General features: G+C 35.1%; 2 protein-coding genes across 4 annotated transcripts; both read left to right on the plus strand.

The window, feature by feature from the left end:
- Nucleotides 1-20,470: 20,470 nt before the first annotated feature.
- glob1 (globin 1) lies at nucleotides 20,471-80,309 on the plus strand. 3 transcript variants are annotated; one of them, XM_069828963.1, is made up of 4 exons: nucleotides 20,471-20,951; nucleotides 72,481-72,658; nucleotides 76,541-76,766; nucleotides 79,779-80,309. In XM_069828963.1, exons 2-4 carry the CDS (start codon nucleotides 72,495-72,497, stop codon nucleotides 79,926-79,928), a joined length of 540 nt encoding a protein of 179 aa, XP_069685064.1. In that variant the 5' UTR covers nucleotides 20,471-20,951; nucleotides 72,481-72,494; the 3' UTR covers nucleotides 79,929-80,309. The 3 variants fall into 3 exon arrangements, with proteins under 3 accessions (XP_069685064.1, XP_069685065.1, XP_069685066.1); XM_069828964.1 differs by lacking the exon at nucleotides 20,471-20,951 and adding an exon at nucleotides 39,485-39,639; XM_069828965.1 differs by lacking the exon at nucleotides 20,471-20,951 and adding an exon at nucleotides 72,061-72,371.
- A 44,061-nt stretch (nucleotides 80,310-124,370) lies between these two features.
- On the plus strand, nucleotides 124,371-140,632 carry LOC138702239 (globin CTT-VI-like). Its single transcript, XM_069829826.1, has 4 exons — nucleotides 124,371-124,507; nucleotides 137,445-137,554; nucleotides 139,587-139,812; nucleotides 140,423-140,632. The coding sequence occupies exons 1-4, from the start codon at nucleotides 124,469-124,471 to the stop codon at nucleotides 140,564-140,566; spliced, it is 519 nt and encodes a 172-aa protein (XP_069685927.1). The 5' UTR covers nucleotides 124,371-124,468; the 3' UTR covers nucleotides 140,567-140,632.
- The last annotated feature ends 3,547 nt before the right edge of the window (nucleotides 140,633-144,179 follow it).

Here is a 144,179-nt window from a genome sequence, read left to right on the forward strand (position 1 = left end):
TATGACGCGAATGAATTCATTTTGGCTTTTGGACATGAATAATTTGAAAGCTGAATATTAAATGATTTCTGAAGAAACTTTTAAACTTTAAGCGGAAGTGTGTCCTTAACATTCTTGTTCATGCGACACGCAATAAGGTATCGATTTCCGTGCAAGGCCCAACTTATCAACTACGAAAAAAAAGCGAGCTGAAAACGGTCTGCAGTAGTTTTACTGCGTAACGTATTATTGTGGAAAGTGTCCCTTCGTTTGTTTAAACTGCTGTAAATATGTCTGAAAAACTGAAATTGAAAAATAACCCAAAAATCCTTACATAAGGAGGCTGAAAGGTGAATGGATGAAGTAAGAGATGAAGAGGGTAATCAAGTAACAGGATAGTCTTTGTTTTATTGTTTTGTATCTTAATGCAGTCCTTTCATAATTATTAATTAATGTGTTTATTATATTTGATTTCTGATTATTGAGGATATGATTAAAGTTATTTTTGTAAATTAATAAAATTCTAAGTGAGGATTTTAAAAATAATGCATAATTGCAATTAAAATTGAATGAGGGGGATTTTTGACACATGGCTCAGACACGACAAACCTTGTATTTAGAAAGAACTATTTTCATGGAAACAAAACATTTTCGTGACTTGTGCCAGGTTTGACGTCATCGAGAATAATTTTAAATGACATCCTACAGTATTTTTAATATCGCCTGAAAGAGCATATTTTTATGTGCATATGAAAGAACTATTGTTACAATTACTATGTTAACAATTTCCGTGAACATTTCAAAATAAATTTAAGTGTAATATTAAACTATCTTTCAATCTCTTATTTATAGGCCTACTCTAACCACGACGTAAATACCAGATCACTTATCTGTGGTACGCTAAGTAGGTCTATACCTCTTCATAGAGCACCTCATCATCTTTTACAGTATCCACCTCGCGACAATGCAATTCCTTGTCACAAAGTATTAGGGGCTGCAAGACAATAAACATTAAAAATAGCTTAAAGGATAACCTTATTAGCAATCCACTCTAAATACTCGTATACTGACTTAAACGGTCACTAACTATATGGTAACTTTGTTCTTTAGACATGCATCCTGATAGCGCTGTATTTTCACAATTGTCTCATAATAATCTCTTCCTATTATCTAACATGTTAACATTCTTTGTATTTTAGTTTAATTTTGCTACACAGTTTGTATTTCATTGTTTAATTAATAGTGCATAGTATATTACTGTTTAATTCATAAGTAACTCTTGTATACACGTAACTTTTATCTACTCGTACATCAAATTGTTCTATTCTTTGTAGTTTGTAAGTTCATACATATGTAGGTATACTTTTTGCTGGTCGAGTGGAAGCGAAGCCTTACGGCCTTAACTCTGGCAGCTAAAATAAATAATAATAATAATAATAATAATAATAATAATAATAATAATAATAATAATAATTATCACTCATGAGGAAAATACGCCAGGAGATAATGAGGTAGGGTGGTCAGCTCCTCCCCCTCCATTACATACATCGCTGACTAGTAACATATTACATTAATGAGACTTCAGATGCATACAAACAATTATTGTTCTTCCCCTGACAAAGTGAGATATTAGAATAGATGTACATACCGGCCATAACCTCTTTAATGCATTTTACTGAAGTCAGTGCTTGACTCTTTGCCCTTTCAAACTTACACAGTCGTGTGATATGTAACGGGATTCCCTTGACGTAGTCAGGAAAACTCTCGAGTTTCAACCCAACACAATACAGAACGCCACAACTGACGCGAATGAAACCACTTCTGCGGCTTCTGCTTGTTCTAGAGTTAACGCTACGAGCATTAATTGTTGTGTATATTGTAGGCGACAACGATTCAACTATTAATAGACGAAAAAAGTTGTGTAACTGAGGTAAGTCGGCCACGTGTACAAGATAGATCATGTGCAGCTTTAAGACCACATTCGTGGGTTTGATTCTCACATAGGGTATTTGATTTAGTAACAGCACTATTTTATTTAATGCCCCGTAAAACTGGAGAGGTTGTTTTCACCATCGAAATTCAACATGGTCGAGAAACGGCCGATGAATTTTTACCTGGAGCCCTCTTAAGCCTGGGTTTTTTCTGAACCGACGCATGCGACGTGTGAGGGACGAGGTCAGCCTCGCACAAATCCGGACTACACTAGAGATAGTGAGTGGTTTCTATAGCTGCGCACCTCGCAACCATAGAAACCACTCACTATCTCTCGTGTAGTCCGGATTTGTGCGAGGCTGGCCCCGCACCCCGCACGTCGCATGCTTCGGTTCAGAAAAACCAAGGCTTAACAAGAACAGGGGTCTTTCACTTGACATCAATCTATGCACGCGATATACAGCTTCACTTTTCCGTCGGAGGAAACCAAGCTGAGATGTAATTAAATGTCATGACACACAGAGAGTTCCAAACAAGACTTAGTGGGTGCTATTCATAGACATTTCGCTAGCCCACGCTACGAGCGTGCTAACTAGCCCCGACTATCGACTGGTTACTTGTACAGGATTCATATCATATCACATCGCTAACACTGGTTTATGAATACGAAAAACGTTAGTTCGCTGATCATTCACCGGAAGCCCGCGCTAAGAATGTCTACTGACGTCATCGTACGTTCCTTATAGAACAGGCCTGCACAAGGTTTGCGCTCTCAGAGCCGGCTCACAGCTCATGAGCGGAATGCAGATATTAGCTGCGCTCTGTGTAAGGGTGGACTGGAAGAAGGGGTGATCTCGTACAAAATATACATAAAAGGAAGTACTATTACGAGTGTTTATGAAATGAATTCCCGATCAGTGTTTGCAAAACTATCTTGGACTATTATAAATTAATAAATATTTATTTTATAGAAATAATAGAAATTCTATAGCTACTTAAATGTACAATATCATTTTGTTATATTTTTATTTATCAGTGCATCAAAACGAGATTTTATGCTGTTGGCAGCTGAAAGGAACAGTAGCCTACTGATCGTAATGAAACATCAGTTACAAATGTTCCTTTATTAAAGTTGATTATAGAAAATAGTTGCTCACAATAATATAAATGTTGAGCCAAACATAGCAATAATTTTCACAGCCAGCCTGTGTACTCGTGGATATTATTGCTAATGTTTAGTCTTGTAAAACTCAACCAGGCTAGTAGTATTATTCAAACGATCTTTAGCTCTTAGGTCACACTGAAGATCAATAAGCTCGAGCTGTAAATCGTTAAATGTTAAATGTTATGCTCAATACTGTACTGTAGCAGTAGGTAAGCATCGTGAAACAATTACTGAGAATAGGCCTACACACTGCACTCCACTAGATAACTGAGTGGTCGTTTCCCTCTCCTCTACTTATAGCAAGTCTATGTCATTCTGACGTATCTTCCTCTCCGTTTCTGCGAGCGGTAAACACGGCTCTCCCGCTCCGAAGGAGCGCGCGCGCTCGTTGAGCGCTGTTTGTGCAGGTGTGTTATAGAAGAATATTTGGATGACAATGCTTATCGGCTACAGAATTCCCCTGAAAAATTGCTCCGGCGCCGGCGTCTTAATGGGAATATCTTAGAAATTAAGCCTTGGTTTTTCTCAACCGATGCATGCGACTTGCGAGGTGCGACTCCCACAAATCCGGACTACACGAGAGATAGTGAGTGGTTTCTATAACTGCGAGATGCGAGGTCTGCGCACTTCGCAGCCATAGAAACCACTCAATATCTGTCATGTAGTCCGGATTTGTGCCAGGCAGGCCTCGCACCTCGGAAGTCGCATGCGTCGGTTCAGAAAAACCAAGGCTTTACTGAAAATAAAACCGCAGAAAATCATAGTTGATGCAATAACTATATTGAACCCTGTGATTTTGTGCATTCAGTTCCATTTATCTCTTAGGGAATTTAATAGGCGAAGAATACAATAAAATCCTCTGAAACAACTTAAAAAACAATATCCATAAATACTTTCTGACATGATTTTGTACTGACATCTTAGAAATTCCTGAAAATAAAACCGCACAAAATCGTCGTTGATGCAATAACTATATTGAACCCTACGATTTTGTGTATTCAGGTCGATTTATCTCTTAGGGAATTTAATAGGCGAAGAATACAAATCAAATCCTCTGAAACAACTTAAAAAACAGTATCCATAGAAACTATGCCTCCATTCCTCGAATGCAACTATAACGATTGTCGAATAATTTGTTAAAAAGCTGTCAAAAATATTTGGAAACGAACACGAACAGTTTCAGCATTTCCTTGGTTTCTTTAAATCTTTAATATTTATTTTTATAAATTAATATGTAACAACTTTGCTACTCGCTTGCATAAGGATACAGTATTGTCCTCATAATCGTCTAGTGAAAGAAAGTTTGCCAAGAAGAACGAAGCCAGCTGACTAAAATCAATGACTCAATTTTATTCAGAGACATCATTTAAGTTTTTGTTTGGAGAAGTGCAAGATCTTTTCGGGAAGTTCTTGTAGGGTGTATTGTGTGCTGTACTCCATTCCTATTTGCTCTGAAATTAACTATTTTCCATATCGTAAACTGGGATAAACTTGACCGCTGGGGTAAACTTGATCATAAAAAAAACATGATATTAGATGTCCTGAATATATTTTTAAAGTTCATTACTTTTTCTACAATTGTTAAGTGTTTTTTTTTTTTTTTCATTTTGTAAGTCTTAAATAGCGCTGATATGTTTTAATTTTGTTGTTTTATGGTCAAGTTTACCCCACTTTACAGTACATTTCCAGTTCCCACAAATAGTCCTAGTTTTAATTTCTTAATAATAAATAATCCGTGGCGCTGCAGCCCGTGAAGGGCCTAGACCGACCAGCCGGCTGCTGGCATCACGCCCACATGCAGAAGCACAGGTGGACGATCATCTATCCAGAACAGAGGTATCGTGTGGTTAGCACTGTGATCCTCCCAACCGTTATAGCTGGTTTCGCAACCGGACTTCGCTACCTATCGTACGTAGCTCCCCGAATGCATCATAATTCTGGGTGGGCACCGGTCCCATACACTGGCCGAAATTTCATGAGAAAATTTCTTCCCCCATGAGGACTCGAACCAGCGCGCATTCCGTAACGCGAGTCCTAGGCAGGATGCCTTAGATCACGACGCCACGGCGCGGGACAGTTTTAATTTCTTATACTATTTATTTCTACTTATACGATACATGCATATGTTGATAATATGACGCAGATGAAGCAAATTAACAGGGACAGTAAGTTATGAAAAAAATATACTCAATTAACAGAAAAAATATACATTCATTTAGAACAGGTAACAAGCAGTAGGCTTACTGTATTATCCGGCAAGGCAAACGTCCGGCTTGGCCTTGTAGGTCAGGACATTGCAATCGACCAGATGCCTGTTTATGTTACCATACAGCGTTGTTAGTGCAATATTTTCCGCTTCGCAAGTTCGCTTTGCCGGGTAGTACAGTCCATTTTATATCATGGAGTGCAGTTCGGTGGCTCCTTTGAACACCCACTTACAGATTTATGACTTCCTGCACAAACGCCTCTGAGCAGTCCATCCTGTCCCCTCGTCCCAACATTGCACAATTTCCACAATCCTGGCGACCCTCGAAATGAGAGGATTCGTGGCCATCATCACCATCTGGACGCCACGTGTTTTGAAGAAGAGAACGTAATATCACGAGCTGACCGCTCAATGAATACTACAGAATACACTCTCAGTGATACTCTCGTGTTAACCGACGGGATTCTTGGAATTCGGAAAAGATGTGACAACTCTGCCTCCACATAGATTTGACGGGAGCCTGTCAATTCTTCTGATCGAGTGTTGTGATTGGTTAGCCTACTAACAGGCGAAGACAAGGTTTTCGTCACAGCAAGGAAGACATTTATTTATGACAACCAATTAGTAGGGGGGAGTAGAAGATCTGTCGGCAAAGTCCTTTCTATGAAACTGCACTCCATGATATGAAATGGACTACGTGACGCCTCAGTTTCATTTGAGCAAAGCCAGTAACTAGCTTGTCTTTTACTTCTTAAAGGTTTATAAAAGTGGAATATTTTTACATTAAGAGTACAGTATCACATTATTTCCTTTACCTACTTACTTACTGGCTTTTAAGGAACCCGGAGGTTCATTGCCGCCCTCACATAAGCCCGCCATTGATCCCTATCATGACCAAGATTAATCCAGTCTTTATCATCATATCCCACCTCCCTCAAATCCATTTTAATATTATCTTCCACCTACGTCCAGGCCTCCCCAAAGGTCTTTTCCCTCCGGTCTCCAAACTAACACTCTATATGCATTTCTGGATTCGCCCATACGTGCTACATGCCCTACCCATCTCAACATCTGGATTCAATGTTCCTAATTATGTCAGGTGAAGAACACAATGCGTGCAGTTCTGTGTTGTGTAACTTTCTCCATTCTCCTGTAACTTCATCCCTCTTAGCAACAAATATTTTCCTAAGCACCTTACTCTCAAACGCCCTTAACCTATGTTCCTGTCTCAAAGTGAGAGTCCAGGTTTCACAACCATAAAGAACAACCGGTAATAGAACAGTTTTATAAATTCCAACTTCCAGATTTTTTATATCCTTTAGTAATATTAATTACTATTTTTTATCTCAAACTCTAGGAGGGCAATTGTCTCCCCTGGTACCCCTAAATGACGCCTTTGGTTCAATTGTAGTTAACATCCTCGCCAATAATTGCAAAAATCTGGAGTAATGAATAAAATTGTTCCTTACAGATGCCTCGATCTCACAAATGAAATTTCTTCGTATTGTCAGTGTAGCAGAGAGAGACCAAGGTCTCAGTAGGTGTTGCACTCAATGAGAGATTAGATTTCCCTGCCAACGCGCGTGATCTTACAGTCCATTCAATGACAAACTGTTGTTTACAACTGCAAAATTCCTGCACAGTCACATAATATGATTCCGGATGCTGTCTACCGTCAGCTGCTGCGATGAAACAGAATTTAAAGTAGTCAGAATATCATTAATGCCGCAAGTCGTATTCCAATCATGTGGCGCTATTGAGAGGCCTGTGGTCATTTGTGCCACACAAGGACTTCTATCATCTCTCGCGACGATTACAAACGATATTCTTATGTTTTAAATATGGCAGGCAACATAGAGTTTCCTTGCTGTCTAAAATGGCGATAGGGTAATCTAAACAAGTCCTCACTGCGCACTTGAAAGAACTTATATCCCTTTAGGAAAATTCCATTCCTTTGGCACGGTTTCTCAACAAATGGGTTGCCACCATTTGTAGCATCGAAGACAATGTGTTGGGGGAGAACAGAAGTTTGACATAAAAGCTCTTTAATCATTAATGGTAAATACAAATTTATCTAAATGGTCTTTGTGTATTTCAAACTCAATCTGTAATACAGATTAGCTTGTAAGAAACACACAAAAAGTGCTTAAAATGGTGAAAAGATATAACACATCTCCCAGATTCATATTATAAGGATAAGTACTACATTATATCAAGGACCGCGAAAAAGAAGTACATTACAAATCTGAAAACCACTGCTCATTAAATGAATGCTATGGTTGCCTTTTAAAAATTTTTTCCATTTATAACTTTCATACTCTTATCAAGGGTGAATGGTTTAACTCCGTAGATGTATAGATGGGTGGGTGAGTGAGTGAGGGGACAGACAGACAGACAGACAGACAGATAGATAGATAGATAGATAGATAGATAGATAGATAGATAGATAGATAGACAGACAGACAGACAGATAGATAGATAGATAGATAGATAGATAGATAGATAGATAGATAGATAGATAGATAGATAGATAGATAAATAGATAGATAGATAGATAGATAGATAGATAGATAGATAGATAGATAGATAGATAGATAGATAGATAGATAGATAGATAGATAGATAGATAGATAGATAGATAGATAGATAGATAGATAGATACAGACAGATAGATAGATAGATAGATAGATAGATACAGACAGACAGACAGACAGACAGACAGACAGACAGACAGACAGACAGACAGACAGACAGACAGACAGACAGACAGACAGACAGACAGACAGACAGACAGGACAGACAGGACAGACAGACAGACAGACAGACAGACAGACAGACAGACAGACAGATAGATAGATAGATAGATAGATAGATAGATAGATAGATAGATAGATAGATAGATACAGACAGACAGACAGATAGATAGATAGATAGATAGATAGATAGATAGATAGACAGACAGGATATATGGATGGATCAATGAATGAATGAATTAGTAAAGAAATGAATGAATGAATAAATAAATAAATAAGTAAATAAATAAATTAATTAATAAATGGGTAAATAAATCAATAAACGAATAACTAAATGAATATAGTAACAAATTGAAATATAATCATCATCAAGAACATCAAAGATTGGAACCATTTAAAAAATGCAGACCTTTTTATCACTGTATTGTCCACAAGAAGTTTTGTGAGTAGGCCTACATGTTCTTAAGCTATGCATCGAATCTTGGAGTAAAAATTTACAATTTCCCCTTAATATAATAAAAAAAATTCACTTACTACTTTCTTACAGTTAAATGAAAGGAATGCACAAGGAAAAAGAAAAAAAGAGAAGAAAAATTTGGGGGCACGGATAAAAAATTTTGTAAAAGAATCATTCTTTCGGCAAGAATTGATCCCTAAGCAGTGAAGAATGTTGTAGTCTAGAATGAACTTAATAGAGTTTCTCACTTATTTTTATGTGATTTTTCCTAACATGTAAAAAAGGTTTTTTTATTATTATTTACATGTAGGGGGGCAATGCTTTTGCTTTTAACTAAATCTGTTGATTTTAGATTCCAACATACTCGTAGCTCTATGTCTAAGCTTGAATTTGATGTTTGAATGAAGTCGATAGCTCAATTCTAAGCGTACTTTTTACTTGCTCGAAAACTGAAAAATGTTGAAAAAACTGAAATAGGGTAAAAATGAAGTTAAACTTTAAGTTCAATAACTTACTTTTGTGCACCTAAAACCTTCCTGAAATATAGGTGACGCTCTCTTCTTGTGTCTTGAGGTAAATTCTCCTTTTTTTCACAACCCTTCGTTACCGTCTTCGCTGCTGTTGCTCAGGAGTGCACTGTAAATTGGCCTTCAGGGTTCGGGTCTCGTCTGCAGCATTCACACTAGCCATTGTCTGTTTTCCTGAGGTGATGCTCATCTTTGGGAATATGTCCAATTTAACTTCGTTGTCACAATTGAAGTGGCAGATGGCATTCAATGACCTCAAGTTTCAGAGTTGTACGACCTACATACTTTCTTTGGGGCAACGTTTCCCAATCAAACCATTGAAAAACTCATTTGCATTCTGAGTCTTATCATACAAACACCTGCTCAACATACTGGGGTCTGTAAGGCTTTCGTAAATAGATTTAACCCACTTCTTGGCGCAAGCAGCTGCGTATGTAGTATAAAAAAAATTAAATTTCGTCCATAAATAGTGAAAAAACCTAAACATGTTATATATGTTTAAAAAGTAGAAGAATCAGACTTTAATACGAGAGTAGTAGTAATCCTGGTCACTCCGCAGGGAAGCATAGGGCTTTGATGAAAGCACGCCATCGTACTCTATTGTTCGCCAACGCTTTAATTTCTTTCCAGCTTTTCCCTGTCTGTTTAATCTCATCTCTCATTGTATTGCTCCATGTTATTTTAGATCTTCCTCTTCGACTGTTCAGTCCTTGGGGGTTCCAATCCAGAGCCATTTTAGTGATGTTATCATTTTATCTCCTTAGTACATGCCCAATCCACTTCCATTTTCTGAATTTGATTTCTTGGCTGAATTCGTGCTGATCTGGTCTTCTCCATAGTTCCTTATTAAACCGTATCCACTCTTAAAATGATCCGCGTCAAAACGAACCCATGTGACTAGCTCGCGTTTAATTGGTTATGACACCGAATCGCAATGTAGAAGCAATAAGTGCGCGTAAAAAGTAGATCCCGTCACTAAATTAAAAATATGTCCCCTGAATATACTTGTTATTCTTCCGCAATTGAAATAATATCCAAAACACAGAAATGATTATAAAATAGACCTAATCACTCTGAGATCAATAATTACAACTTAAAATAGGTTATTGCGTATGTACCCATATGACGCATTTGAGGGCGGCAGGACTTCAGTCGCTTGTGATGCAACAAAATGGCTGAAGGTGCTGGCTGGGTCTTCTGTTGCTGTGTCGCCAAACTGTTGCCGAAACTCGAACCCAATACGGTGATGATCATGAATGATGCTCCTTATCACAGCGTTAAAGCTGATCGGCTGCCAAATAGGTCGTGATTAAAAAATGACATTTCCTCGATTGAAGCAAACAATATTCCGTGTAATAAAAACATGGTAAAAGATTAATAAGTCGAGAGGCAAATGTCGCTCATAGATATGACAAATATATTGTGGATTCTCTTGCGCTACAGGCCAGAGTTGCCAGATAAATGAAACGCAATCGTACCAACTTATGAAAAATGTCGTACTTTATCATAAAACTGTCGTACATTCAGCATTTTACTATTTTATAGATAATGTGCACAAATATATTTCACATATCACCCATAAAAAATAGTTCTTAGGCCTATAAATTTATATTCATTAATTCATTCATTCGTTCGTAGTGTTCTGTCCAAGGGCAGACCTTTCACTGCAAACCCAGCATTCTCCAGTCTTTCCTATTCCAGCATCCATTTCTTCATCCAATCAAGAAATTTAGTAATTATAGTTGATATCCACAATGGCATTTAGCATTCAAATTACCATTTCTTCACCAACACTGTAATTTTCGGTAAAGCATGCATGATGAGATGACGCTTGGTCGGAAACAACATTATTATATTGAAAGCCAGCAGAAACTTTATCTTTGGCCGACGCAACGGCAGATATTTAATATTAACCAGTGCGGCAGCTGATGGTGACATCAAAGTAATCCACCTGCAGTCCACTCACATCCGAAGCGCTAAAATGTCAGCACGTCTAGATTTCTTAATCCTAGAGCGGTACTATTTAATTCATAAAAAATACTTCCATTGCTGTACATACAATGAAGTTAGCAGATCTTTGAACTCTGTTACTTTGATATACATGAAACCTGGAGCTCAAGATGACGAATTTATTATTTGTATGGCAAATGTAGTCACCATACTGATTTCAGAGCATTTTCTTTTATCCCTTTAAAGATATAAAATGTGTGTTCAGGGATATTAGCCAATGACATACTGAATGAAGAACAGTTGTCTAGAAAAGGGGGCAAATTAACTGTTATTTTTGTTTAATTATAGTCCGACATTGTGAGTTCCAAAAAATTTTGTCCCTTCAGTAAGATAGTCGTAAGCGTACGACTATAGTCGTACGTATGGCAACCCTGCTACAGGCTAACATGACAGTGCAGCGATTACCTCCTTATCATTGTTTATTAAATGACTATAGAAATGACATGGAGTCAGGTGAGGGGTTACGTTAGACAGCGCAACACAACGTTCAAGATTAGAGATGTCAATATACTGTATAACTCAGTGATCGCCAAAAGCTGTGTCGCGACACATGCCCCTATCTCCACTCAAGCGTAACCATGGCATCATACCCCCACCCTTTGTTTACAGCCTTCACTTCGATATAGGACATTTATCAGCAGCGGACGTACACATGTAATGTTACAAGTGTGTAGAATAATATTATGTTTCCATGTATTTTCCAAAACAGAAACAGATTATATGTAAAAACTTAATTTTAAGGAGCATGGAGCAAAAGTATTTCTTTTGTGCAGATGGCAAAAATATGAGATACTTAATTTGTTGTAAAATTTTAAATAAAGTATAAAGAACAATGTACGTTGCCATTATTTTTCTTGTTGTGAAAACTACCACGCCCTTACCTGTAACTTGAATATTTCATTAATAAACGAACAATAAAAAGTATCGGGTTCTGTGTCTTAATCGGGGTAAAATACTTCAACTTTTTTTTTCCGACGAATGTAGCGTAGTTTGAATATTTCATTAATAAACACACAATTAAAAATTATCGGCTTCTATATCTTCATCGGGGTAAAATACTTCGACGTTTTCTTCAAGTGTGTAGTGTAATTTACAACTTCGTGACCAGCCTGGTACGTTTTTCTAATTTCAAATATCTGCTGATGTGAAGTGCACGTTATTTTTGTGGTAAATAAGAAAATATATTTTATTTTATTAGTAGTACAAAAATAATGAACAGGAGGATAAAAGATAACATGGAAAAAGTGTGTGTAGTTATTAAGTAGAAGAATATTATATTGCTTTCGTTTTTTGGTCACAGTCCGTTTCTGCACTGTTATTCGCTGCATTATTACCTGAGGAGATACCCACTCCACCCCTCTCCCTGCTACAGTGAAGTGCGGGTTGCATTTCTATTACGTCACAATTTCGTGATGTTTGGCAACCACTGGTATAACTGATGCTTAAACTACTTATTCTGCTAAAATTAAAACTTTTACTACTATTAATAGTAACTAATTATATACAGAGTATGTCACATTGTATTTACTTCGTTTATTACGCTAATACTGCGTGCCGTACTTACATCACATGCCATAATTATGTACTTCACACGTGCTCCCTGTCAATGTAACAGTAATTGCGGCGCGAATGGCGGAAGGATACAATTGGGATTTTTTTATGTTAGGATCACTTTAAGAGTGGATGGGCTTTAGTTATAATGTCTGGCCACCAAATACCCATGATGTTTCTCAAGCAACGATTTATAAAGACTTGCAATTTCTTTCCAATTTGTTTCGTTGCCTTCCAAGTTTCGTACCCGTATAGTAAAATCGACTTTACATTTGAGTTAAATAATCTTAATTTAAGTTTTAAGGCGATTTGCTTCGACCTCCAAATCGATTTCAATTGAATAAAGTCATGTCTTGCTTTCTTTATTCTGGCATTTACATCTTCATCTGAACCACCATTCACTGAAATTATACTTCCCAAACATGTAAATTCATTTGTAGCTTCAATTACTTCTCCTTCTAATATAAGAGCAGAATCTACTCTATTATAAACTCTCACTTCTTTTGTTTTGTGTTTACTTATTTCCAGACCAGCATTAGCTGCCAGCTTATGTAAGTCATGAAGTTTGGCATTTATATCTGAAAATCTGTGGGCATACATCATACATCATCGGCATATTCTAAACTTTCTAGTCTTGCATTTAAACCCCACTGAATGCCACGACGTCTTCTACTACTTAAAACATTCATTATGTCATCCATAACCAGAATAAACAATAGTGGGGACAACAGGCAACCTTGTTTAACTCCTCTTTCCGTAGTAAACGGTGCAGAGAGTTTCCCATTATGTGAGACATAACAAATACTGTTAAATATAACAATGTTTGATAATATTAATGGTTTTAGTATAATATGAGACGAAAAATAAAATGTTCATTTTTTGAAGAAAAAATTGCCATTCTAGGGGTCGATGCATATCTTAAGTTGAACCACGTCATGAAAGTAAGTACGTAGTAACCCGTGTTGACCTCGTAAATTACGTCAGATCATCGTCTACTCATACTCGATTATTCACAAATCTTTCCAATGTATCGGATGCTGAAACAGCATGTAATTCTTTACTCAGCAGTAGTTGGGAGGAAAAACACTGCAAGGATTCCGCAAACGTTTAATGAGACCAGGAAATTTCTTGACTTATTACCGGAGCAATATTACAGAGAACGTGATCAGTAAACACATATCGAGGTTATTAGATTTGCAATAGTGGTAGATTTCGCCTCCAAATTAAACGATCTTAAATCTCGAATTACAAGGGAAAGATCGTGTTATCTCAGGCGTGATAAGAGCTGAAGTGTATGATGCTTTTTGAAAGCAACTATAGCAACAAATTTCACTGTAAACGTAGATTCCATTTCACACTTCGAGAATTTGAAATTTACTATGAGAACTACAGTTTAAGTGGTACCCTAGTGTATGAGTTTTCTCCTTTCCCCCAGCAACTTGAAAACCTTATAAGCAAATTAGCCAGCTTTGAAGTCCTGAGCCAGTGAAAATATTGTGACTTTTAATTCACACAACAATGTTGCTTTTATTCACAAGAATAATGACTTTCTATAACTGAATTTTAAACACTCCCGTCAACAATGGGTATTTCACTCCACACAGCAACACAGTATTCGTTATTGCACTCCACAGACGACAATAACAATGGATTATTAAGAACAATAATGTACTACTAATCTCAATTAATGTTCACAAAGCACTATTTACAAAACAAAACTGTCAGTTCTCAGTTCACAGTTCGTTACCTTAGCTAGTTCTTCTAGCTCATTCACTCAAGTTCACAATATATCGAACCCAAGACTTCCAGAGACAGTCCACGGCACTCGAACTCAAGACTTCCGGATACGACGCACTCGCCTGGTCGCTGTCACAGTTGCGGTCATCCTCAAGTGGAACCCAGATCTCGGAGGCTGGTTTCCTTGACTTCCAGTGCTGCTTCACAAACTGACTCGCTGTTCTAAACTGAACTGGCTTGCTGTACAAACTAAAAACTGGCTGTGTCCTTTCCGTCTTCTATTTATCTCTAAACCATAGTTTCCAGAAAGTACTGTTTCCAGTGTCTTCGGGAATAATCTGTTACTGGAGACGTTTCGAGTTTTTCCACTACCGCCGCAGTCGGCCTCCTTCCCCTCTCGGCATGCAGACGTTCCCCTTACGTCAGTCCCCTCCAGACCCGCGCGGCTGCAGCCTCCTTATCCTTCGCCACACCACCTGTCTTCTCGCGCGCCCTGCCTTCTGTGGGACGCGTGATCGATTCCCGAGGCAGCTGTCACAATATTAATTTATTTATAATCCATTCGTTCCTGTTGATGTTAATGCATTTGGAGACTGAATGTGTGAAATCTTCGTAAAGTATTAGGGCCTATCTTGAAGAGAGACAAATTTTAAATCTTCAAGAAGTCATATCTTTGAAATCTTACGGCACTTCCAGCAATTTCTGGGTTTTGGTGAACAGGCTTACATATCCTACGGTTCGTGTAAGCCGAAGTACATGAATCTATCTCGGTTCTGCCCTAAAAAAGCCAGCCTATAGCTTATAAACAGGCTTCGGTCCTGGGCACAGAAACGCATTAAAGTTCAGAACGCAGGGCGATAGTGTTGTGTTGGTCGAGTGGTATAGGAGATGGAGCGCGCCGTTACTTCGTGTCTCAACATATAAACAGTCTGTCACAGTACGGCACAAAATGTATTTCATCCTGTACAAATGCAGTATATACAGTACATTCCTAGTGTAGGCAATAAATGCCTACCATTAAGGTATTAACGTGAGTTGTAACCTTCAATCAGGTGTCCCTACGCCGAAGCCTGTTACACGTACCGCAGCCAAGCAGCAATACACACAACGGTAATGCAAATTACGGACCCACCTGTGCTGTTGCAGTCGTGTGACTGCACATGGGTCATGACGTCATTTATACTCCGTGTAATCTAAACCTCATACTGGTTACTCTGTGCCCCTAGGCCGAAGCCTGCTTATAAAATAAGCCCTTGCTTTCATTCGACGTAGTATTTATGTGAAGTCGCATTTTCGTCTACGAATGTAATCTATATTGCCCAGGGTACTTAGTGCATTTCGAACTGGAGGATCAAGGTCACATACAAACGTACGAATTACGCACAAGTTATTGAACTGAACTGTGAACTGAAGCACGGTTATTTTTCATTTGAAAAATCTATATTGACGCTTATGGTGGACAAGATCGTAAATGGTTTTTTTCTGGAGGTTCTCCCGTTTTCCCATGTTATACATCAACATACTTCCAATCTCCATTGCGTCATCATTCCATAGCATTCCCCGAACGCTGGTCAAGCACGGAAGGGGCTAGTCCAGGGATGAATGGGATTGCCTGCTCGAAACCTGTATACTCAGCAAATCTTAGTGCATGCATACATACATACATACATACATGCATACATGCATACATGCATACATGCATACATGCATACAGTTAGTGGGGTTTAAAAAGGGTGCGTCAGCTACTATGGCTATTTGCGCCCTTATCTAAAATCCTTCACAACATACATACATACATACATACATACATACATACATACATACATACATACATACATACATACATACAAATTGTGATAATCCATAAGGAATCATGTGTTACACATAGTATAATTAATGCACTTACGTGTATTCGTATTTAAAAATTTGATTGTGTAACATATTGCATTAATATTAAGTTATATTGCTTTGATGAAAGGATACATTTGATAATCCGTAAGGAATAATGTTATAGACGCAGTATAATTAATGCAATCACGTGTATTCGTGTTTAAAAATTTTGATTATGTAACATATTGTATTAATCTTAGCAATATTGATTTGATGAAAGGATACATTTTGATAATCCACAAGGAATAATGTTTTAGACGTAGTATAATTAATGCACTTACGTGTCTTCGTGTGCTACAAATATGATTGTGTAACACATTGAATTAATCTTAAGTAATATTGTTTGATGAAAGTACAAATTTTAGTAATCCATAAGGAATAATGTTTTAGTCTAATTAATGCACTTACGTGCCTTCTTGTTTAAAAATATTGTATTATATAACTCTTTGTATTCATTCTAAATAATATTGTTTTAAGAAAGATTCAAGCATGTAATATTACAACAAATGTAATGGACATGCTGTTAAATAAATGAATTAAAATACAAAATAAATACATACATACATACATACATACATACATACATACATACATACAGTCCACACCTGTGGAGTAACGGTTAGCGCGTCTGGCCGCGAAACCAGGTGGCCCGGGTTCGAATCCCGGTCGGGGCAAGTTACCTGGTTGAGGTTTTTCCGGGGTTTTCCCTCAACCCAATACCAACAAATGCTGGGTAACTTTCGGTGCTGGACCCCGGACTCATTTCACCGGCCGTAAAATAACCCAATAAAATAAAAATACATACATACACACACACACACACACACACACACACACAAAGTAGGCCTTGAATGGAATTGAATTTACGGGAGGGGGCACTATTGCCCATCACTGCGACCTGTTACGGTCTATTGCGCCAACCCTCAAACTAGGCGCATTCCCAAACCCACCCGGCTGACTACACTGAGGTTCGCTGTGTACCCAGGTGTCGAGTAGGCAACCCCCCCCCCCTCGTTCCAAGGCCAGCCCACAGCTGTCATTTAGCTCCAGTAGCACATCCTTTAGTATCATTATCAGAAAATCTTACAAACCTTATTCTTCTTCCTCTTACTATCACTCCTCCCATGTTCTGAAAACAATTCTTTACTAAATTCTCCAAGTAGATGTTGAACAGGTAAGTGATAAAGGGCATCCTTGTCCTAGTCCTCTCCCTATTTCACTACCGTCTGACATTTCTACACACGCACGCACGCACACACACACACCTCAAAAGTCTGCTTCGGATTTTTTTTTCTATATTTTATATTCATGTATGAGGACCTAGCCGTCTTCATTGAGTAATCAATGACTATAAGTAGCCATACATGTAGATATCTATTAGGCCTATTGGAGAAAAATTCGTTCCGGCACCGGGAATTGAACCCAGGACCTCTTAGCTTTGTATGAATACTTATAGACAGTCATTGATTATTCAATGAAGATGGCGAGGTCCCCATATATGAATATAAAATATATGTTAATGTTAACAATGATTCAAAAACTGTTGTCGAAAATGACTATAAAGTCATTTAAAATATGCGATCCTGCATAAATGACTTGCATGTCTAAAATGCCATTGATGGATGATACGAAGGAGGAGAGTTCGGCCGGTACCGTGGACCGGGTCTCGGCATAGCTCAGATGGAAAGAGCGCTCAGCGCGCGAAGCTGAGAGATCCTGAGAGCGATTCCCGGTGCCAGAACTAATTTTTCTCAAATTATAGATATCTGTTCTCTTTCTTTGCGATATTATTTATGAGAGACAGTTGAAAGGACGAGAAAGAAATTAAAGAATTAGAAAAAGTGACACCAGAAGAGAATTACGAAGAAAAATAAAGAAGTATAAGAAAAATATACAGAGAACTATGCAGAGAAGGAACGTAGAAAAATAGAGGCTGATTAGTAGAGAAAGGAAGTTCATGCATTTGCATATTTGTTCTCTATCGTTGTGTGAATATGCTGAAAGAGTATCTACATGAATCACAAATTTCTGAATACAATGATATTACCTTTATTGTGCATAAGAGTGCATATTTTGCCTTTATTTATAAAAGCATCAGGTCTTTCCCTCATTTTTAAAAGTGTGTAACCTCGTAAACACGACTAATTTATGTTTATGAATTTTGAACGTAACGATGACGCCCTCATAGGGAGCCTCTCAAGTTAGCAATTGGTATTCCTTTACTGCAGTCTTTAGCAGATTTCGATAGAACAATATCCAGTTTAACATCAGTTCCAGGAAATGTAGGAGATAAAGTGAACGAGAAAACAGCAAATATTCTTTCCGAAAACCCTGGCTATTATCAACTTAAGGGGACACTCAACTATATTTTGGAACTTTTTTCCTACTTGACCAATCCTTTTCAAATTTGGAGAAAAAGTTTAATATACACATGGAAAGTAACATGCAAAATCTCAGCTCATTAGATCCAATACTTTTCAAAATAAAAAATATTTCAATTTTTAATCAATAATTAATTGAAATATCACTTTTAATTATCATTTTTTATTTTTTGGCTTTGTGCATTTGACTGTGACTTCTCAATAAATAGGGGAAGAATTCTGCATATTGATTTAGTTCTGTCACGTAAATTAGTGTAGAAATTTAATTTTTAATTTCTATGACACTTTTTCTCCAATTTTTAAGTTGAGTGTACCCTTAAAGAAATTCAAGATACTCTCGAAGGAAAAACACCCCAAAAACCAACAAAATGTTATATAGAACAGCTCACAGTTTTTGTGCAAGCCCCTCTTACTTCTTGTGACGCAGATCGAAGTTTTTCACGTTACAAAGCTATGCTGAGAGACAACAGGCGAAGAATGACAACAGAAAACATACGTCACTGCTTAGTTGTGAACTGTAACAGCATAAATGGAGCATTCAGCAATGAGGCAAGCACTTCAAAATCCATAGACTAAACGTAAGTTACCTATACCTTATTATTCTGTTAAAATAATCTGGGACTGATAATGCATATTTTGTAGCATATTTATCTATTTTTACGGCATAAATGCATACATCAGTGATCGCCAAAAGCTGTGTCGCGACACATGCCCCTGTCTCCACTCAAGCGTAACCATGGCATCATATCCCCACCCTCTGTTTACAGCCATCACTTCGATATAAGTAAAGACATTTATCAGCAGCGGACGTACACATGTAATGTTACAAGTGTGTAGGATAATATGTTTCGATGTCTTTTCGAAAACAGAGAGAGTAATAAGTAAAAACTTAATTTTAAGGGAGGAAAAGTATTTATTTTGTGCAGATGGCAAAAATATGAGATAGTTAATGTGTTGTAAAATTTTAAATGAAGTATAAAAGAACAATATATATATTGTCATTAATTTTCTTGTTATGAAGACTACCACGTCCTTACCTGTAACTTGAATAATAAACGAACAATAAAAAGTAACGGCTTCTATGTCTTAATCGGGGTAAAATACTTCGACGTTTTTTTCGACATATGTAGTGTAATTTGTATATTTTCATTAATAAATAAACAATAAACAGTATCGGCTTCTATGTTTTAATCGGTGTAAAATCTTCCACGTTTTTTTCTACGTATGAGTGTAATTTGAATATTTCATTAATAAATAAACAATAAAAAATATCGGCTTCTATGTCTTAATAGGAGTAAAATACTTCAACGTTTTTTTGAAGTATGTAGTGTAATTTACAACCGCGTGACCAGCCTGGTACGTTTTTCTAATTTCAAATTACTGCTGATGTAAAGTACACGCTCTTTCTATGTTAAATAAGAAAATAAATGTACGTTATTTTATTAATAATACAAAAATAATTAATAGGAGGATAAAAAATTAACATGGAAAAAAGTATGTATAGTTTTATATTGCTTTCGTTTTTTGGTCACAGTCAGTCTCTGCACTGTTATTCACTGCATTACCTGACGAGATACCCACTCCATCCCTCTCCCTGCGATAGTGTGCGGGTTGCATTTGTATTACGTCACAACTTCGTGGTGTTTGGCAACCACTGCTGATGAGAAAAGATAGTAGAAAGTTAGAAGTTTATCACAACTAATCTGAAGCGACTGAAGAAATCACGAAAACATTGTCAACTGGGCTTTGATGCTCTGAATACGGAAGCACGAAATGAAGACAGCGATCCGTATATTCTATTCCTGCGTTCATGGTTCGTTAGCGTAACAGTCATAACTCTGTGTAACTTGTCTTCCTTGGACGTGCTAATGGAGATAAGCAAATTACACACTGTAGATGTAGAAACAAAACAGCTGGAGTGCTTACGTAACAATTCTTAAGTCGCGACTATTAACCACAGTTAATATTGATCGAGCTGTACCGCCTTTCTTTTGAAAAATTCAGCACGAGTTTAGGTAGACGACCTTGAAGTGAGTTGTGTGAATTCAGGTGTGGAGGGTTACCATCTCTACCGCAGACACCGGAAACACAAAACAAAGAACAATTGCGTAGCCAGCGGTAGCGTGAGTAAGCTGCGATCCAAGTCGTCAGCCGGAGTTTTTAAGGCGCATGCTGCTCCTCAGCTGTTTAGACTGCCCCAGTCTGACCAAGTGAGAGAGTTTAGTTTCTGCTGATAGCATTGTGAAGAGGAGTCGCGGCGCGCTGACGAATGTAAGGAACGCCGGGAGCGATATCGCAGTATCAAGCACAAGGGATTTGTTCCACGAGACAGTGACAAACTTGTATTCCCTTTCCGGATCAAGGTAAGCTGCAGATTTTCTTCATTCAATCTTCCTTTATCAACTTGTGCTACTTTTATCATCCGTAAATTAATGTACATGTTTTTCTAGAAAAGAAAATAACAGTCGATGTTTTATGTAACTATGATTTCAAGATTTTCAAACACAACACTTACTCTCGAAGAAGTTTTCATTCGATACAACTTCAGTGAACCACGGTAATGTGTACTTAAACCATTTTAACACACGTCGAGGGAGACTACTTTATTTTTATTACTTTGGTACTTAGCCTACATGGTAAATACTACACCCTAATTTTTACTGAATTTGTATTGTATTTTTGGTCCAGATAAAATATTCGTCTCTTACTAAAATACTACCGTGGCCCACTGATGGATAGTGATTATTATTATTATTATTATTATTATTATTATTATTATTATTATTATTATTATTATTATTATTATTATTATCGGCAAAACTGGAAAATATCCAAAGAAAATTTATATCATTACGTTCGTATACATTTCTGCCTAATAACTCCGGGTATAACCAGGACTATTACACTTTTACTACGTCACACTACTTTTCACCAATAAAACGGTACGAAAGGACGTCTTTCAACCAATCATGGCTGCTAATCGCACAATTTTATCGCGTCCCTAACATTTGTTTAATTTTATCGCGTCCCTAGCATTTGTCTATTTTTATCACTACCCTAGCATTTGTTTCTTTGTTTGCTAACATTTCAAACTGCACTGGTCTGGACGTCAAAAAACAAAATTACAAACCACTCCATTCAATGCACAGCACTTTCAAATATGACTCGCATTGGCATTCAAGAACAAGAATTAATAAAGATCACTGGTCATAATATGAAGAGCACCATTCGGAAATCCTGAATAAGTTGAGGGATACACCATGTACATCAACGAGTTCACTTTTTTTTTACGCACACGTCCAATATAACATCAACTGAACCACCAACTACTAGAACATTCAAATTTGAAAACTGTACTTTCAATAACTGTTTCTTTTAAAATTATTCATGTTTATTTTTTATTTCATCATCGTTAATTAAAACGTTTCTTGTTTATTTCATCATCCCTAATTAAAACTTTTCTAACACTGTTTATATTATTCATGTTATGTTTGTTATAGCTTCTGCTATATGATATTATGGATAGCCACATATCAGAGATTGTTTAATACTAAGATTTATTGAAAACCATCTGTCAAGTGACGTTGATTAATGGGATCCGGATGACTGAAGTGGAATGCAAATGTTTTAATAAAAATCAAACTGAATCAACAAAGCTTTCTTGACTAGTCCACAGAGTTCAATGAAGATTCCATAGTTGGCACAATTGATAACAAGAAAACATAATCATAAAACACTATTGTCCTCTAGCGTAATGTTGAGATGGTACAATAATACATTTGAAGACAGTTGTGTTTTCGTAAGCCAATTAATATTTTATTGTATTGGAGTACTTTGTTACTTCTAATCTTTATATACTTTCTTCTAATCGTGTAATAGTCAATTAAATCCCAATCGAGTTTTGATTTTCTGTAGATAAATCAAAACCTCTAGTGAGATTACTGTTGATAAAAAATGCGAGTACTTTAAATGTCGAAGCTTATATGCTAGACGTCATGATCTCAATTACTTATTCTTATATAAGGTCGTTAAAGGTGACATTGTCAATGTTTCTTAAACTGTGTCAGCTTTCGTATTCCTATGAAGGACACGATACATCACAAACATTACAAATTCTAAATCTTTCTCTCCAGTCTCCAGATGTATTAAAATGCTAACTTACATGTAGGCAATTTCGATCCATTCAATGTATACAAGCATTAGAACTTGGCAATGTCATTTGCTTTAATATTATTTGGATAATCTTTATACACAAATTGGTAATACTTTCTGTAAGAATGAACTCCTTTCCATAAAATTTAATAGTATTGATTCTGGTAAATTAATCATTGTAATCTTTGTTCTTTATTTTGTTATTATTGTCTCAATTATTTAGTTAATTTGTGCCATAGTTCTTCATTTTATTGTATTATTGTATCACTATGCTGGAGTTTTATTGGTCAATGGGTGTTGTCCAGCACGTAAATACATTTAAATAATAATAATAATAATAATAATAATAATAATAATAATAATAATAATCATTATTATTAATTATTGGGAAGGAAAAACGAGAAAATATAAAAATTCACTTCAGTTAATTCCTTTTTGGACTCAAAATAAATTCATTTTTAATATCAAAATTAAGATAAGCTACATTACTTTTACTGTTCATGCCCTACAAATTGTAATTGTTCACGTTTGGAAGAAACTGCAAAAGTTAAATATTTATGTATTATCATTGATCAACATACTCGTATAAGGTGGAATAGACATATCTCACTTATGTAATAGGTTCCGTGAAGCTACTTATAAATATTATTAAATTTACCCATTCATATTTTAAGAATAATATATTTAGCAATATTTTAGTCAATACTTGGATATGGTTGTAACTGATTGAGGAAGAAGTGCTAAATCATATCTTATTCTGTGATCGTTGCTTAAAAAAATAATAATTAATATGTGTTTGTCAAAACTTGTTTTTTACTCAACATAGTTGATTTATTTCAGAATGTTGTGTTCTTAATACTGAACAAATCTACAATTTAACTTCTCTGAACTTTTTTCATAAAAATCGTAGCAAGTATAAAGATGGCATAGGAACATTTCATAATACTAGGCGAAATACCACTTTTATTTGAACTAAAATACAATACAAAATCTGTCCAAATTAATTCATTCTTCATTTTATAGACTAAAATTATACAATAAGTTCATTAAAATTTATCCAAAATTAATAATATTTCAATAATAGAACTAAACATTTATATTGTTTTTTAATTGAAACTATTATTTACCGCTTTATGTATAAGATTTTTTTTTTAATTTGTTTAACTAGTGTCTTTTCTTCACTTTCTACTTAAAATTTTAATTAAGAACTTATATCACTTAATTTCTAACATTATATTATGTAAATAGAACTGCCCCTAGCATTAGCATTTGCTTTTTGAGTGCAAACTATATATTTTAAGTATGAATTTGTAATTTTAATGAATTAAGAAAAAATGAATATTTTGACCAATTAACTTCTCAATTTCTTTACTGTGTTAATTTTTAGGAATTATTTGGCTGATTAGTTTCGAAGTGTTATCCCTCATTATCCAAAGCCTAGAACAGAGATGGGCATCGTACCTCACTTGAGAATTTTTGCCTCACTGACCTTCACAGAGCTTATCGCTCTGAGTGACATCTTCACAGTCCCCGTTCCTCCCTCACGTAGTTCCTAGGCGTGGGCAGGTGTTATATCAGTTTCATAAGCAATATCAGTGGTGGTATAATGGCATTATCAAAGCAGTGTGTACGCGTTAGAAAACGATTATTTCATGAAAAATGGAAGAGTTCTTTTGCTGTTTAGAAGGGGAGAACATACGATGTATGTTATACTCGAAAATCCTATTAGGCATTAATACATTTAATATACAACGACATTACTCCTTCTGTCATAAAGAACATGCTGATTTAGAAGGTAAGATAAATTAAATGTTATTTTTTGTACTATTCCGAAGAAAATTTATGATCTTAACATTTGCATAGTGTACTAAATACGACATTATACCTTAAACACTCTGCATTGAAAGGTACAAGGAATTAAATGTGTTTGTACGTATTATTTCCAAAAGAAATTTATAAAAAAAAAAAAAAATCAAATGCGCGTAGAAAACGAAATATGATTTTCTGAAATTATTTTAGGTCGAGACGTGCAAATCTATTAAGTAATCTTGATAAACGCCAGAATATTCAAGAAAATAAACGTAGACAACGTGATAGATTATTATTGGCTAGTTACGTAATTTCTCGCCTGTGATTTAAATCAATTCAGCTACGGAGAAACAGTAAAGAGGTTTATGATTAAAGCTGCCGAATTAATTTGCCAAATTGCATAAAAGTTTTCGAGAGTCTCACGTTAACCAAGCGCTTTCCTAATAATTCGCCACTGACTGCCTTAGCGATTACGATAAGGTGACGCAGGTCACAGCAGTTTATATTTCCCATCCTACTCTGCAGTCTCCTATCCTAGTAAACAAACTATTTCAAATCGAGTGGCCCACGTAACCGAAAATTATGCCCATGTATGCCTAGAACAACACTTCGAAAGTAGTCAACCAGGTAATTTCTAAAAATTAACACGGTAAAGAAGTTGAAAAATTAATCAGTAATATATAAGTGTTAAAAGTGTATAGGCTAGAACAGCAGGGATCGGATTTTTATGACCTAAAAGTAAAAAAATGAGTGTGTATACAGTGTGTTTCATGAGGATTTACCGCCACTTAACGAGCTTATTTCCGAAATCATTCTGAACCAAAAAAAGTCATATAAACATGTGTCCTAATCTCAATATTTTCAGAGTTACGCTAATTTGAAGTTGTTTATATAATACCATTATTCTTTAGTTTTAAGGGTAAAAAAATACTACAAAGAATAAACTATTCAGGAGTATTATTTCTTTAATTAGATATGTATTCTAAAGCTATTACTAATATGTCTTTTATAAAATGGGAAGAAAATATATGCACTGTAGTAGATTTCCTCTATGAACAAACGAACCGAGTTTGGTTGTTGAGTTTTCATTTCAAGGCGGGACCGGCATGGGTTGTCCCTCTCTTGGCAAGGGGACCGATATGGGTTTTGAAACCAGAAAATGGGACCGAGCAAGGATCCAGGCATTTTGTTACCTGCGTGGAGGATACTGTAATCTTCCATCTGTTCACGTTCATTGTCAAAGATAGATTTCGGAGTCAGTGTTCACTAGACCGTAACAAAGTACCCAGTGACAATGAGAATTCTAAGATAGAGAAAATGTTTGCTGAACTTGAACTGAAATACTGTATATTACAATATTGCCTTTTAGCCTATATGTAACATATAGCTCATCCCTATGTTAAAATCGGCAGCACTTTGAACAGAACAACCGCCAGGATCGCCACCCGTCAGCCGTAAATGAACACGATATATATATATATATATATATATATATATATATATATATATATATATATATATATGAGGTAATGAAAATTCGAGTCCTAATTATCATCATACCATTTTCTTATCACTAAAAAACACAATCGCTAATGTGAGAACAACCACATATCTCATTTATCTCATTTTTCTTGTTCTTCCATCTTGTATGTTCCAGCTGTTCAAAATCTTCGACTTAGAACTATTTGTTTTTTTTTTTTCTGAGTTGATTCGCTGAGCTAATTCATGCAACTCTATTCCTCAATATTTCATCATCTTTTGCATTCCATCTTTACTTCGTCACTCTTTTCTCTAATTATGTAATCACGTCAATCTTTTGAATTGACGCTGACGTCCTGTAATGTCCACAAGGAATTATAACACAAAGTTGACTTCCACTAAGATTCCGAGAAGAGTGTTAATTCCCTACAATGGGAGTATAAGGGTACAGTACATCAGTTATTCATAGATTTCAAAAAGGCATATGACTCGGTTAAGAGAAGTTTTATATAATATTCTTTTATTTTATTGGGTTATTTTAAGACGCTGTATCAACATGTAGGTTATTTAGCGTCTGAATGATATGAAGGTGATAATGCCAGTGAAATGAGTCCGGGGTCCAACACCGAAAGTTACCCAGCATTTGCTCGTATTGGGTTGACGGAAAAAACCTCAACCAGATAACTTGCCCCGACCGGGATTCGAACCCGGGCCACCTGGTTCGCGGCCAGACGCGCTGACCGTTACTACACAGGTGTGGACTATAATATTCTTATTGAATTTGGTATTCCCAAGAAACTAGTTCCATTAATTAAAATGTGTCTCAGTGAAACTTACAGCAGAGTCCGTATAGGCCAGTTTCTGTCTGATGTTTTTCCAATTCACTATCATCTTTACTTTTTATCTTTGCTCTAGAATATGCCATTAGGTAAGTTCAGGATAACAGACAGGGTTTGAAATTGAACGGGTTACATCAGCTTCTTGTCTATGCGGATGACATGAATATGTTAGAAGAAAATCCACAAACTATTAGGGAAAAACACGGAAATTTTACTTGAAGCAAGTAAAACGATAGGTTTGGAAGTAAATCCCGAAAAGATAAAGTATATGATTATGTCTCGTGACCAGAATATTGTACGAAATGGAAACATAAAAATTAGAGATTTATCCTTCGAAGAGGTGGAAAAATTCAAATATCTTGGAGCAAGAGTAACAAATATAAGTGACACTCGGGAGGAAATTAAGCGCAGATTAAATATGGGAAATACCTGTAATTATTCGGTTGAGAAGCTTTAGTCATCTAGTCTGCTGTCAAAAAACCTGAAATTTAGAATTTATAAAACAGTTATATTACCGGTTGTGAAACTTGGACTCTCACTTTGAGAGAGGAACAGAGATTAAGGGTGTTTGAGAATAAGGTTCTTAGGAAAATATTTGGGGCTAAGAGGGCTGAAGTTACAGGAGAATGGAGAAAGTTACACAACACAGAACTCCACGCATTGTATTCTTCACCTGACATAATTAGGAACATTAAATCCAGACGTTTGAGATGGGCAGGGCATGTAGCACGTATGGGCGAATCCAGAAATGCACATAGAGTGTTAGTTGGGAGACCGGAGGGAAAAAGACCTTTGGGGAGGCGAAGACGTAGATGGGAGGATAATATTAAAACGGATTTGAAGGAGGTGGGGTATGATGATAGAGACTGGATTAATCTGGCTCAGGATAGGAACCGATGCGGGCGTATGTGAGGGCGGCAATGAACCTGCGCGTTCCTCAAAAGGCATTTGTAAGTAAGTATTATTATCATCTCTTCAAAAATAATATTCACCACGTTTTTATAATTTTTTGAAGACATTATTTCACACTATGACGCAGTGTCGATCTTAGACTTACTGGTATCAAGTGTTTTAAATCAGTAGTAGTGTCGAAATGGTAGAGTTTGGAGTCACGCCAGAGTATAATATTAGGAATATGGGACATGCCATATGCTCTATTGACATTCCGTAACTGTTTGTTTCTTCACCGAGAGGCACGTACTTGCAGATATATTTGCTTTCTTAATCTAGTATCAACTTTAGGTTGCTCTTTGTAACAATGGCGTCCCGTCTTGTGGAATCATCAACAGAAAGGCAAAGACCTCCCCATGAACTCCCTATCCTTTTTGTCTAAGAAAATCAGCGTTCATAGTCCTCACTCTACTATGGCGGTTATTTCGCATTACTTCGATCTTCCGACAACCCCAACACAATTTTCACTCGATTGTGAGTTAGGAGTGAACTACTGAAGCAAGATCGTAAGTTTAGAATGATATAGGAGGAACTTGCTATACTAGACGGCATTTCGGAAGGCGGTTAGCTTCTATATGCGCCGTAGCATTACTAGTATGTGACGTCACAAGCTTGTACAGTAGAACCAATCGGAATCAGTCTATAACAAGCACTTCCCGAGTTCGTTTGTTCATGTGCGAGTATTTCAATACATTGAATAAGTAAAACTAACATTTACTGTGTGCATGTAAGATAAATAAATGGAAGAAGAGACTGTAAAAAGACAAGTATTACACAAGCAGGCGCGGAAAACAGTGTTTAAGGTGTATAATTATTTTAAAAACGTTAACGAGCAGAACGCTGCCGGCCATCTTGATGCTGGCTGCAACGTTGCCAACATGCAAGAAACGACTGCAGAAGGATGTGGTGTGGGATTGAGAACCGTGCAAGGAATATTGCTAGTGAAGGAAACAGGGTTTGTTTGGTGTCATGCTTACAGTAATCAACTGCTAAGGTCATTATTGTCTTTTGATAACTTAAATTCTCTTAAATTATTTGTATTGCACGTGCGCGTGAAGTACGATGTGGCAATGTTGTACGCTGCCTTGCTCTCTCTTATCTGTCTCTCTCGACGCAAACGCTAGCAGACAACCGTCTTCCGAATTGGCGTCGACTCTAGTGTAGTATAAATCAGTGGTGATCAACTCGTGCTCTTTGTGCAAGAGTAGGCTACTCTTGGCTGCACACATGCAGTATGCAAGAGCCGATCGTGTAACTTCTGTTTTGCTCGTAAGTGCACACACTGCTTCGTAAGAGCAGCTGAGTTGATTACCACTGGTACAAACCATTAATATACTTATAACGTTTACTTCACTTCTAAATGCAGATTTTCGTATCTAGAAAAAATAATTTTATATATAATTACAATGTACAGCTATTTATGTAAATCTGTGAAACGACAAGCTTTCATTTCAAATAGTCAGTTCCAACTATCTATTTTAAGTAAATTTGATCTTAAGAAAACACATCGATTTAGATATAAATGGGGAAGTTTAAAACCAACACTGATTACATATTAGATTTCATCTTATCACTTCCAGTCACCCCCACTTTTTAAATTTCAAATTACACCCTATATCTTACGGTGTTTAACTTTAAGGGGTTAGGTACAGCTTACAGCAGTAAAATTTTGGAAATATTCAACATTTTTTTCCTCCATTACTGTATCTTATACAATAATGAAAATTAGTATGTGTAAAACACTGTCCTGCTATATGAATATATATATATATATATATATATATATATATATATATATATATATATACGATTAAAAAAATTATTTACATTTTTTTTTTCAAAATTCAGTTCATTGTGCACTGTGCTTTTACGAAGCGTTTCCCCACATGACTCAAAAACTATCCAACATTTTGTGATGAAATTTTTTGTATGTATTTGTGCATGTCATATCTACAATATGATGCAAGGTCACTTCTCTACCTTTGATAGATTGTCTGATAAAAATAAGTTCATTTTAAAAAATGATCAAATATCAGTATTTTCTTCTAACACAAAATAAAAAAAAAATATTTATTAAGAAATGTAGTTGAAAGAGAATGATGTAAACATAAGTTTCAGGAGTAAAATAAGAGAGAGAGAACATGAAAAGATAACAAGTTTATGAGTTATGAGAGAAACGCTTCATCACTGCACAGTAAACTGCTACCATTCTGAATTTTGAAAAAAAAAAAAAAAAAAAAAAAATCTTAAAAAAAATGTATGTTTCCAAAAATTTTACTGCTGTAAGCTGTACCTAACCTCTTAATTGTGGAATAAGTCCTTATCTGTCAATGCTAGAAAAGGTGGATTCCATCGATCTGTTTACCAGTAAGGTACCTACACAATTCTAAGATGAAGTCACAAATAGTTGTTATAAATGTCACCACTGACTTCGATGCACATGGAAATAATAGGTACGTGTAGCTCTTCTGAGGTCGTTTAGGGGTGTCTTTCAAGAGATCAGCACTATTCGTAATTGGAGGGACCAATTCGTCTCTTGTGTTTGCCTTTTCTTTGTAGGCTTTGCTTTTCATCTATTCCCAGAGACAATAGTCTAAAGGACTAAGGTCTAAGGTCATTGGTGGCCAATCAACGTGATCACTGATCTATCGTTCAGTGAATGTTAGATTTAGATGGCGACGTGATACCTGACGGCTATAACGTGCAGGTGCTCTGTCATGCTGGAAGATTATGCCCATCCTTGTAGCTAAAGAAACCTCCAATATTAGTGGAAGCTCGTTTTTCAGAACGTTGGATGCAAATTATTAATAGAATTTAAATAATTAATAAAAAATCAATAAGTCATTTGTCTCCCATTTATGTTTTTTGCAAGACTTTTTATGCGTAACATTCAAAACAGCTCATAATAGGCTATATTAGTATCCCCTAAAACATTTATAATTTTTCTGAAGCAGCTGTATACTCGTATTGCTTTGTGTACCAGATATACTTTTTCTGTTAAATTTGTATCGCTATTACTGTTGAATCATACCTAAACTTTTCGTATTTCTCGTACTTTAAAAATACCGGTGACAGCTTTATGCCTCTGAACCAAGTCTGATAGCAATGAACAACAAATTTTTACTTTTTATCTTGCTCCGAAATAAAAATAGGTGAATATTACTAATATGTGTGCCCTAAATCTGAATTTAAAATTCAAATTGTCCCATCACGTACCATTTTCCGGGGAAAATGAATTGAATTTTTTATAACAAAACATTTGTTTTTAATTTTTCACTGCGACTGATAAAATTACAACACACTAAGGATTCAAAATTCTTCATAATATTTTATAATGTGTACTGGATACAAAATGATGTGACATAGTTTAAAACACAACAACAATAAAAATATTTCATGCGCATAATGAGAAAAATCTCGGAATTTGAACTTATCATTTAAAAGCATTTTCTGGATAACTTCTGTTCATAGCTAGACCGGGACTGTATTTTACAAGGAATCAAAAGTAGTCTGCAAGCATGCTGGATGACGATTTTCCTTTATATCGCCTTTCCATTTCAGATATTTCTTAATGAAATCTTTCCCCATGCTCGTCGCTTACCGCTCTAAAGTTAGGAGGAAAGAAATCCAAATGAGAATGTAAAAAGTATATTTTGAGAGACATATTACACTCCATTTTGTCATATGCACTTAACATGGTTTCCACAACAAGTTCTATGTATATCTCTACCCTAGAATTTTCAAGGAAATTTAAGGAAACATCTTTGAAAGCGCGCCATGCCATTCTTTCTGTAGCGGAAAGCTTTTTTCTCAAACAAAGGATAAACCATAACTTTGTGAATTTGTGGACCATGAAAATGCCCTCTTTTAATTTGCCTTCACTCAATTTTTCCTTTAAATACTGAAAACCACACCCTTGTTTGTTCATTGGGTAGACCTCACTTTGAACTGTTATGAAATTTACTTAATAGAAGGGACCAATATCTGTTTATTTATTAGAGGTACAAAATAACATGCCAACAACCATAAGAAATCTGAAATAAGTCATAAACTCATAAAACGCATTAGCTTTTGTTTTGGTTTATACCCCCAACCCGGGTCAGATGTTTCCTGGGGGAGCCCTTATCGAAAAGTGAAATCATAGTAGCTTGTATCTTAAAAACCTTACGTGATACAAGAAAAGAGATGCATTTTCGGATTCAGCAGATATCAAGCCATAAGGGACACATTGTTATAAGTCGGAGCAAAATTCTTGTTGCTCAGTGTAATCGGAACCTGGATGACAAGAGACAACACGTCACTTCCGGTTCGTCCGATCAAAGACATTAAACAAGTGCGGGAAAACAGGATGTAAATGACTGATTCAGTGTTGTGTATTTCTTTTGATGTTGTACTAGAGAGTTTGAAGATGATAGTGATGATTTATAGTCTGATTAACGAATTAATTATTCTATTAATCGATAAATTTATATTTTTTTTTTCGAATTGATTCCGCAATTCATGCTTGGGCTAAAACTTCCAACACATGAATTTGTGAAAGAAGTGAATATGCAGAGTTTGAACATTGCGACTGCTTCTAGGGCAGCGGAATCATTGCGACCAGCTGATCGATATCGCGCTGTGCACATCACGTTTGAAAATTTAAACACTTCAGATAGGACAAGGACCAAATCCGCAGTGTGCCACGAGGTCCGACACAGCGACCTTTGATTCTTCGAAATCGAGGGTGAAAGTAAAAATAGTTTTCAATCGGAGACCCAGATTACAGATTGTGATGCTCATACTGCAGTCACGAACAGACAACCATGTTACGTAAGACTTGCTTTTCGCAGCGACTAATGGGTAAATACAAATAACAAACAGAAGATTAACATAAAAGTGGGAAGAAAACTAAAAACAAGGAAGCTCGTAAGTTGGTGTACAAGTAAACATGCCAAAGAAACACCAAGCTCGTGTATAATATATCGTCGTTGTTCCTGCAATAACTCCTAGGTGCAAAATATAAATTTTTTCAGTAGGAAGGAAAAACACATTTGTGCGAGATCGTGCGTATTTGCTTGTTTTCCGCACAGAACCAATACGCGGTAAGTGTGAATTACCACATTCAGTATTCCCAACGTAACACACATAACAATTTCCCTCTTCTTACCGCCTAAGCGCGACATTCATTTTACTGCTTTAGGCTTTTAACATATTATTTTTAGAGACGTTTAACATAGTAATAATTATACATTGGAAACTTACCACTGCAATTTCACCTAAATTGCAATGTTAATTATTGTTTTTAAATATTTGCAAAAATTAAGTAAAGTCTACTACTCCACGAAACTTATTGCATTCCTGATACAAGTAACATTAAGGAAGCCGTGAAAAAATCAACAAGATTCCAGATGCCGATGTTATTACTGAAATATGTTATATAAATAATATTGTTAAAATATTAAAATGAAAAATAAATCATTACATAACCTTACCGTTTGTTTTAAGTTCGCATTTATGGAATGGGGGAAAAAAAGACAGACGTATATCACGGCCTGCTGGAGTATAGTAAACACAGAAAACATTTTATAGCAACAATGTTGAAGAAAGATATTTTGGTTTTCCGAAGTTGCCGTCATTAAACAGAAACCAACATGGAGATTTCATTGCAACTAATTAGAAATTGGTCTTTCAGGTATGTAATAAACGACCTTCGCACAAATTATGTACGATACACGAGCGGTATGTTTGTTTTCATGTTCTCGGAAATTAAAAAAGCTCAACTACGTTTCGCTTTTTCAATCTTTCCCTCGAGCATGAAAACGTCAACATACCTCTCTTGTAACGTATATTACTATTATTCATCCTATGGCGGCCGCACATTGGAGTCTGTGAATTCTTACATTTTCGAAACAAAGAAATATAATTACATATAGGAGATTTTATTATTTGCTGTATCACTATTTAAAAAGGCATATGACTCTGTTAAGAGAGAAGTTTTATATGATATTCTTATTGAATTTGGTATTCCCAAGAAACTAGTTCGATTAATTAAAATGTGTCTCAGTGAAACGTACAGCAGAGACCGTATTGGTCAGTTTCTGTCAGATGCGTCTCCAATTCACTGTGGGCTAAAGCAAGGAGATGTACTATCACCTTTACTTCTTAACTTTGCTCTAGAATATGCCATTAGCAAAGTTCAGGATAACAGAGAGGGTTTGGAATTGAACGGGTTACATCAGCTGCTTGTCTATGTGGATGACGTGAATATGTTAGGAGAAAATCCACAAACGATTAGGGAAAACACGGGAATTTTACTTGAAGCAAGTAAAGAGATAGGTTTGGAAGTAAATCCAGAAAAGATAAAGTATATGATTATATCTCGTGACCAGAATATTGTACGAAATGGAAATATAAAAATTGGAAAATTTATCCCTTGAAGAGGTGGAAAAATTCAAATACCTGGGAGCAACAGTAACAAATATAAATGATACTCGGGAGGAAATTAAACACAGAAAAAAATTCGGTTGAGAAGCTTTTATCATCCAGTCTGCTGTCAAAAAATCTGAAAGTTAGAATTTATAAAACAGTTATATTACCGGCTGTTCTATATGGTTGTGAAACTTGGACTCTCACTTTGAGAGAGGAACATAGGTTAAGGTGTTTGAGAATAAGGTGCTTAGGTAAATATTTGGGGCTAAAAGGGATGAAGTTACAGGAGAATGGAGAAAGTTACATAACGCAGAACTGCACGCATTGTATTCTTCACCTGACGTAATTAGAAACATTAAATCCAGACGTTTGAGATGGGCAGGACATGTAGCACGTATGGGCGAATCCAGAAATGCATATAGAGTGTTAGTTGGGAGGCCGGAGGGAAAAAGACCTTTGGGGAGGCCGAGACGTAGGTGGTAAGATAATATTAAAATGGATTTGAGGGAGGTGGGATATGATGATAGAGACAAGATTGATCTTGCTCAGGATAGGGACCAATGGCGGGCTTATGTGAGGGCGGCACTGAACCTTCGGGTTCCTTAAAAGCCAGTAAGCAAGAAAGTATGTATCTCTATTTAAGTTATTTAATAGAGAAAAAATCTGGAAAGCGATAAAGTGGTAAAAATGCTGATAAAATTCATGTTCTGGGAATAATAAGTTAATTAAGTAGTAAAATATCGCTGCAATCGAAAAGTATTGGGAATAAATTTGAATAAGGAACAAAAAAAAGTTTCCTTCCCAGGTACGATTCGAACCACGAAAGTCTTAGTTACCAGTCTATCGTGCTCGAGAGTGAAGAACAGGGCTCTGAAATCAGCTACAAGAGTCGGTCCGGTTTTTTTGCCACTACTGTACATTAAAATATACAAAGAGCGCTGCAAAGTGGTGACCGTTATTTTTACTGAACTGAATTATAAATTTATTATAACTACAATTATTAGAATCAGGAAACTACAAAAATATATATCCCCCTATGAGCAAACGTTCGTATTCGGGAATTAAAAAGCGCATTGTAGATAAGCAGAAAGAAGACAAAATAAACAATTAACATAAGCAATAAAATAGCACAGATTACAAAAACAAGAGCCTATAATATGATAAAAAGCAATCACAATTGAAAAAAGTTTAAAACCAATATTCACAAATACTATATACGACTCATATTAAGCAATTTTATTATTTATCTAACCCTATGTTAAGTTCCCTTAACAATTTCTTTAATTTTCAGTTTAAATTTAATCATACTTATGTTAGCTAAAACAGAGTACTGAGAAATTAATTTTTTTTGTATAGATTTAAGTCATTGTTGAAGTCATGTTTCATACCAGCAGCCGTTGAACTTTTATGTTCTGTGAAATGAAATAATACTACTCAACATACCAATGAACCAACATGATTACAAAGAACAACTAAACACAATCAAATACAGGGACATCATTTTATTTTTACTTCAATTTTTATTGTACCTGAGGTTTTTAATTTACTTCACTCCCACCCCTTCTACTAATAAAGTTCCAACTGTCCTCTACACACAGATCCAAGACCGCATATAGTAAAGAGCACTGAGTTAGTGAGTATAGTACGTTCCAGAAATATGTTCGCGTTTTCCAGTGACGAAAGAGCTTTCAATATTGAATCATATTTTCGCACAGGTACTGTCCGTGTGCCTACGTCGCATCCCTATTTCCTCCACCTGCTTCTGTTCTTAATACAGTAGGCCTACTGTAATAAAATTAAACAAAAACTTAATGAAAATTATCGAACTCAAAATTGCGATATTTCCTAGTTTACGTAAATGGATGAAGTACTTTTCTTCCCACCTATATCTATTAGAGTGATTTGTTTGTGTTTTACGCCAGTATCATCGAACTACAGCCGTGAAAGGGGGGTAGCAATCTCTGTTTCCGTTTCTCTAAAGGTATAGGCAGGTTAATATTAAAAATGTTAGTGAAAATAAAATGATGTCCCTGTACATATCACAAGAAAACGGATACAACCCCAACATAATAGACAACATAATATGCAAGACAAAACATCACAAAAAAACATAAGAATACAACACAAACACAAGAACACAAAAAGTACATCACACTAACATACGAAAACAAAAACACACACAAGATTGCAACCTCATTCAAGAAATTAAATTACAACATCGCATACAGAACAAATAACACTACAAAAACATCTCAACACACAAACAACACAAATAAACGAATACAAACACACAGGCGAATACAAACTCAAATGTAACACCTGCAACAACTTCTGTATAGGACAGACAGGCAGATCATTTCAAACACGTTACAAAGAACACATCACAGCCATAACAAAATTACAAAACACTTCCACATATTCAGAACACATCACAAATGCTAACCACACCTGCAGAAACATCAACACAGACATGGAAATACTACACATCCAACCAAAAAGCCAGAAACTAAACACACTAGAACAATATGAAATATACAGACACACAAAAACACACCCCAATGAAATTCTCAACACAAAACTCAATTTCAGAACACACACACTCTTTGACTCCACATTACACTACACAAACACACCCCCACAGGAAACAAAACAAGAGACGCCAAGACCAGCAACGACCAGTTCTGAAGAAGACCAATAGGAGGTCGAAACATGCAAATCAGGTACGATAGAATTTAACACAAGAAAGTCATATAATACATATTCCCAAGTGATACAGTGTTGAAAGTTGTGTAATCAAGATGTATAGAAATAAGACGTTTCTTCTATAATTATACTACTGTGTGTTGAAAATGTTCTTGTTTTTATAAAAGAGAGGTAATAATGTATATTTATATATCTTCTCTAATTTGGAAACGTTAAAATCCGATTAAAGAAGTTTAGTCCTGTAATCAACAGACATTTTCAGAAAAATTTGGATTATTCTCTTTTGTAGTAAATCCAGCGGCTTTCTTATGGGTTTAGAATCCTGTCCCAACCAACAGTGCCCTAACGTAATACAGATTGCACCAAGGATAAATCAATTAATCTTAAAATATTAATAGGAAAGTAAGAACTAGGTATTTCCGCATTCTTCCTTTTTCTTGTCTTACTGCTTCTCCATTTCCTTCTTCATTTGTTTCTCAATTTATCCTTTTTTCTTTTCCTTTTCGTTTCCCTCGATTTGTATACACTTATTTTTTCTTTTTCTGTCACCGGCGTAGCTCATACAGTAAGGAGTTGAACTCCGTATTCGAATCTACACTTAACGTGAATTTCAATCCCGTTTGGGCTGGTTAACTCGTTGGGTCTTTTCCGAGATATTCCCAAAGTCTGTGAGGCGAATGCCACATGACTTCATAGCGAATAACTACTGAGACTTAAGGCTGGTTCACAATAAACCGGTAACTGAAACGACAACGAGAACGGAAATATTGTTAAAATAAATGTATTTAAATTTGAGTATTCACAATTAACTGTTGTGAATACTCACATTTAAATATATTTATTTTAACATTATTTCCGTTCTCGTTGTCGTTTTCTTTCCCTGTTTATTGTGAACCAGCCTTTATTTTCCCAAATACTGTTACCTCGCTATTACCAATCTGTTACTTGGTTTGAATCCTACCTTCGTGAACGTCAACAATGTGTCATTGCATGCGATTATTCTTCAAAATGGTGTGTCGTGAAATCTGGAATTCAACAATGATCAGTTCATGATCTATATTAATGACGTGACTAATATGATAAAACACTGCAGGTACCAAATGTATGCTGACGACTTGCAAATTTATTTGCATTTCCACCCTGACGAGACTAGTGACGCAGTAAACAAAATAAACGAAGATTTGAATTCAATTTCACTGTGGGCAGACAAATTTGGATTGAGGTTAAATCCAGAGAAATCGCAAGCAATCGTAATGGGACATAATCGTCTACGAAGCACTCTTGATAGTAGTACTATACCACATATAATATTGAATGGGATTATTGTTAAATACAGTGAAACAGTTAAAAATCTTGGCATTTTTATGGATAGCGATCTAAATTGGAACACTCAAGTAACACACATTTGCAAAAACATATTTTCTCAACTCCACTCCTTGTTCCATATGAAAGAATTTCTACCACTTAGTCTAAAAAAGAATCTTATTCAGACGCTTGTAATGCCCCATTTTGATTATTGCGATTCCCTGCTAAATAATGTAAGTTCACTCTTAGCTGAGACACTACAACGTGTTCATAATGTGTGCATACGATTCATCTGCAATACCCGTAAATTTGACCATATAACTGACCATGAAAGTAACTGGAAAGAGGGTCCCTCCAGTTACTTTCATGGGTGCGTTTGAAGGAACGAAGAACAATACATTCACTGTCTCTTCTTTTTAGAATCATGCATACTTCTCCTCCGAATTATCTGTTATCGCGCTTTCAATTTCTTACAACTTTTCGAAACCGACATCAAGCACTTCTTTCTATCCCTCATCATAGAGAGTCTTTATACTCATCTTCCTATACTGTAGAAATACCTCGTCTCTGGAATTCGTTACCTAATGACGTCAGGGACTGCCGGACTTTATCACAATTCAAAATTAAATTGGAAAATTTTGTCTTAGTTAATGTTTTTAGGTATTGCTAGAAGTATTGATTTGTGTTTTTTTTTCTTTTTCTTTTTTAATCTAGATTAAAATTGCAAGTTTCTTGTTTATGTTAGTTAATTAGTTAGGATACAATTAATTATGATACTTAATCACTCATTTAAAGTTTGTGTGACTGCAACCTGTGTATATTCTTGTGTGGCTTTACTTTGTTTATAGTGTTCTCTCTCTCTCTCTATTTTTTTTGTGTAGCTTTATTTTGTATATAGCGTACCGTATTTTTTCTCCGTTTTTCTATATTATTGTATTTGTATTCCTGGTGTTGTGGAAGAGAAGGCCTGATGGTCTTAACTACACCAGAATAAATAAATAAATAAATCCTACCCACCGACCCTGAATAACCTCGCAGTACATACAGCGTCGTTAAACAACCGATTAAAAAGTCATTAGATCTCTTTTTGTGCAAAGCTAGCAGCCCGTGTAATTCCACAGCCTAAAACATCAGCTCCCTCGGAGGTATCCATTACAATTGAAATTGTAGATGTGTGAGACTCCCGGGCGTCCTTGAGTGGAATAGGCGTTGTCGCTGGACATCCTGAATTGCAGTGACGTCCCTCTCATTCATCGTGTAGCGGTCTACAAGCTAGCCCACGCGCTCGCGTATGTGTGTGTGTGTAGTGCTTAGTGCTTACGTATCGTTATCTCGAGGTGTCCAAACAGTATTTTTTCATAGTCAGTGCTGTGTCAGTGCAAATACACAAACTGCGACTACGGTGAGTACCTGTGTGACAACCATGCCTTTGTGCGCCGCGACCTTGTAGGCGCCAGAAAATCATATTCGTTGCTTGGAGATTTATCACGGACTTTCGTACTTTCTACCGAGAATTTCTATGATAGGCCTATGTGTGTGTGTGTGTGTGTGTGTCTATATATATATATATATATATATATATATATATATATATATATACTGTATAAAAAAATCGTGTTTGCTACAAGTTATAAATTTCAACTGTGTATACTGTACTAGCTAAAACTTGATTCATTTGAAAAAAAAAAAAAACTGGGAAAATTTCAGTGTACGGATTCCTCACTGTCAATTATATCTTAAAATACTAAAAACAGCAGATTTGTCTGCGTTTGTCGAATGCGCGTCATCATGCTTACGAAATAGTAATATGCGTTACAAGAGCGGTATGTTGAAGTTTTCATGTTCGAGGAAAAGTTTGAAAAAGCGAAACGTAGTTGAGCTTTTTTAATTTCCGAGAATTGAAAGAAAACATACCGCTCGTGTATCGTACATTATTTTGTGCGAAGATCGTTTATTACATACCTGAAAGAGGAATTTCTAATTAGCTGCAATGAAATCTCCATCTTGGTTTCTGTTCAATGACGGCAAATTTGCAAAACAAAAATATCTATCTTCAACATTGTTGCTTTAAAATGTTTTCTGTGTTTACTTTATTCCAGCAGGCCGTGATATACGTCTGTCTTTTTTTTCCCCCAGTCTATGATGAGTCTGGAATCTTGTTGATTTTTTCACGGCTTCCTTAATGTTGCTTGCATCACGAATGCAGTAACTTTAGTGGAGTTGTAGAGTTTACTTAATTTTTGCAAATATTTAAAAACAATCATTAATAATGCAATTTAGGTGAAATTGCAGTGGTAAGTTTTCAATTTATAATTATTACTATATTGAACGTCTCTAAAAATAATATGTTAAAAGCCTAAAGCAGTAAAATCCATATGTCACTTAAGCGGTAAGAAGAGGGAAATTGTTATGTGTGTTAGGTTGGAAATACTGAATGTGGAATTTTAGACTTTCCGCAGATTGGTTTTGTGCGGAAACCAAGCAAATACGCACGATCTCGCACAAAGGCACTTTTCAGTGCCAATAATTTATTTTGTGTGCACAAGGTTGGAATTTTGAAGTAACAGGGAAAGGAAAGAATCCGTGTTCTGAAATGTATACAAAAATCTTCCTTCCTCTTTCTTCACAGAAAAAAAAAAGTTCCATGTAAAGTTAACATTTTGTGTTATAATCAGAAGCGGTATTTAAGGAGATTAATTTTATCATTTGTGTTTTTTAATATTGTTGTCGGCGGAGACTATTGAAGATTGATTTGTACTCTTGGCGGAGATCAATGGAAATTTTTGAAAATCGTCGTTGTTCCTGCAATAACTCCTATGTGACATATTTATCGATTTTAAGATTTTTGCTCTATTAAATAACTTAAATAGTGATACAGAAAATAATAAAATCTCCTATATGTAATTATATTTCTTTGTTTCGAAAATGTAAGAATTCACAGTCTCCTATGTACAGCTGCTAAGGAAGAATAAATGTGTTTTTTTCTTTCTACTGAAAAATTTTATATTTTGCACATAGGAGTTATTGCAGGGACAAAGACGATATACAGTTATTTTGGAATTGGAGTGTTAACTCAGTATGATTATTACTTTCCAAATAATTAATATTAAAGTTTCATTGGATCCTGGTAAAGGTGCGGTATGGCCAATAGACAGTTTTTGTTAGATTGAGACTGTATTTAACACACATTAATTAAAAACGAAAAAAAAAAAAAAGACTTGCAGCCCTCAAATTAACACTAAAATTATTAGAGAAATGTTGAATTCTCCGTCTTTTGAGTTCACTAATGTAATCAGAACACCTGGAATACTATGTAATGTAGCCTACTTGAATATATAACAAATTCAAGTGAAAAAAAAAAAATCTGAAAAAAAAATTCAGAATATGAAATTCGCTATAAAACGTCGCAATAGTAATAATTCGCGAATGTGTTCATATTTTGCTATTAGAACTCTATTTCGCGATTTTTCGCAGTTGTTTTATCCTCATATTATTAATCAGAATCACTTAATACGTAAAGATTAGTAACAATCTATTGTATATCTATTATGTCGTGATTTTCGCGATCGTCATAAATTCCCGGTCCTGTATATTATTAGTGTGATATAATTAGTCTTGTCTCAAATAAATTGTGAGCAATCACTGTACAAAATTTGCGGTATCTCTCTCTCCACAAATTCTCAAACCACCCAATTAACTTTGACAAAATTTAGCCAAAATTATCTTTTCAGTTCAAAGGAAAAAAATCGACTTCTTTACCTATACGACATCTTCTTCCGGGTGACAAGTATAGTAATCTGAATCTTAAATGGATTGGATCTAAAAGGGGGTATTTATTCTGTTAGTAGCAAAGTACGAAATTTAGGGCCGATTGTACAAACCATTTAATCTTAAATTAGAGGTTAAATTGATCCTCGTTCTAGCTGAACTTGGAATTTTGTGCTGTATAAAGTCTAATTTGTCTCAAACTAAAGTCAACTTTGACTGAAGAAATTTCTCCATTAAGTTAGATGATCCAAGTTCAGTTATTTCTTTTCTGTTTGAAATATAAGAGTGGCAGATTGTGCAAATAGAATAACCATTATTATTAATATTAATAGATATGGTAGGTACATTTATATATATATATATATATATATATATATATATATATATATATATATATATCTTTTTCAATTCCTTGCCTTAATACACAAACATTCTTATATTTTATAAGGCTCTATCGCGTTCAGCAGTATCAAATAACATAACCTATAATTATATTATGTTTATAACAACCATTAATTATTAATGGATATTTTTTTTACTTGCTTATTTAACGACGCTGTATCAACTACGAGGTTATTTAGCGTCGATGGGATTGATGATTGCGATATGGTATTTGGCGAGATGAGGCCGAGGATTCGCCATAGATTGCCTGACATTTGCCTTACGGTTGGGGAAAACCTCGGAAAAACCCAACCAGGTAATCAGCCCAAGCGGGAATCGAACCCGCGCCCGAACGCAACTCCGGATCGGTAGGCAAGCGCCTTAGCCGACAGAGCTACGCCGGTGGCATTAATGGATATGATAGGTACATTCATAAATGTTCAATTAACTGTATTACTAAACGAAAATTGTCGTTTTATAAAGCTTTATTATGTTTAGCAGTATCAAACACTATAACATGATAACAATTTGGAGAACAGTCAATCTTCTTCTTATTGTCCGTCATTATTTACAAAGCACAAAACAAACCAGTGTCTCCAACAGAGTGTACGGAAAGTCGCCAAAAACTAGTTAGAAAGTAGCTAGATTTCTCATTATTAACAAAGAAAGATTAAATTTTGTCACTATGGGGTGCTAAAAAGGTCGCTAAATACCTATTTAAGCAATATAAATGTTAAAAAAAATTGTCGTTGAAAAAGAGTTAAAGTCGCTAGATTGGCAACACTGAACAAACCTGTAAAACATGGTCCGCGCATAACATACTTCGCCTGTTTATGCGATGTTGCCAAATCCTTTTCACGTGAACTTAGATTGCATTTGAACCAAGGTAATTTGATCGCAGAAAAGTTTTATACAATAGAAGTGTCTGAACTCGGTTCACTTTCCGATCTTCGATCAAAGTTGATCTTTAGTTAGGGAGTTTTATATAATTGGGCCTTAGGGTTTTACATTTAATATACTGTAAATATAAAAATATTTGCGAAAGCTCGAAATTCGGACTTTGGCCTTTATAACACAGTCAAAACTTAACTTTTGTCAGTACAAACTGAAATCATCCGAACTCTGATATTATATTCTCATTAGTGGTGGTGGTGTTTGTAGTAGTATTTATTCCAAATTTATAAACCCTATTTTACTTGAAGTATATTAGGGTTGAAGTTTAAACTAATCATAACAACAAATGTATATTTATAGATTAATCATAACAAATAGACACATATAGGGCGGGAGGAGTACACGTGCAAATATTTTTAGAGATAATAGGGGATAGTATCACAGTCTAGTATATACAGTCACGAAGCTCAATACCTAGTAAATATGCATCCATAGATAGTTGCTCACCACTAGGATCGCTACTATCGCCCCATTACAGACAATGCGAAATAGTACCGGCACAGTCTATTGTTCCTAGCACCCTCAAAACTCAAGCTTCGTGACTGTATATACTAGACTGTGATAGTGTACTGAACAAAATTATGTAACAAATTTCTCATCCTTCGAAGTTATAGTCTACACCTGTGGAGTAACGGTTAGAGCGTCTAGCCGCGAAACCAGGTGGCCCGGGTTCGATTCCCGGTCGGGGCAAGTTACCTGGTTGAGGTTTTTTCTGGGGTTTTCCCTCAACCCAATATGAGTAAATGCTGGGTAACTTTCCGTGTTGGACCCCAGACTCATTTCACCGGCATTATCACCTTCATCTCATTCAGACGCTAAATAACCTGAGATGTTGATAAAGCGTCGTAAAATAACCTATTAAAATAAAAGAAAATCGAAGTTATTTTTTTAGACATTAAAAAAATACCATACTTCCAGACGATTTGTTTTCTTTACGAACGCCTCACTGAGGTCTAAGCTTGTGGGGGTTGTCTACTGTCCAGGCTTACCATGAAGGTTTTTGTGGTGTAACAGATTATCAAATAGTTTATCGCGTATCCAAACACAATCGCCTTGGTGAATCCGGATAAACGAATAATGGTGGGATACTCATATATCGCTCACAGAAAGGCACTGCAAAAAGGAAATAAACTATAATTATGACCGATTCTCCGTTATTTTAAACCTACCAGAAATAAACTACAGCGACAGATAGGTTTGGAAGCAGCATATATGAGCTTTACAAGAACAAATTTTGGAATATCATTAAGAGAAAATCAAGGGTGAAGAAATTAGAACGCAATTGGGAAAGGAAACATGATTCAGGAAATAAAAAAAAAATGTAAAGCAGAATGGAAACCATGGTCATACTCATTAGTAGATTTTCAACAAGCGGAAACAAAACGATCAAAAATGGGATGGACGAACCATTAGCTACAATGTTTAGCATCGAACCGACTTTTGGCCCAACCTTTGGAATGGCAGCAGCAGAAAAAGAAGAAGAAGAAGAAGAAAACAATTCTAGCGTGATCAGGATGAAAGTGAACAAGTTTTGAACTCAAGACTTCTCTATTATCTGTCCGAGGTTTAAATTCTGAGCTACCGGAACTGCTTGCAAAAAATTAGTTGAAAATAATATGTACAGCAGTGGCAAAAAAAAAAAAAACCGGACCGACTCTTGTAACTGATTTCAGAGCCTTGTTCACTCCAGAGCACGATAGACTGGTAACTAAAACTTTCGTGGTTCGAATCCTGCCTGTGAAGGAAACTTTTTTTTTTTTTGTTCCTTATTCATATTTATTCCCAATGCTTTTCGATTGCAGCGATATTTTACTACTTAATTAACTTATTATTTCTAGAACATGAATTTTACCAGCAATCGAAAAGTATTGGGAATAAATTTGAATAAGGAACAAAAAAAGGTTTCCTTCCCAGATAGGAATCGAACCACGAAAGTCTTAGTTACCAGTCTATCGTGCTCTGGAGTGAACAAGGCTCAGAAATCAGCTACATGGGTCGGTCCGTTCTTTTTTTTTTTTTTTTTTTTTTTTTTTTTTTTTTTTTTTTTTTTGCCACTACTGTACATTAACTAAACTGCACAGGCATGCTTTTGCTGTTAATAATTCAACAAACCTTCGAGTTGTGTGATTTGGCTTTGTTATAAATCCTTCTAAATAAGTAACTTTAGTTTGAAACAAAATAATCAAACGTTCTTTTATTGTAAAAATATCGTCTCCTTCTAATTGACAAGTAAGGCTTTACATCGGTGAGGAAATTCTGACAAACGATTCTAAATTCCGTACTACTGTATACCACATTGTAATCGCCACAGCAGCACAGTCCATTAGCAAGAGTAGTTGTCTCGTTCGTGAAGGCTAGCTTGCTTGACATACCCGTATCTGATCCTGCGGTTCATCGTCACTGTCAAGGACTCTCGTTCCTGACCCGTTACAGCGGGGATTATGGCCTACTAGACAGAAATTATCTCTAGTTAGAACTCAGCACCACCAAGCCATGTACAGTCGAACTTAAGTCGAACTTCTGTAACTCGATTTATCGATACCGGTACCTCAAAGTAATAACTTTAATTTCTGGAAGGAATCGTATATAATTTACACGTAATGTTTTTTTTCTATAGCTCGAAGTTCTGTTATTCGATTTTTTCGATATCTCGATAAATATCTCTCTTTCCAGTAGGAAATACAATGACAATGAAAGTTATGTAGTCTACGCATATGTAAGTAAAATTGAACGAGATGAAATACCATGTTTAGCATTGTACATTACTAGTTTCCTTCCTTTGAAAGTTTCTTCTCCAGGAATCAACTCATTAGTACTAATCCTACCCCTGCCAATCATCCGTACCGTAACGGTATAATACAGTATGCGCCGAAACAAACAGTACTGAACATGTTTATTGAACTGAAAATTTATACAATACAGTATATAGTAAACATGAAGAAACAGTTTTACTTTACTTCATTTTATAAATAATGATGTAAAGCTTCTCAAAATGGTTAAGAACGAAGATATTTTTGCAATGAATATATCTTTTTTCATATTTCTCCAAAATAAATTCCATATATTTTAAACTTTTCCTGGTATTGTGTCGGCCTCAAGTTATGAGTTATCAAAAAATACATACATACATACATACATACATACATACATACATACATACATACATACATACAGGTTTGCCCATGGGCAGATCTTTTCACTGCAAACGCAATATTCTCAAATCTTTCCTATTTTCTGTAGGGTTACCATCCGTCCGGCAAAAGGAGGACATGTCTTTTTTAATCATTTTATCCTGTCCGACAGGCATTTTAAAAAAATTTGAAATGTCCGGGATTTCGCATTTCAACTAGAATTAATATTAATATTGAATAATGTGCGATATTATGCATAGATATCTAAACAAATGGTGAAAATCTATGAAAGAATTTAACTGCTTTCAATGGTTGAAGCTGGAGCACATAAGAAAATAACATTAAATATGATGGTCTAAATGAGGGATTGGAAAGCAATGGTGGATCATTAATGTTTAGGTGAGGGGTTTGGACTTTTTCCATTGCTGGTTGTCACAATCAAAAAATTAAGACAACGTTTCGAAGGGTGGTTCTCCCTTCGTCTTCAGATGGAAGGTAGGAGAGAAAGGAAAAAACCTACTGTTGGGATCGTTTTTTTTTTTTTCCTTTTTTACCTTCTTGTATTTTCTATGAGGTATCATAACACTTGTTCACATTTTTTTAGTTCCCCGCCCCCTCCTTTTGTGTGTCTTTCATCAATTTTTTAGCCACTTCACGCCCATCTTTTTTTATTCCGTTTGGTTTAGTGCCAACATACTGCTAATGACTTCGGGTCTTTCTTAATTAGAATCTCCACCGAAGCCAGGAATCAATCGATCAGTCATACAGAATAGCTGTACGTAACGATCCCAACAGTAGGTTTTTTTCCTTTCTCACCTTCCTTCCACCTGAAGACGAAGGGAGAACCACCCTTCGAAACGTTTTGTCTTAATTTTTTGATTGTGACAACCAGCAATGGAAAAAGTCCAAACCCCTCACCTAAACATTAAATATGATGACCTATTGAATGCATTGAATTCTTACATTCTAAAAATCTCACTATTCATGATTGTAAGCTATTTTATCAATTTTGTTCTACAATGTACAAATATATGCCAATCAAGTTAATTTGGACAAAGATTTAAGTTTAGATAAACAATGGTGCAAATTCTTCAATTCCAATAGTTCTGCGAGCACTGAAACTTTCTCAGAACTCTTAAAAATATGTCAATTCTATTTATTTATCCCAAGTCACAATGGAAGTGTTGAGAGAGTATTTCGCCTTATATCGCATGCTAACGGAGATAGTTAGAGGTATCATCATGTTGAAATATAATTTCAAGGACATGTCCTGTGAACAGTTCCATAGTTATTTGTTACAAGATAATATAAGTTTGCCTTTCAGGCTCTTGTGCACAAAGTGATCTCCACCGATAAGTAGGATACAGATGTAATACTGATCCAGCAACTAGTGAGAAAACTAACTAAGGTGAGCCATTGTTTTTATCTTTAATTTTGTTCATACCAATTTTTAAAAAATCCTCCCTTTTTTTCAGAAATGTCCGCTTATTTTAGATTCCATGTCCTCCTATAGAATTTTTCGTCATGTAATCCTAATTTTCTGCCTTTCTCTTAGTCTCTGCATATGATACATATATCTTAATGTGGTTCATCATCTGATATCTTCTTCTTTCCCGAACTCTTCTCCCGTTCACCATTCCTTCCAGTGCATCCTTCAGTAGGCAGTTTCTTTTCAGCCAGTGACCCAACCAATCGTCAAAAAATTGTATACCATTAAAGCGAATAATACAACCATGTGCACATATCTAGGTTACCATCAAACTAAATTACTTTTGGTGTTCTGGGAAATATGGCAAAAAAGCTCACTACGGAGTATAAAATCTTCAACAATTCCTACTGTAACAGAATTAAATGTTTTTGAGGACTGAATCCGAATAGATCTATACTCATTGACCCATTATGCACCATTGTTTACAGTAGGGTATATACGATAAGATAGCAGAAGAAAACAAACATGAAAGATATACAGTATGTTCCTCAAATATCTCCATTGCCGTTGCAAAGCTTCAGAAATTTAGAGATTTCTTTCAAAGTTTGTTTTATTCACTGTTGTTCGATTGGTGCAAATCATTTAAAGATGGGTGCGTCATAGTTTCTAATGTGCAGCATACTGCACTTCCCGAGACTTCTGTCGAAGGACTATACTCAATGCGTTGAAAAAAAACTATTCGAGAAAAATGACGAATAAGTGTATGTGACTGGCCAAGAAAGTACGTAGAACCAAGTAAATTTTTCACAAATATCTGAAGTTTTCAAACATGTAGTCTATACAAAATGGATGTCCAGAAATCTGAAAAATAAACGAAGTAAGACGAGTTGGTTTTTTGATATAACTGTGCTACTGATAACTAATGGAATTTACAGTAGATATACTAATATACTCGTGAAACCAAAATTATTAGCAGGAATGGAAACATTTGTATTCAACATCAGCAAAAATGGTTAAAGTGAAATCATCTGTGAAAAAGGTAAGAAATAACGATTTTTGAAACCTGGAATGAACGATATTAAACACTTTTCTTTTATATAAACAATGAATGCAGCGTACTACCGTAGTCCTTTGAAAATAAAATTGAAACAAGTAAAATCTTAAGCTCGAAAGAAGTGAAAAGTTGTCTACAGGCATCATCCTCCTTCATGACAACGCCCATCACCACTGCGCAAGAATCAAACAAGACACTCTTTGATTTGGAACTTTGCCACATTCTCGATATAGCCTGAATTTATCTCCGTGTAAGCAACTGTCTTGTTTGGATCGCCGAAGGAAAGCTTAGCAGACAAAACGAATGAGAAAGAATTACGGAAATGGCCAACCAAAAAAGTTGTGTCAAGAAACAATACAAAGGTCCCCTGGTGCTTTAAAATAGGGTTACATTTATTTGTGTGTTATGTAACGTTCACAAATAAATGAAGTTCGGTTCAAATTTCGAATCCTTCCTACATGTTTTACATTAAAAAATCGAGCTGGAAGAGGCAAGTGGCTTAAGACCTTAAGTGAAAAAAGAAAAATGATGGTTTATACGAGTGGAAATGGAAGCTATGAAATCAAAGTTATTTCCTAATATAATTTTAACTGGAAATAAATACGGGTGTGTGATAAATTTCCCCTTGATTATGTGTATTGGGGGTTGTACTTATTTACACATTTCCTTAGATAGATTTGTGAACTCACTCACTGATGAAAATTAGCTTTAAGACGTTAAGTAATCGATGGACTTTTTAACGGACTGTTTTAGTAAATCACAGTAGGCCTACTCATAATATTTGCTTATACATTTCTTGGTTAAGTCGACTTGCATTTACATCATGCGTTTTTCCCACGACCTTTGCTCATCGTTATCACATACTTAACGGGCTTGGTTTTCCTTCTAGGTTGTCGCTCTTCCTTGAAATGTATCTTAAGTATTCTAATTGCACTGATGTTACCAAGTATTGTATTACAATGAACATATAATTGAAACATTACTTCCGATTCTTTCTTGGTTCTCTTCTGTGAGACTGCCTGTCTTTATATATTACATTTGAAGGGTTCAGAGCCATAGTGGGCCAAGCGCCATATATTAAAAACGCAGAAAACAAGAATTAAAATTAGGTGATTACTAAAATTTAATGAAACATATACCAAGTAATATAAAGTATGCACATTAAAACTAAATGCTATGTCAGTCTTCATTAAATTATGGTATTTACTTAACTTTAACCCTTGCTTTCTCCGTTTTTAATAATTGGCGCTTGGCCCACTATAGCTCTGAACCCTTCATCTGCTGTATTTTCCTGAACCCTCCACTCCCCAAGATATTTTTTGTGCGCTTGATTACTGACAGAAGAGTACTTTCAAGATAAAAATCACCACCACCACCACCACCACCACCACCACCAATTCCCAACACTCCATCATAATCACTAGGCTCGGATTTTTATGTAATATCAGTGCGAAATATGTGCATAAAATGTAGTAAATATCGAGGAAATATGTAATTAAATATGTAATATTAATAAACTACGTAATTTAAAATCACTATTTATTAATGCATTAAATTCATAAAAATGTCACAATTTAACTGGTCACGGCCTGGAAAGTCGATTTGCCATTTCCACCCCACTGTAAGCTTCCAAGTACAACTTGTCACTGCCACAATGTAAGCTTCTTTTGTGTCTTAAGATTTCCTAGAAAAATATTTTTTGTGTCGCACACATAATGGTATGCGAATCTAGAAATGCATATAGTGTGTTAGTTGAGAGGCCGGAGGGAAAAAGACCTTTGGGGAACCCGAGACGTAGATGGGAATATAATATTAAAATGGATTTGTGGGAGGTGGGATATGATTGTAGAGACTGAATTACTCTTGCTCAGGGTAAGGATCGATGGCGGGCTCATGTGAGGGCGACAATGAACCTCCGAGTTCCCTGAAAGCCTTAAGTACTCACCTGATACCCGACCCAAACCCCTCGCTAGTAGTCTACTTTCAATTTTGTAACAAAGGTTAATGACCGGCACACCTGACCATCCCAGATTCTTAACCAGAACTACTGTTTTTTTACAGACAAAGGTTTGTAATCCCCAGTTATGTTTACTTTTATTTTTAAGGGAACTATTCTCTTAATCCAGCTTTAGAAACTGAAATATTTTCTATAGTTGTGAACAGAACATAGCGACGTCAGTTCTGGGCCCTCCCTCTTTACCAGTATCGTGTAGGCCCTATATAGTGAGAACAAAAGGCGGCTCTCCAGGTGGTGTTATGGGACAGGAACTTAAGATTTATTTCCAAGTATACAATGGAAGGAAATTTAATACTTTACTCTGAATAATAAAACGAATTTAATAAAAAAGTTAAAAACTCAATAATTGCCTGGATATGTACAAAAATGTTACATTGTTTACATAATACGAATATGCAAAATATGATTTTTAAGAATATGTAAAAATATGTAAAATGAAACTCAACTATAACCATATCAGAACCAAAAATCGCCGGCATTTGTAATTTTTAGTAGTCTAATTAAAGGAATGCAATTTGTGATTAATTACATAATAATCTGGGCCCTAATAATCACACCACCATCACCACTATTACATTCATCAATCATAATCATAATCACTGTATCATTACAATCACCATCACCACATTTACCAACAACACGAACATTAGCACGATAATCATAATGATTATTATCACAATGGTCAAATCATCGTCACAATCGCCACATCATCGTCAACCTTCACAATAATCATAACATTCATCTTAATAACCACAGTCACCATTGTCACAAACATCCAATACAATCATCATAACCACCATCATTCCCTCCTCACAATCATCATCATCTTCATCATCATCATCATGAAATCGCAATTGTAATAATCAATCACCAACAGTCACAATTTATTATCATAACCGCCATCATCAGAATCATCACCATAATAATCACAATCACCACTGTCATCATAATCAACCATCATAATCATCATAACTACCATCATAATCATCAGCATCACTTTTTATCATAATCATCACTTTTATCATTATCATAATCATCACTTTTATTATTAACATAATCAACCTTCACAATCATCAGCATCACCATATTTTATCATAATCCTCAGCATCATCACCTTTTATCACAATCATCAGCATCATCACCTTTTATCACAATCATCAGCATCATCACCTTTTATCACAATCATCAGCGTCATCACCTTTTATCACCATCATTATCATAATCATCACTTTATCATCATTATCATAATTAACCATCACAATCATCATAACCATCATCATCATAACCTTTTATCATAATCATCACCTTTTATCATATGTATGTAACAACCATCACAATCATCATAACCATCATCATCATAATCATCACCTTTTATCATCATTGTCAACCACTACAATCATCCTAACCATCATCATAATCATTATCTTTTATCGCAGCCATCATTGTTATAATTATAATAATCAATCATCACAAACATCGTAACCACAATCATCACCGTAATAATTACTACCACCATTTTCATACTCTTCATCAACCATCACAATAATCATAACAACCGTCATCACAGTCATCATAATAATCACAATCATTAGCCATCAATGTTACTCACCATCAAAATCACAACCACAATAATCACAATTATATTATCATCCATCACAATGATCATAACCACCACCACCACAATCATCATCATCATCATCATCATCATCACATAAATTTTTCTGTCTTGTGCAGGTTTTGAACCAGCGCTATCTGTTCGTACTTCGTAGTTATGTTCATTCTGGCGCAGAACAAATACAAGACAATGAGCATATGCTAGACCCTATGAGAGACGGAGAAATCTCCGCTTCTCTGATGGAACTGAACCCGTGTTCATAGAATTCCTAGCTAGAAAAACATGAAATTTGTAACACTACTCCACCTAATTTGCAAGGAAATGATCTGGATTTGAATTCGCAGACTCGTTTTCCGTATTCTCTATTCCTTGAAATTCTTTTAAAGGTTACCGGTCGCGTGGGGAAGACGATGAGATTATGATATTAAAATAGATTTTACGGAAATTGGTTTGCGATGTCTCGAGTTGGTACGAAGCTCCTACCGATAGGGGAGTCGTCAAGGGATTTTCTTATTCGGGGAATATGCGATTGACTAAATTACTATGTTCAGTGACGTTGCTTTGTGTTATAAATTATACAGTGGCTCAGTGCTAACGCTCTAGGGTTATAAGCTAGAAGACAATGGTTCAAATCTCGGTTTATTCACCCTGGATTTGTAATTTTGGTTGAGCAAACCCGTATTCCAGGCAACATAGGGGTTTTCTCCGGATACTCCGGTTACACTATGACATCAAAAAATTCTCCATCGTCACTCATTACAAGTACAGGAGTTAATTAATTAGTTTATTCACTCAGTGTCATTCATCAACCCAATCAATCATTCATTCAGTCAACTTTCCCAACTTCCAGTCAGTCATCAATTCAACCACCCAGTCAATCATTCATTCAACCACACAATCATTCATTCAACCACCCAGTCAATCATTCATTCAACCACCCAGTCAGTCATTCATTCAAGTACCCAGTCAATCATTCATTCAACGACACAGTCAATCATTCATTCAACCACACAGTCAATCATTCATTCAAATACCCAGTCAATCATTCATTCAGCCACACAGTCAATCAGTCATTCAACCACCCAGTCAATCATTCATTCAACCACCCAGTCAATCATTCTTTCAACCACCCAGTCAATCATTCTTTCAACCACCCAGTCAATCATTCTTTCAACCACCCAGTCAGTCATTCATTCAACCACCCAGTCAATCATTCATTCAACCACCCAGTCAGTCATTCATTCAACCACCCAGTCAATCATTCATTCAACCACCCAGTCAATCATTCATTCAACCACACAGTCAATCATTCATTCAACCACACAGTCAATCATTCATTCAAATACCCAGTCAATCATTCATTCAACCACACAGTCATTCATTCAACCACCCAGACAATCATTCATTCAACCACACAGTCAATCATTCATTCAACTACAGTCATTCATTCAACCACACAGTCAATCATTCATTCAACCACACAGTCAATCATTCATTCAACCACCCAGACAATCATTCATTCAACCACACAGTCAATTATTCATTCAACCACCCAGTCAGTCATTCATTCAACCACCCAGTCAGTCATTCATTCAACCACCCAGTCAGTCATTCATTCAACAACCCAATCAGTCATTCATTCAACCACCCAGTCAACCATTCATTCAACCACCCAGTCAATCATTCATTGAAATACCCAGTCAATCATTCATTCAGCCACACAGTCAATCATTCATTCAACCACTTAGTCAATCATTCATTCAACCACACGGTCAATCATTAATTCAACCACACGGTCAATCATTAATTCAACCAAACAATCATTCATTCAACCACTCAGACAATCATTCATTCAACCACACAGTCAATCATTCATTCAACCACACAGTCAGTCATTAATTCAACCACCCAGTCAATCATTCATTCAACCACTCAGTCAATCATTCATTCAACCACCCAGTCAATCATTCATTCAACCACCCAGTCAATCATTCATTCAACCACCCAGTCAATCATTCGTTCAACCACCCAGTCAATCATTCGTTCAACCACCCAGTCAATCATTCGTTCAACCACACAGTCAGTCATTCATTCAACCACCCAGTCAGTCATTCATTCAACCACCCAGACAATCATTCATTCAACCACCCAGTCAATCATTCATTCAACCACACAGTCAATTATTCATTCAAATACCCAGTCAATCATTCATTCAACCACCCAATCATTCATTCAACCACACAGTCAGTCATTCATTCAACCACCCAGTCAGTCATTCATTCAACCACACAGTCAATCATTCATTCAACCATCCAGTCAATCATTCATTCAACCACCCAGTCAATCATTCATTCAACGAGAAAGTCAATCATTCATTCAACCACCCAGACAATCATTCATTCAACTACCCAGTCAATTATTCATTCAAATACCCAGTCAATCATTCATTCAACCACCCAGACAATCATTCATTCAACCACCCAGTTAATTATTCATTCAAATACCCAGTCAACCATTCAGTCAACTAATTAAACAATCGTTCATACAACCACCCAGTCAATCATTCATTCAACCACTTAGACAATCGTTCATTCAACCACCCAGTCAATCATTCATTCAACCACCCAGTCATTCATTCATTCAGCCAGCCATCCAGTAAATCATCGAGACTACGAACCAGACAATCAATAATTCATGCAGTCAGCCACACAGACAATAATTTATTTAGAGAGCTACTCAAGCATTCTGCCAGCAATCCAGTCAATCAAGTATTCATTCAACCAGTTACCGATTAAATAATTCAGCCTGCGAGCCAGCGACCTAATGATTCCTTCTGCCAGTCACCCAATCAATCATACAGCCGGCAATCGAATTCATTATTTATTAAGCCAGTCACCCAGCTAATAATTCAGCCAGCGTCGAAGTCAGTAATTCATGCAGCCAGCCACTATCTTGTTTATATTCATTACTACTCAGCAGTCATCCAGCCAGCGACTCAGTCATTCAATCAGGCACCCATCGATCATTCAGTCAGCGACTTAATTAAATCTGTCAGCCAATCAATCAGTCGTTCAACCAGCGTCCAGGTAAATTTTCACTCTGCCACCTTATACATGTATCATTCAACTAGTGACCAAGTTTATCATTCAGTCTGCCACGCAGTCATTCAGTCTACGATCAGCCACTCAACCAATTAACCAATCAGTCGGCTACTGTATGTATATGTATGTCATCAAAATTATGTACAATTTATATCTCATTCGTTAATGGTGGTCCTGTTACATTTCTGTTTTCCAGGAAACCACTCACTCTTAACTACATTTTACTATTAATAAGTTAATAACTATTACTATATATTCCATACTACGTACAATCATTCTAGTTATTTCTTAACAAAAACTCTATCCCTTTAATTGCTATTTCTTTATACAGACTATATTGTATACAGTATCAGTCTTACTAATAAACCGTGTATAGTTTTTATACGAGACTTATGCAGAGTTGAGACATAAAACGTTACTAATAAACCGTGAATAAGCTATGGACGTATAAACAGGCTGTAACTATACAATGGGAATTGCATTGCAGTAGTTATATACACGAAACCCCTTGTTTAAGCGTTGTATATAGGGAAAAAATGGCCGCCCCTTTAACAGCTGTTCGTATCGACTGTCATTTTATGATGATGTTTACCCTGTAACCACAGAAGAACAAACCTAAGATCATAGAATTATTAGAATAATATTGCTGTAGCTTGTACTCTTTGACCAAAATGTAGTGTGGTAATCGATTAGAGCCAGTTGTACTATCGATATTTAACACGCCACTCTAGAGCGCTCTACCGGATCCAGTAGAGAACCTCAGATATTCTATTACCTTTCGTAACGAAATAATGACGAAACTATGACGTAGCTGTGTAACAGTTATACTGTTATACACGACGTATGTAGTGATTATTAGTAAGGAATTTACACACGACTTATAAACGAGCTACTCATTGTATAAGTATAAGACAGTTAAACGTCTGTATATAGAGCTTTTATTAGTAAGACCGTATATATATATATATATATATATATATATATATATATATATATATATACATACATGTTTATACCTTAGTTTTCCCTTCTCATTTTTTCTATACCATAGGTATATAAACGTTTCCCGTGTTCCCTCAATTTTCTTCCGTTTATAAAGCAGTTATTTTACCCGTTGCTCTTTGTATGGTTGTGAAACTTGGACTCTCAATTTAAGAGAAGAACATAGATTAAGGGTATTTGAGAATAAGGTCCTTAGGAAAATATTTGGAGCTAAGAGGGATGAAGTTACAGGAGAATGGAGAAAGTTACACAACGCAGAACTGCACGCATTGTATTCTTCACCTGACATAAATAGGAACATTAAATCCAGACGTTTGAGATGGGCAGGGTATGTAGCACGTATGGACAAATCCAGAAATGCATATAGAATGTTAGTTGGAAGACCGGAGGGAAAAAGACCTTTGGGGAGGACGAGACGTAGATGGGAGGATAATATTAAAATGGATTTGAGGGAGGTGGGATATATTGATAGAGACAGGATAGGGACCGATGGCGGGCTTATGTGAGGGCGGCAATGAACCTGCGGGTTCCTTAAAAGCCATTTGTAAGTAAGTATGGTTCCTCAAAAATTTTTTTTGTTCTTTCATTTTTTGGGCAAGATAGTAGAACGTGTATCGCAACTTCTTTAGATTACATAAAGGACATGTATATTTTCCTATGACTTCTCTTCTATTTTTTAATCTGAAAATTCTCAATCTCCACCACACCAGTCCCATCCTTTCTTCCTGTTGTTAACTTTTGTATATTCTTCCTGTCTCCATATGACTGTCATTTCTTTGTAATCTGTTAACAGTCAGCTACATTTTTAACATTTTTAATCGTTCAGCCGCCCAGTTACCTACCAATCAATTATGCAGAGTACATAAGTCAGACAGTTTTTTTACATACATAAGCACGCACGCACGCACACAGACATTCTAAGAAATCGATTATGGAATTTAATTTTATGACCCATTGAATATATTACATTCTATCAAGATCGCCACATTTATTCCGTCCTTATCAATGTTACTCATGTTTGCAGAAAAATGGGATGAAATTTGTGAATCTTGTTGTTAAAGGGCTGCGGAGTAGCTTTTCTCCAAGTACGGCGATTTAGTCTTGCAATTCTCATTCTATCATAATTCCATTGAAACTGATTTCAAATAGCTTCTGCAATATAAAGGCGCTGTTAAGCAATGCCTCCATTTGTACGCGATACACTGAGGGAAGGTACAGTCACACAATTCGTGGAAATCTCGAACAATAATCCGAAAGGAAAAAAGATCAGTTCTCCTCATACAGGTGCCTCGCCGGAGGGATTCCCACACCGCGTGAAGCCATATTTCCCAGAATGCTGAGTGAAGTCAAGATCGTAGCGGGCTGGGAGGAAAACCGTTCCGTTCATTATCCTGAACTGGGATCCTGACCGCAAACGTTGTAACGTTGTATGTACGAACTGTATATACGCAACTGAATCTGCCCAGTCATCTTCTTTCACAAATACATTTACTCGCTCTCTAAGTATTTCTTCTGTACTTCTGAGAATAAAAAAAAAATTGTACGTTATTTGTACCTGCTTACCTTATTATTAGGCTTCGTAATTCAGCTACCTATAAGCTGGAATGAAGTTGCTTGATTCGAAGTATATGTGACGTCACAGCGCAGATATAGTTATGTTCGTATACAAAATAGTTCTGCACAATCTGCCTTTCGCTATAACAAGTCAAAGCCGGGATGCAGTCATAGTGAGTAGTCTTATCGATCACTGCTCTTACTAGTCGTATTGTTTTAATAACTACATCTTTGTGGCTGACTGAAGGTTCATTGCAGAGGTAAAATGGCTTAGGTAAGACGCTCACGCGTGTAATATTGCAGGGCATAGTTTAGGATATTTGAACTAATATTTTCACTGTCAATATAGACAACATTACATATAAATTGTGTAAAATAAACGTAAAAGTGACAAAAAACAGTGCACTGAAAGACACTGCGATACCAAAAGGCACAGTGTGTGTGTTGAACGTAATCCAAAAGAACCAGTACCATAAAAATTTGAAAGTTATGAAGATATTAACTCCATGTTTAGCATGGATTTGTATAGCCAACATCTCAATTAATAAATTAAATAATCTACATTTTAGGTAATTTATAGAAACGTAATAGAAAGTTAGTGGGTTTTCAGTGATGAGCTACATGCAGTATTCTAATGAAACACGAAAAAATATCAGATAATAGGAATATCTTGTACTACATCATGCACCAATAAAGTCATGTGTTAATGAAAGAATTTCTTTCAATATAAAATCTTTTCGAGTGGCATTCGTATATGTTCAAGTTAAGTAACTTACGAATGCACGTTATTATCACTGCAAAGATCACGACGAAAATTAATGAACATCACGGCTCAAGCATGTGTTTACTAGTATAACTGCAGAATGTCGGGAGTTGATTGTACTCCCTAAACACGATGCGAAGACCTGTTTGTTTATATCCTTATATGTTGCATCACCTGTGTTCGGCGTACTATATACCCAATGTGTCTTTAACTTCAGTCTTTAGGTAGCTGGAATACGGAGCCTACAAAATGCACACAAAACACAGGCATGCTGAAACAGGCGACTTCGAGATTACCATGGACAGGTTCTCAACATACTGTACTTGCTGATGCTGATAACTAGGACTAAGATTTTGAAATATAGCTGCTTTAGTATTTACATATTTTAAGATAAATGGAGTGTGTTAAGACATTCGTTAGGACATATTTTTTTTCTTAAGAGCATTTTTTTCTATTCGTTAATTTTTGGAGTATTTTCGTTGAATTTTGGTCACAAATCCCCCATTAAGATTTCGCTTTTTTAAAATTGGTTATTTCACGACGCTTTATCAACTGCTAAGGTTATCTAGCATCTGAGTGAGATGAAGATTATAATGCTAGCGAGATGAGGGCCCGGCGCCGAAAGTTACCTAGTATTTCCTCTTAATTGGTTGAGGGAAAATCCCAGACTAAAAAATATCGAACAGGTAACTTGTCCCAACCAGGATATGAACCCGGGTCCTCTAGTTTCACGATCAGACGTGCTAACCGTAAATGCAAAGTGGTGAACCCCTGACTAAAAAATCTCAACTAGGTATAGCTCGCGCAAGAAACTATTACCGAAAAGCAATGGTGGCGTTGCTGTCTGTTTTGACGTGTGTAAGTAGGCACGCCGAGGGGGGAGAGATGCGAGTCGATGGAAGTACTGTCTCTTCCAAGAAGATGAACAAATGAGGACATCGCTGTGAAAATAAAGAACGTAGCAAGAGAAAAATTCGAAGCTAATTAAGTGCGCAACATATGTTTACGAATGAAATAATAATACCGTGCGATACAAGACACGCATTTACATGCAATGGCACAAACTAAAGTAATGTAACTATTACAACGCAAGAATGATTCTATCGATGTCATTTCTCTTCCGACTGTACTCTTGAATATCATTCAAGTTATCTCGTGACCTTTCCTGTCGCCCGCTCTTCCTTATCGCAGTGTTTGATTCGCATTCCTTCCGTCGGTAATCCGTACTTGCGAGACCTATAACTTGTCACAACTAGGATTTTAACCCGGCATAATATCTGGCAGGCGAAGTTGTTTTGAAGTTGGGCGGGGTTAGAACGTTTCAGACTAAGTCAAGCTTGGAATGAGACCTCTGCTGTTAGTTGAATAGCAATTATACTTCTCTCCCCCTCTGCCGGCAATGTTTACTTCCCGTGTCACACATTATAGAACAAAGTATAGGCAGTAATTGAGTCTAGTTCAAACATGGCTTGTCGTAAATATTTGTCTTACTCTAGCGTAAAATATTTCAGTCTCCAATAACATTTCGTACTTATATCTTCGTTTACAGTAATTTGTTTTTCAGTATCGGTAAATAATTCTTTCTTTGTTCTTAACTTCATTAATAATCTAGTCTGTATTAATGAGATACTTTAGTACTTCTAGTGCATTGTAAGTTGTAATCGTAAGTTTAACATTAACTGTAATTTTAATTTCAATTGTATTCATAATTGTAACTTAATCCCCTGATAGAGGAAAAGAAAATGCTTGGTGTCCTTACCTTTACCAGGTTATATAAACAAATACATACTTATTTACTTAGAAATGACTTTTAGAGAACCCGGAGGTTCATTGTTGCCCTCACATAAGCCCTCCATCGGTCTCAATCATGAGCAAAATTAATCCAATCCCTACCATTATATGTATCCCATCTCCCTCAAATCCATTTTAATATTATTCTCCCATTTACGTCTCGACCTCCCCAAAGGTCTTTTTCCTTCAGGTCTCCCAACACACTCTCTAAACGCATTGATGGATTCACCCATACGTGCTACATGCCCTGACCATCTCAAACGTCTGAATTTAATGTTCCTAATTATGTCAGGTGAAGAATACAATGCGTGCAGTTATGCGTTGTGTATATTTCTCCATTCTCCTGTAACTTCATCCCTCTTAGCCCCAAATATTTTCCTAAGCACCCTAAACACCCTTAACCTCTGTTCCTCTCTCAAAGTGAAGAGTCCAAGTTTCACAACCATATAGAACAGCCGGTTATAACCATTTTATAAATTCTAAATTTCAGCTTTTTGAGAGCAGACTGGATGATAAAAGCTTCTCAACCAAATAATAGCAGGCCCTTCCCATATTTATTCTGCGTTTAATTTCCTCCCTGGTGTCATTTTATATTTCTTATGTGTTGCTCCAAGATATTTGAATTTTTCCACCTTTTCAAAGGATAAATTTCCAATGTTTATATTTGCATTTCGTACTATGTCCTGGTCGCGAGACAATGATATACTTTGTCTTTTCGAGATTTACTTTCAAACCTATCTCTTTACTTGCTTCAAATAAAATTCCTATGTTTTTCCTAGTAGTTTGTGAATTTTTTTCTAACATATTCATGCCATCCGTATAAACAAGCAGCTGATGTAACCCATTCAATTCCAAACCCTCTCTGTTATCCTGGACTTCCCTGATGGCATATTTTAGAATTTAAGAGTAAAGTTAAAAAAATAAAAGTGACTGTGCATCTCCTTGCTTTAGCCTGCGGTGAATTGGAAAACCATCAGACAGAAAGTGGCCTATACGGACTCTACTGTACGTTTCACTGAGACATATTTTAATTACTGGAACTGTTTCTTGGAAATACCAAATTCAATAAAAATAATAAACAAATAGACCTACTTAATGCTAAATTATCTTCTAAGTATTTAATTTTGTCTGCAGATTGCGAAAATTGTTCCGTCTTTTGGAATTTTAAATAAATGAATACTTTTTTTTGTTTTTTAATTTTGTTCCCAATAATTGCCCGGATTTCAACCCGCGAACAATGGATCCATTATACGCACTCGCAATGATCACTATGCAACCAAGGATGTCTTCTAATTTCTAAATCTTCTTAATTTCATCGATATCTCTGTTTCATACACATTAGGTCTAAATTCTCAATTGTGCATAAAGCAATGGAAATTTTTAGACGGCTTGCCACAGAGTTATAATAATTCAGTCTCTAGAGACCAAGTGGTAATAACTCAATTTTATGGAGTCATAAATGCGCGCAGATAAAAGACGTCAAACGACGAAGGTCAGAGGAGGTTAACAATAAATAACTTCACGTGACCATGACTCCTCATTAAAGCGTATCAAAGTTCAGTACGAAGTTTGTTTATTCTTTGAACAAATACTGCAATAGAAATCTTCTGTCCTATAAATGCTCTTTAAAATCATGATGCAAAAGGAAGTCTGGCACGCTCATTTAATATTATGTAAGGATGGGAGTGAAAGATGGGTTGGAGTGTTTACTTCTCCTCCTTCAATTTTATACTGACTATTTCGTTTATAAGACGTCGTTCCATTTTCGACCAATGAAGTGTAATGAAATTTTGAATTCCACTCAATTACAGTCAAACATCGCGATAATTTCTGCAGCTAGATTTATCGCTATCAATTTATCGCATGGTCGTTCTTTTATTTATCGGTGTGGCCAACTGTTTTCCCGTAAATCGATTAAGCTTATTAATTAATATAGTTACGCAGTAAAGCCGACGTTCTAAACGGCGCACCATGTAGACACAAAATCTTCATGCATCTTAATTGAACTTACGTTTTAAACTTATGTCAATATTCTTCCCAGATTGCATGCATTCACGCATGGAAAATAGGGATATCTTAAGCGAAGTTTTACCGTTAGATGGCAGAGCGTTCCATGCGGCGCAACATGTTGTAGGGCTACATTATGTCATATGCTATAATTGATTACATTTCCCATTTGTTGGATTCCCGTGCGTGTCAAAATTATATTTACAATTTTTTGTATAACCTAGTATAATTTAATATAATTCAGTATTTTCTTACCCCATAATTTAATTTAATTTACAATAAATAATAGCATAGGCCTAAACCTGTATAATATTGAGCGATTCCCCGAGATGGGTGGGGAAATCTGCAGTATGGAGAATATAGATACGAGTAAATTGAATGTTCATGAACCTAAACGAGAACTTTGAGAACGAGGTGCATGAATAAAAAAAAATAGGAACTATGTCGTAGATGAATATTACCCTCTTTAATCATTGGTATTTAAGTACCGTAGGTACTCTAAAAACAAGATATGCAGCCACCAATGTGTTTTTTTTTATAGGGAAGGGACTATCGAGATTGAATTTCTGGTATTTTTTTCTATGTTGCAGTAAGATGAAGTACAATGTTCGATAGGTTGATGTAATATGATTGCAGTAGTGTCATGATTATTCGTGTATTTTGTAGGTTAAGGACATGCAGTTTTGAATACTATGTAGGATGATTTTGAAAATTTGAAGTTAAAACATGTTTTTAATCATTAGTCTACAGTACATTAAAAACATTATTCACGAAATGGATTTCACTACGGATCGTCCTGGACAATGAACATCTCAGTTTATAGAGAGTTTACTGCAGGCGTGAACTTCGGAGACTCCTACAACTACTGCATATAATCTAAGCTAACGTAGCTCGCTGTCGAGGTTGCATATGTTTTTATTGATTTTTCTTTTCCCTTCTCTAAAATGAAACTGTAGCCAGCAATTCATTACTTGAAATAGTTACTTTCGAGGCGCAATTTAATTAGTCATTTTTTTTTATGATTTAAAGCATATATTCAAAATATTTCGGGACCTGAATGAAGACAAAAAGCTTTCCCTTCGTTTTTACATGTAGGAATATAACAAACATTTGGAATTTTGAGTTGTTTTTAAGAGTGTTTAATATACTAATACACTACGTATATCCTCAATGTTTACATACCGAAAAACAAATGCACACGCAAAGTGCAACCCTCAAAGTACACGTGCGCTATCTGTTGGGCTAGTTCAGGATATCCCTATTGAACTGTGTAATGCAACTTTAGTCCTGTTACAAACTACAGTGAGAATACGTTTGTCGAGCTATGGAAAATGCTTTCCTGTAAGACTGAGTAACGGTCGAAATAAGGCACAGCTGAAATTGGTCTCGCTCCCACAGGTAACTGACCTCATTGTAGCCTATAAAAGATGTTTAATATTGTTTAATATATTTCAGTAAATGTATCTTTATCCAGTGGCGAAGAGTGAGCTAAGTAAGGGAGTACAGCACGATAATTATTTAGTTCTGACAGTCGACGGCGATATGCGCCTGGGTCAGGCGAGTCCATATAGTTACGCCAAGGGGTGTTTGGGTTATTCACTCGCTTGCCTTGGGAGCGATCGGATGTCATGCGTGCGGTAGAGCGATATGTTTCCAGTACAATTAAGCTGTACTGCATTCATTTACCGACCGCTCGCCCTTATCTCTACTCCGGAACTCTCCCCACTTCTCCTATTACTTCCCCTCTATCGCGTCGCTGAGCTGTCAGGACTAAACAAGCGGTCTGTAGACAGATATTTATTATTTCATTTAACCTATTCCAATCATATTATTATGTATGGAATTTTGTCTTCGACGCATACAGATCTGTGTTCAATATTATATTAATGACTGCTGTTAAAACTAGGACATACCCTGTAACAACTTATAACCCTACGTGCACTCGTTTTATTTTTAAATATAGACTAAATAGGCAGCGGGAGAACTGCCAAATAGAATAGAAATCTTCTATATATAATTTGAACTGGTAATGGAAATTACCAGAAAACGGCTGAACGGATTTTAATGAATGACCCCTCATTTTGAAGCTTGGCATCCAAGGATTTTCAGAAAAATAGTAACTTTCGGTGAAACGTTAGTTTTCCTACATAATTTTCGTATTTTCTAAAATCCATCTTTCGTCAGTTTTGAGAACTAATTGCATTTCAGAATAAAATAAAAAAACGCACTACAATAAACAATAGGCTATTACACGAAGGCCATAACCTGCAGGATTGCTGATATATTTAGAGTTCAAATTCAATTGGTTATTAAAAATTTCAAGACTTACTAAAAATAATTTACAGGTCTCATTCTGCGGTGTGTAATTTTCTGAGTACAGCTATGTATTGGATATTAAAATCTACAGAACTTGAGGTGGTTTGACGACATTATTACCATTAGAAATGAAATATTATTATACTATAGTTAATGCCATGATGTTAATATCTATGTAACTACAAAATTTGCGTAAGATAATAATATTGTTATTAAAAATCAAATATTTTTATAGTTATTAATCAAGTAGGGTTGGATCTTTTTCATATACTTAATGGCGGTGTGGTGTAGATACTTATATGCGTCATTCTCTTTAGTATTGGCACGAGAGAGCGCAAAAATTACAGTTCCTAAAGAAAGACGATATTACTGATAAAATAAGAGACCTACAAAATATTTTAGTCTCTCGATCATTTCAGCAAGATCTCTTAGCAGGATAAAATGATTTTACCCTCTACATTTCAAGCTCTACATGCAGCAGCTATACCAAGATGCTATTTCTATTGTTCGAAAGCATAGCAAACCTGTCCTTTTTTTTGTAACTTTAACCTACAATCCACAATGACCTGGAGTAGCTATTGTTTTACTCCCAAATGAAAAACCCACTGATCGTCCTGACATTGTTACTTGCGTTTTCGCGTTGAAGCTGAAAAACTGAAGGTGGATAGGCTCAAGAAAAAGTGTTTGGCAATAAAAAAACCATTCAGAGGGAGTATGTTTCAATATTATGGAAGCAAATGACTTTCAAAATGTCTGGTATTTTTCATTGAAAATAAATCTGAAAAGTTTTTATTTGAACGTCTAATGAACTTAGTTTGCAGCATTTGCTGCACAAGCCACTAGTAGTAATATAATTCACTGTTATGTGGATTGAATAAGAGAAATAAGAAATAAATAGATTTCCTTACAACTCACCTTAAATAATATTCTTGTAAATCAGTTCAATCCGCCTGTTCTCGCGTCTTACACCACATTCGTACTGTACTCCAACCAGGAGAAAGTCTCAGGGGTATGAGACGCAGCGGGGTAATCCTGTGAAAGAATGTTGATGTCATAAGGTCACACACGTGAGTACACGTATCTCCATTGGCAAACTCTCAAAGCACAAACGATAACACTGATACACACATATTTATACAGAGGGTTGCCAGATATCCCGATTTCCATATAAAAATTCCGAGTCCCGCTTCGATTCGAGGCGGGACGCAAAAAGTCCCTCCTTTAGAAAATTAACATCACTTGTATAATTTTATCGTTACCCAGTAACTATTTTCTTCTAGGCCTAAATAATTACATTAAATTTAGATTAATTATCTTAACAATGTAGGTTTGAACATTGAAAAAAAAAAACGAATATTTTGGAAAGTGTAATGTTTTTGAAAGCGAATTCGATAGTAAATATGATATTTCTAAACATTTTAAAAAGAGACGTTCATCAGAAATGCATGGTACAAAAAATGGAAAGAAGGTTGTTGAAAATATAAGTTCAGTGATAAATATGTAGGCTGTATAAACTCTAAAAATGTATACTATTTGTCAAATGATGGGTTTTGAGCACTAATATGCTAAGTCACAAAATAAATATGAATTTAGATATCAAATGTTATGTCACTTTAATGAATTAGACTAGACGGCAGTTCGGAAGGCGGTCGGCTGCTATATGCGCCGTAGCATTTCTGGCATGTGACGTCACATGCTTGTACAGCAGAACTATTCGGAATCAGTCTGTAACAAGTACTTCCCAAGTTCGTTTGAATAAGTAAAACTAACATTTACTGTGTGTGTATAAGATAAATAAATGGAAGAAGAGACTGTAAGAAACAAGTATTGCACAGGCAGGTGCGGAAAATATTGTTTAAGGTGTATAATTATTTTAAAAACGTTGACGAGCACAACGCTGCCGGCCATCTTGATGCTGCTGCAACGTTGCCAACGTGCAAGAAACGACTGCAGAAGCATGTGGTGTGGGATTGAGAACCCTGCAAAGAATATTGTTAGTGAAAGAAACAGGGTTTGTTTGGTGTCATGCTTACAGTAATCAACCGCTAATATCATTATTGTCTTTTGATAATTTAAATTCTCTCCTGCGCTATTTGCATCGCATGTGCCCGTGAAGTACGATGTGGCAATGTTGTACGCTGCCTTACCCTCTATCTGTCTCTCTCGACGCAAACGCTAGCAGACTACCGCCTTCCGAATTGCCATCGACTCTAATAAATATACGAATTTAAATATTTTGTCACATGTGTTACATCTTTTAGAATTTGTGCTTTACAATTAATAATAAACACCTGGTAAAATCTATGAGACAGAATTAAGTTATCAAGACAATAATTTTGCATAACATTATTGTCACAAGCCCTTCAGAAAGACGCCGGAGAAACGTGATGTAAAAGTACAAAATTATATCGATCTGGATGTAAGTTAGATAAACACTGTTTTGTACTTGGAAACCTGTACCTACAATATGTTTTTTATTAAAATTGCAATTTTGAGATTCATATCAGTCATTTCGACTGCATATAGAGGGACAATTTTTATTCCCCTTTTATGAAGAAATGATGTCCCTCCTTGGTATATCTAAAATCTGGCAACCCTGTTTATACTACCCTAGTTACAAAATTAGATCACGGTTAATCTCCTGGTTTTTCAATCCCTCCATCTACAGGAAATAACATATGCAGGAGAGCGCATGTTTTTTAATAGTATATTATGCAACGAGCCTATAATGAAGGTAATTAAGAAGTGAGTATGGATATTTATGAAACGAGCGCAAGCGAGTTTCATAATTTTCATACGAGCTTCTTAATTACCATTATAGGCGAGTTTCATACGACTTTTTATGCTCGACCATATTTCTAACTTGTTAATTTTATTGTATCTGACCTGGAGCAATGTCTCGTATGTTGTGAGATGTGCGCAGACGCGAAAGTATTGATTTTTTCCGAGGAACAGATGTGCACATTGACCTTGCTAGGCCATAAGAACCTACAGAGATAACATTGAAATATAATTAGACATTGAAAAACGAGATGACAAATTGAATTTATTTGAATATTATTTACAATTAACGCTAATTATTATAGTAACAGAACATAACCTTCTGCAACAGTATTGGATTTCCAGCCTTCGTGACTTTTCGCTAATTCTCTTTCGATTGCATATCCGAGAATAATCGATACTTGCGGTTTTATAACGGTAGAAAGCTGACCTGTCATTGGCTGAACAGTTGTAACCTGAGTAGTCATTGGCTGAAATACCTGACCTTTAATGAGTAGGTGTACTTTAATGACATGCATTAAAGGTCTGCTACCAGGTGTATAATTACTACATTTCGGCATGGTCGAGCATAAACTAACATAACAGTAATATTATCTATCTACTTCGCTTCAATAGATGACGCAATAGTAAGCACATTCCTTTCACGGTTAATCTCCTGGTTGCAGAACAGTAACTTTGAAACTCTCGTTTCCGTTATAATACCGTAACTAATATTGACGGGCAAGAAAAGGCATGTACTTGAAAGCTTTGATGGTATCATTTATTTGTTGCAAGTTTGCTATACTTTATATTTGAATATTATTATATCATTATTTTATTTTGGATGTATCTTTGTAATAAAGTAAATTCAAATTAATTACATTAAAAGCATGCCTGAGATAGTAGCCAATAAGAGCACCTTTATTACTGAGATTCAAATACTAGCCAATGAGAGCAAGAAGAAACGCTGGTGTAACTGTCTACTGGGCGGAGAAATCTCGCTAGAGAAAAGTCATAGTTTCATAGCCAGATAGCGTTAGTGTTGCTCTGTCTGAAAGCTTTGAAATTCAAAGGGAAAACAGACAGACCGGTTAGCTTGGTCTACTTTCGACTACTATAGCAAAGTGCTTATAGTCATTGGCGAAAAGAGAACAGTTTCCTTGGGGTGGGGTGGGGGGGACAAAGCAAAACCATAGAATCCCCATGTAACGAGGTTATGGGGGACGTCATTTATCTCATCCCCCCCGTTATAGCTTGACCGTAGTATAGTATATCGGAATATGATTATTTAATAAAGGTATTTTCGAGGGCATATTTCTTACAGTGTTACATCCATATCGCGATGTTTCGGACAGAGTTGTATAAGGCTTGAACTGTAGGTTTGCTACAAATTATAATAGGGCATAACTTAAAACAATCTCCCTCTTTTCTCTCTCGTACAGAAACACATGCATATGTCAATAAAACTACGTAACAGTACTAACAGAAACTTTTGTTTTATATAAAGTTTACATTCCTGAAAATATCACATGAAATGTAAACTCTAATTTCATTATTATATTTAATCTCGTCTTTATGTTTACACATTATACCGGGATCACTTTTCCTTTTTCTGCATTGTTGTGCAGTATATTATTCATATTTCTCCAAGCGGCGGCCTGAACATCTGCAGACTTGTACAGGCTGTTACAAAAGAAACATTACGGTGCTTCCATTCCTCAAGTGAGGTACAGAAATTCTTATAGATTCAGAAATTTAAAATAAATATTGCAGTCCAGGCACATGATCTGAAGACATTAAATTCATCAATTTAAGAACAGAAACTTAATCATAAACAAAAGCAAGAAAGATCTTTTGAATTCAATATTTTCTAACGTTAGAAGAAAAAAAAATCAGACAAGTTTGGGGGGGGGGCAGTCATGTATTTGGGAATAATTAATATTGTAAAGGAATAATACAGGGACATCATTTTATTTTTATTTCAATTTTTATTGTACCCGAGTTTTTTAATGTACTTCACTCCCACCTCCTCTACTAGTAAACTTCCAATCATCCTCCACACAGAACCAAGGCCGCGTATGCAGTCAGAGTGCCTTACGGTGATACTAAACAGTACTGTGTTAGTGAGTATAGTACGTTCCATAAATATATTCGCGTTTTTCAGTGATGCAAGAGTTTTCAATATTGAATCATATTTTCGTACAGGTACTGTCATCCGTTTGCCTACGACTCATCCCGATTTTCCCCACCTACTTCTGCTCGCCTCTCTGTAAAGGGTAATGGCTGGGCTGTCTTAGCTCTTTTCTGAAAACATTAATTTCTGTTAGGAATTGGGCGAATACGTAATATTATACAACTGTTTAAAATTAACTTAAACAAAAGGACCTCCTTCCTTTCTACGACCCTGCGACGTAACTACTTGGATGGAAAGTAGATAGCATATGTAAGTAATTCGTCCACACCTGTGGAGTAACGGTTAGCACGTCTAGCCGCGAAACCAGGTGGCCCGGGTTCGATTCCCGGTCGGGGCAAGTTACCTGGTTGAGGTTTTTTCCGGGGTTTTCCCTCAACCCAATATGAGCAAATGCTAGGTAACTTTCGGTGTTGGACCCCGGACTCATTTCACCGGCATTATCACCTTCATCTCATTCAGAGGCTAAATAACCTAAGATGTTGATAAAGCGTCGTAAAATAACTTACTAAAAAAATGTAAGTAATTTTATCTTTTCGAATCGGGCAGAAGTGAAGATTGAATTTACAGTACGTCAGGTAATCTTTTATAGATTAAGTACAGAATTATTTCTACATGGGTTACTAGTACGAAGGACGGAACTGGTAATTGGAATTAGCTACAATAGTGCGATAACATGCACAAAAGAACTGAAGCCTGTAACTTCATTCTCTAAATTGTACGCTAATGTGCAGTAGATAGTATAATATACACTGCATAATGAATATGTCCGAATGGACAGCTCAGATCATGAGTAAAAACACTCATTGTTAATACTATACTGTATTTTGATTAAACAAAAACCTAATGAAAATGATCAAACTCAAAATCGCGATAATTCCTAGTTTACGTAAGTGGATGAACTACTTTTCTTCCCTCCTATACAAAGTAAAGTGATTTGTTTGTATTTTACGCTAGTATCACCGAACTCCACTCGTAGAAGGGGGTAGCAAAGGTATAGCCAAGTTAATATTAGAAATGTTAGTAAAAATAAAATGATGTCTCTGTACTTGAATTAACTAGAAAATATTTCGTTCACAAAATATTAGGGTACACGCTGTCTAGGCCTACCCTGTTTCCCCTGACGCTTCGCCCGTCTTTAATTTCGAATGGCTTTTCCATTGCATATGTGGGCAAAATGTGATGGCTTCTGAAAATAAGGGACTGGCTCCTGAAAAATTTTTAGTTTTGTCTATCCCTGGTAAACATGATCTTTTATTGCATATCATTATCATTATTATTATTATTATTATTATTATTATTGAATTTCCAAGTTTATAGACCCTATTTTACCCGAAGGTATTTTTATTGCATATAAGTTGCCTTTAAGTAAACACTTTGTTACTGTTATTAAATTCATGTAGTGTTTTGTACATGGGATTATACCTGTTGTTCACCGGCTTATACACGAATAAACAAACGTAAACACAGAGTACTAGAGCGTGCGGGAAGACTGCTGAAAGCGTCGTGAAATGTTGACTCACAACCTGCTGTCCGTGTCCGGACCAAGCGAAGCTAAACGACATTTCGTACAAGTTGAGAGGGGATGCGAAAGCATTTCCTTCCCCTTCTACTTGCCCTGAGTTCGTCATTATAACAGGGCGGTAGCTGTTACCTCTTATACCTGTACCCCCCAAGTTGTACACAACAGAAAATAAAATATTATATAAAGTACATAAGTGAATATAAAATACATTGACACAGATGTTTGACAGTTACATGGACGAGTATATTTTAGTGTCTTTTTACAATATTTTCAACTAATAATTATAGTAAGAAATGTTAGTTTGTATTATAAAGTCGGGGGTGGGGGTATGACACAGTACAATCGATGTACATCTTGACTTGTATTCAAAGTAACCAAACGAAGGACTCTAGTCACAGCTGAAGCAGGGGCCAGATAGGTGGTTTTTAATATTCTGAGGAAGGGCTCTGTAGTGGGACTTCACCGTAACTTTAGGCCTAAGTCTACATGACGGATTCGACATATAAAACCAAATAGCTGTGTCACGGTATTTATATATATAAAAAAAAGCGGAGGTTCGGTTTTCGAAAAAAACATTTTTAATTAAAGGAGTGGTAAGACACAATAAGGCCATTCAAGGCGCTGTGCCAGTCTTCTACAAAAGGAAAAAAATAAACTCCGAGGATCTAAGTCGTTTTATATCTTAAATGCGAAGTAAAAAATTTTAGCAAAAGAAACTGCGAGTTAACTTGTGACTGATTTGCCCTTCTGATACTATAACAGCGAGTTTCTTAAGGTTAGTGTAATTTAACGCTGAATTCTAACTAACTTATTTCTTCAGGTTTGACCAACTACTTGAGATGAAAATAGATTTAAGTACTAATTAAATGTTGCTTTAATTTCAGTATTCACAGCCGCAATGGGAAGCCTGTTGAGTTCTCTAATGGGAGGAGCCTCGAATCCGGCTTTGGACGTTCCTGATCCTGCCACTGGCCTTACACCACGTGAGAAGATGGCCGTAAAGCGCAACTGGGAGCTTGTAAAGGCGGACATTAAACAGAATGGTATCGACCTCCTCGTAATGTAAGTCTACTCAAATTTCATGTAGTGTGTGTAGAAAGTCTGCGTGACGTCCATTTCTCCCAATTTATTGCACGCTCATTTCTCTCAAGTAACTCTAAAATTAATCGCCAATCCTGCTAATCGCTTTCAATAAGATTGAGATTTTTTTTCTTCTGCACTATTTTCTTGCAATCTATAGAAACTGAACCTCTTAGACAAGGCCTGCACAAGGTTTGCGCTCTCCGAGCCGGCTCACAGCTCATGAGCGGAATGCAGATATTAGCTGCGCTCTGTAGAAGGGTGGACTGGAAGAAGGGGTGATCTCGTACAAAATGCACACAAAAGGAACTATTATGAGAGTTTATAAAATGAATTCCCGTTTAGTGTTTGCAAAACTATCTTGGACTATTATTAATTAATAAAGAAATATCTATTGTACAGAAATAATAGAAATTCTATAGCTACTTAAATGTACAATATCATTTTGTTATACTTTTATTTATCAGTACATCAAAACGAGGTTTTATGCTGTTGGCAACTGAAAGGAACAGTAGCCTACTGATCTTAATCAAACTTCAGTTACAGATGTTCGATGTCTGCCTTTATTAAAGTTGATTATAGAAAACAGTTGCTCACAAATATAAATGTTGAGCCAAACATAGCAATAATTTTCACAGCCAGCCTGTGTAGTCGTGGATATTATTGCTAATGTTTAATCTTGTAAAACTCAACCAGGCTAGTAGTATTATTCAAAAGATTATTATTATTTAGTCGGTTATTTTACGACGCTTTATCAACATCTTAGGTTATTTAGCGTCTGAATGAGATGGTGATAATGCCGGTGAAATGAATCCGGGGTCCAACACCGAAAGTTACCTAGCATTCGCTCATATTGGGTTGAGGGAAAACCCCGGAAAAAACCGGGCCACCTGGTTTCGCGACCAGACGCGCTAACCGTTACTCCACAGGTGTGGACTATATATTCAAACGATCTTTAGCCCTTGGGTCACATTGAAGATCAATAAGTTCGAGCTGTAAATCGTTAAATGTTAAATGTTATGTTCCGTCTTTTAGATTCCTCCATACTGTACTGTAGCAATAGGTAAACGCGAAACAGTTACTTGAGAATAGGCCTACACACTGCACTCCACTAGATAACTGAGTGGTCGTTTCCCTCTCCTCTAGTCTGTCATTCTGACGTATCTTCCTCTCCGTTTCGGCGAGCGGTAAGCAAGGCTCTCCCGCTCCGAAGGAGCGCGCGCGCTCGTTGAGCGCTGTTTGTGCAGGTCCATGGATAAATATATAATTTTATCTATGGCAGGTATTTAGACGAGACAGAGATACAATAGCAGTAACTGGTCCCACCAACCCTCTCGAGCGACTTACCAGTTTGGAGCTGGTTTGTAGGCATGTCGCCATACATCATTCAAATACATTTACGTCGAGCGTTTGTTTACCTCGCATGTTAATTTAATTACATTATTTAATAATTATATGCGTTATTAAGAGTACTTTATTATGATCAGTCAGTCTGTGTTATTCTAGTCACAAAATTAACCTAATAAACACCCTTTGATGTTTTGATTTATAGTAAATAAATATATAAAGCAAAACTTCTTGGTATTCATAATAATTTCGCTACGTACCTTAATACTACAACAAGGTAACTGCACTTTAGCTGAAAATGAATTGTCTAAATTTCCAAAATACTTGAGTTAAGCTTTATCATATGGTAGAAGTACAACTATACAGGGTGATTCACGAGGATTTACAGTCACTTAAGGAGCTTATTTTCGAAGACATTCTAAGCAAAAATCTCATAAACATGCGTCCTAATCTCAATATTTTCAGAGTTATACTAATTTGAAGTTCATAGTAAAATACTTTTTTTTATTTTGATTTAATATTACAAAAAAATATTACAAATAGAGCATGAACTATTCAAAAGTGTCATTTCATTAATTGGCTTATTCTGAGGCTAAAAATGTGTTGTTAATTGCTTTGTACAGATTTTGTTTTTCAATTTTTAACTAAAAAAGACATAATTCTTATAAAAAATACTCACTTATCGCAAAAATTGTTACAAATCAATTGTTATTGGACAGACATCTATGGAATCCGTTTCACAATACAATTTGATACAAAACACTTTCATTCAAGGAGAAATACAGATTTATTTACAACTGTAACACAATATCATACATTCTACCCTTAAGTTTCTTAATATAATAATAATAATAATAATAATAATAATAATAATAATAATAATAATAATAATAATTTATTTAACCTGGCAGAGTTAAGGCCGTACGGCCTTCTCTAACACTCAACCAGGAGTAAAGACTGCGTTACAAAAACACTACAAATTTACAAATTACACTACAATTTTACACACAAAACTGAATAAGATAATAATAATAATAATAAAAAATAAACAACAAATAAGAAGAAATCAGACATAATATATAACATACAGAAAGAAAGAAAAAAGCATAATAATATGTGAACAGCAGGTAAAAATAAATGAGGCATACAAAAAAAGACAATTATTCATAATAATAATAATAGTAATAATAGTAATAATAATAATAATAATAATAATAATAATAGTAATAATGATGATGATAATAATAATAATGATAATAATAATACTAATAGTAGTAATAAAATAGTGCAGTACAAAGTATACAGTGAATACAATATTTCTAAGTACACACAATAAGGAAAATTAAGATTATATATAGCTCAACTTATCACATTAGAGATATAACATTATCGGAAAATATGAAAACAAAAATATAAAATAAGTTGAATATCGTTAGAACATAAAAAAAAAGATTGCAGTTATCTGCTAGATTATATAAATATAAGTTTTTGCTAGAAGTAGGTATATTTATTAGGCCTTATGTTTTTGAAAACGTCAATTTTACAATATGCACTCCAAAAACAAGTCTCAAAAGTATCTAAACAGTCAATAATAGATTTTATCATTCTGTTAAATACTTCTAATTTCAAAATAAACATTAAAATTCAGCTTCCTGTAAAATTATGAAATTTGCAGTTATCTAGTTGTAGTATTAAGGTAGAGATTTTAATACAGACCACATTTGCAAAACTCAAGATCCTCTAACAAATGGATTTAGGATAATTTCATCAAAATGTATCCTTTTGATTATTAGAATCAACAATGCAGAAACAATTGAATAATATGACGTTTAGAGCAAAATTTGTTCAGTTGAAGCAAAGAACTAATAAGAGAAAAAAAAATATTGCTCGAGGACAAAGAGAACGCAATGGCAACATAAACAATAGAGTAGATAATAATATATCAGTTTGCTGGGAATCAAATAAGTCTAAATTGAAAAGCAGCACATTTCCAGGCGTTTCGGCCCTTCTATTGTTAAACCTCGCCTCTAGTAATGCTATGCTGCTTCCAATCCAAAAAATTTAACACAGTAGGAGGCGTATGCTTTCGGTCTTCATTCCCTTCAAAATTATCAGTGCTTCTTCAGTGGAACTTTTGTCTAAGGAGTGAGATAAACGGCCAATTATCTATGAGTTCACAATATTTTATCATTAATTCCTTCCCTACAGTATCACAACCATTTTGCAGGGATAAGCATTAGTTTATCTATCCTCTGTCGTCACTATTGATTCCGATTCCGCCTAATTTTTTATAACCAATACCGATATTTATTTCTTTTTATTTGTACCTGACTTTATTGTGTCTACGAATGTACGAATTTTAAAAGGATATTTTGACATGATTTTCTAATGTCAGTTGGAACACAATTCATAATGTAGCAGCAAAGGAAGATCTTAATATATTTTTCAGTTCGCAAATCAATAGCTACGTAGGCTACTGTAGACTATATTGTAATACGATATATCTATATCACGCAGGTTCTTCGAAGCGAATCCAGGTTATCAGAAGTACTTCAGGGGCTTCAGAGATGTCCCACTAAAGGAGCTGCACACCAACCCCAGGTTCCACGCGCACTGTATGAGCGTTATGTACGCTCTGACAAGTGTTGTAGACAACCTGGACGACACAGGGTGCCTTGTGGAGATGCTCACGAAGCTGGGAGAAAACCACCATCGACATGGCATTAGCAGAGAGGAATTTATTGTGAGTAAATATTATCACAATCTTAAATAATTAGTACTCATTGTCCTTTTCGCTCTGAGTTGTGCGAGAAATTTAACTATTCATTTAAAATACATAGATTTAAACTCTTTAAGTTCTATATTCTACCTTAGTATGTCTTGCTGCGAGCACCATTCGTAGCTCTGTAGATATCAAAATACAAGTTAAGATGTACTTCACATATCCTCACAAGAAGAAATCCACGAGTGTGAATGACTATAAAATACAACTATGTATCAAACTGCATCACACATTCATTTTTGGAGTAACACGATCTTACTAATTTGGTTGCTGCAAGCCATATATTTTGCAACAGCCATTTATGTAAAACTTAGTTCGAAAATTAAACGTTTTAAGTAGTCTCTCTAATTATCAAATTAATTTAGGACGTGATTCGCAAATTTGACACGTTTGGAACGATCTTAAGCTTTTAATTCATATTTAAATAGGATTTTTAAGTGAGAGATTGTACCCTTTCTCTAGTTAATCGAAACAGAAGTTTCTTGCAACAGGACAATGCGAGATCCTATACCGCTCGAACAACTATATAAGAAATCCAGGAACTGGGGGAATCGAACTGCTACCACATCCGGCATATAGACCTTGATCCTGAACGTTCACACTATCCCCTGTTTCGATCCATGGCCCATTTCCTGCGTGGAAGGTGTTTCCAAAGCTTGGAAGCCGTTGAAATGGATATCACCAAATTCTTCGCATCAAAAATCAGAAATTTGTACTGTAGCGGGATAACAAACCTCGCTGGAAGATGACTCAAGAATCTAATGGCCTTTACTTTGACGTTGAATACAAAAATCTGATCAATAGTCGTTCTATTACGCCTAAAACCATATTAATGATCCCCAATAATTTCATCTGCATAAGGAGTTAATCTTCTAAAACAATAATGGACAAAATTTTGTAACAGTACATAATACTCTGAAAAATAAAACAAGAAAAGAAACGAGACTTAAATTGTACAATATATATATATATATATATATATATATATATATATATATATATATTGTATGGCTATTTCTACATTACTCTACGGACGCGAATCTTGGGTACCGTACTCCCAAACAAACTGAAAAGCAGAATACAAAGTTTCGTATTGCATTATTTTAGAAGAATAAAAAGTTGTACCAGATAAATATAAGAAATGAGGACATACGCAGAATTAAATATTTTTTCTATAAGTGACAAAATGAGATACCAGAACCATACATTGCAACATATACAAAGAATGGATAAAATGAGAATATCTTAAGTAGCATTCCACTACAAACCACAAGGGAATAGAGACATAGGAAAGCCAAAAAAGAGTTGGAGAGAGCAACTGTGAGACGGAAGAGGCATGAAGTGAAAAAGAAGAAGAAGAAGATATAAACTTGTGTAATTCGCGAAACAGGATAATAAAGTAACTGAACTATTATGGAAACTTGTAATAAGAAAGTATGTGTCATCTTTGTGACGTCATTAGTCTCATTATTCCAGACATGTTTTCCGTATACCTAAGTACAGGGACATCATTTTATGTTTATTAACATTTCTAATATTAACCTGGCTATACCTTTTGGATCAACGATTAAGAACCGGAAACACCGTTTACTACCCCTTCCACGACTGGAGTTCGATGATACTGGCGTAATATACAAAACAATCACTTTACTACATATAGGAGAGAAGAAAAGTAGTTCATCCATTTACGTAAACTAGGAAATATCGCGATTTTGAGTTTGATAATTTTCATTACGTTTTTGTTTAATCAAAATACAGTACAGTATTAACAATGAGTGTTTTTACTCACGAACTGAGCTTTCCATGCGGACGTATTCATTATGCAGTGTATATTATACTGTCTACAGCACATTAGTACAATATAGAGAATGAAAGTTAAATTGAAAAATAATCATAATATGGATATTTAAACACATTTTTGAAAATGGTGGCCGTTCATTTCGATACATGCTTCAGTTCTAATGTGCATATTATGGCACTATAGACTATTGTACGTAATTCCAATTACCAGGTTCGTACTTCGTATCAGTAACTAATGTTGAAATAATTCTGTACCTACTCTATAAAAGAGTACCTTACGTACTGTAAATTCAATCTTCACTTCTGCCCGATCCGAAAAGATAGAATTACTGAGACATGCTATCTACTGTCCGTCCAAGTGATTACGTCGCAGCGTCGTAGAAAGGGAGGAAATCACGTGACAGTTAATTACTTAACGAGGCCCTTTTATTTAAGTTATTTTAAACAGTTGTATAATATTACGTAAACGTCGAATTCCTAACAGAAATTAATCTTTTCTGAAAAGAGCTAAGACAGCCCAACTTTTACAGAGGGGCGTGCAGAAGCAGGTGGGGGGAAATCGGGATGCGACGGTAGGCAAACGGACAGTACCTGTGCGAAAATATGATTCAATATTGAAAGCTTTTTCGTCACTGGAAAACGCGAACATATTTCTGGAACGTACTATACTCACTAACTCGGTGCTCTTTACTATATGCGGCCTTGATTCTGTCTGGAGGAAAGTTGGAACTTCATTAATAGAAGGGGTGGGAGTGAAGTACATTCAAAAACTCGGGTACAATAAAAATTGAAGTAAAAATAAAATGATGTCCCTGTACAAAGAATGGATAAAATGAGAATATCTTAAGTATCATTCCACTACAAACCACAAGGGAATAGAGACGTAGGAAAGCTAAAAAAGAGATGGAGAGAGCAACTGTGAGACGGAAGAGGCGTGAAGTGAAAAAGAAGAAGAAGAAATAAACTTGTGTAATTAGCGAAACAGGATAATGAAGTAACTGAACTATTATGGAAACTTGTAATAAGAAAGTATGTGTCATCTTTGTGACGTCATTAGTCTCATTATTCCTGGCATGTTTTCCGTATACTCAAGTATAAGACAAGTTTTGCATAATTCTAATTTGAAAAGTTTTATTTCTTTGCGAAATTAATTGGATATCGTTTTGTTTACAGAATCTCAAAACAACCGTTCTGAAAGTTCTGAAGAAGAAGCTAGGTTCCAAGTACACAGCCGACGATGAGGCCGCCTGGAATAAGACTCTGGACGTTGCGTACTCCGTCATCTTCAAAGGACTGGACAAGGCCAAAGAAGCCAAATCGTAAATCTTCGCTACTTAAACCCCCCCGAGAATGACGACGGCCATTTTATACTTTTAAACTGGACGATGATACTATGTGATATTTTAATAAGTTCTTATAGTAATATTCCAAAGATTGTAGTCTTTGTTTTAATGACACATGAACACTTACTATATCTTAACAATGTGTCCTAATTGTGAAGGCGCGTTCATTTCAGTGTAATAGACAACTGCTATAATGTTAACAGCTACGAAGGAAATGAAACGCAATCATATTTGAGGGACATTGTTTTGTACTAAACTCAGGAGTCGTGAAGAAGGGACTGTAAATGTTTATAATATAATGATTTATTTCATGAGTACAATGTATTTGTAATAAACACATCTTTGTCGTATTTTATAGGAGCGCTCGTGAGCTTTCATTTCAATAGGGGCAAAACATTTCCTTGTTATCCATGGTGTTAATTTTTAAAGTGATATTCTGTGCTTGAGCCATTGGTGGCTCAGTGGTAATAGTCAAGTCATATGTGTGGTGGACAAAATCAGGGTTCCTGAGGATTTCTCTCGGGGTTCTTCCTGTTTCTCTCCATGATTCCACCATCATTCTTAATTTCAATATAAATTACCACCATTACAATAGCAATAAACCAAAACAGCGACGGCGCGGTGCAGTATTGTAACTGGCGTATAGATGGCATCAGACGCTCGGGTGTGTGAAAGTGATAATTCAGAGATCTTGAGTCTACACGGCTGAACCGACAGATGGCATCACACAGCTGAGTCACGATATTGATGGGGTTATTATAAAGTAACCAACATAGTTAAACTGAATATATATGCTTAAAACTGGCAAAATAATTGAAGAGTCCAATGCAAGAATGATGGTTGTCACTTTCTTGTCGAAAATGAACCAAGACTCATTGCATAGCTTAAGACATATAGAATGTACATAGAGAGTTATATGGCATTAACACTGAGTCATTGTCCGGTAATGATGGGAAAATCAGTTAAGCTTTGAGCGCTAAGCATTTCAAACTTTCAATTGCTTCTCCTGCAAAATGTATTCCAAATGACATCCATCATTCTTGCAGTGGACTCTTCAATTGAGTAACCGATATGAAATAAGCCTTATAAATTGTGTGAAGAACGCGGAAATATGTAGGTCTATTATAGAGGCCATAGTTCACAATAGTGCGCAAAAAAAAAGCTAGCGAAAATAATCTATATTTGATAAGCTATAATCAATTATCGATAAGTTGTAAATGCTACCAGAATAAAGAAATTAAATATAATTTTTACATTTCTGGTATTATATTCTCGATTCAGGAAAAAAAAAAATACAATATGTTGTTGCTACGAAAATCGTCCGTTAATTTAGAGGTTGGCAACATATTTTATATCGATAGTAACATTCATACCATTCGACTAATCTGGGGGGATGGCTTCTGTAATACATCTGTTCCGGATTTAGTCTGTGCACATGGATTGTCTATTTTCCAAATTGCACAGTTGTATTGACTCCACAATTAAGATTGAAGTGGACATAATTTGCCCACAATATTCGAGATAACCATTCCGGTTCAGTTTTCATCTGGAAACACCTAATGAAAAGTTTTGTTTTCATAATCAGCTTACTTCAATTCAAACATCATTTGCAGTTTATAAAGACACATTTTCCAATCAGTGCTGTATGGTACTTGCTTAACGTATTAACACTTCTGACTGATAACGGATTTTGTCTAGCTAGGTTTTGACTTTCATGAAGGATGTCTGCAACCTGAATATAACTAATTATTGTCTTCCCGATTTAATTTTATCATGAACTGATCCAGCTTCTTCACACTTCTTGATAAGAAAGCATGGTACAAGGACTGTCTCTTAGATGCATTTGTATGCGAAGTCGTCTTCATCCGTTAGTGAATTTTCTATAAAATTCACGACAACACTGCACCTAATCAATTCTTGTTTGGAGATTTGAAACAATTTTCTCAAACTTGGAAGATGTGTGTATTAAACCAACTAAATGGTTAAAAGAACTTGTTTATTTTTCAAAGCTTAATTGTTGAATCATATAAATGGAAGGATTTATTTTAATACGAAATAACTAAATCTAGTTTTTTTTACACATTTCATAGCCGTTTAGTTAATTTTGGTTGCGCAATCTGTTTAGAAATTATATTAATTTCAATAATATTTTATTGCCAGAACAAAAATACATAATGATTTTTTATATATATAAGAACTCTCTAACAGCCCCTGCCCAAAAGAGTAAGTTACATATGCGTGCTCAGGGGACATTCCACATAAGTTAATGTTAAGATATTTTATTGAATAACAGAGTAAAAAATAATAAAAGAAAAAGAAGGAAAACACATCACAGTAATTGAACTTTAAATTTCTTCTTTTAACATCAATTTTTAAGTTTTTTTTTTTTTTAAATAAGGAGCATTAGCAAATTGTATGTTTGGAAATTTGTCTCTTATATTATAAAGCCTTGGACGGAAGTTGCTACTGTGATTATATGCCACGTTGTAGTACATTTAGGAACTGTCAAGCATATGTTGTCTGATCTTTTGGTTTTATATTTATGTTAATATAAATTAAAAATGTTTCGGCTTTTATGTACGAAATTCAGTAATACATTACTATAAATTTGATGGAAGTCGAATACTTTAAATTCTGAATACAACAGCTCTGAAGGATAATTAAGAGGTTTATTAAGGCATATTTTTATTACTATTTTCTGTAGCAGAGTTATTGGCATGAGGGAGGTACTATAAGCACTACCCCATCCTATAATGCCATATTGTAATATAGCTTGTACTAATGCGAGATAAATCAGTCGTAAAGTAAACAATGTTAGTTACTTTATAATAACTTTATACTATAAACAAAGCTTCCGTTTGGAACTTAGAAAAATTGTCAGTAAAGAAGTGACGAGGCATGATAAGGCCATTCGAGACTGCAGTGCTAGTCTTTGGGCCCCTCTTCCGTACAAAGGAAAAACAAATTCTGTTCTGGTTATCTGTCCCCCGACATGTAACGAAACCAATACACGCTGAAAACTCGTGAACACAGTATCTTTAAAAAATCTCATACTGCAGAGTCAGGCAGAGAAACAAGAGATTATAAACAGAGGGTTATTGACTCAAGATTTTATATTTTCAAATTGCCATACATGAGATCATCAAATACAGTCTGCCATTTATTTATTTGAAAAGACGTCCTCCAAGAGGTCATCATTCATTCACACACACTATTGCTGTTGTTGAGGACTCCTGGTGACAGCAAACCAAAGTGCATCATAATATCTGGAGTATGCACAGTTCTCCTCATCCTTTTCCTTGGGGACTATTTCCTCGAAGATGGTAACCTAAAATTCAATCATATGAGCTGATAGTGCGGGATCATAGTGCTGTAAATTAAAATAACAAAATTAAATGCTAGCAGCCTCAAAACCGCCCTTCTTGTAAAAACTCTTAATTGCAAAAGCATGTTGTGAACCGCTCCACTTCTCCATAATAACTATATGGGATTGTATTAGCAATGGAATGTACGTTCCTCTGCAGAAACCTTTATAAAAAGTAAAAAAATTGTGACTTACAATATGCCTGCTGGCCCTCCTGCAGACGCCCCTGATCACAATATAATGAAATATGAAAAACCTGAAATCCCAAAAGTGCAAAGGTTTCCTACAGTAGTGCAGGGTGAGCTGAAGGTATACTAAACTTGGGTAGCCAGTCCAAGAGAGCTTGCACTGTACACTTACAATCTAAACACACAAATTATACCAACTAAACAAAAACAAACTTTACAAACTAAACACACAAATTATACGATCACAATAATGTTATGTAAAATAGTGCTCATTTTTAAGCTGATTACCACGAGACAGTACCAAACTGCAGTAAAAGAATAGCGGACTTACGCCATGATATTTTAGTCTAAAAAGGTAAATATATCTGAGTATCAGTGTGTAAGAGATATTTCAGGATTATGACAATATTAATTTAAGCAGAATATGCGTTGTATAATGAAATTCATGTACAAATGATATAATAGTTTGATGTAGCCATGAAAAAATGTAAATAAATTAAAGTAATCTTTTGTACAATATTACCTACACTACAATAGCATTAAGATTTTGCTCCTTATCTATACCCGTTTTTTTTCTAAAATTGAGACATACTAGTGCTGCCATCAGAAGAACAATTGAATATCACATAGCATCGCAGGCCTGTTGCTGTGGTAACAACAGTTGAGCTTCTAAGTGACAGTTCCTATGTGGTAAGTGCTCAATAGCTCTCTTGGCGCCAACAACAACAAAGTTGTGCACACAATGCCAAGTATTAAAACGATAAAAAATAATTCAACAAACAAATTACATTAATTTCACTTTCAAGACTCAACCACATTGAAAATCTTTATAAACAAGAGCCAACTCCTTAAAAATCCAAATATCACAATAACACACAACATAAACGTTTCACGCAATTACAGGGATCCTGTTTCACCTGATCTATGAGATTCGATTTCTGCTTCGGAATCTTCAGTTTTAAAAACATGGAAGTTACGAATTTCTCAATTTATCTGTACGCGTAGTGAAGTTCTTTTACTCAAACTGTACTCTTCAGCTAGAAGTATGGGGCGCAGTCGCAATACTGCCTTATACTGTTATGTTTCTTCCAGTCATAGGCAGAGTTATGGGGGTGAGGCATGGGGAGGCAATGCCCCCCAAACCAGTCAGAACTCTTTTTTTTTTTTTTTACGTTAGAAAATATTGAATTCAACAGATTTTTCTTGCTTTTGTTTATAATTAAGTTTCTGTTCTCAAATTGATGAATTAATGTCTTCAGATCTTGTATCTGGACTATAGCATTATATTATTTTAAATTTCTAAATGTATAAGAATTTCTATACCTCATTTGAGGAATGGAAGCACTGTAATGTTTCTTTTATGACACCTTGTACACATGTGTTAGAAGCCACTTGGGGAAATATGAAGAAAACTGGAAAACGGGATTCTACGGTTTTGCTTTGCCCCCCCCCAAGGAAACTGTTCTCTCGGGAAACTGTAAATTCGTCCGATGGAAATAATTACCTATAATCTGACATGCAGACTCGCCTGCATTCCTATTAAATATTGGTATTATGGGAGTGTAACTCGTCAGCATACCTACTTTAATGTCAGTATCATGGAAATGTAAACTCGTACGAATGCTAAAGAGAACATTTTCCTTTCCATTTTATCCAGGCTTAGGACTGGGAAGGGGCATGGTTAAAATGTTTCTTATGAAGTAGGGGAGTAGTGAGTACAGTGAGACACAAAATATTAAGACATAATATGTATGCAAGTGGTAATTCAAGTAATTATATTTAAAATCAAGTGCAATAGAGATAGACATTAAAACATGGAGTATAATAATACATAAACAAAAATGTTAACAGATAAAGGACATAATATACAATACGTGTTTATCAAAAAAATGCAAATGTCTCGCTGTTCCCATTCAGGAGGGTACAGTGAGACACCACAGTGTCTATTAACGGACATTGAAATGATTTACATTTATTTCAAAAGAAAGGAAAGATTGCTGTCTCTTTATCTTGACATGTTCTGTAGACTTATTTAGAATCATTTTGATGTCTGACTTCGAAACCATTGAAACATCTGGAACATTAGGAAAAGTGAATTTTCCATGACATTTCAAACTTTTACGAAAAAATGAAAAGAATTTTTGGTGACAACAAATCTTATAATTATACGAATTTAATGTAATTCTTTATTATTTTTTTACATTTTTCTTAAATTTTGTGAATAATTTTTTATTTATGAAACCATTAAAACGTTATGTATCCATTATTTTAAGCTACAGTTCCTAAATTGGTTACTAGTATGTTCATTTTTAATGTTAGTTACTGGAAAATGTAATATAATTACAGTTTGTTTTTGTAAATCATTGGTACATGGGAACAGTGGGACATATCAGTGTACCCTTCAGTGGCATGTCTCGCTGCTCCCTTTACGCATAGTTCATTTTAAAATGACGCCATCACTTCAAAATTAAAACAAGAAAGACGAAACTTTGCCAAACATAATCTCAAATACCATAGTATTAGGTAACTAAACATTCATATTTATATCTCATTTGTATATCCAATATAACCTTCATTAATACAAACCAAAATTTTACTTTTAGAGTGAAAATTACGAATTATTTTTTTATCACTCGCCTTTATAACTAGAATCAAATCGAGTATGAAAATACTGTTACTTTACTCATGCAATATACAACTCCACTGTTACCAACATCTCGACATCAAAATTTACCATCTAATAAAAATGTCTCACTGTTCTCCCTGTTCTACTGTACCCACTTCTCCCTTACTTTTAATAAAACATACCATGGACAAACTTATCTTGGATTAAAATGATAAGTAATTTTAATAAAATCTACCATGTATAGGCTTTAGCCTATAATTTTCTATGGCTTTGCATATACGCAGTTGCTTATTCCTGGTAGCTCGTTTAATTATTCTCTGTGTATTTATACTTTGTAGCTTGGTTTATGTTTCTGTCTGAAATTCTTTAAAACGTTAATACAATCGTAAATGTTTGGATGAGCAGTATTAAAATTCTTGTTGAAATTTGCATGAAAGGATTCACATGCGTTAGTTGTGTGGCAAATGCTATTGGAGTTACCCCATATGTAAGGAGGGAATGTAGCATCTTCTGATACGTAATTATCAACCAAATAGAAAATTTTACTAGCCCTTCATCTTCTGGTCGTCTTGATGACAGCTCAATCCCAAAACCTTCGCCCATATCCTCAGGTTACAAATAGACAAGGCCAAAGCAATATTTTAACCATTTCCCTGTATCAGTCTTATTGTTGTATACCACAGCTAATCGAAGATGTTGAATATTTCGCCACCAGGCTTGTGAAATGTGAAATCGACAACCTATGAGTTCGGTATGTGGCCATACGAACTTAATTGCAGAGTGAATTGCTATTTCAAAATCTGCTACAATAGTCTTTAGAGAGAATTTCAATCCTAGTTTATCACACCCAAGTTGGACGATCTGAAAATTCCCTTTGTAAATAGTAGTAGTCTTATCAGATAAGATACAAAACACGAGTGGTACATTGTGTCCATTGAAATGTACATGAATTGTGTATGTGTATGTATTTATTCACACTGCAAATGGGTATATACCCGGTGGCAGTGGTAACTAATTACACTCAATAATGACAATTAATAATAAACACAACTAATAAAAACAATAATTAATAACAATAATAATATAATAATAATAAAATAATAATAATAATAATAATAATAATAATAATAATAATAATAATAATAACAAGGAGCATCCTAAATTAAATGAAGCATGGTCACTTAAAATAACATTTAAAGTAAATCTAATTTGTATCTTAACCCTAAGTTCGAACTAAGACCCACGAGTGAGACAGGTCCATACCTGCACAGGTACTTTTCGGCACTATACTTATTTCGCTGTCAACTCACTCACTGCACTGATTCTACCTGATTTCACTAACACTTCTAAACATTTCACTGTTCAAATACATTGCACAGCCATTTCACTGACACCAACACACTTCACTTACACAATAGACTACACTGACACTACACACTTCACTAACACAACACACTTCCTCACTGATAGAACACTTCAAATAACAAGATATCAATTACGCCCTTTAAGTAGTGTGTATAATATACTACCGTCTATTATTGTAAACAATTGGGTAAAAATTTTGGTACAGTATTTAAATGTTCCCTCTACAAGCCTGTTTCTGAGTGACATAAATACTCGTTCTGAAAACTAATTCATACGTACTCGTACCTAGATGTTAGAAAATTAAATAAGAACTATTCTTTCATTTTCATCTAAATGACTGTAATTTCTGAAATGGCTCCTATGTTGCCAATGTTAATAAATAAACGCTTGGCGGACGAGTTTACATGTTACCAATGTAAAGAAATAAACGCTAGGCGGACGAGTTCGATTAAAATGTCCCACTTTCGAAATGCGATGTGTTTGCCAGTTTCGCACGAATTTACATTTTCCCGTTCTCTTTCCGCCTATGCTTCCAGCCCCTATTTATTTTATTTATATAGGCTAGCAATGATATAAATTACTGGTTTACAGAAGGAAAGATTCAGAGGAACAAGGAAGTGAACAAAAAAGCGAAATAATAATAATAATAATAATAATAATAATAATAATAATAATAATACTGATGATAATGATAATAATAACGATAATAATGATAACAATAACGATAATAATAGTAATAATAACGATAATAATAATAATACTGATGATAATGATAATAATAACGATAATAATGATAACAATAACGATAATAATAGTAATAATAACGATAATAATAATAATAATAATAATAATAATAATAATAATAATAATAATAAAGTAAGAAAAAAGAGTCAAAGGCAGAAGAAAGCAAAAGGCTAATGTACTGAAAAAGACGACGCCAGAGAGGTAAGAAGTGAAAAAGGTAAGTGAAAAAAATATATAATAAAGAAAAAAAATGACTTAGAACGTAAGGAAACTCAAAAAAGAATGAAAAAAATTTTCAATGAAAAGGTTTGCTTCAGAAATATATGGAAAGGCCTTGCAAATTAATGGACAAACTTTGGAAATACACGAGAAGCTCATGAAGTACGTTGACAAACTTAGAAAGTAAGTGGAAAAACGTAGAAAAAAATGGTCAAACTTAGAAAATAAATGGTAAACTTAGAATAAAGTTGGACAATCTTAGAAAATAAATGGAAAACCTCAGCCAATAATTGCGTAAAACGGGCAAACTTTGAAAATAAAATAAATGAGTAGACGTAGAGAAACAAATGGTCAAACTTAGAAAAACAAATCGTCACACTTGGAAAAAAAATTGTCAAACTAAGAAAAAATAAATCGTCTAACTTAGAAAAAGCAAATCGTCAAAGTTAGAAAAAGAAATTGTAAAACTTAAAAAAAAATTGTCAAACTTAGAAAAATAAATCGTAAAATTGAGGAAAACAAATCGTCAAACTTAGAAAAATAATTGATCAAACCCAGAAAATTAATTTGTCAAAATAAGAAAAGAAACTAGTCAAACTCGGAAAAATAACTGGCCAAACTCAGAAAAATAACTGGTCAAACTGAGAAAAATAACTGGCCAAACTCAGAAAAATAACTGACCAAACTTAGAAAAATAACTGGACAAACTCAGAAAAATAACTGGTCAAACTTAGAAAAATATTTGGTCAAACAAAGAATAATAATAACTGGTTAAGCTCATAAAAAATAAATGTTCAAACTCTGAAAAACAAACGGTCAAACATAGAAAAATAAACGGTTAAACTTAGGAAATAAATGGTAGACATAGGAAATAAAAGGGTAGACTTAGAAAGTAAATGGTAGCCTTAGAAAGTAAATGGGTGGACGTAGAAAAATAAATGAGTAGACTTAGCAAAATAAATGGGTCGGCTTGGGAAAATAAATGGGCCGACTTAGGAAAATAAATGGGTCGACTTAGGAAAATAAATGGGTCGACTTAGAAAAATAAATGGATCGACTTAGGAAAATAAATGGGTCGACTTAGAAAAATAAATGGATCGACTTAGGAAAATAAATGGATCGGCTTAGGAAAATAAATGGGTCGGCTTAGAAAAATAAATGGATCGACTTAGGAAAATAAATGGATCGACTTAGGAAAATAAATGGATCGACTTAGGAAAATAAATGGATCGACTTAGGAAAATAAATCGGTCAACTTAGAAAAATAAATGGATCGACTTAGGAAAATAAATGGATCGACTTAGGAAAATAAATGGTTCAACTTAGAAAAATAAATGGATCGACTTAGGGAAATAAATGGATCGACTTAGGAATATAAATGGATCGACTTAGAAAATAAATGGATCGACTTAGGAAAATAAATGGATCGACTTAGGAAAATAAATGGGTCAACTTAGAAAAATAAATGGATCGACTTAGGAAAATAAATGGATCAACTTAGAAAATAAATGGATCGACTTGGAAAAAATAAAGCGGTATACTTAGAAAAATAAATGGGTAATTTCAAGAAACTTAGGAAAATTTCGAAGTAAACAGACATATTTGGGAAGAAAAGTATAGCATTTTGAAATAGACAAAATTTTGAAATAAACAAAGATTGAAAACATTTGGAAAGAGACAAAGTTTGGAGATAGAGAAACAACATAGACCTACAGAAATCAAGAGATAAAATTGAAAATAAACAAAGTTCTGGAAATAAGTAGACAAAGTTTGCGAATAAACAGACAAAAGTCGGAAATAACTAGATAAAGATTGTAAATAAAGAGACAAAGTTTAGAAATAAACAAAATATGGAAATAGGCAAACAAAATTTTCAAGAAGACGGAAACATTTCCGAATAAACAGACAGAATTTCGAAATAGAAAAAATTTGGAAGTGAAGAAAGTTTGAATGCAGCAGAAAAGAAATTTGTAAGTAACCAGCAGACTTCCTACTAAAGATAGGCCTACACACAATTTCAAAATAAGGAGAAACAATCTGGGTAAATTTGTAAATAAACGGACGAATTTGAAGACAAAGAGACAAAGTTAGGAAATTGCTGGTATATCGATTGCAGAACCAGACTGTTCTAAGTCCAACTTTTTGTAAGAAAGAAATCTGTGTTTTATTGTGTTCCAGTTCTTGCCTGCATATATGAATCGAATTGTAAATATTTCTCTCCATAACAAACAAACAAAATTGTGTAAATGAAGTGTGTCGGTGTCAGTGAAGTGGCTGTGCAATGTATTTGAACAGTGAAATGTTTAGAAGTGTTAGTGAAATCAGGTAGAATCAGTGCAGTGAGTGAGTTGACAGCGAAATAAGTGTAGTGCCGAAAGGTAGTTGTGCAGGTATGAACCTGTCACACTCGTGGGTCTTAGTTCGAACTTAGGGTTAAGATGCAAATTAGATTTACTTTAAATGTTATTTTAAGTGACCATGCTTCATTTAATTTAGGATGCCCCTTGTTATTATTTTATTATTATTATTATTATTATTATTATTATTATTATTATTATTATACTTCCACTGACTCGGCTAAGCTTGAGAATATTCAAAGAAAATTTATTTCCCTTTGTTCTTATAGATTTTTACCTAATTCTGATGATTATAAATATGAGATTAACTGAAAATATTTTAATTGCTGTAGTTTATTTGCCAGACGTCAAGACCTTGATTACTTATTTTTTTGTAAATTTCTTAAGGGTGATATTGATTGTGAATCTTTCCTAAGCAATATCAGTCTTCGTATTCCTGCTAAGGGTTTAAGATATCATAAAATGTTTTACAATAGAAATTCTAAATCCCTCTCTCCGGTCTGCAGATGTATAAAATATGCGAATTTGCATGGATCAAGCTTGGATTCATTTAATTCATTTAATGTGTAGTATATATTTTGAAGTTTTATATCAGTTTTCATTTATATCTTTTGTTTAAATATGTATTTTAATATTATTCTCGCTAACTTTTATATCATTTTGTTATTTATTAATTTACTTGATTCCATTCTTTCATTTTCAAATACAATTACTTTTATCTCATTATGCTATGTAGTTTAGTTATCCATTTTATCCCGTCCATTCATTGTCGTTGTATTATAATCTTGTATATCTTTGTAATACTATTTTATATGATTCCATTCTTCATTTATGATTCCATTATTTCATTTGTAATTATCATTTTAATTAATTGCCATTAATTTAATTATTTCTTTGTACTTTTATTGTAAATTATTGCTAATGTTTTTGTTATATTGTTTGTGCTGAACTGTAATTGGCCTCTGGCTGTTGTACAGCACATTAAATATAAGTAAATAAATAAAATAGATAAATAAATAAAATTATTATTATTATTATTATTATTATTATTATTAATTATTGATTTTTATCAGTTGTGTTTATTATTCATTGTCATTATTGAATGTAATTAGTTACCACTGCCACCGGGTATATACCGGTACCCATTTGCAGTGTGAATAAATACATGCATACATGCATGCATACATACATACATACATACATACATACATGCATACATACATAAGGTTGCTATGAAGCTATTCCAAATTGTTTCAAGAAGCTTTGAATGTCAGGAGCTTAAAATAGCCCTCCTGAAAGAAAAAAAAAAAAAAAAAAAAAAAAAGTAAAATGGACTTGGATTAGTCTGGTTCTGAGCCATCGATTTGTTGAAAATAATTATAGGCCTATAATGTAAGGAAATAATGTTAGCAAACTGCAAAACGTAGGAAACAAAACTGATTATCTAAGTCAGACAATACCTACGTAGATAATAAACAAAAGTATAAAATAAAGAAATAAAGGTAAAGAGGAGAAAATGGAAGGAAAGAAAAATGTGGAAAGAGGGAACCGTGCAGAAAATTAATATAAATAACCTTCAGTAGATGAGCACAAGCAATTTAGAGGACTGTTTTGTATGCATGCTTACTGCACGTAACTTGACACCTGCATCAAGAGAACGCCTTGAATCCCAAAAGCAGCAGGCTAACTGACGTGCAATTATTTGTACGGATGTGCTCAGCAAACAATACCTGTGCTTCTCATTTAGAGTTCTTAAGATTCTGTTCCTGTTGGATCAATTGGAATGCAGGTAAGCCTACCAAGCTTCGTTGCTCAATTCAGTGGCACAAAGAAACTCGCGAACCATCTGCTGACCGGCAGAATTATGTCATCACCTACTTCGGGCTTTGGAGCGTTTGGCTCATTCCAATCTCTCTCTCTCTCTCTCTCTCTCTCTCTCTCTGAGAATTATAAACTAATATTACGCACTGATAAGTTGCAGGTACACCTGAGTTTGTAGCAGAATACAGTGTTGCCAGAAAGTTACAATTCACCTTATAATTCTTATAAAATGCTGCCCTGGCCTTATTAGAGAAACTAACAATATTTTAAACTGTTGATTTACAAGAGGAAATACTAATTTTTAGTACAATTTCATTATTTATATGATGACTGTCATGCCTTATAGAGAATTTATGTTATTCAAACAGTAAACATTTAAAAATTAATGAGTAACTGATTGGGACACGATTGTCAACTATTGCTGGATAATGTAGGATGTATTACTCTTGAAATTAGTAGAGATAAAATATTTGTAAAAATTTCTCTTTGTGAATGTCCAAGCAGTTTCTAAGGTTTGAAGTTTAAAAAAAATGGGGAAATTTTATTATTGGTCGGTTCATCTGTAACTGCCGAATGGAGCTGCATTCCTTAGGATAGGGGGGACGGATTGTGCAAATCTCATAGCTATAATTGCCTCCATTTGAAATTAACTTTGATAAGTTTGTATTCCCGCATGTTCATATTTTGTTCTTGCTGGCAAAAACTCTGTATACAGGAGCATTTGTTCTAGGTTTGTCTGCCGGTCTGAAGTTGCGTTCGGGCGCGGGTTCGATCCCCGCTTAGGCTGATTACCTGGTTGGGTTTTTTCCGAGGTTTTCCCCAACCGTAATGTGAATGCAAGGTAATCTATGGCGAATCCTCGGCCTCATCTCGCCAAATATAATCTCGCTATCACCAATCTCATCGACGCTAAATAACCTAGTAGTTGATACAGCGTCGTTAAATAACCAACTAAAATAAAAAAAAATGTTCTAGGTAAATTAGTATCCAGGGTGTTCCATTTATCTTGCTCTTTCACAATAATTTTTTACTTAGGCGCTAAATAAAAAATTGTTTTAAGCAAAAGTTATTTAAGTGCAATGGAGAATTTATACTGTGGGTGTATTTTTCGTGTAACCTTGTTCGTTAAAGAGATAGACTAATGACACTTTTTTTAAATGACACCATGTAGGCTTACATTATATTAAATGTATCGTTTAACCTCTTCAAGGCCTGAAGAGTAGTCTACATTATAACATTTCCGGAAATACTTCGATTCTCTTGCATTGAAACGAGTGAGAAATTATTTATTTTATCGAATTGAGGACTGGACATAAAAAGGCTGCAAGCACCAAAGAGAAAATCTAGAAAATAGGCCCTTCTTATGCAGTTAATAATGTAATATCATACATTTTGCAACCTATGGGAGAAACTAGGCTCTAAATAAAATTACAATGGAATTTATCCTCTTTTCTTACTGGGTTGATGGATTTATTTTTTATTTTATTGGGTTATTTTACGACGCTGTATCAACATCTAGGTTATTTAGCGTCTGAATGATATGAAGGTGATAATGCCGATGAAATGAGTCCGGGGTCCAGCACCGAAAGTTACCCAGCATTTGCTCGTATTGGGTTGAGGGAAAACACCGGAAAAAACCTCAACCAGATAACTTGCCCCGACCAGGATTCGAACCCAGGCCACTTGGTTTCGCAGCCAGACGCGCTGACCGTTACTCCACAGGTGTGGACGGGTTGATGGATATAGACTCTATTTTTTTTTAAATAATAATTTTCAAATATATTGACACTTACAGCTGTTTTATGCAATGGCGACTCGTGATATTTTTTGTATGTAAGATATGAGATTGACGACTGATAACCAAGACAGAAACTAATATTAATAATAATAATGTAATATTAGTAATAATAATGATAATAATAATAATAATAATAATAATAATACTAATAATAATAGAGAATCAAAATCAATACAGTAGGCCTATGTTAGTCTTCGACACACCATTCTGGAACTGGCAATTTATTTGTAGTGAAGTTCGATTCTCCTTCCCTTTTTAGTTGTGAAGATGGCTCCCGAGCCATTGTACTGCCCGATATTTACCGATGCTCCGTCGTACGTTTGCGCAATTAATTTCTTGCTATAGTTAAATTCTTCTAAATGATCAAATACAACTTCAGATATTCTTTCGGCTGTCCTGTCATCTGAAAGTCCTGTTAATTCTTGTGTTTTATTATAGCTTATTTTATTTATTTTTTATGTAATTTTGTTTTTATTCATTTTATTTTTTATATTATTTTAAATTATTTCGTTTATGCTATTCTTTTAAAATGACCAATGAACTGCATTTAAGAGGGCTATAAGGATACTTGAAAATTCTTATTGTAGTCTCTGACAGAGTCTCCGCCACCCAGAAAGAAGGGTCGTTGTATTAGGATACACGGTCATATCCTCAAACACGGTTAAACTCAAGCCATACCCCCCCTCCGCACTCTCCCCTGTCCACTAACTTCACTGTTAAATATACCGTTTCTGTAAGATATTTGGATGGTTCCTCGGAAATTATTTCTGAGCTGTGCAGTGGCAACAACTCACGACAGAAAGTGGAAGCTTAAAGGAAAATAATACATCGGGACGCATTGAAAATCAAAATTTGTAATTAAAATGTTTTCTATTTTCAGAGGCACGAAATTAAATTGTACAGTAGTGGCAAAAAAAAAAAAAAACCGGACCGACCCTTGTAGCTGATTTCAGAGCCTTGCTCAATCCAGAGCACGATAGACTGGTAACTAAGACTTTCGTGGTTCGAATCGTGCCTGGGAAGGAAACTTTTTTTTTCTTCCTTATTCAGATTTATTCCCACTACTTTTCGATTGCGTCCACACCTGTGGAGTAACGGTTAGCGAGTCTGGCCGCGAAACCAGGTGGCCCGGATTCGATTTCCGGTCAGGGCGAGTTACCAGGTTGAGGTTTTTTCCGGGGTTTTCCTTGAACCCAATATGAGCAAATGCTGGGTAACTTTCGGTGCTGGACCCCGGACTCATTTCACCGGCATTATCACCTTCATCTCAGTCTGACGCTAAATAACCTAAGCTGTTGATAAAACATCGTAAAATAACCTACTAAAATAAAAAAAAATCGATTTCAGCGATATTTTACTACTTAATTAATTTATTATTCCCAGAACATGAATTTTACCAGCTATCGAAAAGTATTGGGAATAAATTTGAATAAGGAACAAAAAAAAAAAGTTTCCTTCCCAGGCAGGATTCGAACCACGAAAGTCTTAGTTACCAGTCTATCGTGCTTTGGAGTGAACAAGGCTCTGAAATCAGCTACAAGGGTCGGTCCGGTTTTTTTAACCACTACTGTAGGATCATCCTCATATCCTTCAAGGAGGAATCACCACTGGTTTTATGTCTACTCTTAAATTTGACAAACTTTAATTTTACAATTGCACAAGGAAAAGTGCATATGATGATACTTTATTTCGCAATACCGTAAAAAAAAAGGTATCCCCGTAACTTGCCATGAAGGCACTTGGGAGGCATGGAGGTAGAGCCCCATGCTTTCCATGACCTCGGCACTAGAATGAGGTGGTGTGGTCGGCACCACGCATTTAAATTTTAATGTAGTAGTATAGCATGTTCTTTATGCTTACTACTACTACTACTACTACTACTACTACTACTACTACTACAGTTCCAACGACCTGGGTGCCAAAGCTATTATTTTGAAGTCCAGGTTTTCGAAAGAAAGTGTAAAGTTTATATATTTACAATATTTATCTTACAGACTGCAAAGAAAAACAAATTTGAATTATATGTGCTTCCATGCAAGTAGATCTGAGATTCGCTACAGCAGAACAGCAACCACCAGCAAAAACATTCGATTGCCCTTCGCGTGGCGGATCCGGCCTTGAATATTAAGCAGACATGGGATGTTTGATCTCAGTAATGATTTAAAAACTAGTGCGCTCTCGCGAGCACACGAAGAAACGTTTTATTAAAAGATAATCGTTGGTTTTGTGTTTCACTATATTACCGCTAGAGTGCATGGTAGTCTAGATTACGTTCATTCAGTGTACGGAACACGCACGTTCATTAAGTTGTGAACGATATCATCTCCATACTTTTATCAGTAAAGCTACAAGAAAGTTCTATGAGAAAATTCAGTCATGTGACAACCTTTTTATCTCACCACTAAGAAACTATGATCCTCGGCATTTCATAATACAAGACCCTAAATCCATCATTGTTGAAAGAACGTCCATATGATTCTCTTTCCCTTCACTGTAGCCCAGATCACATATACTGATCTTGCCCCCCTAATAAAAGATGTAGGTCATCCCATATTATTTGCAGATGACACAGGTGTAGTAATTACAGCCAATAACTCCAACACATTCCAATCTTCAACAGAGGAAATTTTCTTCAAAATATGTGACTGGTTCTCAGTCAATAAATTAGTATTACATTGCAACAAAACTAACATAATTCAATTTAAATCCTGTCCAAATTCAACGTCGCAAATTTCTAGCGCAATAATTAATAATAAATCCCTATTAGAAACAACAACAACAACCAAATTTCTTGGCTTAAAAATCGATAATGTGTTAAATTGGAAAAATCATATTAAAGAAATTACCCCCAAACTAAATTCAGCTTGTTTTGCTATTAGATCTATGCAAAAGATAGTAAAAACAATATACTTTGCATACTTCCACTCGGTAATGAGTTTTGGAATAATATTCTGGGGAAATTCCACAGATAGTAACAATATATTTCTATTATAAAAAAGAGTAATTAGAATAATAGTAGGTGCCAAATCTAGGGAATCGTGTAGGGCTATTTTAAAAAAACTACAAATAATGCCCATGGCTTGTCAGTGTATCTTTTCATTAATAATCTTCCTCGTATGCAATCGTGAAAACTTTGTAACTAATTCAACAGTTCATAGCATAAATACACGTAAAAAAAAAATGACTTTCATACTCCATCGGCAAGTCTATCGTGCTATCAAAAAGGAGTGCGTTATATGGCAGTAGACATTTTTAATAGCCTCCCTATCGATATAAAAAATGAAACTCAAAACATAAAATTATTTAAGGCCAAATTAAAAAGTACCTAATTTCTCATGCCTTCTATTCTCTAGGTGAATTCATGACATTCAATAACACTTCATGAAATTGATACTAAAACTTTGTGTTGTGCTGGTAGACTATATTGAAAATCTCGTCTATATATATATTTCATCTAGACTGTGACTATAAATTAAGATTTTATAATAGTATTAAGTGTTTTGACTTGTTCCATATTCTAGCTGTAAGCATGTACGAATACCATGGAATGTTAATAAATACAATACAATACAATACAATACAATACAATACAATACAATACAATACAATACAATACTGTAGATTGCTCGTTCCTATGTTAAAATCGTTTGCACTTTGAAGAGAACAACCACCAGGACCGCCACCCGTCCGCCATAAACGAACACGAGATGGTAGTACAGTCGCTAATGCAATTCAAATTGGAGTTATGACGTGACTCCTTATGTTACAACTAGATGACAGCATAGTAAACCTGACAAAAAGTGTTGTTACCGTCAAAACCTATAACGCTGAGCAATCTGGGTATATATGATCTAGGATTGTAGCCACACTGTCCACTGTCACCGAATGTTTCATTTTTTTTTCATGTAATAATAGAAATTATACCGAAAGTAGCTTGAAATTCAAGCGAATTAAAAGTGATAAATGTTTTTTCCTTTCTCCTGCGTATTTTGAAGGTGCAGCTACGATATCACCTTTTGCCTTGGAACCACGAAACTATTTGAACCTAAATGAAGACAACAAGAACTTTATTTAGTGATACAAGTAAGAGCAATGTCCCTCAACTATCAGTTTGAAATCATGAGCACGAGCATATGCTCATTTCGGGTATCTATTCATATGTATTCATTTCAAATGTAAATTGTAAATAAACTTGAAATTTAAATTTTAAATTTGCAGTAGCGGCCAATCTCAAGGCATTTTCAAGATGAACATTCATTCATTCATTTAGTGTTCTGCCCAAAGGCAGGTCTTTCACTGCAAACCCAGCTTTCTCCAATCTTTCCTATTTTCTGTCTACCTTTTCGTTTCCTCATATGATCCATATATCTTAATGTCGTCTATGATCTGATATCTTCTTCTATCCCGAACTCTTCTCCTGTTCATCATTCCTTCCAGTGCATCCTTTAATAGGCAGTTTCTTCTCAGCCAGTGACCCAACCAATTCCTTTTCCTCTTCTTTATCAGTTTCAGTATCATTCTTTCTTCACCCACTCTTTCCAACATAGCTTCATTTCCCTCTCTCTCTGTCCACTTCACACATTCCATTCTTCTCCATATCCACATTTCAATTGCTTCTATTCGCTTCTCTTCACTTCGTCGTAATGTCCATGTTTCTGCCCCATACAATGTCACATTCCATACAAAACACTTCACTAGTCTCTTCCTTAGTTCTTTTTCCAGGAGTCAGCAGAAAATGCTACTTTTTCTATTTAAAACTTCTTTGTCATTGCTATCCTCCTTTTAACTTCCTGGCAGCAGCTCATGTTACTGTTTATAGTACACCCCAAGTATGTGAAGGTGTCCACTTGCTCTACTGCCTCATTTAGAATTCTCAAGTTTATCTTCTGTATTTTTCTTCCTATGACCATTCTCTTCGTCTTACGTGCATTTATCTTTATCCCATACTGTTCACAGCTGTCATTTAGCTCCAGTATCATATCCTTTAGTATCATTTCCTTTTCAGCTAACAACACCATATCATCAGAAAATCTTATTCATTTATTGTTCTTCCTCCTACTATCACTCCTCCCATGTTCTGAAAACAGTTCTTCACTAAATCCTCCAAGTAGATGTTGAACAGGGTAGGTGATAAAAGGCATCCTTGTGGTACTTCTCTCCCAATTTTAATTCCTTCTGACATTACTTCTCCTATCGCGATTTTGACTCGTTGTTTCATATAAAGATTAATTAACAGTCATCTTTATTTCCAATCCACACCAACTGGAACATTGGTTACTTTATTTTGAGAACTACTTTTAATATGATTCATGTTGGGAAAGAAATGTCTGACTCACAATTATTATAAGTGGACTCGAACATTGTTAAAAATATAATTACCAGTTTCTTACAATTTGGAACATTTTCTATTAATTTTTATCCAAACGTTACATAATGAGGCATCTTTAAAGACGTACGGATCACGACAGAAAGACTTCGCTTTGAAATGAAACTGCGTATGCCGGGACTTGGTTAATAACAACCTAAACAAGGAGGATAGCAATGGCAAAGGAAGCATTTAATAAAAAAAGGAGCATCTTCTGTGACTTCTGGAAAAATAACTAAAAAGAGATTAGTGAAATGCTTTGTGTGGGATGTGGTATTGTATGGAGCAAAACATGGACATTACGACGAAGTGAAGAGAAGCGACTAGAAGCATTTGAAATGTGGATATGGAGAAGAATGGAGCGTGTGAAATGGACAGACAATAAGAAATGAAGCTGTGTCGGAAAGAATGGGTAAAGAAAGAATGATGCAGAAACTGATCAGAAAGAAAAAAAGAAATTGGTTGGGTCACTGGCTGAGAATAAACTGCCTACTGAAGGATACGCTGCAAGAAATGGTGAACGGAGAAGAGTTCGGGGCAGAAGAAGATATCAGATGATAGACGACATTAAGGTAGCCTATATGGATCATATACAGAGTCTAAGAGGAAGGCAGAGAAAGGAAAGACTGGAGAATGCTAGGTTAGCAAGTGAAAGACCTGTCCTTGGGCACAATACTTAGATGTAGGTATGTTACCAAACCTAACCTTCGTATACGTGCAAGATGTGTAACCGGAGTACGAAGGAAACATCTTGATTTGATCTAGAATCTCCACACGAAAATATATTCAGCAGAGGATCACACTGGCATTGTATGATAAGTCCGCGCATGCGCTGTTTGATTTTACAGCAAAGTTTTTCCTGTCGTGAGTATCTTTTCATCTCTTCACTACTTTGAATATATACTAGTAGGGTAAAGTTTAAATACTGGGTAACAGCCCTTTGCCACATCCTGATATTTCACATATTTGAGCATAGGTAAGAGCAAAGGGTTTCTTTGTGAATACTAACTACAACGATTTTGGTATATAGTGAATCCTGAAAACCTTAGCTGAAATTGTTCTATTAACCGAGTGAGAAATGTTGTTACGGCATTTTCCACAGATTTATATCTCTCCTTCTTTTCAGGTTCTACTTTTTTTTCAAATACCCTATAAATGGACAAATTTCTGCTTAATAAAATCGTCTATTCAACAATAAAAGTTTGACTTTAAAATTCTGAGTTTTTAAAATTAGGTTGGTTTCTCTTTCCCTTGGAACTGTAAATTTAATTGATTTAAGTGATTAAACATGTCACTCGAAAACGCAAGCTTTAAAGAAGAATTTATCAGCCAGCGTTATCTATCTGCTTTGAAACTACTGCGTCTTCTAGTTCCAACACTCTGTCAACTGCCCTTACTTTGCTGCCATCTTATGTCATTATGCGGAAAAAGATCACCGTATTTAAGACCTATAGCAACAATTTCCCTGAACAGCCTGTGTTGAAGACTTGAGATGGAATGGACCTATAATTACGTTATTGCTTTCTCCCAATACATTATTTACTTACGAATGGCTTTTAGAGAACCCGGTTCATTTCATTCAGAAGCTTGATAATCACAGCAGCTGATAAAGCGTCGTACAGTAAGTTATTACTATTATTATTATTATTATTATTATTATTATTATTATTATTATGTTGTTGTTGTTCTTGGTGATGATTTTGATATTCGATGAAATTAATAAAAATATAGATTTTTATATTAGTAATCAATTAAAGAATGCTCTTGTACAGGGTGTTTCAGGGCCTCTGCAACAAACTGTAGAGATCGCTAGATCTCGCAATGAGGATCATTTTTCGTAAAACAACCCATGTTCTCTGATGTCTCGTTTAAGAGCTAAGCGACATCGAATAAAAGAAAGGTTTTCAGTAACATTAACAATTATGAAATGAATTATGTTTCAAGTACAGTATGTTTGCTGGCAAGTTACAGGTGTTCAAAATGTCTAACCTGAACCTGATTACATTCATTACACCGTCGTAGCAGTGGATATCGGCCTGTGTTGAATTTGATCAAAAGCAGTTAATACTCGCATAGTCGATTCCTCTCTGGTGTCAATTCGAGTGGTGTATTATTTCACATGTCCCAAAAGAAAAAAAAATTAAGGGCGTGAAGTCGGGTGATCACGTTGGCCACGCAACATATCCGGCTCTCCCTATCCGTAATGTTGTTCAGACCTGCTCGCACAACCAGCTTGCATTGCGTTGGGACGTTATATTGAATCACATGTCCCCGCACATCGTGAAGGGTGCATGTTCCGAAGAGCGCTCCATTCAAACGGAGCAGCAAAATGACAGGACACTTGTAACCTGTCCGCAAGAGTACTTGATGAAATAAATTAATAATTAATTTCATATTTAACTGTAAATGTCACTAAAACCTGTCTTTTCTCCGATATCACGTAGCTCCTACACGAGACATCGGAGAACATGGGTTGATTTACGAAAAAGGATCCTCATTGCGAGAACTGTCGATCCCCAGAGTTTGTTGCAGAGGTCCTGTTAATCACCCTGTAGAAATAGCAGAAATACTGACTGGCAGAGTTAGTAATAATCATGATAGTAATAAACGTAATATTCAATCGATAAGAGCTAGATAGATTGGAATAATGTTGTTAACAATTCGAAACAAAGCAGGAATTATTAAATATGTGTTTGTTGTTAAGAAGGTGAGTTCTAACAGATCTAAAGAACGATGCATGAATTCCTAACTTATTTCCAACAGGTTAATAATAATAATAATAATAATAATAATAATAATAATAAAACGTATTGAAAAGTATCTAAGGAGACACTGTGAAACCGGAACAGTCTTTAAGGTATATGTACACCCACAAAACGCAAAAAATGATGAAAAATTAGAATTTTCAAAATATAACTATTTTAATAGAGAATTTTCTCCCCTTTAATTTGATACAAAAATTTTCGATTTATGCCTTATGGTTTTTCAAATAAGTCCCATTTTCCAAAATTCTGTGTCATCAGCCACGATCACTTCTACGAAGATCACTCCAAAAGTAATGCACAACATTTTCTAAAATTTATTTTTTATTCTAAACCTTTGCAATTTATGAAGGTCATAGATACGTCCTTCCCCCGTGGATTCAAATTAAATTTAAGTCGTTCCCGTGAGTGGTGCCAGAGTGTAGCTCAGACGTGTTGGTTCAGACTTTTATCGTGCAGGTATACAGGTCCTCATTCCAAGGTGGCGTAAGGCAGTTGAAAGGTGCGGGGATTATGTGGAAAAGTGAAGTATTGTTCCTGAAGGATGTATCTACATTCTACGGAAATAGCAAAGCTGTAGGCTAAAAATGTAATTTTTAAATAAATATTGTGGATTACTTTTGGAATGATCCTCGAAGCAGTCAATCCCCTCGTCCAGCATTGCTTGTAAAATAAACTTCTTTCTAGTCTCAAAATAGATGCATAGATATCAAGGCACGATCATTAGATTGAAAACACGTTTTTACATAATGAAGTAATATATAATCTTTTACTGTTTGTCATAAAACTGTAAATTTGTTTGTCAGTGATGTTGTACTCATTTTAATAATAGTCCTAAAGGAGAAATTAAAATTCTGAGGAGGATGAGCATAAACCCTGGGACAAGCACCATCGCAGGATTTGTTGCATCAATAGAAAATACGGACAAAAATGCCAAAAAACATTCAACACCTGAAGTTAAAACAAGGAGGAGGTGTTTGAGAGGCAGAAAGAAGCTGAAACAGGACCGACATGAAGCTGCTTAAGGGGTGACATATGATGATGCAGTCTTCTAGGCTCTGAACGTTTGTGGTTCATTTCCTGTAAATAGTAATTTTAGAATATTTAATTCTTTTAAACATGATATCTCAGTCAAATATGGTGATAGCAAGAAGATATTGGTGTCATTTTGAAGCTTGAAATGTCTCCTAGTGCCTGACAATGAGTAAAATAACATTAATGTAGTTAATAATTATCTATGGATTTTTTACATGATATATGCAATAGGTATAAGTTACATATATGGTAATATTTAATTAATGTAAATGAAAATAAAAAATAGCTCTATGTCAGGCACTAAAGAATAGTTTTAGCTATAAAACAGTGAAAAAAAAATGTGGCTCTATCTTAAAAACTGCATGAGCTATCATGTTTCAAGTTGTATGTCAAAATTATAAACAAAATAACTTTTATAAACAATTTGGACATAATTTCAAGGGATTTGTTCACTTCATTCTCTTTCTGGTACCATTCTCAATTGTATAAAAATTTTACAGAGCAAAATTATGCAAAACAAAATCTTTTGTATGTAAAGGTGTACATATACCTTAAGCCTAATCCCTGAGGTGAATAATAATAATAATAATAATAATAATAATAATAATAAACAGAAAAAAAAGGTGATGGCTTTTAGTGGAAGAAACCCTCTACGCGCAAAAATAATCATTGATGACCAAATGATTGAACAAGTGTCCCACTATAATTATTTAGGATGTGATATTAGCTATGGATATGATAAGGATATTGAATATAAAATTAATCAGTTCCAAGCTATTTGTGGCACAATAAATAGAACGTTGAATAATAAAGCCCGCAAACAAACAAAATTAAAATTCTATAAAACAATGGCAGTTCCTACCCTCCTATATTTTCCGATAATGGTATATCTCTAATGTGATAAGTTGAGCTATATATAAACATAATTTTCCTTACTGTGTATACTTAAAAATATTGTATTCATTGTATGCTTTGTACTGCACTATTATATTACTACTATTAGTATTATTATTATTACTATTAGGCCTGTTATTATTATTTTATTTATTATTATTATTATTAATATTATTATCATCATTATTATCATTACTATTCTTATTTATTATTATTATTATTATTATTATTATTATTATTATTATTATTATTATCATCATCATCAATAATTTTCTTATTTTTTATACTTTGTAGGCCTCATTTATTTTTGACCTGCTGTTCACATTTTATTATGCTTTTTTCTTTCTTTCTGTATGTTATATATTATGTCTGATTTCTTCTTACTTGTTGTTTACATTTTATTATTATTATCTTATTCAGTTTTGTGCGTACTTTGTAAATTTGTAGTGTTTCTATAACGCAGTTTTTACTCCTGGTTGAGTGTTAGAGAAGGCCGTATGGCCTTAACTCTGCCAGGTTAAATAAATTATTATTATTATTATTATTATTATTATTATTATTATTATTATTATTATTATTATATGGGAGTGAATCTTGGATTACCACTACTAAACATGAAAGTAAAATCCAGGCAGCTGAGATGAAGTTTTTAAGGAGAGTAAAGGGGTGTACTAGAATGGACCAGATAAGAAACGAAGATATCCGTGTAGAACTGCAAACCTACTCAATAAAAGAAAAGATAACTAACAATAAGGAACAATGGAAAGAACATATAGAAAGAATGGCAGAGAGTAGATTACCAAAGAGAATATAAAACTACTTCCCAAGAGGAAGAAGAGATGTTGGACGTCCTCGGAAGAGATGGTCCTAGATCTATTAGTGAAGACGGAACAGGCAATTAATGCCTAAACCAGGAAGTGAAGAAGAAGAAGAAGATAAACAGAAAAAAGCATATAGTGGGAAATTTCACAAGCAAAAATCAGAATAACACTGTAGGTATAAAATTAATATAAGTGAATGTATTCCATACTCTAAATCAGTGATCGTCAGCACTCGCTGAAATGTGCAAAGGGTACGCGGTGCTGTCCCGTGTGGACCGTCGTGCAACAGGGAGAGATAGAGAGCATACCCGCTAGCAGCTACAGAGTGCACCCTAGTGCATTGCGTTTTCCGCGGGTAAGAGAGGCTAGCCCCAGCGTGCTCTTTGCTGACGACCCCTGCTCTAAATCCATAAAAAAACAAAAGCAGTATTCTTGAGAAACTCGTCTTTCAGAAAACCGTGTGAACATGCTCTGATTCTGCTGCAGATATTGATCTAACAATCGCCTTTGATGTCACTGGATATATCACTGCACTCATTTCCTGCCATAGCTGAGCATGTTTTGAAGCAGGAAGTGAAATATACAAGAGATTTTATATCGGTGGGAACGGTAGCTGTGGCATTCGACATTTAGCAGCCAGCTCACGAAATTTGTGTTACTGTTGATATCTCAATGAAAATCACGCAACGCTATTCATTTTGGTCAAGGGGACTTCCCTACCAGCAGAATAGAGGTACCGGAGTATTGTGGATTATGAAGTGACAAATGAAGGGCATTAGCCTTCAAGCATGGAAATTAATTTATTCCAGCTTCATATAGATATCTTCCTTCACACCTTCACAGAATAAGCATCCAGGAAAGTCCAGTTCTCTCTAGTACAGTTCAGTCTTTTCTCATGTTGCCATATTACAGAAGTAGCCGTACCCGTGCGCTCCGCTGCACCCGTTAGAAATAAATATAAAGTAATTACATAATTAAAATAGGACATTTGATCCAGGGAACATTCGTGTTTGATAGAAGGATAAATCGTTTAATATGTTACTTAATTTAAATTGCATCCAAATAATTAAAATGCGATCATTTTGGTCCAGAGACACTCATTTGGTGCAATAACAATTCCTTTAACATGTTTCTTAATTTTTATTACATGCAACCATAGTTTAATGAAGATTGACATCATTTAGATTTAATGTGTATATTTTATTTTACTTGTTATAGGTTTCCATTGAATTATGGTAATAATTTTAACCCTTGTTTTCTACGTATTCAGTAAATGGCGCTTGGCCCACTATGGTTCTGAACCCTTCAAATAACTTTAATTATATTATATAATATTACATATTATATTATATTATATTATATTATATCAGAAGTTACTGTAATAACATTATAGCATTATGTCCATCTAGAGAAACTACACTTTCCAATGGTGAAATAATAACTAATTATACAAATCGGTTAATTTAGCTTCCGATATTACTTCATACAAACACAGAAACATTCTCTGTAGGCTATCTTTCATAGCTTTCGATTGTTGCTGTCCAAGGCCCCTTATAGACGAAGTCATTTGTTTTTTAATTCATTACACGGCCTTAGATGGCAGTTATTTTAATTTTAAAACTCATTTATCTCATTAAATATCAGTCCTATCAAACTTTTTCAAGGAATAAAACTTATCGAAAATTATTTTTAAAGAAACTTTTGTTATGTAACATTTTTCACAAAAATCAATAATAAGCGAGATATTGCGATTTATTTAATTCAGGCCTCCTTATAACCCCCCTTTTAAATAATGTATTTTGAATGCCATATAGCCTAAAATCTAAGTTAAAACGAACTTAATTTATATTCCAATTTTAATCGAAATGCGTTCAGCCATTATCGCGTGAAAAGGTAACAAACATACAGACAGACAGACAGACAGACAGACAGACATACATACATACAAACAAAAATTAAAAAAAAGCGATTTTCGATTTCAGGGTGGTTAATTATATATGTTAGGACCAATTATTTTTGGAAAATCGAAAATTACCAGAAAAATTTCGGCTACAGATTTATTATTAGTATAGATTACTTTTATTTAGGCTTATTTGGCAGTTTCCTCACTGCTGAGGAATTCAACGACTAATAGCAGATATAGGCTACACAAAATATTCCGCACTTTGATCGAAATGCCGCACTTAAACTATTAGGTAATTACGTGTTGTTCACTGACTTAAGCACCAAACTCTCGAAAAAATTACAACGTGTTCATAATATGTAGGCTCCGTATTCCGTAACTAGGTACGTTACTACTGTTCATTCTATAGAGATGTATTCAAAGTTGACACAACTTAATAATTTCGGTACTAACTTCCTAGATCCTAGCTATGTCTGCACATAGAACATCCCACTATTCATCCTCTTTTACTGTCTCAGTCCCCCGTGAATGGAATTCTCTACCTCAGAAGATTAGGAGCTGCCAGATAATAACCACTTTCAAGAAAAGGCTAAACGATTTCAAACGGGCGCAGTCAAATTGAAGTTATAATTGTGATCGAGTTCAATAATTTAATTTAATGTAGGTATGACTATCATTACTATTATTATTATTATTATTATTATTATTATTATTATTATTACATAATTATTTTATTGGTGTTGTGAAGATGAAAAGAATTGTCATTGTATTATATTGTCTTGTATTGTAGTATTGTATTGCTTTGAATTGCATTGTATTGTATTAATTATGTCATATTCACAGCATTGCAGTAATTTTCTATCATACTGGTTGAATGGAAGAAGAGGCCGAAGGGCCTTAATTCAGCCAGTTAAAATAAACCATTATTATTATTATTATTATTATTATTATTATAACTTCCAAATTATTAGAGTAGGTAAAAAAATGGTCACACAAATTCATAGCCAAAATACAACTCTGTCATTATGAATAAATATAATGTAAAAATAAATTCCTTAAGATATGTGTTGCACCATAATACAGTATACGTTGTGAGGTCTTTCTCAAAGGCCTGTTCCTTATCATTCTTCTCAACGGGTCGAATTCAAATCGGGCCTGAGAGATAATACTTACTTACTTACTGGCTTTTAAGCAACCTGCAGGTTCATTGCCGCCCTCACATAAACCCGCCATCGGTCCCTATCCTGTGCAAGATTAATCCACTCTCTATCATCATATCCCACCTCCCTCAAATACATTTTAATATTATCCTCCCATCTATGTCTCGGCTTCCCCAAAGGTATTTTTCCTTCCGGTCTCCGAACTAACACTCTATACGCATTTCTAGATTCGCCCATACGTGCTACATGCCCTGCCCATATCAAACGTCTGGATTTACTGTTCCTAATTATGTCAGGTGCAGAATACAATACGTGCAATTCTGCGTTCAGTAACTTTTTCCATTCTGCTGTAACTTCATCCCTCTTAGCCCCAAATATTTTCCTAAGAACCGTAGTTCCTCTCTCAAAGCGAGAGTCCAAGTTCCACAACCATACAGAACAACCGGTAATACTTATAACTGTTTTATAAATTCTAACTTTCAGATTTTTTGACAACAGACTAGATGATGAAAGCTTCTCAACAGAATAATAACACGCATTTTCCATATTTATTATGTGTTTAATTTTCTCCCGAATGTCATTTATATTTGTTACTGTTGCTCCAAGATACTTGAATTTTTCCACCTCTTCGAAGGATAAATCTCCAATTTTTATATTTCCATTTCGTACAATACTCTGATCACGAGACATCTTCATATACTTTGTCTTTTCGGAATTTATTTCCACACCTATCGCTTTACTTGCTTCAAGTAAAATTTCCGTGTTTTCCCTAATCGTTTGTGCATTGTCTTTTAACATATTCACGTCATCCGCATAGACATGAAACTGATGTAACCCGTTCAATTCAAAACCCTGTCTGTTATCCTGAACTTTCTTTCCTAATGGCGTATTCTAGAGCGAAGTTAAAAAATAAAGGTGATAGTGCATCTCCTTGCTTTAGATCACAATGAATTGGAAAAGCATCAGACAGAAGCTGGCCTATACGGGCTCTGCTGTACGTTTCACTGAGACACATTTTAATTAATCGAACTAGTTTCTTGGGAATACCAAATTTAATAAGAATATTATACAAAACTTCTCTCTTCACCGAGTAATATGCCTTTTTGAAATCTATGAATAACTGATGTACTGTACCCTTATACTTCCATTTTTTCTCTAATATATGTCGAATAATAATAATAATAATAATAATAATAATAATAATAATAATAATAATAATAATAATAATAATAATGCCTGAGTATGAGTTCGATTTTAGAAAATTCCCTATGGATTATATTGTCCAATGTGAAGTACATGAAATGATCATTTACTGTATTCTCTTTATACGGAGTGACGTAATTAGTCACGCTTTTTCATACATGTAAACTCATACTGAGAATGGAAATGACATTATAGGCTATACGAGTTGGCATTCGCTATTATTATGTAACTCCATAATTTGTCATGGAAATCTATTTTACTCTAACATTGTTAACGTAAAATGATTATGTAAAATGGAGATAACAAAAAATCTTGTTCGTGACTACAGAATTACGGAATCATTTCTTATAACGAGTTAACGAGTGCTACATTGTAGGACTCCAACGAGGATGCTATACAGGATGAGTCATGAAGTAAGACACGCTCTTTAAAAATTAATTCTATAGGCCATTTGGACAATAGTAGTTCACAATAGTTCCGATTATCAATACAGTTTTTAAAGGGTTGCAGTTGTTTGAATCCAAAGAAAATAGAAGTGGTTGCGACCATAATAAAAGGAAATCAATTAAAGGACACAGAATATAATAAAGAATACTGTATTAAGCATAAAATAAACATACCTCTGTTTGAAAGAATATTTTCAAATATTATCCTTCCATTTCAACGCACTTGGCAGCAAGGATGTGAATCGCGCGCGTAGCATTTCTTAGCTCGGCACATTGATGAGCACAGTAGCGTTCACAATACGGGAAAGTAATTATTATTGTTGCCTTGTTTGCACTTTACTCTGGTACACAAGACCTTCCATCGATGCCCAAACACAAAAATCTGAAGGGGTTAGATCTGGTGACCTGCGGGGCCAATTTCGTGGATCACCGCGGCCAATCCATCGTCTAGGCAAATGCTCATGTCTACTCCTCTTACTGAAGGCCCTACTTTTCGTATTAAGATGGAAACAATTTGCAAGCCAGATTTAGAGTACGACTTATAGATTTTTACAAATAAATAAGACACTTATGATAATTGGACGGTGCACCCACATTCAAATGAAATTTTTGGCTCTAAATGACCCATAGAACTCATTTATAATGTGCAGATCATACTTTACGAATAATTTTGTACGAGTAAAGGCTGGTTCACAATAAACTGGGAACGGAAACGACAACGAGAACGGAAATACTGTTAAAATAAATGTATTTAAATGTGAGCATTAACTTATTGTGAATGGAACGAAAACGACAACGAGAACGAGAACGGAAATATTGTTAAAATAAATGTATTTAAATGTGAGCATTCACAATTAACTACTGTGAATGCTCACATTTAAATACATTTATTTTAACATTATTTTCGTTTTCATTCTCGTTGTCATTTCCGTTCCCGATTTATTGTGGACCAGCCTTAAATTGACAACGTTGCGATAAAAATGTTAGGTGGTAATAAACTGAAGGAAATGTGTTGCTGCTAAGCTTATTTAACAACATAAAATACCACTTTTTATTTACTGTAGTCAAATGTCTGACAAGTCTGAATTTCATTAGTGATACCAATAAGGCAACTAAGCCAGGAAATAATGGGGTAGGGTGGTCAGTTCCTTTCTCGCAAAATACCACTACAATAATAATAATAATAATAATAATAATAATAATAATACTAATAATAATAATAATAATAATATTTTTCTAAAAATTCTCACAATAAGTCAGTTTATATTGGCCTCATACTACGAAATTTTAAGCTATAAAATGTTTCTTCCTCCTACATTTGTAAAATTAACTCGTGTTTTTAAGATAAACTCTTCGTGATTTTAAAACTTTCGACTTTAACTTTAACAAAGATGAGTTATCTTCACTAACTATTAAGGAATTCGATAAGTAATGGCAACAGTGTTGCAAATCTGTGCTCCTAGCGGTGAGCACTGGAACATTAAATCCAGACGTTTGAGATGGGCAGGGCATGTAGCACGTATGGGCGAATCCAGTTGCCCGCCATCGCTCTCTATCCTGAGCAAGATTAATACACTCTATACCTTCATATCCCACCTCCCTCAAATCCATTTTAATATTACCCTCCCATCTTCCCCAAAGTTCTTTTTCCCTCCGGCCTCCCAACTAACACTCTATATGCATTTCTGGATTCGCCCATACGTGCTACATGCCCTGCCCCTCTCTAATGTTCCTAATTATGTCAGGTGAAGAATACAATGCGTGCAGTTCTATACCTTATTTTATTTCAAGGACGGTGGCTCCTTTGAACACCCACTTACAGATTTATGACTTACTACACAAACAGCTCTGACAATTCCATCCTGTTCCCACGTCCCAGCATTGCACAGTTGCCACAATCCTGATGATCCTCGAAATAAGACTATCGGGATTCTTGGAATTCGGGAAAGATGCGACAACACTGCCTCCACATGGATTTGACGGGAGCCTGTCAATTCTTCTGAATGAATGTTGTGATTGGTTACTAAGAGGAGAAGACAAGATTTCCGTTACAGTAAGGAAGATATTTATTTATGGCAACCAATTAGTAGGGGGCAGAAGAAGGTCTGTCGGCAAAGTCCTTTCTATGAAACTGTACTCCATGAAATAAAATAAGGTATACGTTGTGTATCTTTCCCTGTAACTTCATTCCTCTTAGACCCAAATATTTCTCTAAGAACCTTATTCTCGAACATCCTTAGCCTCTGTTTCTCCCTCAAAGTGAGAGTCCAAGTTTCACAACCATACAGAACAACAGGTAATATAACTGTTTTATAAATTCTAACTTTCAGGTTTTTTGAGAGCAGACTGGTTAACAAAAGCTTCTCAACCGAATAATAACACGCATTTCCCATATTTATAATGCGTTTATTTCCCCCTCCCCCCCGAGTATCATTTATACTTTTTACTGTTGCTCCAAGATGTTTGAACTTTTCTACATTTTCAAAGGATAAATTTCCAATTTTTATAGTTCCATTTCGTACAATGTTCTGGTCAAGAGACATACTCGTATACTTTGTTTTTTCAGTACTTACTTCCAAACCTATCTCTTTAATTGCTTCAAGTAAAATTCCCGTGTTTTCCGAAATAGTTTGTGAATTTTCTCGTAACATATTCACGTCATCCGCATAGACAAGAAGCTGATGTAACCCGTTCAGTTCCAAACCCTCTCTGTTATCCTGGACTTTCCTAATGGAATATTCTGGAGCAGCCGTGGCGAAAATGTGACTCACGAGCACATTGTGGCTCGCAATGATAACTATGCGCTTCCTACCTCCCACAACCTCCACCCTCTCACTCTCTGGAGTCAAATTCCGTTCCATTTGTATTTGTCTCTGACGTGCAAATGGCGTATCATCGCAATGTCTCTCTCGAAACCATGTACCTCTACAAAAACGAAAGTTTCAGGTAGGATGGGAGGACGCATTTTTTTGCTGTCAATATGAGGAAAATATTAAAAGTATGATTTGCTCACAAGTATTACGAGGAAACGGTTGTATAACATAAAACGGCATTATACTATATGTGGCTCATGAAACATTAAAAGGTTGAGTGTTATTATTATTATTATTATTATTATTATTATCATTATCATTATTATCATTATCATTATCATCATCATCATCTCTGTACGTTGATCCTTTTTCGGCAGATATACGAATAATGCGGTTAGATCTTCAATTTAAAGTCACAGATTTACATTGTGATGTTAAATAAAAGCTAGATGTAAGGACTTGACAAATGTTTAACTTTTCAGATCTTTGCCAAAAAATAAATATCCGAAGCTTTGTTCTTTCGCTTGCTCTTTTGAAGCCATGTTCTCTACAACTTACGTTTGTAAAAAAATTATTTTCAAGAATGAACATAGTATAAACCAAATTTAGATCACGACTGACAGACAAATACCTTCGTGATCAACTATGACTGGCAGTAAGTGGCATAATTCCTGATTTTGAAACTCTGTCGCAGAGACATTCTGAAGACAGTTAATTTTAGGTTGTGATAATTTGTCCTATGTTTTATTGTTCATTTCTTTCTTCGTTATACGTATTAAACATTAGTTTGTAGCCTTGTACTGTATAAAATTATATTTAAGTGCTTCACTTCCCCTTCGGATGTTCGCCCCCCTCCATAGGTGCTATGCACGTTGCAGGTTACACAGTGGCTCGGCGCAAGATCGCATTTTCGCCACGTCTGTTCTAGAGTAAAGTTAAAATGTGGTGGTAATAATAATAATAGTAATGATAATAATAATGATAATAATAATAGTAATGATAATAATAATAATAGTAATGATAATAATAATAATGATAATGATGATGGTGATAATAATAATAATAATAATAATAATAATAATAATAATAATAATAATAATAATAATAAAGCGGATGGTACAAATTATTGTAAGTCTGATGACAAGCATTCATATTATATCATGTTCGCGACCTCTGGGTTATCTGGTACAATTCCACAATTTTATTGTGGACGTTAAATTATCCTCAAACACAATGCAATGTGTACCGAACGGAAACGCCTACAAAGCTACATGGCTACATGTTCAGATGAAACTATAGCTACAGGCCTATTGTCATGATTAATTGCAACTTCTAGTTATCAAATGTGAGTATTCTGACAGAAAGGGCATCTCTTCCACGAGGCGAAACGGATGATGATGAAAAATTAATTTGACATAAAAATTATGTTGCCTACTCATGGAACATTTATCAAACCAGCACATTATTTCAATTTACTTGTACATTGCGTCACGAAATGATTAACGGCTGTGAATTTATACGCATAAGTTCTATTCACACAAGAATGCAACGAAGTCGGTTAAGTTCTGTATACATTTTGACATGGTTCTGACGTCGGGAACACAATTTGGAGTTCCCAATATATTTATTAGAAACTTACCCATATGACACAAAGCAACTCTGTCATAGTGTCGAATATCCATGAAAATAATGACTTTAACGACATCAACTGGTGAGTTGAACTGTCTATCGATTGGACTTGAGGCATTTCAGATCTCAAAAAAGTCCTGAATCATTTGTATAACTGTAATTCTCCTAAAAGTATCTAGAAGGCTTAACGCAGTTTCTATTCTTCTACTTAATTTATTAATTTTCTTAATTATCATTACTAATAATCACGTCAGTAGTGACCGCACTTTGTCCCAGGAGACTGCAAGTTTTATTATTAAGGAGAGTCTGTACACCGAATTTTGACAAAAAAAAAAAGAGAAAAAGAAATTTTGGCTTCTATCGTTTTTTCGGTAATTTAATTTGTGTAAAATGATAATATGATTTTATTTTTTCTAATTGTCAGTTTTTAGCCATATCTTCAGCAAAAATATTGCAGTAATTCTTAATGTAAAAAATGTTATCAATGAAAAAATTTTTTTCTGCAACTGCTCAGTGGAATTTTAAATTTATTTATCCGATTCTATACATAAAAGTATGTTACATATGCCCTAATTTTTCCACATTTGTATCTTTTATCACTTCTGAGAAAAGTGCTCCCAAAATGGAGCAATTTAACATTGCAAGATATGGAAACTTCGACACCATTTCTTTGCGCTTTCTTATTTTTGTCACATTGGTGCACTTTTCTCAGAAAGTATTGTACCTAGAAGGTTGAAATTAGTATACAATATCAATGTGTTGGCATTTTATACAGTAGGTTAAAAAATTAAGATTATTTCTATCTTCAGCAAAAAAAAAAAAAAAAAAAATAATAATAATAATAATAAAATTCTTAATGCAACAATGTTATCAATGAAAACAATTTTTTGTTGTCAACCACTCAGTGGAATTTGAAATTTATTTAACCGGTTGCATACATAAAGATATATTACATATGCCCTATTTGTTCTACATTAGTATCTTTTACAACTTCTGAGAAAACTCCCTTTCATCCCAGATCATGCTTTCCTTATCATTCTGGTTGTTTTACTTGGTTTTCAAATCGCACCTGCGGCGGCCCTCCGAAGCCGCTGACTCTCTCGGCCCATCTCCGTGGATATGTCAAGCATGGTAGCTGGTAGCCAGCAGCGGAACTCGCTCCCCTCCCGACGGGAGAGAGGGTTTACACCTCAGACCAATGAGGAGACGAGAGAGGGGACTTACACCTCAGACCGTTTGAGGGGGAATGTGGGGGGCTGTTGGGGTGGAGGATGGCGGGACAGATCGTTAGGGTGTTAGTGGTTAGGTCGGTTCGATGTAGGTGTGATCGATGGTTTTGCAACTCATTTCAAGAGCGCACAATAGACCTTAGGTCGCGGTGCACAGGGATGTACCCCTCCCGCCCTCATTGAAATAAAAAAAAAACAGAATTTGAACCCGGGCCCACTCTTTTAACGGCCAAGCATGCTAATCATTACTCCACTACGGTGGATTCATCATGTGAGGCTAGAAATTTACTGAGAACGGAAAATAAATAGAATTCTCGATTAATAATTCAGCGAGAGCATAAATTTAATTTCTTTATCGTTGTTTGAGTCTTGTTCAGAACGGTGAACACAAAGTTGTACCTTGAAGATTAGAATTAAAAAAAAAAAAACTAAAAAACATCTGATAAAATCAGAGAACGTGACAAAGTTAAGCTTAGTTAAAATATCGTTTGAAAACTTATATTGGTTCCGCACAGACTCCTTCAAAATCACCTGCGGTCCACTAGGGAATCACTGATTGAAAACCACTGAACTAATCTACTTGATATTAATTGTACAAATTTGTATAGCTTAATAAAAGTATGCTTGTAAATAGAATTAATCTGTTTACTTTGTATTGTATATATTTGTGTAGTTTGGCTGATGAATATATATGCTTTAAATTCAATAGTAATCTGTATAGCTCTATTGATGAATTGTATATGTTTGTAATTTGAAGTAATTTGCATCACATGTATTATCAATTTCTGTATATATCTCAACTGATTGAATTGTTTATGCCTTAAATTGAATTAACTTACTTGTTTTGTATTATATGTTATAGCTCAATTGATAAATAATCGTTTGAGTTTGTAAATTTAATAATCTGATTGGCTATGTACTGTATATTTGTAGTAGAGCCATCGATGTAGCTCAGTCAGCAGACTCGCTGGCCTGCTGATCCGGAGCTGCGCTCGGGCTTGAGTTGGATCCCCCGTTTGGTCTAATTTAATGGTTTCTTCCGAGGTTTTCCCCAGCCGTGGGACTGAAGCCGGATGGTCTATGGCGAGTCCTCGGCCTCACTACATTTCACCCCTTTGGTCTGATTACCTGGTGGGGTTTTTCCGAGGTTTTCCCCAACCATAAGGCAAATACCAGGTAATCTTTTGGCGAATCCTCGGGTCTCACCTCATCTTACTACATATCGCCGAAATATTGTAAAAAATTGTAAACAATTGTAGAAAATTACAAAATTGTACAACTGTAAAAATTGTAAAATATTGTAAAAATTGTAAAAATTTGTGAAAATTGTAATTGTAATATTGTAAAATTTTGACTTGTTCCACATCTTAAAGCTTCATTGCTACTTTACTCATTGCAGCTTTACTTCCATAAAAATCACAATAAATTTAAATCTGATCCTCATGAATACCATACGAGGCAAAAATACGGTTTATTTCTAAATACTCCCAAATGCCACACAACTGCTGGATTAAAACACAGCATGAATTTTGGACCCAAAATACATAATGCATTAATTAGAGCTTACCCTGAGCTAAGTACACTTAACACACATAGATTTAAGAAACAAGTCAGATTAATTATTTAATTGTTTAAGCTAATTGAGTTAAAAATTGATACTCTAATATTCATGTACTTTTGTATTTTCTATTTGTATATAGATCCCATTATTACTTGCTGTATGTATTTTACCATTTATTAATATTATTGTGCTCAATGGACTCTCTTAATTTTGTGATATATTTTGTATAACTGATCTGAACTGCGCCCGAGCACGAGCTACTGCTCTTTCAGGTTGCAATGCCTAATGTAGCTCAAGTGTAAAGTATTAAATAAATAAATACATAAATAAATAAATAAATAAATAAATAAATAAATGAATAAATAAATAATGTAAGATCTATGGAATATAATAAATGAAATGAAAAAAAAATTGAGATCCATGTTACATAAAAATATGGATTTTCAGTCAAAAGTTGACGACGCAAACGGTTAGACTCATATCGAATTACAGGGAAAGTGCTTACAAGAAAAGCAAGGATACCAATTAAACGTTGAAAGGATCAAATAATCTGGACTAAGTTACTTTATGAACAAAATTAATAGTAACATAACCAGCGACTTCATCTGCAGTATGTGTTGTCTTGATGATATAGTCGCGGATGAAAACATATCGGATCGTAATCGAAAGACAGGCCAATAATAACAATGACTGTGCTAGAAATGCTGCTGAGCAGCTGTTCAAGAAGTACGCTGTACTCACCGAGACGTCTGCTCCCCTCCACCCCGGCTCCAGATGAATGAGAACAGCTGACAAGCTGTGCCGCAAGGCCCTCTTCACTCGTCTGCAAGCAAGAAAACACTGCCCATATTATAATGCACTGTTTGCATACAGGTTAAGCGAGATGCTGTTTTGTGTACAGGTTTTCCATGCTGAAATCAATACTGTACTGAAATTTATGAGAATAAACATGATTTTATGACAGGCTTCCTTGGAGTATTCTGCTACCCCTTACTATAATAATAATAATAATAATAATAATAATAATAATAATAATAATTTATTTATTTATGCTGGCAGAGTTAAGGCCATAGGGCCTTCTCTTACACTCTACTAGGTGAAAAAGTACACAAGCAGTGAAAATTTAACGAAAAGTTAAAGAACAGAATACTAATATGTTACAAAAAAAATTATAGCATAACAGTATAACAAAATCGATATTAAACAACATGAAAATAATACCATAATAGAAAAAAGAAAGTAAAATACATTGTAATATAATAATAAGCAACTCCTTTAGTATAAAAAGTTAATATGGAAAACGTAAGGAAGAATATAACAAAATGAATGTAATAAAATAATAATAAAAAAGAAGAAAATAAATGTGAAAATTAAATAAAATCCACAATAGAAAGAGTATCATAATAAATTTATCTGGTGTTTAAGAGAACAAAAAAGGTGAAAGGAAGGAAAAGAAATATTATATATGAAGAGTCCACTGCAAGAAAGATTGATGTCACTTTCTTGTCAAAAATGAACCAAGACTGTCAATGCATGGCTTAAGACATATAGAATGTACATAGAGAGTTATATGGCATTAACACTGATAGACATTGTCCAGTAATGATCGGAAAATCTCAGTTAAGCTTTGAGCCCTAAGCATTTCAAACTTTCAATTGCTTCTCCTACAAAATGTATTCCAAATGACATCCATCATTCTTGCAGTGGACTCTTCATATATTTTTTACAAAACTATCGCAGAGAAAAGGGGTTATTACTGAAAGAAATCTGAATTGAAAAAGTGCAGTTTTAGTTTATTTTTGAAACTAGATAATGTTCGACAGTCTCTGACATGTTGTGGTACAGAGTTCCAGAGATGAGCTGCAGAGACGGTGAAAGATAAAGAGTAGAAGGATGTTCTGTGTTTAGGAATGGAGAGTGTGATATGGTGTTGTGAGCGAGTATCTATTTCGTGATATGAGGACAAATGTTTAAAACGAGAAGCTAAGTAGCTAGGGTTAGAGTTCTGAAGAATATTGAAAAGTAACGTGAGAGAGTGAATAGTTCTTCGCTCTTTGAGACGGACCCAGGTCAGCATATTTAGTGAAGGTGTGATACGGACAAATCTACGGACGTTGCAAATAAATCGAACACATGCATTATGAACAAATTTGAACTTCTCACTGCACATGTTACTACATTTTTATGTCACCAGACACTTCGATAAAAATAACAATTAATTTTCTGGATTGTCTTTGTTTTGACCTCGTACTTGCTGTAATGAAAAAGCATTATTGGGCGACCACGACTTTTTTCAGGGGTAAGTTTAAGTATAAATTTTCATTACTATCATGTTTTTTTATTATCCAATTTAATAAACCCTATTTCACCCTGAGGTATATTAGGGTTATAGTTGGTATCAAGATACATATTTTATAAGCAATAAACAATAATAAAATTATAATACAAAATTGTGGTCAAGGTTACAATTCACATGAATTATGTACAAGAATGCACCTTAATGAAAGAATGGATCGTTTCATAAAGCCTCAAGGCATGTCTCTGTATTTATATCTATATATAATAGCTATTAAACATGTTATTTTAGAAGCAATAAATAGCTATACTAAGAGATGGCTTAAAATTTACGAATTAAATACATTATTTAGTAACAACAATTGGCAATAATCAGGTATTACAAGAAATGGCTCAAAATTAGAAATCAAATACCTAATTAAAATAAAAATTAAAACCAATAGTACAATATTATAGTATGCGAAATTGAAGACTTACAGTTTCATTATAGTTGATTAGAACTAATACGATTTTTTTTCCCCCAGAATAATTTAACATTTTACAGTTTCACGAATATTCTATTCAAGAAGGACATGAAATACTTATATGATTTGGAGTTGGTAAGTATATTGGTTAACGGTTTGGTAAATGTATAATTTAAAGTGCTCAATAACAACTCAAGCTCGTATCTTTCACGGCAAAAGACTGGAAATCATATAATACATGTTTGACATCTTGAGATTCCTCCCCACAAATGCAAGTTGCATCGTCCTTAATATGGAATCTATTTAAGTATTCCCCGAATTTTCCATGCCCAGTCAAAAAGTGTGTCAGTACGAAATTTGGCGTTATTACTTTACATTTATTACGATCATAGACCGTTGGAAAATACAGCTCTTTTGTAAGAATTCCCTTATCACTATTGACCCATCTTTCGTTCCATTCTTGCATATAATGTTCTTTGGCTACTTTTGTGATATATGATATCGGACATAAATTGTACGACAGTGGCACATCAGAGTTGGCTGCCATCTTTGCCAATTCATCGGCTCTCTCATTTCCAACTATCCCAGTATGCCCTCTGACCCAAGTTATACAAATATGGACGACACTTTTCATTATTGAAGTTCTTATCTCTGAGGCTATAATGTTAGTGTTATATTTATCATTAATTGATATTACTGCGGACTGCGAGTCACTGTGAACGCAAGCGCTGTAACCAGACTGACTACACCATTTGATTGCTTCTCGCAAAGCTAATAGTTCCGCCTGAAACACTGAGCACTCTGAGGAGAGTCTGAAGATGGCTGAGGTGTGTTCGCTGTCGTTCCTGTAGGCAACAAAGGCACAGCCTACTTTGGCATTTTGATTCGACAGTTTACCCAAACGCGATCCATCTGTATAGATCAAACAGTCATGGGAATCTGTATCACAAATTTCTTTGAGACATGGTATGTATAAAGATGGATGCCCTGCCTGGAGAGGATTTGCTGGTTCTTCTACACGGAGATGTGTCAAAAACTGAGGGATTTTTCGGCCTTGTTTTAATCACATTGAGAACCTAATTTAATAAGTAGCTCAATAAGCGAATATTCATTTCCTTAAAAAAAAATCATAGTCTTTATCCTCTTGCTTTCCAACGATAAATTATCTTATGGGAAATGTTTTAGTTAGGTACTAAATATTACATCTTTTGGGCACTTAGAAAGCTTATTTGTACATAATTATTAACAAGTCGTCATCTTGCATTCGCTGAATTGTACTTATGAAGAAGATTCGATTCTCAGATATTCAAATAATTGCAATCGAGGAAAATTGCACTACTACACATGAAATGAATAATGCACATAATTTACTTACTTAGGTTCATTGCCGCCCTCCCATAAGCCCGCCATCGGCCCCTATTATAAGCAAGATTAATACAGTTTCTACCATCATATCACACCTCCCTCAAATCATCCTCCCATCTACTTACCCAAAGATCTTTTTCCCTCCGAACTTCGAACTAACACACGATATGCATTTCTGGATTCGTCCATACGTCCTACATGCCCTGCCCATCTCAAACGTCTGGATTTAATGTTCCTAATTATGTCAGGTGAAGAATAAAGCACATGCAGTTCTGCGCTGTGTAACTGTCTCCATTCTCCTGTAACTTCATCCCTCTTAGCTCCAAATATTTTCCTAAGAACCTTATTCTCAAACACCCTTAACCTCTATTCCTCTCTCAAAGTGAGAGTCCAAGTTTCACTACCATACAGAACAACCGGCAGTAACTGACTGTTTGTTTTGTAAATTCTAACTTTAAGATTTTTTGAGAGCAGACTGGATGAAAAAAGCTTCTCAACCGAATAATGACACGCATTTCCTATATTTATCCTGCATTTGATTTCTTCCCGAATGTCATTTATATTTGTTACTGTTGCTCGAAGATATTTGAAATTTTTCATCTTTGCAAAGGATAAATTTCCAATTTTTATATTTCCATTTCGTACTACGTTCTGGTCACGAGACATAATCATATACTTTGTCTTTTCAGGATTTACTTCCAAACTTATCTCTTCACTTGCTTCAAATAAAATTCCAGTGTTTTCTCTAATACGTTGTGGATTTTCTAACATATTCACGTCATCCGCATAGACAAGAAGCTGAGTAACCCGTTTAATTCCAAACTCTGTCTGTTATCCTGGACTTTCCTAATGGCATATTCTAAAGCAAAGTTAAGAAGTAAAGGTGGTAGTGCATCTCCTTGCTTTAGCCCGCAGTGAATTGAAAAAGCAACAGACAGAAACTGGACAATACGGACTCTGCTGTATGTTTCACTGAGACACATTTTAATTAATCGAACTGGTTTCTTGGGAATGCCAAATTGAATAAGAGTATTAAACGTCCCTCTTAACCGAGTCATATGCATTTTTGAAATCTATCTTGATGTGGTCTGTAAATAACAACCAAAAAGATAAGTGAACGAAGTGTAAATAATGATTATTTTTGTGGGTTGGTGCATCAGTATTGCAAAATTTGGAACTGTATAATTTATAATATGTGTAAGTAATAGGGACCGGATTTTTATGTAATATCAAGGTGTGAAATATACACATATTTATGTAAGAAAAATAAGCTGAATATGTACCAAAAAATGTAAAATCATGAAAATATTTAATATCAATATCTGGTAGGCATAGGATATGTTGGACTCTCCAGTTGTGATTTCTTAGAGCACCCAACTTTTTTACCGCACACTTGACACATTACTATTTTTCCATCTGTAGTGAAAGCTTCGTCCATCGCAATACATAATTTTATTTGAAGTAAAGAGGTCATGCAATAATTTGAAAAGGTATTTATTTTATTCTTTCAACACCTTTCCAGTTTGTTCCTTTACTCCAGCTTCTTTTCAAAAGTCGGCTACTTTATTGCGGCTCATGTCAGACTTGACACGGGTTTTCCCTGGAAGGATTAGGAAGAGGATCGGTAAGGTTGCAAATTGCATGCGAACGGCTTGTTAAGACGTGTGCAGAAAAATTATAGTTTGAGACAAATCATGCCATCCTCGTCCCACTCCACCGCATGAAAACAACGCTACTTTCTGAGTGATTTTTACAATACAAGGTAGTTGTATGAGAAATGTTGCCTTTTTTCTCTCATATTTACAGTGGGTGGTATGCGATGAGTGCCTCTGCTACTTTCTGAAAGTAAGGACGTTATGTTTCGTCTCGAAAAATATCCTTTCTTGGGTAGGTAAAAAGGCTTTTTAAATCTGTGTATTTCAAATTGTAAACTTACCCAGCAGAAGTTTTTTTTCCCCCTTTTAGAGAAGTAAAAATGAATAAAACCTCTAAATATGTAGATTTATGTAATACCAAGACATCATATGTAATGTGGGGGTAAATATGTAAAAATATGTAGTATCAAATTTTAATATATTAATGGTAATCACAAGATTCGCAAAGATTTATTATTTATGTACGGTTAGGTTGAAAGGAATATAATATGTAATTACATAAAAGTCCAGTTCCTAGTAATTAATGTTATGTTAAGTCAGAAACACAAATAAATGGAAAATGTAAGCGAGTAAGTGTGATTTTAGTAACAGTTCAATTGATTGTAAAAAAGGCATTAGTCTCCAACATTTAACTACTAATTAGAACAATCAGAAATTAAAAGAGCATTGCAATCTTTCATCCGTGAATGAGATTTCAACCATAGAACTTGGCAACTTCAATATGTTTTACCATATTTTATTATTTTGGCGTTTTAACAAGTTCTTCTCAATTTCCCAAGAAAATGTGTTGACTGGTGTCATTTTAAAAACATACAATTCATTTGCAAAATGCATTGTGAGCTATTCTGCTATTCTGTGTCAATTGACAAACCCCGTATATGGGGTCAGACTTGAAATCTAATTTCAAACTGCAATAAAAGGATAAGATAAAACATACAATTTGGCCAATTTTACAAAATAATCCATCAATCCCTACCAGAGTTAAAATATTCCAACGATACGGATTTCACCCTACGCCTGGCAACATTGTGAGTGACAAACAGAAATAAGCGCATTGAAATAGACATGTAGACGAAGACAGACAGGAAAGAAAGTAATGTGTGATCTCGAACTCATTGTAAATTCTCAAGTGCTTGTAACGTAGGCATATTCATTGTAAGTGAAGAGACCTTTCTTTGTGTTACGTATTCGTCAACAAGTAGTTCCTCGAGTGAAAGAAGAAATATATAGAGAAACGATGATTAAGCGTAAAAAAGCTAAATGGCAAGTAGCAGGAAATTAACTAGTACATCAACATAGCACTTGGTGGATGCTCAATTAGAAAGCACCAACAATTACGTAAAGGATGCCCATCTCAAATTTAATTCTCGGCTGGTATTTAGTAATCATAACCGAGCACTCCTTCTGACAGTGAAGTGTCAGCCGTCTCTTCTTCAACATGCTCCGCTATCTGGTCTCAGCTTTACTGCTTTTGCAGGTAAGAGTTGATGTCGCGTAAAGAAATAATTGCGACTTCGTGATACATCTCTCCACGACATAATACTGACGAGTACGAATGTTTTAAGTTTTTGCAGTGACTGTATTTAGAATATAAAGGCCATATTCATAGACATTCTTAGCGCGGGCTTCTGGTGAATGATCAGCGAACTAACGTTTTTCGTATTCATAAACCAGTGTTAGCGATGGGATATGATATGAATCCTGTACAATTAATCAGTCGATAGCCGAGGCTAGTTTAGCACGCTCGCAGCGCGGGCTAGCGAAATATCTTTGCATAGTACCCTAAGTGTTTGGTTCTACACTGTGTATCTTGACTTCACATTTTCAATGTTTCGGTAATACTTGAACAGATTCGAACATCAATAGCACCAGACATTAAGGTCGCCTATCTTGTTAAGTCTGTTAGGACTCGATTATCCAATTTCGGACTTGAGTCGGGTTCTGAGGTAAACGGCTCGGTCTTTAAAATTTTGGCCCGTGCAGACCTTTATTTCCCAAAAAATTAGACAGATATATATATATATATATATATATATATATATATATATATATATACAAACAAATCACTTTAATAGGTACAGGAGGGAAGAAAAGTAGTTCATCCATTTACGTAAACTAGGAAATATCGCGATTTTGAGTTTGATAATTTTCATTAGGTTTTTCTTTAATCAAAATACAGTACAGTATTAACTATAAGTGTTTTTACTCATGAACTGAACTTTCCACGTGGACGTATTCATTATTTAGTGTATATTATACTGTCTACAGCACATTAGCGTACACTATAGAGAATGAAGTTAAATTGAAAAATAATCATAATATGGATATTTAAACAAATTTTTGAAAATGGTGGCCGTTCATTTTGATACAGGCTTCAGTTCTTATATGCATATTATCGCACTATAAACTACTGTACGTAATTCCAATTACCAGGTTCGTACTTCGTATAAGTAACTCATGTTGAAATAATTCTGTACTTACTCTATAAAAGAGTACCTTACGTACTGTAAATTCAATCTTCACTTCTGCCCGATCCGAAAAGATAAAATTACTCAGACATGCTATCTACTGTCTGTCCAAGTGGTTACGTCGCGTCGCAGCGTCGTAGAAAAGGAGGAAATCACGTGACAGTTAATTACTTAACGAGACCCTTTTATTTAAGTTATTTTAAACAATTGTATGGGTATAATATTACGTAGACGTCCAATTCCTAACAGAAATTAATATTCCCAGAAAAGAGGTAAGACAGCCCAGCCACTAGCATTTACAGAGAGGCGAATAGAAGCAGGTGAGGGAAACCGGGATTCTACGTAGGCAAATGGAAAATGATGCAATATTGAAAGCTCTTTCGTCACTGGAAAACGCGAACATATTTTTGGAACGTACTGTTTACTATGACCGTAAGGCTACTATAACTGTATATGGATCTGTGTGGAGGACGGTTGAACTTCATTAGTAGAAGGGGTGAGAGTGAAGTACATTAAAAAACTCAGGTACATAAAAATTGAAGTAAAAATAAAATGATGTCCCTGTATATATATTGTGCACCTATTATAACTTTTTTGTTTGGATAGATATTGGAATTTTTTGTTTTTGACAGTTATGTTAGAACGAGGGGCTAACATGAGTGTGGAAATTTGGTGCATGTAACTACATTATGATACAAGATACACGTGACGTCATCAATTTTTTAAATAGCACTACATAGTTTAATCATGTTACATTGATTACAACACATTAAGACGAGTTGAAAAATGTATCACAATGTCACCTTCCCAATCAATAACAACAACAAAATGCAAAATGAATACCATCAGAATGTGCCGTTTGTTGTGGTGTCCCATTCATCTTATGCATTAACTTACACAAAAGAAATACGACTGACGTCCGTACACGTCGTGTGTTGTGTGTTTGCTGTCTAACATGTAAACAAACCACAACAACCGTCGACGCCACATACCACGTACAGCGGCCTGTACGTTCTCCGGACCTGTCGCCACTCGACTTCTTTCTGTGGGGAACAGTGTGTACCAGAACATTCTGACAACACCAGACGACATGCAGCAACGCATTCGACAGGCTTGTGTGTCCATTCAGCAAGCAACATGTCGGGCAGTCATACGGTCTTTCGGGGAACGCCTTCGAATGTGCATTAATGTGAATGGTCACCATTTGGAACATCTTCTGTGACTCTCAAAGCGTAACATTATCACATTGGAAGTACAGTGTTGTTTCGTTTTATCGTTGTTATTGATTAGTAAGGTAACATTGTGATATAGTTTTGAACTCGTCTTAATGTGTGTAATCAATATGACATGATTAAAGTATGTAGTGCTATTTGAAAAATTGCTGACGTCATGTGTATCTTGTACCGTAATGTAGTTACATGCACCAAATTTCCACACTCATGTTAGGCCCTCGTTCTAACATAACGCTCAAAAATAAAAATTCAAATACCTATCCAAACAAAAGAGTTATAATAGGTGCACAAGATAAATGGAACACCTTGTACAGAGTGTTAGTTTGGAAACCGGAAGGAAATAGACATTTGGACAGACCGAGACGTAGATGGGAGGATAATAATATGAAAATGAATTTGAGGGAGGTGGAATATGATGACAGAGAGTGGATTAATCATGCACAGGATAGGGACCGATGGCGGGCTTATGTGAGGGCGGCAATGAACCTTCCAGTTCCTTAAAAGCCATTTGTAAGTTGTGTGTGTGTGTATATATGTGTGTGTGTTTATATATACATATATATATATATATACACACACACAGTAAGATATATACATATATATATATATATATATATATATATATATATATATATATATACAGACACACAAAAACACACACACACACAGTGAGCTAAAAAAAAGAAAACGGCACAAAATTAGAAAAACTCTATTTTCGGAAATACAAAAAATTAATTGGAAAGACTAGACTTTAAAGATGAGCAGGACTTTTTATTATGTTTTTTGAGGCTCAATTAAAATCTTATGGAGGTCAATATACAGTAAGGTCGGAAAGTCTTGTCACCCCCCTTATTTGCATGTTGATGTGCATCCATTTTGAACATGTCATAGCAGATGTGTGACAATGGCTGATACTTTACGTTTCAGTTTGTTTAGTGATCCAGATCATCAGTATGGGACCATCACTGTCGCTGCACAGAATGATGTGGCGCCTTGTCCTGTGTGAAATTTTCCGCAGCAAAGGCGGTGTGATTTCCCTGAATGCCTCCCTAACAGCTTGCTTCAAATCTTCAATTGTCTGGTATCCATGTTTCCAGACATGCTGCTTAATTATTCTTCAAAAGGAAATCACACCGCCTTTACTGTGGAAAATTTCATACAGGACATGACGCCGCATCATTTTGTGCCGTGACAATGATGGTGCCCATACTAAACAAGCTGGACCGTAAAGACGTATCAACCATTGTCACACATCTGCTATGACATGTTCAAAATGGATGCACATCAACATACAAACAAGGGCCTCCCCGTGACAAGACTTTCAAATCTTACTGTATAATGATGCGAAGAATGTGGTTTTTTAAGATAATTTATTACTTCAAAATGCAGAAACTGAATATTGGTAAATTAATAATTAATGATCTTTCAAATAATCAAAATTAAAAATGTTGTTATATGTGACCGCCATTTGCCCACACAAGCACTTGTAGGTGTCTTCTCCATTGTCCAATAGCACTGGATATCTGTCTTTGAACAAGCCAGTCCCAACATTCAAGAAGGCGTTGTCTTAAATGTTCAATATTACGAATTCTTGTTTTATAGTAAACTGCTTTTTGTAATTGACTCCACACAAAATAAACCATAGGATTAAGTTCTCGTTTGATACTCCAGCGGAAACCATCAGAGAATCTGAGAAATGCGATCTTTCACGCAATAATCTCTCAGGAGGGATATTATGTCCGTATCTTGCTAATCAATCATTGTACATTAGAAACAGACCATTCTCGCTGAGCGTAGTTCCTTACAATTTGACAGGCAGATAAATGATCATATTGGTGAACATGTTCAATGAAAATCTTGTCTTCGTTCGTTTTAAGCGACCCATTATTCACAAAATGAGAACTCAAAACTGAACAAAAAAAAAGGATAGCACAACAAACGGCTTGGCTTGCTGAACTCGTAAGACCATATTGCTTAGTTCGGCTTGAACGATCGATTTTGCACTGCCTTACAAAAAATAAATAATGTTTAATAAATGGTAAAAAATTAAATATTACAGAACTTTCTCGGTCTACAAAGACTGTGAAATTTGTCTGTGAAATAAACATTCAAGTGAAATCATTAGCTACTGGAATATCATTTAAATTTTGTGCCTTTTTTGGCCCACTGTTATATGTAGGGGAGACTGTTGTACCTTTAGCATAGTGTACCTTTGAACATTTTTTTGTTTTTAATTTTTTGCTACTACCTTGAGGACTCAAAGTGAAGTAGATTGTAGAGAAAGCCGCTAAGTAGCTCTGGTCGTAGTTTCGGTTTGATTTATTGCAAAGTGTGAGTTCTGTGGAGAAAAGAATATTTTTTAGTAAAAAAAGTAAACATTTCGTCCATTGATATATGTTTTCTAACACAATACCAGATTGTATTTGTTACTATCCATCAAGTACAATGTGTTCCGTATCATCTGGTGAGTAATAGGCCTAACGTATTTTAATTCCCATGATTTATTCGAATCTCTAGTTTTGGGGGCTATGTTAGTTTAATCGTGCACCCTCTTGTACCTTTGAACACAGAACATCTTGTATCATGGAACATGTTCCAAGGTACATAATACTATTGGTGTTTGGTCTTTCTTTTATTTTAAGACCATGTCACGAAGTAAGTCTGGAGTTAAGAGGCCCTCAATTGATCCGGATGCCTTGAAGAAAGCTGTTGAAGAAGTAATTGCTCCTCCAGGAAATAAAATCTAAATCAGAGAAGCCTGCTCTGGTTTATGATTGCAAATACATTTTAAATATAATTGTCAGTTTTTACAGCTATATTCCCACCTATATTTCTTGTGTTACAAGAGGATATGTTTTAAGGTACATGAACCTGTTGTACCTTTGAACATATTACATTTTATTTTTTCCATCCTTAATAGTTGTGTAAAACAGGAAAATACATACAGGACTTTGTAAAGGAATCTTCAATAATTATTTAAAGAATTTTTTAATTCAAAAAATGTCATTTCCCAAAATTAAAAAAAAAATAAAATGTGAAAAGTGTTCAAAGGTACAACAGTCTCCCCCATGCTATTTGAATGTCTTTAAAACAGGATCTAATTCTTTGGAATAGCCAGATATGAACAACACAACAGAATAAGCGGAATTAAAACGTACGGTTCTATATCTCGTCATTTTTAAATTTATTTTCATTCATTGTATTCCTTAGATCTTACATCAGCATTGTAGCTTTAAGATATGGAACGAGTCAGAAGTTATATGAGTTTTTAGGCTTTCCCGGAGATTGTGAATAGAATTTAGGCTTTTGGGTAATCCACCGTGTCCTGGAACTTGAAATTTCCAACATAACAGCGGAAACTAACGGAGGGTAGACTGAGATCTGACTTTCGTCTTGTAATTGATTATGGATAGTTAGGTTATTAGTAAATGTATTTTGGTCTTTAATATGAAAACATTATCAGGGAAAGAATATAAACTCAAGATTTCTAAATTTTCAAATATCATTCTACATTGTATCCATTTATGCACAACAGCTATCATTATCCTTCGGGCTTTATTTTGTAAACCAAACATATGTTTAGCTTCAGAGAAACTATTCCAGAATATTATCCCATATTTCATTATATAATGAAAATATTACCTCTGATTGAGGTTCTGGCTGATATGTATATTTAATATTGGGCAGTACATCTCACTTGACAATTGTTTGTATGCATCTGAGGTCTGATTAGTGGAATATGTAGCTAATCGGCGATGTACGGATTGGAGGGGGAAAGGAACTGGCCACTTATCCCATTATCTCCTGGCCTAGTTGCCTCATGAGTGATGCCTTATCGGTGTTACTTATGAGGTTCAAACCTGTCTTCGGACAGTTGACTAAACAACAATAATGAAAATATGAAAAGTAAGCTTATACCATTTTAAGGGTGTTTAAAACATCAAAAAAACATAAAGAACTTCTTAATATGTAATAGGCGAGCTCAATTTAGGATTAATATATTACATTCTATGCGTGTTTTTCAATTAAGGGTATATGTACGTGAACGACCACAATTATTATCAGAAAATGCAGGCTCTAAATTTCTAACATTTTATAAGAAAATGAACTCACAATTGGACAAAAATTACAAGGTACCACAACAAGACTTATTACAACTTAAATATTTGATAAAAGTATATAAAAATGGTTACTAATAATATTTTTTCAGAGTATGAAAAAAAAAAACAAAACAAAAAAATTCAGTTATATCATTTGCTAACCATAACATAGTTATGGTCTCTCTGACATCTTTGATATTTTTTCTGCATGTAATAAACACTTATTTCTGAAAAGTAGACTACTCTCAGACATGTAGAGTTGTTTATTTTAATACAATTAATTCTTTATTTGTTCTATATAAAATATATCAAAATTTACATAATGTTTTGTAACCTAATTTTTCTATTTTCAAAGAAATGGGCATTACTGTAATCTTTCCTTTGCATAAATGCATCTTAAATCAGTATACAAAATTTCAGAATTCTATTTCTAATGGTTGTGGAGTTATGAAATATATGTGAAAATTTTCAAATTTTGGAAAATTTAATTTGAAGTAAAAAGTGAATTCTTAAAAATATTATTAGTAACCTTTCTTGTACTTTTATCAAATATTTAAGTTCTAATAAGTCTTGTTGTGGTACCTTGTAATTTTTGTCCAATTGTGAGTTCATTTCCTTATAAAATTTTAGAAATTTAGAGCCTGCATTTTCTGATAATATTTGTGGTCGTTCACGTACATAAACCCTCAAAGCAATTACCAAATTCTAAACCAAGAAACTTTGTGTTTACAGATTCTTTAAGATGGGTTCCATATTTTAATCTAATATTGTAGGAAAACTGAGTACTATAATGTGTACTAAATTTGATTACACTAGTCTTATCAACATTAAGCGCCAGTTTCAACATTCAGTATCAAATTGTATCGTTAGTGACGTATATCAGGCTTTACAAACAAGTTGAAATAATTTAATAACAACAAAATTAACCCGCTGATAATCGGCCTATTTCGTAAATTATTGTGCCATTTCATAACACTCATTAACAACTTTCGTAAAACAGTACAAATTTAGAGATACTTAAACGTCTGTCTTCAAAGTCGAGATGTAATAATTTCAACTCTTCTTTTGGTCTTTCACAATACGAAGTCAAGAGAGTTCATATTCTACTTCCATAGTCTCTTAGTATTAATTTTGTTGGGAAGACCAAGCGCCTTTAATAACCGCAGTATATCTTAACACACATTTCAAATCAATTACATTGCAATTAGTCATAATTTCAGAGTACACATCTCAGTTAAAGCCGCTTACGTAACGAGTAGTAGTAGTCGTCTTCAACGACTGACACAGATACAGAAGTGTTCTAGCTGTGTGTGTTTATCCGTTTTCATGACAATTCAACTCTTACGTAATTCAACATGCACAAGAAGTGACAGTAGAACCATAGTCTAGTATATACAGTCACGAAGCTTGAGTTTTGAGGGTGCTAGAAACTATAGACTGTGACGGTACTATTTTGCATTGCCTGTAATGAGGCGATATTAGCGATCCTAGTGGTGACCAACTATCTAATGTTTGCATATTTACTACGTATTGAGCTTCGCGACTGTATATAGTAGACTGTGGTGGAACCTTGGATCCGAGGAATTGTATTAAAATTAATTTTTACAAAATTAAATATTATAAAAGGATTTACGAATTACAATTCAGGTTCTCTTTCAGTCTCAACATTTATTTTCAATATTATGTACCTGCCACTTTTACCCCGATGGAATTGCCCCTGGTACAATCAATTCTATTAATGCCGTCTCTTCTTGAGGTCTGTTTCAGATGTAAAATTTCTACTGCTTATATTAAATGACCATTGGTTAGTGTCAACTTTCCATACTGTAGACCAGCCGTGGCGAAAATGTGACTCGCGAGCACATTGTGGCTCGCAATGATAGCTATGCATTTCTCTTACTTCCTACCTCCCCCAACCCCCACCCTCTCACTCACTGGAGTCAAACTCCATTCCATTTGTATTTGTCTCTGACTGCGAGTGGCGTATCGTCGCAATGTCTCTCTCGAAACCATGTACCGCTACAAAAACAGGATGGGAGGACGCATTTTTTTTGCTGTCAATATGATGGGAATATTACATGTAGGCCTATGATTTGTTCACAAGTATTACGAGGAAAACGGTTGTCTAACATAAAACGGCAGTATACTACATGTCACCCATGAAACATTAAAAGGTTAAGTGTTATTATTATTATTATTATTATTATTATTATTATTATTATTATTATTATTATTATCTCTGTACATTCATCCAGCAGATGTACGAATAATGCGGTTAGATCTTCAATTTAAACTCAAGATGTATAATGTGATGTTAAATGAAAGCTAGATGTAAGGACTGGACGAATTTTGAACTTTTCAAATCTTTGCCAAAAAATAAATATTCGAAGCTTCGTTCTTCCGCTTGCTCCGTTCAAGCCATGTTCGCCACAACTTACGTTTGTGAAAAATTATTTTCAACAATGAAAATAGTAAAAACCAAATTTAGATCACGACTGACAGACAAATACCTTCGTGATCAACTACGACTGGCAGTGACATAATTCCTGATTTTGAAACTCTGTCGCAGAGACATTCTGAAGACAGTTAATTTTAGGTTGTGATAATGTGTCCTATGTTTTCTTATTCATTTCTTTCTTCGTTACATGTACTAAATATTAGTTTACAGCCTTGTACGAGGCACATCCAGAAAGTAAGTTTCTCGATTTTTTCCCCTTGAAAGTAAACGTAATTAGCCGAGTCAATTGCGCATGCGTAACAGATCTATGACGTATCAATCATATGCCAGCCGGACAGGTCCCGCCTGGTGCCAGTAGCGTGGCAGCAGTGGTCCGAAATGGAAGCTTTTATTCCTTCCCCCGCCGCCTGCGACGTTCGGTCGGTGATAAAGTTCTTTAATGCACAAAGCATTGCGCCAATTGAAATTCATCGGCAGCTCTGTCAGGTCTATAGGCTGAACATCATGAGTAAGCAGATGGTGCGTCGCTGGTGTAGGCAGTTTTCCGAAGGTCGTCAAAGTGTCCATGATGAAGAGTGCAGTGAGCGACCGTCCCTCATCAATGATGATCGTGTTGAGCTGGTGCGTCAGTGCATCATGGAGAACCGTCGCTTCACGATTACGGAGCTGAGCAGCCATTTTCCGCACATATCGCGATCCTTGTTGCATGAGATTGTCACTAAGCACCTGCTGTTCTAAAAAGTGTGTGCCGAAAAACCTGACACCCGAACACAAAATGCAACGTTTAGGAGCAGTACTGTCATTTCTGCAACGATATCACGATGACGGCGACGAGTTCCTCGACAGGATCGTCACGGGCGATGAGACTTGGATTTCGCACTTCACCCCGGAAACCAAGCAGCAGTCAATGCATTGGCGGCATAGTGGATCTCCGGTCAGGACGAAATTCAACAGATGCTGTCGGTACGGAAAGTGATGTGCACGGTGTTCTGGGACAGGAAGGGCATTCTGCCCATTGACTTCCTTCCAAGAGGTGAAACAGTGAACGCTGACCGTTACTGTGAAACACTGCGAAAATTGCGACATGCCATTCAAAACAAGAGACGTGGAATGCTTACTGTGTTGTGCTCCTCCATGACAATGCTCGTCCACATACGGCTCGGCGCACAGGAGCTGTTTTGACGGAATTTGGCTGGGAGTTGTTTCATCATCCACACTACAGTCCTGATCTTGGTCCCAGCGATTTTCACGTTTTCTTGCACCTCAAGAAATTCCTGTTTTGCGGTGAGCGTTTTGGCAACGACGAAGAGCTGAAGCTGTCTGTCACACGCTGGTTCCATTCACAGGCGGCAGAGTTCTATGACAGAGGGATACAAAAGTTGATTCCACAATACGACAAGTGTCTCAATTCTGATGGTGGCTATGTTGAAAAATAGCTGAAACATTGCTGTACCTGTTGCCAATAAATGTTTTCCTGAAAGTGTGTTCTTTAAAAAAAATAGGGAAACTTACTTTCTGGATGCGCCTCGTACTGTATAAAATTATATTTAAGTGCTTGACGTAAGGAAAATTAAAATCCGTTACTAAGTCAGACAGTTGCTTCACTTCCCCTTCGAGTGTCCGCCTCCCTCCATAGGTGCTATGCACGTTACAGGTAACACAGTGGCTCGGCGCACGATCACATTTTCGCAACGGCTGCTGTAGACACACAAGATCAAATGCGGCAAGTTCGAGTCTAATTTATATTGAATGAATGAATGTATGAATGTATATATTTGTCTTTAAGCAATATACCTTTCGGTGAGGCGGCACTTCACATTGTTAGTATACAGTGTCGTCTCCCCGTTTTACACGCCTCTCGTACAAGTCAATTGGGACATTACTTATTTTTAATATATTATTGCAATTCTTCCACTAGTCTTTTCTTGTCTTTCATCAATTCTTCCTCTACTTTACTCCTAACCCATCATTATACCAAAAATACTGTAACCTCACTCATCTCTAATTATTTGCACTTTTCACTACTCCCTTTTCCACATTGCTACTTTTTAGAGTTTAGTTGTCTTTTCTCACGATTTATTTCCCCTCCACACCATTTCCTTAAGTCATACTGTTTTTTCACCTTGTTTTCCCCTCTTCCATCATCACTGCTCCCTGAACTATCTCTACTTGCGTTACTCTACTTCTATTCAGCCACGATTTAGATCTTAGTTCCTTCACCCGCTTCGGAATTGCTCCCATCTGATGTCCACTATTTCCATTCGCTTGCATTGAGGTCTTGTTCTGCTGAGCTTGCTGAACTTGCTGAATACCAGTTCGCGTCACCCCTGTTTCTTCTTCAGTTGACGTCACTGCCTCTAATTTATATTGCAAGAACAGACTTTCTCGGGATACTTTGTTTATGTCGTCATAATTGTAACACTGAACCATAATTCACAATTATAATTTTCACCGGTGCATTAGCAAGAGTGGAACTACAGTACAGTATCAGCTTCGCCAGAGACCAATTCAATAAATTCCTAATGGCTAACGTTCCGCGGATCATATATATATATATATATATATATATATATATATACAGGAATCCCTAGGGTTGGCTTCAATGTCTGCGATTAGGGATAGCAACACAGAAACAAATAATTGTGAAATACGTATAAGAAATAGAATATTGCAGGAGACTTTTAGAATCCATATAACTGAATGGAACGTTTACATTGTGGTGGTTATGTAACTTCAAATAAAATCGTAGATCACCGCTTGCTGAGAATCATCTTAGCAGCATCATAAAACAAAGAACTTCAACTACTTTCAATGAAAATCGTAACAAGTGCAAGAAAATAAATGCAGCATTCGTTGATCAAGCTACTAATATTATACAAGTTGTTAAAAAGTATCCAATATTTTGGGAGGTGATAGTATGCACCAAAAAAAGAAACAATGTATACTAAACATGGGTCCTACAACACATACTTTCTGAGATCTGAACACCTGTTCATAGGAGGTGCTCAATGTGACGTCCATTCATAGCAATGCATTTTTCTGCCCTACAATACAGCAGACTACCAGATAATCATACCGTAGTTGACACCTCTGGCATGGAATACTGATACGTCGCAAGGAATATTGAAAATAAAAGTTTGGTTGCGGATATGAGCGGGGGTCAGCAGAGATGGTGTTGTGAATTTTCGTAATCAGCATGTGTGGGCTGATGAAAATCCCCATGCACTTGAAGAATCAACGTATGGGCAGGCGTTCTTGGCGATAGATTAAGGGCCATACGTGCTACCACAGAGATTAACTGGGGCTCGTTATCAGGACTTTCCTATCAACGTATTGCCTACCTTGCTGGAGTATGTGCCATGTCAGCAAAGACTACAGATGTGGTTCATGCATGATGGCACACCAGTACATTTTTTCCGCAGTGAGCGTGAACACCTGACGCTGACATTTCAGGACCGCTGGGTTGATTGGGGAGGCCCCATACCTTGGCCTGGTCATTCCTCAAATCTAAATCCCCTAGACTTTTGGTAATCAAGAACAACCAGATCAATTTCAAAGAGTGCGTGATTCCTTACCGCCGAAGGACAGAGGAATGCATTGTCATGAATGGACGTCACATTGAGCACTTCCTATGAACAAGTGTTCAGATCTCAGAAAGTATGTGTTGTAGGACCCATGTTTATTATAATTTTTTTTCTTGTTTTGATGCATACTAGCACCTCCTAAAATATTGGATACTTTTTTCCTTAACATTCTGTATAATGTACGTTTAGTCAACAGTCCGAAGACTGATTGGAACATCATAAGTAGCACCAATAATACATCACTCATGAGGTAACTAAGCCAGGAGATAATGAGGTAGGGTGACCAGTTCCTTTCCCCTTCCATTGCATACATCGCTGATTAGAGGATAAGCCACTAGTAATGTGTTGAATGTAACACATATACAATGATATTAAAACCTAAATTATTTTTCCAATAATAATATATTGCGGGTTGCTAAGCAGAAAGATGCGCGTAGAATATTACAGAAATTGTAACGAACATTTCTTCTCGAATAGGTGCTCACTTAAACATTTCGCATTAACAAACTATTAACAAAGTACAAGATAAGCAGACATCGCCATGTCACTGATGATTTGAATTTGTGTTTCAGCTTTGCCACGCAGATTTCTTGGGGCTGAATCCATATGAAAAGAAAATAGTATCCAAAACATGGGCATTATTTAAGAAAGACCCCAAAGTCGGAGAAGCCATTTTACTAGAGTAAGTAACCGTAAAATGTCTCCTTAAAAGGGCTTATTATTATAAGAAAAAATAGGCTACAGAAAACCTTGTGAGTAAACATTTCCATTGCTTCACTACTATTATCCCTTTGCAAAAGAGCATGGTTCATATATTACACGTCTAAGCAATCTATTCTCTAATGATGGTGACACTATAGGCTAGTCATAGCAAATATAGAGTTATAAATTATTTCTATAAGTCGCTTTAAGCAAAAATGTCACATGGGTGCAATTATCATTCGTTGATTTATTTGTAAAAATCCATACGTCGTACTGTGAACCAGGCTTGCAACTTGTTTGCATCTTAATACAAACAGTGGGACCTGCACTAAGGAGGTTGAGACTTCGCTGTGACTTGGTATGTGGGGAAAGGCACAATAGATCAGGTCTGGTGACACCAGCTGTCGATGACTAGGTCAAACATCAGGATTTCGTAACCTTAAATTGGAACATGTCCTTCTAGGTATCCGTATATAAGTATTATCAATATGATAGTTCTCTCCCTCACTTTTCCCGTGCAATAGCAGTTCACTTAAATGAATATTTCCCTAGATAATGGATCGGTCGTGATGGTCCACAAAGCTGGTCCACCAGTTCACAAGTGACTACTGTGTTACACGGTATCTTTTGACGTTTATATCACCATTAAATGACGACTTTTATGTACACAAGAAATACTATGATAAATATTAGATAATGCGAAGCTACTCTATTAACTATAGCTACACTTCTTATTATGAGGGAAATTAAATATTTTACTCTTGCAATTAGAAATAATTACTTATATATTCAATCCAGAAAAGAAAATTACTATTAGCTGGGAAGACAAGAAATTGTTTCACTTATGTATGTCTTGAATATCTTCCATCAATTACTAAAGCCAAAATTATTCTTTCCACATTAAAAACAGAAGTTGATGGGAAACGAGTAACGTATGACCAGGAAGTATGTATCACCTTTATAGCACTCAATCTTTTACATTAGCATGGTATGGTATTGGTATCATTTTTACAGGGGCGATCAATAACGGCCCTTAGCACTTCAAATCCTTCAGGATCGTTTGTACTGTTTTTACATTAGCATAGAAATTACATTAGCACGAACACAAAGTGAGGAAGCAATATGGATGGTAAAAGGTGAGCCAAATTATTTTAGAAAATCCGTCCACATTAACATCAGTCATCACAGATTTCGAAGTATTTATCTGGGGATTTAATTTCGGTTTGAACAGTGAGTCGATAGCTTTTAGTGACAATATTAAGAAGACATAAAGGGGGAGATGAGTGACATTTTGGTCATTTTCAGTCAAGAATCGCATTTTCGTTTTCTTATAAAAAATGAATCAGCAATCTCCTATTTATATGTTTAGCAAGTTTCAATGCTCTGCGGCTCTCGAAAGCATAAACATTACGCAATATATAAATGACTGCACCTTGAACTTCAATTCCATGCAAATTTTACAAGCTGTTTTTTTCACACTTTCTTCAGCACATTTCGTCATGTTCGAAGTGAAGATTCTTACAATTTTGATGCTAGGAACATGAAAATTTTACTGCATGTTATATACATTGTGATTAATGAAATAGCGCATGGGTTTTATGATTACATAAATAATTTTTGAAGTAAGAAATAAATTATTTATAGTGGCAATGGAAAATTTATATTTTTAGGTATGCAGTGGTTATAAATTTTTTTTTCCCCGTTTGTAGTAAAGATATAGGTTAAAACTAATGCGTGACGTTTTTCTAAATATGCCGCTGGTCTTGCAAAAACAATTTCAAACACTTTACTGAAAAATTGAGCAACACATTTCATTTTGAAATGTGCAAATTTTTAAAAATAATTTTAATAACTCAGACACTAATTGCTTCACAGAAATAAAACTTCACCAGATCATTATCTATCACACCGTAATTATGTGTACAAAAATGAAGGACGTAGCTTGAAAAAGGTAGAAAATAGAAATTCCACCCATCACACACCTTAATTGAACACTGTGTTCAATTCTGCAGAGCTCTGAAGGCACATCCTGACGCTCGAAAACAGTTCAAGATGTTTGCAGATATTCCTATTGACAAACTGAAGGAAGAAGTGACGTTTCAAGATCAAGGGAACAAGACACTAGCTGCGGTCACCAGAGTAGTCACTGACATGGACGACGAGGACAAAGTCGCCAGCTTCCTCAGAGACATCGGCCAGATGCACAAGCGCAGGAAAGTGCCTACAGAAGATTTCAAGGTATCCTTACATGCCTCTCAAACAGTTATCTCTGACAATCATAAAGAGTAATCGATAAACAATCAAATAACTTGCAATACAATTTAATTTTCTTTTGAAATATGTAGAGTATGCTAAATCGTTTCATACGTGTCAATGAATTTCTCTTTCAAGTTACATGTTTTGTGATTAGGCCTATCTTTAACATATCCCCAAGTGAAGAAATCTTTCTTTTTTTTAGATGGTCGTAATCCACGATCATGCATCAACCTGCATCACACATTCACTTTCGGACTAACACAAAAGTACTTATTAATCTCGTTTGGTGACTGGGAGTCCCATATTCTGCTAACTGTGATTAATATATAGCAAGTACTGATATGAAACATAACTTCGTCCGTGACAATTGAAAGTGCCAGTCGTCTTCTTCAATGTAATTGTAATTTATAACGTGATTAGAGAATTCGAGATGTTTGCTAGCATTAATTTTAAACGCGCTTTTAGGCTTTCAAGGTGAACGTTATCAGAAATAATCTTTTGGGTATTCGACCTTATCACAGAACTTGACATTTCCAACGTTCTGGAACTATACATTCTAACGTGATATATTGACAATGAGCATTGTTTTCAGAAATTTCACGTGGCAGTGGTGAACGTGATGAAGTCTCGCCTGGGATACAAGCTGTCTCCGTATGCAGAAGCCGCGGTAGCTAAACTCATGAAGAACATGATCCAAAGAATCATCCAAGAATATAACGATGAACTTTTGCACTAGCAGATATTTTGTTTGTAATTTATTGTAATTTTATACTGAAAATAAACATAAGAGGAGCTCATATAATTATTATTCTAAGCACTTATTTCGTATACGATTCCCGGTTGTTATTTCCGAATCCAGTACTAGGTTCTCACTAATGATAAAACCCATTCTTTTCATAATTCCTATGCAGTCATTAAATTCTTTATAGTTGTGAAACTTGGACTCTCACTTTGAGAGAGGAACATAGGTTAAGGGTGTTTGAGAATAAGGTGCTTAGGAAAATATTTGGGGCTAAGAGGGATGAAGTTACAGGAGAATGGAGAAAGTTACACAACACAGAACTGCACGCATTGTATTCTTCACCTGACATAATTAGGAACATTAAATCCAGACGTTTGAGATGAGCAGGGCATGTAGCACGTATGGGCGAATCCAGAAATGCATATAGAGTGTTAGTTGGGAGACCGGAGGGAAAAAGACCTTTAGGGAGGCCGAGACGTAGATGGGAAGATAATATTAAAATGTATTTGAGGGAGCTGGGATATGATGATAGAGACTGGATTAATCTTGCACAGGATAGGGACCGATGGCGGGCTTATGTGAGGGCGGCAATGTACCTCCGGGTTCCTTAAAAGCCAGTAAGTAAGTAAGTAAGTAAGTAAGTAAGTAAGTAAGTAAGTAAGTAAGTAATCATTAAATTCAAGCTCGAAAAAGTATAGATATAAATGAGAGAATTTTTACAACTAGGGATTATATTGCATAGTGAAAAAAAAAAATCTTACATTTCGATATACAAATTGTTTAATTTCGGCGTTATTTCAAACACTCGTCGTGTAAAATACATTACTAATAAAATTAGAGAAACGGATGAATATAAATGAGAGAGAGAAATAAATCGTCCGGCCTAAATTAAGGATGACCACGAGGATCCGGAAATTAATAGCAGATAAAAATATAATTAATTAAATATGAGTATTGTTATAAAAATAAAATGTAATAATTAAGCACCACTGATTATCAATTATAAAATAAAATCTTAGAAGATGACTTTAAAATTATATTTATAAATAAAAGATTTTATTTAAAATTAGCATATCCTTAATTAAGGCCTTCTGAGTGGTATAAATGAAATTGTGTAATCTGCAGGGAATATTTATGAATTTGCGAGATAATTTTTTTAATTTCAAAAGATGATATTGATAATTGTTTCAAAAAATTATATGTAAATTTTGGTAAAGAACTCCGAGCAAGAGGTCTGTATCGTGAAGGAAATCTAACAATATTAGTATATTTTAACAATTTGTGCAACAGTCTCCTTTTACTGTTTCTAAATAAGGTTTGCGGGCGTTTCGTCCACTATCTTTTGTTCACAATTTGTTTCGTCCATTGTCCACTCACTTTCGTCCACGTTCTCTTGTCCACAACCGATTGGTCCATACAATTTACGTCCATCAATATACTTTGTCCACACGTTTTGTGTCCATAACCTTTCGTTCATCTTGGAATACATATTTGTGTTTCTCACCTACAATTACAACACCGGAAACATGGTTATGGAATGTGTAAGAATCAGTCTTAAGTGAGGAACAGAGGATTAACAATGCCGTCGAATGTTGGCATAGTAAACTAAAAAATTCATGATTGTTCATCATCCCAGCATTTGAAAGTCTTGCTGGATGAACAGGAATCAAAGGAGCAGCTGATTACTCAACTGTTGGGAGGACACACGAAAGCCATGCACCATTAAGTCAGGTAAATCAATAATCATGAACGCATCGGGGAAATGATTACACTGTATGAAGACTACAAGAACAACGACCGGCTGGAAACATATCTTTGAGGAATTTCATGTAGTTTAAAAATTAACCCTGCTGAAGTTCTTCAGGAAGAAGAAAATTATGATTAATCATGTTTATAATACAAACACTATGTACATTCAACAACACAAGTGAAGTGTGTTATGTCAGTGAAGTGTGTTGTGTCAGTGAAGTGTGTTGTGTCAGTGAAACGTGTTCCTGTCAGGGAAGCTTTATAGTTTATAGTGGCAGTGCAAAGTATTTGGACAGGGAAATGTTTTTGAAGTGTTAGTGAAATCAGGATAGAATCAGTGAAATGTGTCGTAGTTCCAGTGCAGTGAGTGAGTTGACAGCGAAATGAGTGTAATGTGGAAAGGTACTTATGCAGATATGAACATATCATACTCGTGGGTTTTAGTTCGAACTTAGATTTAAGATACAAATTAGATTTATTTTAAATGTTATTTTAAGTTATCGTGCTTCATTTAATTTAGGATATTCCCTATTATTATTATTATTATTATTATTATTATTATTATTATTATTATTATTATTAATTATTGTTAGTATTGATTAATTGTATTAATTATTGGTATTATTAAGTGTATTTTTAATTAACAAGTTTATTGTTGTCATTATTGAGTGTAATTAGTTACCACTGCCAACGGTTATATACCCATTGCAGTGTGAATAAATACATACATACATTTAAATTTAAATACCGTACATTACATTTTCACCAAATGAATTATGTTTCATGTCATCTATTTTTTTGTCACAATGGACGAAATGGTCAGTGGACGAAAACATAATGGACAAATCATGAAATGGACAAATGTGACAGTGGACAAAAAAAAGTGGACGAAACGTAGTGGACCAAGGCCCTATAACGGTAATAGTACATTATGCAACGAGGCTATAATGGTAGTAATTAAGAAGCGAGTATGTTTGTTTATGAAACGAGCGCAAGCGAGTTTCATAATTTTCATAAGAACGTCTTAATTACCATTATAGGTAAGTTTCATACGACTTTTTATGGTCGAACATATTTCTAACTTGAAATTATTCATAAGTATTCATGTAAGTCAGGAGCGGAACTGACCTGAATTGTGAGATGTGCGCAGACGCGAAAGTATTGATTTTTTCCGAGGCACGAATGTCATTGACCTTGATATAATCTAGAGAATAATATGAACAATAGGCTTGATATAATCTGGAAATTGATTTAGAATTGAAAAACGAGATGACAAATTGAATTTATTTGAATATTATTTACAATTAACGCTAATTATTATAGTAACAGAACATAACCTTCTGCGACAGTATTGGATTTCCCAGCCTCCGTGACTTTTCGCTAATTGTCTTTCGATTGCATATCCGAGAATAATTGATACTTGCGGTTTTATAATGGTATAATGGTGATTTCTCATTGGCTGAACAACTACCAGGTGTATAATTACTACATTTCGGCATGGCCGAGCATAAATAATATAAACTGACAGACACCATTTTGTATTTAAAAATAATGTTATTCGAGATCCAGTTTGAATATTAGATTCCAATTTCTGTATTGAAATTCGGTTCCAATATATTGTTTTCTTTTTTTTTTTTTTTTACTAATGCCGGGTACTTGACTTTTCGTCATTTCGTCATATGAGGCCAGTTGTGTAGACCAATTTACCGACAGAGTCGTTACCCAGAGTGCGCCATAAGAGGCTGGTCTACGCTACACCCGCGATGAGATGAGGTGGTACTCCACTAGTGAAACGAATCGTCAGTCTCATTGTGGATGTGTTGACGGCAGTGTAGTATATTGTGAAGTTTTTTTTTTC

The sequence above is a fragment of the Periplaneta americana genome, chromosome 6, assembly GCF_040183065.1.
Source record: "Periplaneta americana isolate PAMFEO1 chromosome 6, P.americana_PAMFEO1_priV1, whole genome shotgun sequence".
NCBI lineage: Eukaryota > Metazoa > Arthropoda > Insecta > Blattodea > Blattidae > Periplaneta > Periplaneta americana.

What these genes read in the sequence shown, in the direction of transcription:
- glob1 (XM_069828963.1), top strand. Translation starts at nt 72,495, where the DNA reads ATGGGAAGCCTGTTGAGTTCTCTAATGGGAGGAGCCTCGAATCCGGCT. An exon ending in GGTATCGACCTCCTCGTAAT is followed by an intron (nt 72,659 to 76,540) that starts GTAAGTCTACTC and finishes TATATCACGCAG; the next exon opens with GTTCTTCGAAGCGAATCCAG. An exon ending in TTAGCAGAGAGGAATTTATT is followed by an intron (nt 76,767 to 79,778) that starts GTGAGTAAATAT and finishes TTTTGTTTACAG; the next exon opens with AATCTCAAAACAACCGTTCT.
- LOC138702239 (XM_069829826.1), top strand. Translation starts at nt 124,469, where the DNA reads ATGCTCCGCTATCTGGTCTCAGCTTTACTGCTTTTGCAG. An exon ending in CAGCTTTACTGCTTTTGCAG is followed by an intron (nt 124,508 to 137,444) that starts GTAAGAGTTGAT and finishes TTTGTGTTTCAG; the next exon opens with CTTTGCCACGCAGATTTCTT. An exon ending in TGCCTACAGAAGATTTCAAG is followed by an intron (nt 139,813 to 140,422) that starts GTATCCTTACAT and finishes CATTGTTTTCAG; the next exon opens with AAATTTCACGTGGCAGTGGT.